Here is a 144,179-nt window from a genome sequence, read left to right as displayed (position 1 = left end):
TGGCTTAAACGTAGTCATGCCTTGATTTAAAAGTAGCCAAGCCAACCAACATCATATCCTAACCAAGTCATCCCTTCACTCAACTCAAACACATTACAATGGAGAATCCCCAAGCCTTTTAAAGGATTCACCACATGTAATCCATGGGTTCTAATACCACTAACACTAAAACCATGTGCCAAAAACCACCATGTGGACCAACAACTTTGACTTTTTCACTTAATCAAGTTTCCCCTGACAGTTGGAGTCATTACCACCTAGATTTTAATACAACTTCACTTTGATACATGTGGAATCAATTGTCCTCAATGGATCTAGAGAAAGCTAAAAACTCCATTTAATAACCAAAAAGTTCATGCTATGCATATTGAGAAATATTTAATCTCTCTAGATCCTTTATCCTTTGAAATAATTTAAGAATACTTAGTTTATGTCAATGAATTATACTTAAAGTTGGGCGAATTTGGCAAGGACTTCCTTAAAAATTATATTCATCTCATTAAAATAATCCTCATTCATTTCAAGATAGCCTAGGATATATTCTATTTCACATTACATGCTAGTTGTGTTTTTAGAAAATAAAATGATGAATATGCCTTTGATTATTTATATGCTTTTCTAAATAGGACACAAGGAAATTCTTGATGAAGGGAAATTAGAGGTCAATAAATAAGCTCATTCGCTAAGAAACAAAGATCATTAAAACTATAAAGAAACAAGTTGACAAAGCCATTAGGAGAATCCAATAAATTGCATCAACCATCATGTGAAGAATAAGCATGATTAGCAGAATTTGACTGAGCAAAAAAAAGAAGAAAAATTAGTGTATTTCACATTTAATATAGTGAGAAACTAAAAAGAAAACAAAAAAGGAGAGATAAAACGTAAGAAATATCTATTTGATAATATAAAATATAGATTTATGTTCACTTGCCTCTTCAAGGGGGAAACCTCTCAGATAAATGCTTCAAATACAATAACAATTATTGAGAAAACATTACGTAACCTTCTTCTCTATATATATCAGTCCGTAGAGAATCATAACTACCTATGGGCCCCTTATGAGTGTTGACCAACTAATTTGGGTCTTATTAAGAACCCTTTTTACAGTGAATAATAATTAAGTAATTATTTAATGGGCCTTATTCAAGTAAGTTGGCCTCATATATTAATAAAGTGTCTAAGGAAGGGTCACTTAGGGTAGGAACCTAACATGCCCTCCCACTTTGAAAGTGGCATTCTCCTCAAGGTTGAAGGTGAGATTTTTTTTTTAGAATCACCTTTTGTTCCCATGTGGCATATTCTAGTTGTGTATATTTCCATTGTATTAATACTGACTTGATAATGCATTGGCGCAATCGACACTCTCTGATATCCAACACTCCTTCTAGTTGGATACAAGTCTACATTTTGCAATTTTATCCCGCAACCTTCGTTAAATAGTACACGTAAAATAATGGATAATTCTTGAAGTGGGATGGAATAGCTAGCTTGTAGGTAAACCAACCAGTGCATTGTATGATTTGATAGGGCCCATAGAATTTAGGAGCTAGCTTATGGGGAATTTTATGATGTCTATTTATAAGGAAATAGGAGAATGAATACTCGATCCTTTTTGGAAATAGAACATTTTGATCTATGCTTAACAACTTGTTGTTGCATTCGATTTTATTCCATATCCATGTTTTCCTCAAGGATAATTATAATAGATTATTTGGTGTGAATTGTTCTATCTACTGCATGAACCTTGGATGTTCCCAATACATAGGATTCTAAAGGTAGTGAATTTAGGCCATAAACCACTTCATATGGTGTCATTTTGGTAGCTCCATGATAAGTAGTATTATGCCACCATTAGGAAAGGGGAATCCTGTAACACCCTCCTCCCATATTTACCCAAGTTAACTAGTCCGTTGGGGTAAACATGTGATGAGAGACTACTACAATTTGATTCAATTCCCCATGTATAGTTAAGGAAGTGGAACCAACACAACACAACCAATATAAACTTTTACACAGGTCACATAACCTACAGGAGCCAGCCAACCCTTCCAGGTGATCAACCCCTGAGACAATTTGACACTTCAATGCCCTAGGGCCTTAGTCACTCCCATGACATGGGAATGCATGCGATTGGGGACCTCCAGTTGCTCTCACATCATGGGCATGCAAACGACTCAGGACTTTTTCAGCTCATTCTGAGCCTATGACCCCGGACTTTGTGCCACCTTTTCAGGGCCAGGCCACTGCCCAGAACTCCATGAAACCTTCAAGAATGAAAAGTAACATTGAGACATTGAAATGAATGCAAATACGTGATTGGACCCCTACTAGCTATGACAAGCATTTCATCAAACATATCATGAATATGAAATCTATAGGTCATAACAACGTATCTGAGCATAGGCCTTATCACATTAGTTGCATTATCATCTATTAGGTAATATATGCATTGTTCATTCATTTACAAATCCAAACATGATGAGAGTCATACATCACCACTGTCATAAAACATACCCATAACTAGCATATAAACAACAAAAGTAATGAGGATACATCAACCATAAATTCCACATATGAACCAGTACATTTTCTTATAAAATACCAAGGAAAGGAACTCTTATTAATGAATGCAAATTCCAACTGGTATGGGACTTCCATGAACCACTCAACCATAGATTGGTTGAACCAAATATCTATTTTATCCCATCACCCCCATGCCATATACCAAACATAAATGTGGGACTCATAATCAAAACTCAACCAGGGCTTCCTAATGCTACACCACCTCACCCTCATCAATAGAACCAGGCTTTACCGCAATCCTCACTAGATCACTAGGCCAAAACAAGCATGGATGCCACTAGATTTCACCACCTACACTGTGAGGAATTTTCTTGTCTCCTAGTCTCTAGGATTTACCATATATCTGTCCATTCACCAGTCTAGAATTCCTATGCCTAATCGATACACCAATATTTGGGCTTTACTACAATCCACACCAAATCATTAGACCCTAACTAAGACTCCACCCTCCAGGATTTACCATATATCTCATCCATGGATTCCTAGGCCTGATGGAGAGCACCCACCTCTATGTTTTACCATATATCCCACCATTCACCAATTGAGGATTCCTAAGCCCACCGAGGAAAAAAAAAAATGGTTTTATGGCAACCCACAGTCTGGTTCAGGGATCACTAGGTCATGGCTTTACCATAATCCACAGTCCAATTTAGGGATCACCAGGCCATGTGTTCTTCCTTTCATAGATCCACCTCACTCGGCTTTGAATCCATTCGACAATCCATCTCAACCAAAAACATGAGAACGCATCACACCATGGATATCCGAAAATGGCAAGGCTAGGTTGAAGAATATTATCACACCTAGCAAAACCCATGCCCATGACAGCAAAAGAACTAAGAACACACATGCATAACTATGCATTCCAAAACTAGCAAGAAAAATCATACATGCAAATCGATACTTGCAAATAATCTCGTTGCAGTTGCTTAATCTTTCTCTTCCTTGTTTAATATTTTCTTCCCTTTCCTTTCTTTTCTCTTCTTGGTCCAATGTTAGAGTGCTCCAAGAAAAATCAAAGTGTCCAAGAGTGAGAGAGAGAGAGCTCCAAAATTGAACTGAAAAAAGGTACCAACTAATCCTCAGAAGCCTTTTTATTAATGAGGCCCCTATTTTCTTCAAATATCTATTATTTTCCTTCATTTTTCTCCTCACATCCAACTTGTGACCTTCCACCTTCCTTTTCTCCTAATTCCAATTATTTTCATAAATAAATTGCAAAAAATGCCCTTTTTCCTTTCCAAATCCTTTTCCATTTCCTTTACCAATTCCTTAGCCATAACAAACCAAATGAAAACCCACACTAGGATGTCTTACCCAACGTTCAACTTGGAATAAGTGTCCCATAATCGTGGTTATTATTTTGCCTTTATTAGCTTTATTTACATGGAATTTTCACCAGGGTTGTTATAGAACCCTCCCCCTTTGGGGAACACCGTCCTCGATGTTCAATGACACCTACAACCAACAAAACTACAGTAAGAAAAACATATTGCCCATGGATATTTATAACTTAGCTCGTTATAGTTATTACAATGATCAACCTGCTAGGAAACAACCAACATAACAACATGACAACTATAATGACATGACACCCATACTACTTATTGGATATTTACAACACATCCCATGGAGGTATTTACATACATATGCACATATACCAAAACATATACCCAAAAACATTCACTTAACTAGTGAATAAGGAAGGATAGCTAACCTGCATTTAATCTAGCATTTCCCATGTAGCTTCATCGGGCCCAAAGTGCTTCCAATACACTTTAACCTGATCAATTTCTCGGTTCTGGAGCATGAGCATTTCTCTCTGCAATATACATTGAGGTTCCGACTAGAATTCTCCATTTAGCTCCACTTACAATACAAACCAGTCAATCACATGATCAAGATCTTTAACATATTTATTAATCAATGACACATGGAAAACATCATGGACTTTCATTGTTGGAGGAAGTGAAATTCGATAAGCGACTGGTCCAATCCTTTCAAGAATCTTGAAAGGTCCACAAAATTGAGGTACCAGCTTGGCACATGACCCAATCCACAAGGAGCTCTTCTTGGGCTTGATATGCAAGTACACTTGTTCCCAAACCTAAAACTCCTTAAACAACCTATTCTGGTCTACATAACTTTTATGTATGTCTTATGTTGTCTTTAGATTCTTCTTTATTACTTGCATTTCTTGTTCCATTTTTTCCAACATGTACGGTCCAATAAACACCTTGTTAACTGGATCACTCCAACTGATGGGAGTATTACAACTCTGCCCATAAAATACCTCAAACAAACTCATCCTCAGATATTCTTGATACCCATTGCTATAAGAAAACTCAACCAATGGAAGATACTCTTCCCACTTCCGACGTTGACTCTCTATATCTGTCCATCTTTATACGGATGATAATTTGTACTGAAGGCCAACTTTGTCCCTAAACCTGCAAACAGCTCCTTCCAAAACTTGGAAGTGAACTTAGTATCCATGTCTGACACAATCTTCTTTGGAACACCATGTAGTTTGACCACATCTCTGATGAATATCTATGCCACATCACTAGCCGAATAAGTAGACCTCACTGGAATGAAGTGTGTTACCTTTGTCAACCTCTCCACCACAACTATGGAATCATGATGTCTAGATGTCCTCGAAAAACCTATGATGAAATCCATGGAAATGACCTCCCATTTCCACTCTAGAATCAGAATCAGTTGTAGTAGTCCACCTGGATGCTTACATTCTACCTTTACCTGCTGACATTCCAAGCATCTAACCACAAACTCTACCATGCCCTTCTTCAGATTCGGCCAATAATAAAACTTCTTCACTACTGTCAATGTCTTTTGATGTCCCGGGTGACCTGAATACGACTTAGTATGAAATTCCCTCAAGATGAGATTCTTGAGTTCACTGTTGTCTAGCACATATATCTTGTCCCTAAATCTCATCAAGCCATTTGTTGTAAGATAATAGTCCACATCCTGGTCACATGTACCTTTTTGTAACCTGTGCATAAGTTCCATAAACCTTTCATCCTGTTGACCTTCCTGTAAAATATGATCATGTAAGTCCATCCCATAAGAACTCATAGGTTCTATATGATTCATTTGTATCTGCATGCTAAGAGAATCTGCAACCCTGTTCTCCTTATCCATTATGTACCTGATCTCAATATCGAACTCACTGATCGTGGCCAACCATCTAGCTTTCCTGGAATTAAGATTCAATTGATCAAACATGTATCTCAACCCACTGTGATCACTCATCCATACAGACCTCCTGCCAAGAAGATAATGCATCCACATTTTCAACACATGAATGATCGCTTCCAACTCAAGATCATGTGTCAGATAATTATGCTCAAGCTTATTCATTTTATGTGATTCATAACATACCACATGTCCTTCCTACATAATAACTCCATTGTGTCCTCTCTTGCAAGCATATGTGCATACAACAAACTCCTTGTATGGATTTGCAATCTTTAACACTAGAGCATTTGTCAACAACTACTTTAACTACTCAAAACTTGTTTCACATTCCTCTGTCCATTCAAATTTCTTACCTTGCCTCTGCAATGATGTAATAGGATATGCAATCCAAGAGAATTTCTTTATGAACCTCCTATAGTAACCTGCTTGCCCCATAAATGATCTTACCTCTTCCACATTTCTAGGAGTTTCCCACTCGATGATAGCCCTTATCTTCTCTGGATTCATTGTTATACCTTCCTTGGAGACCACATACCCCAAGTAATTTACCTATGCCTGAAAGAAACTACATCTGCTAAGCTTAGCATAGAACGGATTCTCTCTCAACAATCTCAACACTGTTGTTAAATTCTTGGCATGTTCTTCCTCATTTTTAGAATATATCAAGATGTCATCAATGAAAATAATAACAAACTTGTCTAGATAAGGACACAACACACTATTCATCAAGCACATAAATGTAGTTGGAGCATTAATAAAACCAAATGGAACTACAACAAACTCATAATGCACATACCTGGTCGGGAAAGTGGTCTTGTATATTTCCTCTTCTTTAATGCATACCTAATGATATTTGGCTCTAAAATCAATCTTTGAGAACATTGTTTCTCCCTTCAACTGATCAAACAATTCATCATCCTCGACAATGGATACCTATTATTGATGGTCACCTTGTTCAACTGCCTGTAATCAATGCATAACCTGAGAGTGCAATCCTTCTTCTTCACAAACAATATCGTTGCACCCCAAGGTGATACACTTTGCCTAATGTAACCCTTTTCAAGCATTTCCTTCAACCACAACTTCAATTCTACTAACTCTGGTGTGCTCATCCTGTAAGGTGCCTTTAATGTTGGTGTTGCCCCTAGTACCAACTCAATAGAAAATTCTACTTCCCTGTGAGGTGACAACTCTGAAATCTTTGCTGGAAACACATCCTGAAACTGTTGCAAGATCGGGTACCTACTCAATACCTATGCATCCTCAACATCCTTATCTTTTTTACTAGAAATATGCGCTACAAATAACACACACCCTTTTCTGCGACTGCACTTTTTCTACATAGTTGTAACCATTCTAATTGATGTTGCCTTCTTCTTACCCTGTAAGATTCTTTGTTCTCCATTATCATCCAAGCACTCAATGGCTTTGTCATAACAATCCACTTTGGTCCTATGAAGATATAGCCAGTCCATACCCAATAACATACTATATGAGCCTAACAGAAATACATTCAAGTGTGTTGATGTACACATACCATTAAACTCGAATGCACAAGCCCTTACCTAGTGATATACTCTCTTCTTTGTACCTGTAGTCAACTGCACTAACCAGGATTCTGTATGCACTTCTTTATTCAAACCACACTTATCCACCAGGTTAGGACTAACATAACTATAATTAGATCTGTTGAAAAATGTGCAACAAGAAATGTTAAATTTAGAATGTGCTAAAAATAGACCTGCTAAAAATAGCATGTCTAAAAATAGCAGTTTGGCCAGTGATGTCATTGGCCACATTGGGTGAGAGGTGAAACTGCTAAAAATAGAAAGTTCTAAAAATAGCATTTCTAGGTCCCTTCCTATTTATAGCAATCCCTAGTCTATCTATAGGAATTAAAATTAATCCTGGTCTTAACAGCAGTTGGAAATATTAATTAATTAATTCAGTTGAGTTAATTAGTTAAGGAAATTCGAATTTGAAGTCTTTGTGAGCATGCACATGAGTTGTCCCACTAATTGAGGAATTTATCCTTAATTTCCTCCATTGATTGAGGGAATAAGTATGAGTTCTATAATGAGAGAATCAGTTGACTTAGTTCTAACTAGTCAAGTCCAGTTAGATTATTTTAACAAGTTGTTAAAATAATAAAATATAGTTTGTTAATGCTTGCATGCATGTGACAACTATTATTTTAGATAACTGAGGATTCACTCATGGATAACTATTGCATGTCAGTTCTGTGAGAGACCCAGTTGAGATCAGATGTGGGACAGTGTACTATCAAATGCTTAATTATTTCTAGTAAGTAGTTTTTGCATGGTTGAGGAACTAGTGTTCTCAAGGATTGCGTAGTTGGACCATTGGTTAACTTGGTATGTTTGGAATTAATTGCATATTCTTTTGCTATTATTTCCTAAGCAAACTGCGCAAGGAAATAGGGATTGGACCATAGGTAAAGCCTTTATATACAAGGCTTGGTTGGTTCATGAGACATATCTTCATATCTTCATAGTTCATTGAGAACTGAATAGCTTGAGAGCTAATTCTTTTTGTATTGTGAAGAGGATTTCCACTTGATTGATAATACATGGTTGGGGTTTTATGCTGGTGCTTTCCCCTGGATATATCTTGTGTTATGTGTGATTATTTCTCTTGATCAGTTATGCATGTTTCTACTTGATGTTGCTCATGAATTCGATTATGCTTCCGCTTAATGTTTTGTAGAAGTAGAACAAGTATTATGCTTTAGGACATTGCATATATTGGTTTGTTCTATAGGTGAAATTTCTACATTATATCGGAGCACAGGTGATCAAGCAAGAACAGTATAATAGCAGGAGAAATTCGAAGTTTATTATTCGGGATATAGATCTCAAGTTCTTATCGCATCTATTTCATCGATGGCGTTCTATGGTTTGAGGTTTGAGTATGCCCTTGATGGCAAATCAAACTATATAGCTTGGAAGGATTGCATGGAGGCAGTTTTGGAAGATAATGGCCTTAAGGATTTCATTGATCAAGAAATTCCTAAGCCTACTGACAAGACTGAGCAGGTGGAATGGAGGAAGTGTGTGGCTAGAGCTAGGAGAATTCTCTTGGAGGGAGTGCGAGATCACATTGTCTCGAGCCTCCATGGGAAGGAGACTCTACATGCAATGTGGAAAACATTGAAAGATTTATATCAGAATAGCAGTGATCAGAGGAAGCTGGCACTGAAGGACAAACTTCGAAAGATCAAGTGTGAAAGGGATGAGACGATCTCTATGTATCTGACCAAGCTCATCACATGCAGGGATCATGACATCGGATGAGGATATGGTGACTCTAGCACTCCTTGGCCTTCCTAAGAGCTAGCATAGCTACCAGGATGCGGTGAATGGAAGGGAGAAACTACCAGATTGGGAACGACTAAGGTCGGATTTGATGTAGGAGGAGATCAGACGGAGCACCAAAGACAGTTCTTTATCTATGCATGATGAGGAGAATTGTGCCTTAGCGAGTAAGGCAAAGAAGGGGAAGGAGAAGGTTTCTCTTTTCGAATCCAATTCTTCCAATAATGGGAAGAAGGCTTACAAATTGAAAGTGCGATGCTTTCGTTGTCATGAGGTGGGCCATTATGATACAAATTATCCACGAAGGAAATCCAAGAAGGGATCCGAGGAAGGATCTGAAGGTGAGGCACTTTCTTGACAGTTTGAGTTGGATTTCACACTCTTCACATGCATGGTTTCATCCATGGTGGGAAGTGGTTGGTTTCTTGACAGTGGAGCTTCTTTCCACATGACCGGCGACAAGAGTTTGTTTAGTACTTTGGAGGAGAAAGATCCCCAGATACTCATAGCGATGGGTAATAATGAGAAGTATAGTGTCTCAGGTGTAGGCACGGTTATTTTTCAGAGGAGCATGGATCTCGCCTTACCTTGACCGATGTCAAGTATGTACCAGGACTAAAGAGAGACTTGGTGTCAATCGCGACACTGGAAGACAGAGGCTATGATGTAGTCTTCAGTAAGGAAAAGGTTTTCCTTAGACACATCATCACTAGACAAGTGAAGCAGATTGGTTCACGGGTCAAGAACCTATATGCTCTTGAGGTTCAAGATGCATGCAAAGCCTTGAGCAGCAAGGCAACTGATGGAGACTTGGTGGTTGAGAGGGAGGGTATAATACCTCTCAACATGAAGAGCCAGAAGAAGTCTCAGACGATTGTGGAGGAGCCACGATTGGTGCAACAGCTTCAGGAGGTTGTGAAGCAGTCACAACAGGGGAAGCTGAGTGGAGATCGAGTAAAGACATCTACTCATGTAGAGACCTCCAGTAGGGGGAAACTTCAAGCCAGGTGGGTTGAGGGATCACATGTAGCCATACCTCCAGGTAAGATGTGGGGCGATATAGAGTGATCGTCCCAAGGAGGAGGGGCAGGATCCTTGAGGTACCCAACCTCTTGGATGAGACCTTGCTACGAGAGCCCCGATGTGGAGTAGCAGGAACTGACTGATTGGGTAGAGACAAATGCGGATGGAGCGGCAAGGAGAGCGACAGTGCAGGGAATCCTAGGACAGCGCATAGCTACCAGGCTGTAGCAATGCGAGAGGCACAAGTGTTTTGCACTGTGCTAGGTGGCACAGAGAGTTGTGCAATGGTGCGAGATGCATGGAGATGTTGTAGTAGCGCAGATGTTAGAGAGGGAGCACTTGTCAGTAGCAAGTAGAGCTTCAGCATCAGAGTATGTTCCTTGGGAGTGTTTTTGTTCCAAGTATTGTTGGAGCAAGTGCACCGGGTAGATGTATTGCATGAAGAACATTCCATAGTTACAGGATTGGGTTCGAGTGGGAGCCTTTCTTGTTGAGAGAGAGTGTTGAAAAATGTGCAACAAGAAATGTTAAATTTAGAATGTGATAAAAATAGCATGCCTAAAAATAGCAGTTTGGCCAGTGAGGTCATTGGCCACATTGGGTGAGAGGTGAAACTGCTAAAAATATAAAGTTCTAAAAATAACATTTCTAGGTCCCTTCCTATTTATAACAGTCCATAGTCTATCTATAGGAAGTAAAATTAATCTTGGTCTTAACAGCAGTTGGAAATATTAATTAATTAATTAATTCAGTTGAGTTAATTAGTTAAGGAAATTCGAATTTGAAGTCTTTGTGAGCATGCACATGAGTTGTCCCACTGATTGAGGAATTTATCCTTAATTTCCTCCATTGATTGAGGGAATAAGTATGAGTTCTATAATGAGAGAATCAATTGACTTAGTTCTAACTAGTCAAGTCCAATTAGATTATTTTAACAAGTTGTTAAAATAATAAAATATAGTTTGTTAATGCTTGCATGCATTTGACAACTATTATTTTAGATAACTGAGGATTCACTCATGGCTAACTATTGCATGTCAGTTCTGTGAGAGACCCAGTTGAGATCAGATGTGGAACAGTGTACTATCAGTTGCCTGACTATTTCTAGTAAGTAGTTTTTGCATGGTTGAGGAACTAGTGTCTTCAAGGATTGCGTAGTTGGACCATTGGTTAACTTGGTATGTTTGGAATTAATTTCATATGCTTTTGCTATTATTCCTAAGCAAACTGCGCAAGGAAATAGGGATTGTACCATAGGTAAAGCCTTTATATACAGGGCTTGGTTGTTTTATGAGACATATCTTCATATCTTCATAGTTCATTGAGAACTGAATAGCTTGAGAGCTAATTCTTTTTGTATTCTGAAGAGGATTTCCACTTGATTGATAATACATGGTTGGGGTTTTATGCTGGTGCTTTCCCCTGGATATATCTTGTGTTATGTGTGATTATTTCTCTTGATCAGTTATGCATGTTTCTACTTGATGTTGCTCATGAATTTGATTATGCTTCCGCTTAATGTTTTGTAGAAGTAGAACAAGTATTATGCTTTAGGACATTGCGTATATCGGTTTGTTCTACAGGTGAAATTTCTACAACATCCAGAGTCAATCATAATGGAAATCACTTGATCACAAAGCTTACCATCCATCTTGATAACAGTTGTTTTGTTCTTTGCCTGCTTGTTATCTAGCGTAGCATAGATACGAGGAATTCTTTGCCCAACATCCCCAACGGTTTGTGCCTCTTGTGCACTATAGATATGAGGCCTACCATTGTGATTCTGCGGAAAATCTCCCTTAATATGTTCCTTACCACACGTCGAACACTCCAACCGTCATGTACCATCACCTCTATTTTGTTGTTGTGACCCATGTCCCTGTCTAGCTATGTTGAACTTCTTATATGGTGCAACATTTTCTTTTTCTTCTAACTTGAGGCCTTCAGTTCTTTTCGGATGTCATTTACCTTTACCTTTATCTTTCCCTTTCCATCCTTGTTGAGATTCACTCTTACGCTTTGACTACTCATAACAATACTTTTATTTCCCAATAGCTTCCTCAAGTGGCTAAGGCTCATCGTACTCAATCTGATCTTTAAAATATAATGGAAATCCACTAACAAATCTCTGAACTTTAGCCTTCTCATCCTTAATATATGGCACATACCTAAATATCTCCACGAACTTGGTCGTATGCTATGTTTTCATCGATCCAATCTTTAGCTCATAAAATTATTTGGCCTTACTATCGTGATACCTTTCTGATAAGTACTTCTTCCTGAAAAGTCTTTCGAATTCATGCCAACTCAACTCCTCCATCCTAATGTCTCTAAATTTCTTCACATCTTCCCACCAAATGTTTATTTTCCCCTTGAGGCTGAAGATAGTTATTCTTGCCTCCATATTCTCTGTGTACTCATGCAACTCAAATAATTTCTTCATCCTAGGTAACCAAGCCTCTATGTCCTCTACCGTCTTCAAATTTCCATCAAAATTAGGTGGCTTATATTTCTTAAACTCATCTGACAAATATCCCCTATCCCTCCTCCTATAAGGATGATAACGATGACGATCATAGTGTCTGTCAAAACCAGAACTAGAATAGTCCCTATGTCCATCACCTCTCTTATCCAAAGTGTCCAAGAACCTGCCATCTCTAACCATGTCATCCCTATCTGACCTATTCCCACCATGAGATCTACCGCCATATGCCCCATTAATTTTTTCCTCCTATCCATGGCTGATCTGAAGTGGTCCCTGTCTCTAAAATTCTGGAAAACTCTGAAGAATTACTACATTGAATTTTTCTTGATTCTCTTGTGCCTTCATGATTCTGTCATTATCTACTTTGCAACTTCTTAATTATCCCTTCAAGCTTCTCAATGCGTATGCTAAGTCAGAAGAGTGCCCAACACCACGTTTCTCATCCTATTGAGAGGGAGAGTCTTGTGAATTGTAGTCTACCATCTTGCTACCCATCTTGATCTCTTTCCTGCAAAATATACCATGTCAGCTAAACTAAAATATAAAGATAATCAACATACCCCAGTGTAGCTTGGGGAGGATATCTCATCTGCAAGATCAACTAGATTAGAAAAATACATGTATAAACATAATCATAACAACATACAGATATCACCCTAACCATAGTACAGTCATCAATGCATGACCCTATCAACCACACATCATGACCTCATGCATGACAACTACAACCATGTCAATGTATGCATAATCAACATACATAAAACCTACATGCACACACAATACATACAAACATTGTCATGCATAGCCAGTGCATAATCGACCTATACTCATGTGTTGTAGTGGCTACAACCACCCTCTAAAATCTTGCCTTTGCTTTATTTTGGAACCTCCCTCCTCAAAATCTTAGCATCTTGTCTTGCACTACTCAGGTACTTGTGTTTTCATTTAATTTTATCTTTCACTTTGCAGCTTGTGTTCACTTACTTTCTTTGATGACTAACCACAAGCTGACCCCCGTGACTTGGTTTGCATCTGGTTCTTGCGTTGTCTTGACAAACTACGAAGTCCTAGAGGGAATCTTGCCTTGCTCTCAAGAATTGCACAGAGCAGCCCAAAAGATTTCCTTGCTCTCAAGAATTGCGCAGAGCATCCCAGCAACCTCCCTTGCTCTCAAGAATTGTGCAGAGATTCCCGATAGTCAGCCTTGCTCTCCAGAATTGTGCAGAACATTCTGACAGTGAGCTTAGGCTCCAAACTACACAGACCCAGCTTACAACTTGTCTTCAAATGGGAAACTGTGTAGAGCATGAGAGATAGCCAGAGCCACTCAACCCAAGAATTGTGTAGAAGCATTCCTTCAGTCGTTGTCCGATGCATGTGCCAGCAAGTTACCCGGTTCCTTCCAGAACTATGCAATTTCTCCATGAGTGCATGGAAGCCCTTCCCGAAAATAAATAGGCTAAAAGGCAAAACATCCATTGGAAGTAGGGATCTATTATTTGTTTCCCGAAGGTGACCCATTTCCATCTTCAGAAGTTTCTTCTAAGTTTCATTGTTGTCCTTGATCTCAAGCATACACTTCATGTGCTCCATTTTCTCAAATCTATGTAATGGATGCCACTAGAGCTCACTTATGCATTTGATCTTCATGTTCTAGCTTCCTTGGGAGATCAAGGAGCCTTCAGAGTGTTGTCATCACTTTTTGGGGTTAGTTTTTATTTTATCACCTTCTGTTGCTTTTTCTGTCACTTTTGCTTGTTTAGCTTGTGAGAGTGTTGTTTCACTCATTTTGTTGAACGAACACTAGCATTTTAACTTGTGGAAGTGTTGTTCCAAGTTGTAGATTTCCTTTCTCAAGTGTCGCATGAGTTTTCCCATTTTTGCACCAACGATTGTTGTTGCAGCGACTTCCTTCACATGCTTCATGTTCCTTCAATTTCATCGATTATTGCACTTGTTTCACATGCATACCTCTACACTTAACTAGATCTGCACTCATCCTTGCACCATCTTTCAAATATGCCTATTTTAACACTCCCCATGAACATATCTAGGCTCCCCCTGCCCAAATCTCACATTCACTTGCATGCACTGTGCAATCTGGCAGCTCAAGGCCTCTACCTTGGCTTCTGGAATTATGCAGATTTTATCCTAGGAGAGATCCAGTTGCGCCCTACGTAGTTCTAGGAGCCAGTCTCCCAGCTTGGTCACTAAGATTGTGCAATGCGCAGTTTCTCACAAGCCCTGTCCCAGACTGAATTATGCATTGCACAGTTCCAGTCATCAAGCTTTAACACTAACTATTGGGACTACGCAATGCGTAGTTCCAACAGTCAGTTAGTCACCCCTATCAGTCAAAACTATGAAATTCCTCTCATCAAATTCCCTTATTGTTGCTTGATCATGCTGTGAAGTTGGATTTGTAAGAGTTAATGTTTTCTTGCCTTGAGTGTCTTTTTTCTCCCACAAGTACCACACTCACAAAACTCTTCTCTCCAACAATCATTGTACCATAGCACCAAAGAGTGTTGCTTCAAGAGCGGCTGCTAAAAGCAATACTGGGGAAGCAGTTGAGAAAGCGTCGATTTACTTTCCAGTATATGCAGATCCTCAACACTAACATTGTAGCAAGACCAGCAGCAATGGCAGAAGGAAGCAATCTAGTACAAGAACAGGGAAAGAAGAAGTTTCTAACATAACAGATGGAGAACAAAGCTACATAGTGAAAGTACATTCAACCTTCATGTAGGTATATTTGGAAGCATAAACAAAAGGAAGCAGAGGACACAGACATCAGAGTGAAGAGTAGAGCTTGTGGGTAGAAGAACTAAGATCGCAGCAAGCAGAACAAGATTCAAAGGAAGAATAGGAGTTGAGAAGAAGAAATGGGAAGAAGAACAAAGGCAAGGTGGAATGAAAGATTAAACAACGCCCATACAGGTCGATAAGTTGGAACAGCCAGCAACTGAGGAAGAGAGTGAACAGATGGAGGTTCCCTCACCAAAGCTAAGCATGAGAACCAATTTTGGTCAGAGATCGAGAGGTACATGGAGCAGTTGATGCGCAAGGCCACTAGTGATGACTTGCAGCTAAGCATGGATAATATGTAGAAGTACATTGATAGTCCAGCCACGCTTGAGACAATGCAGCGCATACTTCAAGATGAGATGGGCACAGGTTCCAAGACCACATGCCCGGATGACATGGAGACAAGAGTCTGCTTTCAGCAAGGCAACATCAAGCAGTTTGGGAACATCACAACACATCACCAAGCTTGGCATCAATACATGACCAAGAAGCATCAAGTGGGTGTTGCTGAGTTGGCCTTTCCCCAAACCTCGGAGCCATAGTGTGTTTTCATGTTAGGTTGTCTCTAGCCTATTTTGTCTCACATGGGTTCATGTGGAAAATGTATATTATTGTAAACATGTTGCAAGTGAACTTCTAAGTGTCACTAGTGGAATGTGAACAATCACTATGTAATGTGAGAGTCGTGAGGGTAGTCCAAGAGTCACAAATGGGAATGTCAAGGGTCACCCCACCCTTTGTTATAAATAGAACCTCATAACTCATAGAATGGGATTTTGGGAGCCAAGATTTTGGCTAGGCATTGCTTAGATAAGGCTTGGAGAGTATTGTAACGAGCCTTGGCTTCTCCACAGTGTATAGCGAGTACATCTCTTTGGAGGAGCAAGCGGTGTTGACTGTAATGTTCCACTATTGGGGCTAGTGGTTGTTAATGGTATATGTATGGATGGAACTTTCACTTAATATATATAACAGAGCCAACACATTTTCATGCATATGTTTTTATTGTAGTTGGACTATTTTGGTTTCTTTAGAAATGTATGTTATTTAACTTACGCATTTGTGTATGAACTATTTTGTATGCAATTGTATGAATCTTTTTGTAGACATGTTGTTGGTTTAACCTCTCACTTTGGATTGTGGACTATTCTACTTTCCATCTTGTGATGTCATTCAAATTGTGTGTTCCTTTCAAGTTGTGTACTACTGTAGGCTTTTAAGGGACACACTTCCTTTTTCCCTCCCTATGTTAGAACCCCCATGAAACTCACTTGACTCACTGCAAGGTCGAACACTTTCTTGTGACAAAGGTATCACACTTACCTCTTCATGTTATCACATTCAAGGCATTGCTGGGACTCCAACTCCAAACAGTCTAAGGTCTGGTTGGGACTTCTTATCGGGGAGATACCCAGACATGTTGGCAGGTCCATCACTGTCAAATTTTTGGTGCTAGAAGGAGGGCCAAATGACAAGCTGAGTCCTCAAAGTCTATTTTGAATCTCTACACATCTTTCATGACTTACATTATAGTTAATCCTCTGGAATTTCTATCTCATGGATGTTTTTTTAAGTGTCTGAGGGTCTCTTCAATGACTTGTCATGGAACACATATGATGGTGAAGGTGAAGCAGCCTTGCTTAGTCATGGGTTTATATGAAAGGAATGAAGTCCTCCTAGACAACGTTGCTTGCTCATTGTTCTTTTACACACTCTGAGGGCATGCACTACCATGGTTTCTCACATTGCCCGCAGCCTGCATTCACTCTTATGATCAGATGATCAGAGAGTTCGACCGTGCTTTCTATCATTATGATCGTAAAGCACTCAATTAAAAAATTATGGAATTATGGAAAGAACCTGATGAATCCCTTTTGCAATTTTCGGATCGCTTCTGTAATCTCCCTTTTCAAACCCCAGAAGATGAAATTGATTGGAAATTCCTCAATGAAATATTTCATTATCTTCTTCACATATGCAAAAATCCACATGTGTTAGAATCATTTGAACCCCTCCCTGCATACCTCGATGTTAGATCTGCCAAACCCAAGATGGACAAGGTTGCTATCACAGGTGACCCTTCGTCCACTTCTCATCAAGCAGCTCTATCTCCACAGTGCGAGGTGGTTGAAGTTGTGAACCCATCCGTTGAACTATCACATCCTCCTACCCCACGTACTCTAGATATATGTGCATATTTGGCTTGCAAGCCCATTGGTTGTCACATGAACTTGTTTTCTCAACCTCCGTCCTCTCTATATATTGTTCCTCCAGATTTTGGTGTCTTGTGTTCGTCCTTTCCGGACTCCACATGTGATGTTTACAAAGATCAAGTTGTCAATGGAGTTGGTGTTGAGCAGCCAACCTGCAATGTCATTTATGATGAGTATGTGTGGGGATATGAAGAATAAACTGCGGTGAAGGATGGCCTCCTTCCGTCTGCACCTCATATGTTGTTTGCTGACATCTTTCGTGATTCTACCATTTCTTATTTGTCTTGTGAAAATTCATTCCCAGATGTTTCTACTTCCGATCATTCACAGAACACACCAGATGTCATTTTGTCATTTGATTGCAGAGAGGACACATATTTCTTTCTAAATCCACCCAATCTATCATCTTTCATTTCTAGAAATTCAGAGGGTGGAAATTTTTGTTTCTCATCAACCCCTTTGTATGATTTGTCAAACCATGAGGATGTCGATGAACATCTCGAATTTTCTGATCGTGTTTGTCATGATATGTTTACTTCATCATTTGATCACGATGTTGATTCATTCGTTGTTGATCTTTCTAAGCCACTGGTCTTTGACGATCTACCTGGTAATGAAGTGGAAACCCCTCAAGTTGTTGAGGCACTTTAGCCCGTGTTAATGGTTATGTCAGTTCCTTGCCATCTTGAGGTTAGTTCTTCTTCCAATCAGAAATATGTTGAAACACCCCAGACTCCTCATCACTCTCCTGTTTGCATTGAAGATCAATCTAATCCACAGATTTTACATCCTCCACCACAATCACATGATCCCATCGCTCATGCATTGGAGGAATCATACACAACAAGAACTCTTGCTAAGCAAAAGTTGTCTTCCTTTTTCATGTTTTCTTGTTTGTCACGGTCAAAAGAGTGTACATGCTCATCGTCTATGCACAGTGTGTTGCAACACCATGGTACATCCACAGAGTGTTTGTCTTGCACTTTTACTCTTTTATTTTCTATGGACGCATTCAAACTTCAAGTGTGTTGGTTTTCATTGTCTTATATTTCTTGTGTGTTGTTTACTTGTATATCTTTCTTGTCGCCCATGCCTTCACCAACATGGGCCAACCAATGCGGTGGAAATATCACTTCACGTAAGTAGGTCCATGCACTCTTTAGTTTAGGAGTATGAGTAGTGTTTTCTTTCTTGTTTTCTTTGATTTCTTGTTTGTTTTGCTTGCATGTTTTGTTTTTCTTACTTGTTTTTCTTTCATTTACTTCTGTCATTTGCTTGTTTGTTTTGTTTGCTTGTTATGCACCCGTAGGTTTAGCTTCAAATGAAACTGAGTTTGGATCTTGAGACAAGAAGGGTAAAGTACAAGAGGACTTTTACAGCTATCAACATTTGGTTATCTGATGTCTTCTCTCTTTATGAAGAGCTTGTTGTCTTCAGTCGATGATACCCTGATGGAAAATATGTTCTGTTTAGCGTGAAGTCTTGGTAAAAACACAATGCTTGCACTTCTAACTCGTATCGCCTACTCTAATCAGTTTTTTTATATTCAGTTAACCCTTTTCAGCTCATTCAAGTAGAGTAAGGTGAGGGGGAAAACATTAAGAAGTATGTCAGAGGTATATATAACATACTTCTCTGAAGGAACATCCTCTTCTACTCTCAATAAGTCAGGATCCCTCTTCCACCTCATGAAATAAATAATTGCTTATGCATAGTTCTATGAAAATGAAAAATAAAATAAAGGTGTAAGAAGAGAAAGGATTCCTACGCAAATAGGTTAAGAAAGTAACTCCACCGGGGTACTATCTAGGCTCGCTGGAAACGGACTGATGCTTGTGTTCCTTAAGTGACTCTGTGGGGTATTTTCCAAGCCTGCTGGCAGTAGAGAAACGCCAGAGATGAAACTAAAACTCTGATAGTTATATTACTTGTGCATCAATATACCCCTCATCCCAAATCAAAACAACTCAGTTGACTTGGCTTGGTATGTGTGTTGATCGATCAAGAGAATGGTAGGGAATCTATCTTTAACTCAAGCTAGTGAGGAAGTCATGACGATTAAAGAATTGAACAATACTTCCGAAGGAGTTAGACTTGCTTTACGCGAAACAAGGTCCATGCATAGAGATGGATTTCTACCAGTGTGTCACCAATGTTGTAGCGGCTACAACCACCCTCCAAAATTTTGCCTTTGCTTTGTTTTGGAGCCTCCCTCCTCAAAATATTAGCATCTTGTCTTGCACTTCTCAGGTACTTGTGTTTTCATTTAAGTTTATCTTTTGCTTTGTAGCTTGTGTTCGTTTACATGCTTTGATGACTAACCAAAAGATGACCCCCATAACTTGGTTTGCATCCGATTCTTGCATTGTCTTGACAAACTGCGCAGTACTAGAGGGCAGCCTGCCTTGCTCTCAAGAATTGCGTAGAGCAGCCCAGCAACCTGCCTTGCTCTCAAGAATTTCTCAAACCAACCCAGTAGCTTGCCTTGTTGTTAATAATTCCACAGAGCATACTAGCAGCCTTCCTTTCTCTCAATAATTGCGCAAAGCTTCCCAGCAGTCAGCCTTGCTCTCTAGAATTGCGTAGAAAATCTCGGCAGTGAGCTTAGGCTCCAAACTGCACAGACCTGACTGACAGCTTGTCTTCAGCTGGGAAACTGCACAGAGCATGAGAGGTGGTCAAAGTGACTCAACCCAAGAATTGCGTAGAAGCATTCCTTCAGTAATTTTCTTATGCATGTGTCGGCAAGTTACCCGGTTTCCTCCAGAACTGCACAATTTCTCCATGCGTGCATGGAAGCCCTTCCTTAAAAGCAAGCTAAAAGGAAAAGCATCCCTAGGAAGTAGGGATCTATTATTATTTTCCTGAAGGCGAAAAATTTCCATCTTCAGAAGCTTATCCTAAGTGTCGTTGCTGTCCTTGATCTCAAGCATATGCGTCATGAACTCCATTTTCTCAAATCTATGTAATGGACACCTCTAGAGCTCACTTATGCATTTGATCATCAAGCTCTAACTTCCCTGGGATATCAAGGAGCCTTCAGAGCGTTGTCATCTCTTTTTGGGGTGAGCTTTTCTTTTATCAACTTTTGCTTCTTTTTCTGTCGCTTTTGCCTGTTTAGCTTGTGAGAGTGTTGTTTCACTCATTTTGTTGAACGACCGCTAGCATTTTAACTTGTGGAAGTGCTATTCCAAGTTATATATTACCTTTCTCAAGTATCTAATGAGTTTTCCTATTTTTGCATCAACAGTCGCCATTGCAACGACTCCCTTCACATGCTTCATGTTCCTTCAATTTAATCGATTTTTGCACTTGTTTCACATGCATACATATACACTTAACCAAATTTTCGCTCATCCTTGCATCATCTTTCAAATATGTCTATTTGCACACTCCCCATGGACAAATCTAGGCTTTCCCTACCCGGATCTCACATTCACTTGGATGCACTACGCAATATGGAATCTCAAGGCCTCTGCCTTAGCTTCTGGAATTGAGAAAAGCCATTCCTAAGCTAGCTCCAACTATGCACTATGCAGTTCCAGGATCCAGTCTCCCAGCTTGGTCACTGAGAATGCACAATACACAGTCTCTCCTAGGCCCTATCCCAGACTAAATTTTGTATTGCGCAGTTCCAGTCATCAAGCTTCCACACTAACTGTTGGGATTGCACAATGCGCAGTTCCAACAGTCAGTCAGACACCCCTGTTAGTTAAAACTGCACAATTCCTCTCATCATATGCCCTGATTTTTGCTTGATCATGTTGTGAAGTTGGCTTTGTAACAACTAATGTTTGCTTGCCATGAGTGTCTTTTCTATCCCATAGGTACCACACTCGTGAAGCACTTATCTCCAACAATCATTGTGCCATAGCACCAAAGAGAGATGCTTCAAGAGTGACGGCTGAAAGCGGTACCCGGGAAGCATTTAAGCAAGCACCAATTTACTTGGCAATATATGCATATGCTCAACACTAACATGGCAGCAAGACTAACAGCAGTGGAAGAAGGCAGCAATCTAGTACAAGAACAAGGAAAGAGGAAGTTTCTAACATAACAGATGGAGAACAAAGCTTCATAGCGAAAGCGAGTTCAATCTTCATGTAGGCAGCTTTGACAGCAAAAGCAAAAGGAAGCAGAGGACACAAATAGCAGAGCTTGCGAGTAGCAAAAATGAGATCACAATAAGAAGAACATGAGTCGAAGAAAGAACAGGAGCTGAGAAGTAGAAACAAGAAGAGAACAAAGGCAAGGCACAATGACAAAGAAAACAACGCACATACAGGTTGATAAGTCGTAACATCCAACAACTTAGGAAGAGAGTGAACAGATGCAGGTTCCCTCACCAAAGCTAAGCACGAGAACCAAGTTTGGTCATAGGTCTACAGGTACATGGAGCAGTTGACGCATAAGGAAACCAATGATGACTTGCAGCTGAGCATGACCAACATGCAGAAGTACATTGATGGTCCATCCACACTCAGGACAGTGCATCACGTACTTCAAGATGAGATGGACATAGGTTCCAAGATCACATGCCTAGATGCCATGGAGGCAAGAGTTTTATTCCAACAAGACAACATCAAGTAGTTTGGGGACATCACAGCACATCACCAAGCTTAGCATTAGTACATGACCGAGAAGCATCAAGTGGGTGTTTCCGAGTTGGTCTTTCCCCAAACCTCATATTTATAGTGTGTTGTCTTGTTAGGTTGTCTCTAGCCTATTTTGTCTCACATGGGTACATGTGGAAAATGTATATTATTGTAAACATGTTGTAAGTGAAATTCCAAGTGTCACTAGTGGAATGTGAATAGCCACTATGTAATATGAAGAGTCATGAGGGTAGTCCAAGAGTCACAAAGGGGAATGTCAAGGGTCACCCCACCCTTTTTTATAAATAGAACCTCATAACTCATAGAATGGGATTTTGGGAGCCAAGCTTTTGGCTAGGCATTGCTTAGAGAAGGCTTGGAGAGTATTGTAACGAGCCTTGGCTTCGCCACAGTGCAAAGTGAGTACATCTCTTTGGAGGAGTATGTAGTGTTGATTGTAATGTTCCACTATTGAGGATAGTGGTTGTCAATGGTATATGTATAGATGGAACTTTCACTTAATATATATAACTAAGCCAACACTTTTTCATGCATATGTTGTTATTTTCATTAGACTATTATGGTTTCTTTAGAAATACATGTTATTTAACTTACGCATTTGTTTATGAACTATTTTGTATGCAATTGTATGAATCTTGTTGCAGACGTCTCATTGGTCTAACCCGTCACTTTGGATTATGGATTATTCTACTTTCCATCTTTTTATGCCATTCATATCGTGTGTTCCTTTCAATTTGTGTACTACTACAGGCTTCTAAGGAACACACTTCCTTTTCCCCTCCATTTGTTAGAACCCCCATGCATCTCACTTGACTCACTGCAAGGTCTCACACTTGTTTCCGACAATGATATCACACTTACCTCTGTGTGTTATCACAGTCAAGGCATTTCTTTACTACCCATTGTTGGGACTCCTACTCTAAACAGTCTGAGGTCTAGTTATGACTTCTTACTGGGGAGGTCCGCTAACATGTTGGCAGGTCCAGCACCATCAACATCATGATAAACAGATCCAACAACACACCTTCAACTTCCACATGGCGACACAAATGCAACCATGAACAATTCCATGCATGCACAACAAGTGCTTAGACCATGGGTATAAGGAACACATATTCAACCAACATGAATTCATGACCAACACACTGGCCATCCAGTCCAAAGGGGTGAACCATGCTCTAATACCACTCTGTAATACCCTCCTCCCACATTTACCCAGTTAATCGATTTGTTGGGGTATACATGTGACAAGAGGATACTACAATATAGTTCAAGTCCCCATGTACAGTTAAGGAAGTGGAACCAACAAAACACAACCAATCTGACCTTCTACACAAGTCACAAAACCTACAGGATCCAACCGACCCTTCTAGGCGATCAACCCCTGAGACAATTTGACACTTCACTACCCTAGGCCCTTATTCTCTCCCATGACATGGGCATTCATGTGACTGGGGCCCTAAATTTTCCCTCACAACATGGGCATGCAAGCGGCTAGGGTCATTTTCAACTAGTTCAGAGCCTGCAACCCCGATTTTGTGCCACTTTTTCAGGGCCAGGACTCAGGCCACTACCCAGAAATCCCTGAAACCTTCAGGAATGAAAATTAACATCGAGACAATGATACAAATGAAAATACTTGATTGCACCCCTACTAGCCATGACAGGAATTTCTTCAAACATATCACACATATGAAATCTACAGGTCATAACAACATATCTAAGCATATGGGTCTCATACTTATCATGTTTATGCCATATCATGTTATCTACATTATCATCTATTAGGTCATATATTCATTTTTCATTCATTTACAAATCCAAACATGATGAGAGCCATACATAATCATTGTCATAAAATATACTCATAACCAGCATATAAACAACATAAGTAATATGGCTACATCAACTATAAATGCCACATATGAACCAGTACATTTGCTTATAAAACATCAAGGAAAGGAACTTTTATTAATGAATGCAAAATCCAACTGGGTATGGGACTTCCACGAACCACCCGACCATAAATTGGTTGAACCAAATATTTCTTTTAGCCAATAAAGCATGTGTCGTATTCCAAGCATGAATGTGGGACTCATAACCAAAACTCAACCAGGGCTTCCTGAGGCTACACCACCTCACCCTCATCAATATAACTAGGCTTTACCACAATCCTCATTGGATCACTAGACCAAAATAAACATGGATGCCACTAGATTTATTCACCTACACCGTGATGAATTTTCCTGTCTCCCAATCTCTAGGCTTTACCATATATCTCGCCATTCACCGATTGAGGATTCCTAGGCCTAATTGAGACACCTGTATTTCGTATTTACCACAATCCACACCGGATCCCTACACCCTAACCGAGACTCCACCCTCCAGGATTTATCTTATATCTCATCCCAAGATTTTTAGGCCTAATGAAGAGCACCCACCTCTAGGCTTTACCATATTTCCCACCATTCACTGGTCAAGGATTCTTAAGCCCACCGAGGCAACACAAAATCCTGCTTTACCATATTTCTCGCCATTCACTGGTCAAGGATTCTTAAGCCCACCGAGGCAACACAAAATCCTGCTTTACCATAACCCACAGTCTGGTTCAAGGATCACTAGGTCATGGCTTTACCGCAATCCACAAGCTGGTCCAAGGATCACTAGGCCATGTGTTATTTATTTCAGAGATACACCTCACTCAGCTTTGAATCCATTCAACAATCTAGCTCTACCAAAAACATGAGAATCGATCACACCATGGCTATCTGGAAATGGCAAGGCAAGGCTAAAGAACACTGTCACACTTGGAAAAACCCATGCCCATGACAACAAAAGAACCAACGACACACATTCATAACCACGCATGCCAAAACTAGCAAGGAAAATCATACATGCAAATTGATACCTGTAAATAATCTTCTTGTAGCTGCTTAATCCTACTCTTCCTTACTTGATATTTGCTTCCCTTTTCCTTCTTTTCTCTTCTTTATCCAATGCTAGAGTGCTCCAAGAAAACTCTAAGTGTCCAAGAGTGTGAGAGAGAGAGAATAGAGAGAGAGATCCAAAACTAAAATGACAAAAGGTACCAACTAATCCTCATAAGCCTTTTTATTAATGAGGCCTCTATTTTCTTCAATTTTCCACTATTTTCCTTCATTTTCCTCCTCACATGAAACCTGTGACTTTTCACCTTCCGTTTCTCCTAATTTCCATTACTTTCATAAATAAATTACCAAAAATGCCATTTTTCCTTTCCAAAGCCTTTGCCATTGCCTTTGCCAATTTCCTTAGCCATAATAAACTAAATGAACACCCACACTAGGATGCCTTGCCCAACTTTTAGCTTGGAATAAATGTCCCATAATCGTGGTTATTATTTTTCCTTTATTAACGTTATTTACATGGAATTTCACGAGGGTTGTTAAAAACCCATTATGCCCACTTGTACAACTTTTCAGAAGAAAAGCATCTCAAATAGGTTTCCAAGCACTTGTTGACCATTTATGTTTGACCAACAATTTTAGAATGATATGAAGTGTGCATGTTCAATTGTGTACCTTAAAGTTTAAATGGTTCCTACCAAAATTTTCTAATGAATGTGGGATATCAATCTAAAACCATGGGAGTAAGCATACCATATAACTCAAATATTTGATCCATGAAGGCCTAGGAAACTAAGGAGTGTAAGGATGAGCTAGGGAACCAAAAATGGGAAACTTTTGAAAGATATTTTACCACCACCATGATGAATAATGTGTTTCCTTATTTTGGGAGTCCCACAATAAAATCCATTGAAATGTATGTCAAAATATATGACGGGATTGGTAGAGATTGCAATGCCCTTGATATGTTCATTTCCACTCCATTGTTTCTCTCAAAAGCATCACCATATGTTACAAAATTAGAGATATTTATTTCCATGTCTTCTTAAATGAATGGACACTTATTTATTTCATAGGTTCTATGAAAGATAGAGTGACCTATTATTGGTGATGAGTGTAGATCCTTAATGACTATTTGTTTTAGGGTTGAATCTTTTGCCAAAATAATGTGTCCTTTATACTATAATGTAACTTGTTTCCATGCATAATTATAGGAGGCTTCGAATATATATGAAGTCATTAGATTTTTTACCTTAAAGTATTTTTTTATCCATTCCTTGTCGAATTCCTCAAGCCATACTTGACTTGATCTCATAATAATATTCCAGCATCTTGGTGACCCATTTATGTTGTTGTAATGAAGAAAATATCATTACAGGAAGTACTTTATACTAATATGGTTCATCTTGATCTAAAAATTCCTCCCTATGAGATATGGTCACCAAGTCTCCACTAGCCAAAATTTCCTTATTATATGTGGATTTTCCCAAGCTTCGATCACAAAATTGATTGTTGGTGAATGCCAAGGGGCATCCTACTTGCATCAGTACTCCTCCTTCACCTCATTCTAAGGAAGCACCTTTCAATAAATTTTTCATTAACATTAGGCACCACTAATACTAGAGTTAAAAATACCACTAGAGTTCCTATGTGGCTTCTTAACTATGTTAAAGGGCTTATTTTTAAGGAGTGAAGTTATGTGAGCTACACTTTTGCCAAAATTTTCAAAAACTTCTTGTAGTCACCTCTCATTCCTAAGAATCCCCGCAATGTCTTCAATGTTTTAGGACCATCCCAATATTGTATAGCATCCACTTTCTTAGTATCAAATCATCCTCCTTCCTAACTTATAGTGTGACCTCAATATTCAACCTTAGGAACCCCAAAAGAAAATTTTGGGTGCTTCATATAACCAGTTATCTCTCAAGAGTTGCAAGAACTTATCAACATGTTGCATATGTGATTCTCATTATCTATTTTGGATAAATATATCATCAAAGAATACCAACACAAAATTGCATAGTAAAGGTTTAAAAATCTTCATGAGGGTCTAGAAGGTGGATAGAGCTTTAAGTAAATTAAATGGAATCATTATAAACCCATAATTCCCTTGGTGTCTTCTAAAATCCATATTAGGGATGCATGTCTCTTTCATCCTTGTTTGATGATATCTTCAACTTAGATCAAGCTTAATGAAAAACCTCCCTCCTTGAAATTCATCTAGGAGATCATCAATAAATAAGATAGGAAATTTGTCCTTGATCATCAAACTATTGAAACCCCTAAAATAATTACACATGCACCAAGTGCCTTCCTTCATTAACACCATAAATATTAGTGATGAGTAACAGCTTGTACTAAGGCATATGACCCATGACTCAAATAGTTCCCAAATTGTCTTTTTTATTTAATTCTTTCGTGTAAAATTGTGTCAACAACGACATATGTTTGGTGGTTTACTTCTTAGAATCAAAAGAATTCCATGTTCATGCTCTCCTCAAGAAGGGGGTCAACCATTTAGTGTCTCCAAGACCTAATGATTTTTTTCAAGGACTACCTACAAATTTGGGTAGATTTTTATGCCATATTATTCATAACTTATATGGAAATAAATTGGGAAATAATTCAAGGGTTCCTTTCATTAATAACATCTCCATACGATGAAATTTGAATATTTTATGGGATCCTACCTAAATCCATTGAAGGGTGTGTATATGTCCTTTAGTGAAACTCATATAGAGTTCTTTGAAATCCATTGTGACTAGTTCTAACATGTGCATCCATTCCACCCCCAATATTGTATCACAACTAGCCGTGTTGATGGCAAGTAGATATGTTTTATGTTGATAGTCTCCCATCTAGAGTTTGGAATTTTCACATATTCCCCCACATCTTTTCATACCTACATTCGTGATCATGATTTGAAAGTTGTGCAATGAGTTTATAAAACAATGGCTTTCTTTTTCCTCTCTTATGAATGAAAGTTTGAGTACTACCACTATCAACTAGGACAATAACATTCTAGGTCTTGTTGTATCCCATGATTTTCAAGGTTTGTAGAGTTGAAATGCCCTATAATGCATGTAGGGAGATTAGTATCTCTTCATGAGAAAATGGAGATTCAATATATACTTAAGTTTGAGTGTTTACATCTTCAACTTATAGTGTTGGTGTCTCCTCAATAGTAATTTGTTTTGTCAAGGATTGAGTGTTCATGTCAATTTGAAACAATTTATGTTCTTTACCCTATGACCTAAAGCATATTTTTATCAAAATTTTAATAGACTTTAAATATTTGGCGATTTGTCATTTCTATTGGATACAACCTATCTAATTTAAAGGGATGAGTATGATTTACTCTTTGTGAACTACCTTGGGAAGGATGAGTGTGAGGAATGAATGTTATTTTTTTTATTTATGTATATCTTAGCTTCTAGGGCCACCTCAATTTATTCTAACCAAGTGGAAAAATGTTGCCTTCTAACTTGTACTTGAATCTCCTCCTTGAGGCCACTAATGAAACATTCTTTATAGAAGGATTCTCTTAAGATCTATGTATGAATGGATAATTTCTCAAAGGATTTCATAAAGTTAATGAATTAGCCTATTTGGTGTAACTTGGACAGTTTCCCCAAATAATGATAATGAGTATCTCCCTCTAAACGTGCATAAACACCTTTAACAAACTCACTCCATGTAATGTAGCCCAAAAAGGATTTTTATGTCATTCCCACCAATGGAATTTTTTTGGATATAACTATAGGACCCCTACCCTAAGTCTCATTGTGTAATAAATAATAACTTTGATTGAAAAGTAATGCTCCAACTTATTCACCTATCCTAATAAGTCAAAACCATCAAACTTTTTCAAGTCCATCTTAGTAGGATAATGGCATATGTTATTGTCCATTATTTTATTATTATGCAATCTTAACGAGTATTGTGGGTGGATAAATACTCCTGAGTTAGAATTTTCTTCTTGGTGTGGCTCAATGTGTTATGCAATCCCATTTTTTCTTCTAGTATGCCTTAAGTTAATGGAAACTTATCATTCAACATTTTTTCAAAGTTGTCAAAATTATCATCTAAATTCTTATCCAACTCCACCTTCAGCCATTTTTTTATCTTCTCGTCCCACCCTTTTATGTCCTATTTTTTATGAAGTTGCTCTATTATTAATTCCCTCATTCCTATAGTAGGGCAAGTGTTCATGTTATCTAAGGAAGTGAGATTATTTATAGGGAGATGAATTCTCCTTCATGAGCTCATTAGAAAAATGGTATTGGTCTTTATGACAAGGTAGTGTTAGGTGTTATGGCTCCATCCTATACATCTAAGATCCAATATTAGTACTTATCCCAATAACTTAAATAACTAACTAAGGAAGCCCAATTGTGTCCTTAGCCATATTGCTCCACTATCCAGGTACTAGAGAGTGGTCTCCTTGAGCATTATTTTCATTTTACTATAAAATAAAATCAAATAGATTATATAAAGCTATTTTTATATATACCTAGGGGGCTTCCTATATACCCAAAGGTACATGCAACTAATATTTTGTATATAAGTATTTTCTGATGTTGTAGTACTCGAAGGGGTACTAAGAGGGGTTATAGTGGTTTCCAAATAGGTGAATACATGTGTAGTTCCTAGTTGTATTCTCCCCCACCCAAATTTTTACCTATTGAATGATAAATCAGTGTGTTGTTTAAAGACACCAAAAAATATATCTAAAACAAATAAAAAAATGAGCTTACTAACTCCCAAAATAATCTCTTAAAATCACCAAAAAATAGATTGTGCAAGGTAGGGTTTAAGGCCAAAAGTGTAAAATAATCACAACTTCTATTATACTTCTTTGATTTGCCATTATGCCCTAATATCACCTCAAAAGTGATCACCTAGTCATAATTTACTAGGTTAAAACAAATTTTAACCTTGAGAAATAGCCTAAGGAACCACTTTTTCTAAGTTATTTCCATTTAATTAATTTACGCATATGAGAATAACCCATAAATTTATTAATTTTATGTTATTCTCGTATTTTTACCCATTAAAATGAAAATAATTAAAAATATTTTCACTCACATTTTCCGTTTCCATAGGAATAATTCAATAAATCATTTATTTATTGATTATTCCTTAATCCTCTAACCACAGGAATAATTTATTGAATAATTATTTCTAATTCATTTGACAATTTCACTTAGAAGTAATTGATTAAACTCGTTTGTTTATTAATTGTTTCTTATTTTATTTTACCCATATTTATTAATTAACTCTATTAATCATTTTTTTAGTTAATTATCTAAATAAACGTTATATACCATTTATTTGCCCTTTTCCTCTCACAAATAATAATAAAATACCAAAAGTGGTTAGATTTTGATTTTTTCCAACAAATATTTTATTATTTGACCATATCAATTCTAATCTAACATTTTATTATAAAGAGAGAGTTTCTTTCCACTCATTTTTAACATGACCATTTCATCAATGAACATTTTCTTCTTTGCCATTTTAGTACTCTCCATTAGAATCTCATCATACCACTTTTCTCTCTGCATATTTCAGAAGGAAGGAGCCAATATAGTCGTGGAAAGGGGATAGAAAGAACCTTCCCAAGGAGGAGGATATTGTGATCCACATTTGTGTACCTTTATTCACAAGTGATATAATTTCATATTTTAATACAAGCTTGTTTAATTAAAGCTTGTATGCTAACCCTTTTGCAAGAAACCGACTGGCAAATGGAAACTTCACTGGGGAGTTGAACACTTCAGTTCTTAGTGGTTTTTTCTATGAGTTGTTATTTTTCTTTCTTCTATTTTTGGAAATATTTTATTTCATGGTGATTCCTTTAGATAAATTACTCCTTTTTTCTTTTGTTTCTATCTCACAAGTCATAAGTCTTAACAATCTAGCAGATGAAACAATTTGAGCAGGTGCCGAGAGAAGAAACCCTAGGTGCGCAACACAACTTTTTGTGCCAAAAATGAGTTGGGAAACGTATTATTTACCCAAGTACCTTCCTTAGGCAATGAAAGAACATCCCCATAACCTATAATAGCAATGCAATTTAAGGTACAATTTTTGCAACAGATTAAGTTTTTTCAGTTCTACTATTTTTCATGTTTTTCAATTTTCAAGTGAGTGTAGAGTCTCAAGTACCCCTCTATATACAGTTAGTCAATAGATCTAGATCATTCCATATTTCTAATATTTGGAGTAAAAAAGAAACTCTTTTAGGGTTTCTAGTAATTCTCCAACCAAGAGGGTTGGGAATCTAAATTATGAGTTTATTGTCTTTTGGTTGGGAAACCCATGTTTCGCCACTTTATTTTATAGATATGGAATTTTCTTTTCTTATCAAATTTGAGTCCAAAAAAGATCCCTTTGTTTCCTTATTTTATCCTCCCATTACATAGCTCCTTTAAACCCCATGTTAGGTAGATCTATTTCTAACTTTTTATAGCCCTGAAATGACTATTTCTCTATTGATTTTTTTGCATTAGGTTGGATGTTAGATAACAAGTTTGTTTTCATTTCATCCTTCATGATTTAGTTTTCACCGCTCATATCCACTTTTTTCCTTTTTTTAAGCCTCTTTATTTTGCTTTAAGGCTTCTAACCAAGTGGGAATAGATTGTCTTTTGTAAATCAATGCTCTATGTTCATTTACAACAATTTATTTATTGTTCATGCAATGTATTTCCTTTACTTTTATGCAAAAACATTTATTTATTTGCAAGTTGTAACACAATCTTCACTTGCACACACCTACACACCATTAAGAAATCAACGCTTGGTTCATGATGCCAAGCTAAGACCTTAAAAGTAACCATTAACTTAACCAACATTGATTAAGCCCACTTGGGAACCAAAAACCATCTTTTAGTTAGGTTAGGATCGGTGGGATAGGTATCCAAAAAACACCCATTGATCACTATACATTAAGACATAGTTGGTTGACTTTATAGGGAACTCAAAATCCTTCATCATCCAGTGGCCAAAATCGATGCGCAACAAAAACTCATGTCATGAAACGAGTAAGGCTTGGACTAAGGATATTGGTGGTTCACCTTGAGGCTCCCCAGAAAATTTGGTTTTGAGGTTGACACCTAAAAGCTGAGATTTTCTCACCCCCACTAGATGAAGGTAACCTTAGCGGCCAATCTTTGTAGATAAAAACACCTTATAGGTGGTGATTGTGGGAAGAAACCATACCTATTCATACCTTCATGAAGCCTTGTTCACAGCCTTCACCATCCAAGAGCTTGGTATTTTAGAAGGCCATTTGAAACATAGCTTAGGACTTATTTAAGGTGTAATCCATCTTTTAAGCTAAAGTAATTTTTATTTTGTAGGACGAGATTGATTGAATTATATTAACATTGTATCATATTTAGAAGACACATTGCATGACTACACATAGTATTTTGCTTATTGTTTATTGATCTGATTCACCTTTATTATCCCTTTATTTTATGATTAATATATGTCCCAACACCATTATGCTCATCAAGCACCAGTTATGGAGACTAAGTCTCTTCACCCTCGGTTTCCTCTAATACATCCTCTTACACCCGCTTATTGAGTTAGGGTTCTTCCCCTTAGTCCACCTTTGACTTCGAGCTCATTTGAGTATTCTAGTTCTTTCTCTCCTCCTAAATATCTAAAACCCCAACCCTCTAACATGGCTAGTGTAAACTCCAATGGCAATGTCAGTCCCACTTCAGGAGCCAACAATAGAGTTAATGTCAATACTAATATCGGTAATAAGGTGGGTCTTAATCCTAGAGGCAACATGGGAGCACCTCTTGGAAATATTGTTACTCGGTTGTTTCTCCCCTTTATAGGTAGCTTGAACTTACGAGATTTAAGCTAGCTCATCAACACTCCTCTCCTCAATAATCCAACTTAGAGTCCCATGCCAACTAAACTTCACTCAGATATCCCCAAGTTCGAGGGGAATTCTGGATGAGATTCATCTAGCCATATCTAGTCTTTCCATAGTTGTTGTTCATCTAACTCCATTATGCAAGACTATTTGTCTTTGATTGTTTCAACACACACTCACTGGTGCTACAACGAAATGGTATGTCGTCCAGTCCTGTGGTTGTCACCTAGCATTTTACACTATTTTGAATTATTTCCTTTCATACTTTTAATTACCCATCCATCATGATACGGGCATAGATATTTTGACTACTTTTCACCAATCAACCACTCACATTACTAATCACATACAAGGGTGGCAAAGACGGTGGAGCTTGTGGAAAGATCTGGAACTTGATGATCGCTTCTTTATGGATTGGTTTTTGAAATCCTTACTTCCTCCCATAACCAAGGATTTTGCTTTGAAATTCCCTGGAACCAAGGAATAGGCCATTCAAAATGCCATGTAGGATGACTTGATATATGCCTAGTTAGGCTATTTATACATTGTTATCACTAATGCTCCTCTCTCTCACCCTAGTGATCATTCTACACTAGGGGAATTTCACGTTTTTGATGGTGTGATTAGGTCTATAGCATACCATCAACATTCCCCATACCCATAAGGAAACATGGGATATGGAAAGTCCTAGCGGGGGGCCAGTACCTCATACACTTATCCTCCCTTGAATCCTTTTCGTGTTACTTCATAAGCGGGCATTAGTGCCTCTTATGCATTTTCCCATCCACATAAGCATGTGCCCTGGCCAAAATGTACTCAAAATACCTATCAAAGCAATGTTGTGAACCCATATTATTTGTTTCCACCACTAAGTTCTTCATCCCCTTAGACACGAGCACCTCATCCTCCCATGCCTCAATGGGGTCAAACGTATTCTCTGTAGAATGTTGCCAACCCCCCTAATTTCAAGAAAAGGAACAAATGGAAAGGCAAGAAGAATGCTTAACCTTAGGGTAACCAAGAGAACCAAGGCCAATAACCTAATGCCAACCAGGGTGACAACTCCAATACTACAACCAAACAATAGGGAAATCAACCCAAGAAGAATAAGGCTCTTTGTATGAAAAATAATTGCACATGTTGTGGTACATATGGCCATTAAATGCATGAATGTCTCCTTCTCCCTTAGATGCATAAGATGTGGGAAGACCAAGAGTTTGCATTAAGGGGGGAGTCAACCTCCTTCTAATTTAACTCTATGCCCTTCACACTTTGTTGTGCTTTAGAACCCATTTCCTTGCCAAGAGATTTGGCCACTTTTTATTGAAAAAATTCTCCTCCTACTCTTCCTGCCAACTAACCTAGGAAAAGAACATATCATATTCTAATGATGGATTATGCCGACATCAACCTATTCACTCGGTCATGTAAATACATCCCTCCTCTTGATATGAAGTTGCCACTAACCACAAAGCCTCTACCATCATCAAATGGTACCCTACAAATCCCTTGAGTAATGGTTGAGATTCCATCTATGATCACCAAGGGACCATTACATCGAAATGTTAACAATGGCCTTTCACGGGTTTCCCATCATTATATAATTGTAGATGACTTGGCATAGTCTGTTGTTTCCATGTCAGCGTTGGAAGTCCTCCATATGTCTCCTTCACAATGTAAGTCTCTACTCTCTACTTTTGGAACCATGGATCCCTCCGATGATTGCACGATTTTCTTTTATGTCAATAAAGAAGATACTCTATGTAATTAGAGATAAAGTTACTACCAAAGTAGTCATCAACCATAAAATAGATAGGAATTTGAGGACTCATAACTATCATGACCAAACTTGCCACATTATTTGGAGAATCGAATCTATGTTGAACATACAACCCACGTTGACCATATTAGGTAACAATGAACATAACAACTTCCAAATTCGAGTCAAAGCTTTAATAGTAATAACATGCCAGAATGAAAACATATAGATTCGTCAGAGTCAAAGTAAAGAAGTATCTCAAAGTAACAACATCATGATAGCCTGGAATAACAACATTCTTAAGAAGGTCAAGTCACAACAATCTGTCATTCAGAAGTAACAACACCCTAATGATGATGGAGTAAAAACATCCTAGGCTAGCTAGATCATCCCGTAAACATTTCCTCAACATATTATTTGTAATAACACCCAAAACAACTATTCTCCTTTCAAATGCAAGAAAAACTTAATGGATTGGAGTAAAATAAATATTTGGAATACCTGGATCAAAATATGGGATATTAGATATAAATACATGGTTATTAAGGGTTAAATAAGAATAAATATGAGGAAAAGGATGATAAGGATTATCCAAATCTTGAACTCAACATCTCCTCCCAACTGAGGTGATTGCATGTCCCCATGCATACCATTAATAAATTTGACTCTTCCTTAGAGTAGGATTATTGTAGATGAAGTTCTATGAAATCATAGGCAATTGTAGTTTCATCCTCAATAGCTCTATAGTCATTCGAAATAATTAACTCAACCACCAAATTTCCACATTTCTTGGGCTGAGCTTATCATAATATTGATATTTTTCCATGGGGATCCATATCAAGGGAAACATTAGTTTAAGGCCAAGCGAATTAGGCCCACATATCCTTATACAATTGATACACTAGCATCCTTGAGAGGGCTTAAATAAAATTAGGATACCAATATGGATCTCTCTTCTTTAGCCCCTCATCATAGATATCCCATTTAAGTCTACTTCCCTCCAACGCATCTTGTTTCTACGAGTCAATAGTTCGAGAGAAGAGATTTAGGACTTTCTATCGAGAAATGTCCACAATAGTAGCTCACTCCATGGATCTAAGAAAACCTTCATAACCCTTGGTTATCGTAGCAACAAGGTTGCTTCTACTATAATCCATGACCTCTTCTACTCTAGATTTTTTATTATAGTATCATTGTTGGGTTGTGTTATATTCTTTCCATGAATAACCCACGTAGTGAATAGTGGGGTTAGATGGGGGGCAGAGCCCCCCCTTCGTTGCGCCGATTGTGTAGCAGGGGGGTCACAAGGGGGGCGGCATCCCCCCTTGTCTGGGGGGTTTGAGGGGGGCGAGTAGCCCCCCTCTACGGGGTTTGAGGCAGTGCCCCGAGAAAAAAAAATTGGACCCTATATTGGGTTGGGAGAACCTACCTATGGTTTTCGATCCATGGTTTTGGACACGATGGTATTCTGTCCATGGTATTGGATGCTTCGACATGTATAAATATGTATTGTAACATTGAAAGGAATATAATTAAAAATCAAGCTAGTAATCCCGGTTTTGGGATCCAGGAGACAAAGCTCTGTGTATATGTGTTTTATGTGTTATTCTCTCACATTGTTTATTTTCTATGTTTTAGAATTCGTATGCAGGCAATTTGTGTACGGGTTTAAAACCTACATTTGGTATCAGGGTTGTTTTGGCTTCAAGGAGACGCCTTTGTTGCTGAGGGGTTTCGCTCGGGCCTATGGTAGACCCTGTTCAGTGGGAGATATGCAGGATCGATTCTGGTGGTGAAAGAAGATGGCGAGCAGTGGAAAGATAGAGATCGATAAATTTAATGGTCATAGTTTTGAGTTATGGAAACTCAAGATGGAGGATTTGTTGGTGGATAAAGATTAGTGGATCGCGGTAGATCCAGGTACTAAACCAATGGGAGTGTTTGATGAAGAATGGAAGAAGTTGGATCAGAAGGCAAAGAGCACAATACGATTGTGTGTCTCAGATTCAGTATTGCTGAATGTATCAAGGGAAGCTATGGCGAAGGCTTTGTGGGACAAGTTAGGGACTTTGTACCAATCTAAGTCTCTGGTGAATAAACTATTCCTACGGAAAAAGCTGTATAACCTGAGGATGAAAGATGGAGACTTGGTGACAGAGCATCTAAATGCATTTAATACTGTGGTAAGTTAGTTATTATCTATTGATGTTAAAATTTCAGATGAAGATAAGTGCATCAGTTTCTTGTGTTCTCTACCAGATTCGTGGGATAATCTAGTTATTGCAATAGGTAGCAATGCAACTGCCTTGCAGTTTGATGAAATAGTCTCATCCTTGCTGATGGAGGAGATGAGACAGAAAAATATGGAGAGATAGAATGGTGATGCCTTGTCTATACGAGGATGGTCCCAGAACAGAAACAAAAATAAGTCATCGAGTTGGAGATCTAAATCTCCAGGAAAACCTATAAAGGTGGTGTGATGGAAATGCGGAAAGGAAGGGCACTACAAAAGGGACTGTAAATCTAAATCTCCTGACAAAGGAAAGGGATCTGATCATGCTACTTCTGCAGAGGCGAAAACCAACTCAAATGAAGGTGGGGATGAGTACTTGGCTTCTTCAAGTACACATGTAGATCATGAGGCATGGTTGATTGACTCAGGTGCATCCTTTCACTTCACTCCCCATAGAGAGTGGTTCTGCGAGTATGATAAATACGATGGTGGTGATGTATTCTTAGGGGATGATAGGAAGGCTAGAATCGTTGGTCGTGGAAAAGTAAAGTTGAAGTTGCAAGGTGGAAGGGTTAGAACACTTCCGGGTGTTCTTCATATTCTTGCATTGGCCAAAAATCTAATTTCTGTAAGCAAGCTGGATGATGCAGGTGTAAAAACAGTGTTCGATAAGGATACCTGCAAGATGGTTCGAGGAGCATTGGTATTGATGCCGGGAGTTCGGACTAGAACTCTACACAAGCTGCAAGGTAGCATTGATGTTGATGGGTGCAACAATTATGTGGTTCCTGAAAGTGGAGCAGAAAATCTAGTGGTCTCTGGAGAGAAGATCATGTTGTGGCATCAAAGGCTTGGACATATTGGAGAGAAGGGCCTTCGATTACTTCATGGTAAAGGTATGGTAGAAGGTATGAGTAATAGCTCTCTGGATTTTGATTTCTGTGAAAATTGTGTGTATGGGAAGCAGAATCAGGTGAGTTTCCCCTCTGGTGGTAAGAGGGTGAAACAGATATTAGAGCTTGTGCACAGTGATGTGTTTGGACCTGTGAAGGTTCCATCACTGTGTAAGTCTGTGTACTATGTATCATTTATAAATGACTTCTCAAGGAACACATGGATATATTTCCTTAAGAAGAAATCTGAAGTCTTTGACAGGTTTAAAGAATTTAAGGCTCTGGTGGAAAACCAGACAGAGAAGAAGATAAAAGTGTTGAGAACAGATAACGGTGGAGAGTTTTACAGTAAGGAATTTGAATAATTCTGTAAGAAGTGTGGTATAGCACGGCAGAAGACTACTCCATATACACCTCATAAAAATGGAGTTGTAGAAAGAATGAACAAGACGTTGATGGAAAGGGCAAGAAGCATGCTCAGTGGTGTCGAGTTAGGACAAGAATTCTGTGCAGAGGTGGTGGAGACAGCTTGTTACCTGGTCAACAGATCACCTTCATCAACGTTGGAGGATAAGACTCCACAAGAGGTATGGATTGGTAAGAAACCCTCTCTTTCACATCTGAGGGTATTTGGATGTGATGCATATGTACATGTTCCAAAGGAGAAACGCACCAAGTTGTATAGTAAATCTAAAATGTGCATGTTTATTGGGTATAAGGATGGTTTAAAGGGTTATAACCTTTGGAACCCAACAACAAGGAAGGTTGTGTACAGCTGAGACATGGTGTTCAAAGAGGTGAAAGATGTTATTAAACATGAAGTCCAACCAAAGGAACCTGAGAAGATATAGTTTGAGCTAAAGGAGGAAGAATCTGACTCTACAACAGGGGAGGAATCAGAAGATGAAGAGCCACAAACTCTGGGTGTAAGAAGATCAGTTTGAGAAAGAAGGCAGCCAAAAAGGTATAGTCCATCTGCTTTCTATTCAAATTTTTCTTTGTCTATGACTAATGATGATCTGAGAACTGTGAAGGAAGTAGTAGATTCAAAGGATGGAAAACTCTGGAAAGAGGTCATGGTTGATGAAATGGCATCTTTGCACAAAAATGAGGCTTGGGATCTAGCGGAGTTGTCGGCTGAAAGGAAACCCATTGGCAGAAAATGGGTGTTCAAGAAGAATACAAATGCAGAAGGAAAGGTGGAGAAATACAAAGCTTGGTTGGTAGCAAAAGGTTATTCCCAAGTGCCGGGAATTGATTTTGGTGATATTTTTTCTCCTGTTGCCAAGGTAACTTCTATTAGATTACTTTTATCTATTGATGCTGCTTTTGATTTTGAGGTAGAACATATGGATGTGAAGACAAAATTTCTTCATGGGGATCTGGAAGAGGAGATCTACATGAAGAAACCTGAAGGCTTTGCGGTGAAGGGTAAGAAAGAACTAGTATGCAAGTTAAAGAAGTCTCTGTATGGGTTAAAATAGTCACTAAGGATGTGGTATCAGAAATTTGATACATTTATATGGGGACTTGGCTTCACCAAAAGCAAAGAAAATCACTATGTGTATTTTAAGTTAATTGGTGACAGTGTTATTTATCTGGTCTTGTATGTGGATGATATGTTGCTGGTTGGAAATGAAAAAGAAATTATCCAGGATTTGAAGACCCAATTGTCCTCCAAATTCGACATGAAATATCTTGGTTCTGCAAACTATATTTTGGGCATGGAAATTAAAAGAGATCGGGCAAAGAGGAAGCTCTAGTTAAACCAGAGGAAGTATGTCTAGACAATACTGCAGAGGTTTAATATGTAGGATAGTAAACCGGTGAAGGTTCCTATTCCTGTAGGTGTAAAGTTATCTGTTGAACAGTGTCCCAAGAAACAAGAAGAGGAAGGGGATATGTCCCATGTTCCATATGCAAGTGTAGTCAGTAGCCTGATGTATGCAATGGTCTGTACCAGACCAAACATTGCACATGCAGTGGGAGTATTGAGCAGGTTTATGTCAAAACTAGGGAAGGAGCATTGGACAGCAGTTAAGCGGGTTTTCAGGTACTTGTGTGGCACTAGTGATCATGGTTTGTGCTATCAAGGAAGACCAGGATTGGACAGAGTTTTGGATATCCGTGGCTTTGTTGATGCAGACTGGGCTGGATATTTGGATCATAGAAGATCTACAAGTGGGTATGTGTTTAACCTATTTGGAGGTGAAGTCAGTTGGATGAGTAAGAAACAATCTATAGTGGCACTATCAACTACAGAGGCAAAATACATCGCAGCCACTCATGCAAGCAGGGAAGCAGTTTGGTTGTAGAGATTGTGTTCAAGTATGGGGTTAGTACAGGGAGCTATAAGGATAGACGGTGACAGCAAAAGTGCAATTTTCTCGGCAAAGAACCCTGCTTATCATTCAAACACATTGATGTTCAGTATCACTTTGTGAGGGATATGATAGAAGACAAAAAGGTGTTACTAGTAAAGGTGGACACTTTGAAGAACACTGCAGATGCATTGACAAAATTTGTGAGCTCTGAGAAGTTCTCATGGTGTAGAGAAACAATGGGCATTTCAGGGCTGAAAAAATGACTAAGCTCTCTTGTGGCCCCCTGTGGAAAGAAAACAACAAGTGGGAGAATGTTGGGTTGTGTTATATTATTTCTGCGACTAACCCACGTAGTGAACTGGGGGGTTAGAGGTGGGGCGGAGCCCCCCCTTCATTGCGCTGATTGCACAGCGGGGGGGGGTCACGGGGGGGCAGCAGCCTCCCCTGTCTGGGGGGTTTGAGGGGGGCGGGTAGCCCCCCTCTACGGGGTCTGCCCCGGGAAAAAAAAAATTAGACCCTATATTAGGTTGGGCGAACCTACCTATGTTTTTCAGTCCATGGTTTTGGACGCGATGGTTTTCGGTCCATGGTATTGGATGCTTCAACATGTATAAATATGTATTGTAACATTGAAAGGAATATAATGAAAAATCAAGTTAGTAGTCCCGGTTTTGGGATCCAGGGGAAAATCTCTGTGTATATGTGTTTTATGTGTTATCCTCTCGCATTGTTTATTTTCTGTGTTTTAGAATTCGTATGCAGGTAATTTCTGTACGGGGTTAAAACCTACAATCATAAGCCAATTTCCATTTTACCTAGTTATTGACAAACAAGGTAAAGGTTTGTAGTTGAATGTATTTGACATATGGTGAGAGGTTAAACTTCCTCTCTTTGAACCAGACAAACTTGTGCACATATAATTTACGGAATAAATGGTGTTCCATAGTGTTACTCTGAGAAAATGTATCTAAAAAGATTATAATGGTGTTCATTTCATAGATTCTCTTCTTTTTTATCACTATCATCTTAAAAATAACATACTACTCATGAAGAAATAGGAGGTAGAAAAAATAAGTTCCTCTGCATCTCAACAACTCACGTGCAAGGTCATACAATTGATCTTTCTTGTTGTAGCACCTATATTTCATCCCTAAGCTTATTCAATTGTTATTTTTCCTTCCTTCTCTCTTCTCTAATATCTCCCCACCTTAGCCTTTGGAATGAAAGTTCTTCCACCCAAGCCTCCCTAATATCATAATAATTCTTCTATGCTCACTCAGGGGAATCACATCAAACTGCAATGACAGAGAAAATTTCTTGTGTTCTTGTTTCTCAGTGACCAAAGCATCAATATTAGATTTGACTACCTCAATTACTATTACTTGAGTAACAACAACATCATTGTCATATTTTTGAAAATCTACCAAAGTCTCTTCCTCCACTTCAGGGGTAAACTTCCTCAATTATTGGTTCTTATGTGTCAGGTTGAGTTTCCTCTCCTTCTATCAGACTGAATTTATTTAGCTATTGGTTCTTGTGTGTTAGTAGCATCACCAGCAGGTTTCTCCATGATTTGGTCTTCCTTGGGCTATGTTTCCTTAATTGTTGTTACTCAGGTAACAACAACATCAATCATAAGTTCTTCTATTTCAGCCTACATTTTTTTCTTCGTTATTTTTTGCCTCAATATCAACAACTTCTCTTACAATTGGTTTTCTTCCTCAGGTGCCATTGGTTCTTGTGTATCAGTGGCATTCCATTCATCTATTTGTACTTTAACCAAGACAAGTTATTATTTTCTTATGTCCTCCTGCACATATCATGCCTCGCCGTGAAGCTCTACACAAAATGTGCATAACTTATTCCCAAACTCCTTGGTTTTTCATTTCTTAGTTTTAATATAGGAGGATGGTGTATCCATCATTTGGGTCACCGCAGTGAGGGCTCCTAATCCTAAGGATTCCTTGTCTTGATATTTATTTTTTAAGGTTGCAAGTTATTTCTTAAGTATAGCAATTTCTTCTTTTAAATAACCATTTTTTTTAGACATAAGATTGGCCCTAGGCTTACCAAATAGAGAGATACTATACTTTTTCTTCTTAAGTTTCTTCTTCTTAGCAGAAACTTTCTCCACCAACTCCTTGACAATAGTTGGGGTTTCAGATGGTTGAGGTGTTTTTATTGTTACAGTGGATCTTAAACTTATACTTGGAAAATGACCAACCACGTGCTCTTTTAACCATCACTTTTTGCTTCTCCTCTATTGTGGTGGCTTTTTTTCCTCAATAGTACAAGCCTCAACTTTTGAGCTCTTATATTCTTCATTGGTCACTTCTATTGATATATCAGCATGACGCCCTTCAATGGATGTGTCGGTATAAAGATCCTCAGTTTATGCAACATATTTTCCACTTGATCTGGTCATCTTTGGGCCACTTTCTCTTTTCCCTCTTTCTCCTTCATCCATTGACTCATCCCTACCACTCTCCCATTCCAAACTACCATAAGTCACAAAATTTTACCATTATCTTCCTTATTGTTCCAATGCATCGACAACCAGAAGCTTTATCATCCTATGGTTTTTTGCGAAACTCTTTGGATGCTTTGACTTTCAATCACATTAGCCATACATTTTAGGGACTCTGGTAAGGAAATGAAAAAGATTCATTAGTTTCCCATGGTGGTGGTGAGCTAGCTACATAAGATAATAATTGAAAACCACTCAAAACTTGCCTTCACAGGTATGTATTTGTGTACAAAATAAACATTTCTTAACCAGGAGACGAGCAAGGAAATCCCCTCTACCCCTCTTCCTTTACTTTTTACATGTTCATCCCCTTGCAAGAAATTAGCTTTTTCTTTATGGATTGACGCTTTCCGGTTGAACCATTTCATCCCTATTTGTGGCAATGTAATTGCCCTGGAAACTACCTCTTTTGTAACAGAATCCTCATCTCCTCGACTACCAAGATCTGATCAATAAATTTTTTAGAAAACTCGAGGGAAATAGTATCATCAAACCCCTATAGTTTCTCAAAGTATACCAGCCAACCTTCATCCTAGAAAATTTGGTAAAACTTTAGATGGTTGCACAATAAATCGAGTGAGCCTGGTTCGTGCCTAACAGCATCTCCCCCCATGGTTGAATGTTCTAGTGTAATTACAGTAGTATAAGGTACAACATGTATTCAAGTGGGGATGGTTGTTGAATTTGAAGGAATTTTGGCAGGAATTTATCAATTTTGTGATTTGAGACTTTTGTCATAAATGAAAATAATGACAAGTGGATGGAAGATTTATGGTAGATTTGTGTGAGGACTATGGTGGTGAAATAGGGAAAGGTAGTAAACGATGAAATGATATGAAAGGAACCCATGAAGCATCCATCTAGAGTGGCGTTCCAATTCATAATAGTGATGTGTCGTTAAGTGATGATGCCATGATACACCAACCACACTGAAGTGGAGGCCATCCTCAATCGATGTGGCAAAGGGGTCAAATTGACTTGTGTACGTCACTTGATCCATAATTATGTGAGAAAATGAAAATGAACATACATGTTGGGTGTTTATTATGTGATGTGACCATATGATAGGTATGAAGAGATGGATGTGACCTCCATAATGTTGATGTGACAAATCACTATAGGGCTACAAAATTCTTAACATTGGCAGGTCCCTTTGGTGAGAAATGACAAGACTCATCGCATGGTTACAATAGTAATAGCAAAAGAAATAGTGGTAAGCATAGTAACAATAGCTTGGAGTAGCTACATTTCAAGTAAGAAGAATTTGGTGTAGTAGTAACAAGTGTAACAACAAGTGCGGTAACCACAACTAATATAACGGAAACAGGTGTAACCATAAGTAGCATAACAACAATTGATTTAACTACAACGAGTGTAATGGAAACATGTGTAACTGAAAATGGTTTAATAGCAATAGGTGTAACTGCAACTAGTCTAATGGCAATAGGTGTAACCGCAATTAGTATCGCTATCTGAAAGTCACTACAACTATTAGGAAAAATGATGTATATATAAAAAAACAATGGTTGACAGCTGCTAGCAAGTTGGTTTTTAATTGACTCTTTTTCTAATTGCACCCCAAAGGGGTTTTCACCATTAGATTTTTATTATTTTATTATTATTATTATATTTGAGCCACAAATAAATCATGTGGTTGGCAATGTGGGAGAATACTCCCCTACCCCAACAATCTCAAGACCTAAACTTGATACAATGTGAGAAAATAAATCCTCATAGAGTGGTTTATGATAAAATGAAGATGGTTTCCATTGGAAAACAAATGAGTATGTGATTTGTCTATGGTTACGAGTCTTATAGTCCCATTATCGAAAATTGTGTCCACCTTGTAAGGACTTAGCCACCTAGTGTGAAGCTTCCTTTTAAAATACTTGAATCTAGAATCATAAAGTAGTGCCAAGTCCCTTTTCTAAAACACCTTCCTTTTAATAAATCTATCATACCACTTGGCATGTTTATGTTGAATAATGGCAATGCATTGGATGGTAGCCAAGTGCATCTCACTCAACTATTTAAGTTGGTCCAGTTGGTGTTTTTCTACTGTATTTAAATCCAAATTCACTTCTAGAGTAGTCCTAAGTGTCTTGACTTCAAATTCAACATGAAACATAGGATTCTTAATATACACAAGTTCATATGTATAAAACTTTGTCATGTTCTACCATGTAGTTCTATAATCCCAAAGAGCCTATGAGAGTTGCTTAGCCCAATATCGATAGTGGTCTTAGTAAGGATAGCTTCAATGACTTTATTGGTGCTCTCCACTTACCCATTGGCTTGTGGATGGTAATGTGAGGTGATTCTATACTGAATTTTATACTTCTTAACAACCTTTTTGATCTGATGTGAAGTGAAATATATCCCTCTATTTGTAGTTATCTCTCAGCACTCCATAATGAAAAAAGATACCTTCAAAAAAAATATAAAAATTCTTGCTTGAAAGCTTTGGTAAGTGTTTTGGCCTTGACTCACTTGGTGACATAATCTATATAAACAAGAATGTATGACTTCTGATGAGATGTGGGGTTAATAGGCCCCACAAAGTCAAGAGCCTACTTTTTAAATGGTTTGATGACTAGCGGAATTTGCAATGACATTTCATCTACTTAGATTGGTTGGCCCATATATTTTAAATTGTTGCACCTTTGTACATACTTCTTTGCATCCTCAACAACGTTGGCCAAAAGTATCCCATACATAGTACTTTATATCATGTTATTTTATTAGCAAAGTGTCTGTGACTGTAAGGATCATCATGAAAAGCCGTTAAGATGTCATTAAATTCATATTCACTTACACAGCATCATATTACATGGTCTGGCCCACTGAAAAAGAGATAACCATCTACCTAAGTGTATCAAGCACTCTATTGAAAAATATTCCACTTTTCCCTAGGAGAGAGGTGGTGCGAAAGCCTTCCTGCAACAAGATAATTAGGAATACCTACATACCATGGGAAGTGGGTGGATATTATCAAAATATGCTCATTTGAAAAGGATTAATTAACAGGTGAACTATCATTGATGTTGGTAAGCCTATAAATAAAGTCTACAATGACAGTATCCTTCCCATGTTTATCTACAATATTGATATCAAACTCTTGCAACAAAAGAAACTACCTAGTAACTCTACCATTCGCAAGAGGCTTATTCATGAGGAATTTAATGGCAAAGTTGTCAGCATGTACAAAACCTTGATAGTCCATAATATAGTGTCGAAATTTATTGATATCATGTACAAAAACAAGAAAAGAATCAGTGGCCATATAGTTTAACTCTACTAGAGTCAAAATCTTGTTGATATAATAGATGGCATATGGTTTTTGTTCCTCTTGTTATCCCAATATAGCCCCATTAACATTACCAGTGGCATCTATAGAAATATGGAATGGTAAGGTCCAATCAGGTTCTCTCAAGATAGGAGCTTCAGACACACACTTTTTCAGACCTACAAAATAATTTTGGCACTTATTATACCATGGAAACTTTTTACCTTTTCAAAGAAGCAAAAAAATACGAGATGAAAGTCTAGAAGAGTTTTCAATAAAAAATGATAATAACTTGTCTGCCCTAAGAAGTTGTGTACCTATTTATGTGATTATGGTGGAGGAATTTTTAAGATTGCCTCAATGTTTGCACGGTCAACTTGTCTTCCTGAAGGGAAAATATAATTGCCAAGCACAACTCCTTCATTCATTATCATATGGAATTTTTTGTGCTTAAGGCCAAATGAGCTTGTTTACAACGTCCTAACACTTTCTTAAGATTACCCAATTTTTTATCAAATATATCACCATATGGCATAAGATCATCCATATAAACCTCAACACAATCATTAAGTGAATCTAAGAATATCCCCAGTATGGGTCAATGGAAAATGGTGGGTGCATTGAAAAGTCCAAAAGGAAGGACTCAGTATGAAAACGTACCCCAGGGGTAAGTAAAATTGGTCTTTTCCTAGTCCTCTAGAGCAATTTTAATTTTATTGTACAAACTAAATCCATCAGGGAATGAAAAAAAAAAAAAAAAAAAAAATATATATATATATATATATATATATATATATATATATATATATATATATATAGATATATATATATATATTGGCATATTATCGAGGGCCTAATCAATAAAAGGTAATGGAAAGTGGTCTTTTTGGGTGGCTTTATTTAGTTCTCTATAGTCGATGCATACTCTCCACTTACCATTCATTTTTAGAACAATGACGAGTGGGGAGACCCACTAACTATCAGAGATCAGATAGATGAAATTAGCATTTAATAGTTTTTGGAGTTCTTCTTTAACATCATCTTTCAAGGATAGATTCATTCCTCGCTACGGTTGGTGAAAAAGGTGATAAACGTCTTTAATGTATATATGGTGAGTACACAAAATAGGGCGAATACCTTTCATATCCATTTAGTTTGATGCAAAATCTTCTTGTTGTTCTTGTAGCAACTTAATCAATCATTTTGAATTGATATTTAAAGTTTTTCCTGGCTCATTTTCAACTGGGATACTCTTGTGATTTGAGATGGTAGGAGCTATAATTTTGGGGGTGTCACAGTTGAGGGATCACAAATGAAATTGTTAATAGGATCATCCTTTATTTCATTCTTAAATCATAGAGCCTTACGAATTATGAGAAGTAGTTGAGTGCTATCCTCTTCTGCTTCAAATTCAACCCACAAAGGGTTTTCATATTTCATGCTTAGTTTGGCAAGAGAATAGAGGACAAGGTTCTTTGTGGTGTTCCCATCAAAAATTGTCATAAATCCTGACCTAACCAAGGTCTAACCATAATTAAGGGGTGTCCTCCTAAACAAGTTTTGGGTTGCACCCCCAAAAGTTAGTCGAATACTCCTAGGTGTCTATGGTAACAACAACATCCTCCAAGATTCCTTTTGGTCATTTTTTGGATTGATAAGCTAATTCAAGAACAATAGTCATTGACCTCATATTGATAAATCCAAGTAATTAGAGGGTTTCTCCAGTCATTACAATTGCTACAGCACCAAGATCAACCAACATATTTGAGATGGTTGTTTTTCTAATTTCGACAATCATTTTTGGATTCCTGAGTAAGCGAGATTTTACCTTATGTTAATTTTGATAATTTTCCTACCACGTGAATAGTGGGAGGATCTAAAGATTTTAAAACAAATCTCCCTCGCTATTTTTGCATAAATTTGGATGTCTCTAATGGCTTGAAATAATGGGGTTTTGTCATACATATTTCTCAAATCTTTCAAGAAGTCAAAATCCAGTTACAAAGTAGTTTTGGATATAGCCAATCATTCTAGATATGGTGGACTCGGAGTAGTTTCAACAGTAGCAGTGGCATCAACTATTACAGTAGTTTCAACACATGTTTTATTAGTAATAGCAATCTTTACTGTTACAATAGTTTCATCTTGTTTTTTGAATTATAGCCTCTTATCAAGGTGAATTTCCTTCTTCATTTTCTATAATAATAATAGGGGAAGTCCTTGAATCCACTAATGTTCCTAATATCATATGTATATTATTACATTCAATAGGGGAGATGTAGTGATTGGGGAATATAGGAGCTTCAATTTGTTACACTGCCTTATTGTTTGGATTTGGTTTAGGTTGCACAAGTAGTTGGGGTCATATGGGAGGATTACTTAATGGTGTATTGGACAAGAGTTGCAGTTATTGTTGTTGCATAGGAAGTTGCATTGGCACAAGAAACTATATTGGAAAATAGGTTCCATGCCATCCTTGGGACCACATGAATGTTTGACTCTGAGAGGAAGGCCATTGCGGCAATGGTGTAGGGTATTGGATTAAAGGGCGGCTAGGAAATAACATGGAATTGTGGGATATTGTATTTGTTGCAGTTCCTACTGAGAGTGTTAGGTTCGTATAATACTATTTTATCTCCCTTATTGTTATTGTTTTTTTCTCCCGAGGAGAAAAATCATAATTTCCATTAACTTGAAAATTACATGTTGTAGATGCCCATAGGCATATGCAAATATTGTGACCGTAGTCAACTGTTATAGTTCCAAAATTTGTAATAGATAGACCTAGTTGGGTATGTTGTACATCTATAATAATTACATATTCAAAAAATCACCAGCAGGTGATCGCTGCTCAGTAGCCCAAAGTTGTTAATTACAAGATAATAAAAAAGTTGTAATAAAGAGACAAAGTATATGTTGCTGATCTTAGGGGCTATCAGCCCGCCGAAGTTCCTGGTCTATGTATGGCCCGTGGAAGTACTGGTAGGTCCTCTCCGGTGTATGCTCTGTGATCAGCCATTCTCCTCGAGGACGATGTGTTGCCTCTTTCGATAGCTTGTCCGCACTTTCATTACGCTCCCTGTAGATGTGAGTGCATGAAATGTGATCAAAATGTGTTTTAAGAAAAACAATATCATCCATAATAGTTCTTAGAGTATATGCATGGAATGAAGTTGTGTTATTAAACCAATTTATGACTATTTTGGAGTCCCCAAAAATTTGTATGTATATGCATTGTTTGAGAATGGTAAAATGTATCAAATGTCGAAGGGTGATCAGCTCTGCATAATTATTTGTACCCTCGCCCAGACCCATGCATATGTGAAAGAAGTGGGTGTCTGATAGATGAAAGATTATGCCTCCCCCACATCCCTGAGCTTGTGCAGCCCCATCAAAATAAGCCCATGGCAGGTTTTATCAATCTGTTCCTGTGTGATGATCCTGGGTTTGTTGACAAAATCCTCGACTGGGAGTTCCTCATAGCCTGAGCAAATTTTTGGTGGTATCAGGGCCCAGTTTATGATCCGGTCACGAAAGATAATATTGTTGTGACCCATCCATATGTGCGAAGGGACCAGTAGCGGCAGTTTTCTAATTTTTGGATCAATTGCAGCTCCCCACCAACTGTCCCAAGCACTTGGGATACCCGCACCATTCTAGATTTGGTTAATACTAAGAGTATGCAGTACTTGTGTCCATAGCAGTTTGGATGTAGGACATGTGAGGAATAAGTGTTGGTTTCATTCCACCTCCTCATGGCAAAGTATACACCAAGTTGGTCCTGTGAAAGCCCTTTTTCTGAGATTAGCTCCTGTGGGGATTTTATCCTTAATAATATTCCACATTAATAATTTGTGCGTGGGGGAGATTTTAACTTCCATAGTTGACTCCACCAGCTCATCAGTCTGTTTGGTTTATGCTCAGCTTGTATGAGGTCGTACCCTTGCTTTGAGGAGTAATGATCATTTTTAGATAGTCCAAAAATTAGTTCATCCTCGTCATCATTGAGGCGGACATGGGATTCTAATAGAGCTTGCAAGAAAATTATCCATTGTCTTTCCCATTGGATCAGGATATTCCATTCCTCACCTGTGTGCCAGGCAGGGAAAATTTTAGGGGCTAATGTTCGCCCAGTGGGCTAATTTTCCATGATTTTTCCACAAAAAAGATTCGCCAATTTCCAATTTTATAAAAGACGATTCGCCCAAATTTTAGAATATAAAATTATTTTACCTTAAAAATCGCCAACATTATATAGAGACTATACATAAAATAATTATAAATTTGATTAATTTTACAAATATATAAATAAACATTTATAATTTGCATATTAGGGATTAGTGAGATTCGCCAATGTTTTAAACTTCAAGAAAATTTTCCATCCTTAAAATTTTCCTTGGTGCCAGGCTTGCTGAAAGGTTGTGTTTCGATGGTCTCCTAGTTGAGATATGTACAAGACACAAATGTTGCTGAGGTGTGTGATCAAATCCAATGGTAGTTGATATACATTCCCACTACTGGTCCAGGGATCAATCCCGATACGCACTGATGCCCCATTGCCAATCTTCCAGATAAGTCCTCTTTTGATGATGGGCAGGGTATTTAGTATGGCCCTCCAAATGACTGAAATTCCTTTTCTATTCCATGTAGGTCGTCTTAACCAATCAAAGATAGAGTTGGGCCAAATGTATTTATGGGTGACCACCTCCGACCAGAGACTCTTATGGGTCAGGAGTAACCAACCTTGCTTTGCAGCCAGTGCTTGTGCAAAAGCCGGGAGATGCTTTAAACCCCATCCTCCCCATTTTTTGGGGGTCGCAATTCTGCTCCATTTGACCCAAGCATAAGGCTTTCCATCCTTTTGTCCCTTCCACAGGAAATGGCTGCAAATTTTTTGGATCCTATGTAGAATCCCCAAGGGAATCTAAGCCAAAGACATCCAAAAGACATGGGTAGCTTCTATTACTGCTTTAATGAGTACCAGTCTTCCTACCTTGGATAGGAAGCGATGACACCAAATATTTATTCTTTTCTCCACTTTTGTGATCAACCAATTCCAATCTGCTATTTTGTATCCATCCGCTTTTATCCTAAAGCCCAGATACTTCAGTCCGTCCTGTAGATCCAATACTTGATAGGGAAAATTTTGTAGGGAGAGGTGAATTTCTTATTGGGAGCATTCAGAGAAAGATACAGTGGACTTTTCCCTATTGATTTCCATTCTTGTAGCAGCACTGAAGAGTTTTAATGACTCCTTTAGAGTAATAATATCCTATATGCCCCCATTGAGAAAGATGAGGATGTCATCCACAAAAAAAAGATGGGTCAATAGGAAATGATCAGTAATATTTAGTCCCCTGAGTCTCCTAGCTCACTTCTCTAAATCTAACAATCTACTCAGGCCTTCCATGACTAGAAGGAACAACAGGGGGGATAAGGGGCATCCCTGCCTGATTCCCCTTTCCACCTGAAAGGGATGGGAGGCTGACCCATTTATAAGAATTGCAAAGGATACAGAGGTTATACATCCCATTATCCATCTAATGAGCTCCAGGGGGAAACCCAGGTGAGTGAGAATCATTCTTAGATATAACCAACTTACTTTATCAAAAGCTTTGGATAGGTCAATTTTGAGTGCCATCCCTTTGAGCTTTCTCAATTTGATAGAGTGGAGGGCCTCTTAGGCAGAGCCAATGGCTTCATGGATATTTCTATTGTGGAGGAAGGCGAATTTCTCTTGAGAGATGTGTTCTGAGAGGATAGGCTTAATTAGATTGGCTATAATCTTGGTTATAATTTTGTAAAGACAATTGGAGAGTGATATAGGGTGGAAGTCATGGAAGGAGGAGGGGGAGTCAGTCTTTGTAATGAGGGCAATGAAAGTGGAGTTTAAGGGGGCATATATACGACCAAGAGTCCAACTTTCTTCTATCACTCCTAGCAGGTCCGGTCCAATAATGTCCAAGAAAGCAATATAAAATTCCACCAGCCAGCCATCCGAGCCTGGGATTTTGTCTTTCTTGAACCATTTGAGAGTGCTTTCAAGTTCCCCCATAGAGACAGGTTTTATAAGGTCATCAATTCCATCCAGTTCCAAGTACCCAGGGAAGTGGCCAGCAAGGTTGATGATTTCAGGTAGAGAGGGGGCAAAGGGGGCTTTGAAGAGCTGCTTGAAGTGGGAGATACCAAGATGGGCGAGCTGAGAGTGAGTGGTAGCCAACTGATCCTGTTCCATGGGCATCTGCCAAATAGTATTGTTGGCTTTCCTTCCATTGGAAAAGTTGTGGAAAAATTTTGTATTGCCATCCCCTGCTTGCAGCCAAATTGCTCTGCTTCTGAGTCTCCATAATTCTTCCCGATCCAGAAGGATCTTGGATCTCTGTGATTCCAAGTCCACAAGGCAAAGCTTTGTTTCATTGGATAAGTAGCCAAGCCCACTATCATCCGTTAAGGAGGCCAACTGTTCTTCGATATCCACAAGGGATTGTTCATCCCTTTCTTTTTTCCTTTTAGACCAATCAATGGTTAATCTCTTGAGCTGATTCAGGTTCCTGCAGAAATCCGCAACCTTTCTCTGATCTCTGAGGGGTGGCTGGGCTTGCCAGAAGTCTGAGACCATCTTGACATAGTCCAGGTCTTTTAAACAAGATGAATTAAATTTGAAAGGGGCCCTTGGCTTCCTGAATGGGCCGACCACTTCCAAGAAGATGGGGGAATGATCTGAGATTCCCCTCGAACCTACCCATTGTCTGTATAGGGCAAGAGTTCTAAGTAGCTCTTCATGTATGAGGTATCTGTCTAGCCTTCTTCCAAGAGCAGCTTCGCCAGTATGCCCGTTATGCCATGTGGGCATCTTCTTGTTCATGGGAACATCAATAAGCCCATATTGGTCCAGGAGGGAGCTCAGCTAGTCTGAGAGAGGGTCAATCTGTGAGTGATGTCCCCAGGATTCCTCATTCCCAATGGAGAAGTTTAGGTCTCCCCCTATAATGGTGGAGCTATTGATCAAGGGTTTATCCAGTAGGGATTGTCAAAAGGTAAGTCTGTTTTGGTTGGGGGCATAGATATTGATTATGCAGATATGTTTGCCTAATTCAGCAGATAGAATGTCCATGCCCAAGAATCCCAGGCCTCCCCAAGAGGATATCACCTTAATAGTTTTTGGATTGATACCAATGGCTAAACCCCCAGATCTGCCCACAGCATCCAGGCCTTGAAAGTACCAGCCAGGTAGTAAAACTTGTAGGATCTTAGTGATCTGATTAGAGGGCCCTAGGGTTTCCTGTAGAAGTAACATGTCACAGGGGGAACGGTTTAAGAGACGCTTGAGAGCCAGTTTTTTCTTAGGGTTGGCCAAACCCCTACAATTGAAAGAGAGCCAAATCATTTGGGAATAGAATCAAGGGGTTCAGATGCTCTAAGTGCCCTTTCAATGGTGGTTTGTCGACCCTGCGCCACATCTGCCACCGCAGATTTGATGGCTTTGGCAATCTTTGAAGGCCTACCTCTGGAGGGTTTAATCTCTGCAGGTTGGAGGGGGATGTCGAGTCCAAGTAGGGAGGTACTGATCAATGGACGAGATCGGAGATTGTAGGAGTGTGAGCCTGATGCAGAGGGGGAGGGAGAAGGTTGAAGGAGAGGGTTAAGTGCTTGTAGAGACGACGGGGTTGTAGAGAATATGGGGGAGGGGGGCTCAAAACCACAGTTAATGGAGGGATGTGTACTCGATAGGGATGCAGAGTGAGACACAGGAATATGTAAAGATGTATTTAAATGATTGAAAAGTAGAGCAGAGAAACAAGAAGTAGGAGCATTACCCAATGTAGGAGCAGCTTCCACCGCAAACCAAGATCGAGTCAGTGGAGGGGATGTAGGTGGTATCCTTGGAGCACTGGATTGCTGAGTAGTGACTCCATCCACATCCTTTGAGTGATCCTGACCTGAGGGTTGCTCGTCCACAATCGGGTCTTCAGACAGTTAATGTTTCACACCCCTTGCGGCCTCCTGTGCAGAAGTAGTGAGCAGTGGGCAATCCTTGTATAGATGTCCGACCTTGTGGCATCTTCGGCACCGAAAGGGCACTCCTTCATAATCCAGATTTTGACGGCGCGAGAAGTGCCTCCAGTGGAGGGTTATCTTTTCCTCCAGCCCCTCCCTGGTATCCAGATGAACCAGGATTCGCGCCATTGTCATAATCCCAGATTTTTCAAATGATTGGTCATGTTCTAAATAGGTACCCAGCGCATCTCCTATATGCTTGAACACAACAGGGGTCTAGAACTGCATTGGAAGGCCTGGCAATCGGACCCAGATCGGCCCAGCACCCAACTGTTCACGCTCTGGATCAAATAAAGGGTCCCATCTTTTTAGCAGTACTGGTGCAAGCTCAATGTGCCAGAAGCAGGAAAGAATCCAATTAGTGTATTCTTCCCTATGGAAGCGAAGGGAAAACCACCCACGAGCCAAGACCCTGATAATGGGTAATTCTTTGAGTAAGGAACCCCATATCTCCGAGGTCTAGAGGCGAAGACGATCCACTGAGTAGTTTTTGCCCCTTACTCGGCCCACCAGAACCTTCTTTGCCGTATCTGCGACTTCTCCCATCGGAATGTCCTCGCCAAGGGTTAGGTTGATGTCCCTGTCCACCGCTTTTAGGCACCTTCCTTTCTTGGGTTTATCTGTGCACCGGGCAGTCGGATGCTCCTTAAGAAGACCCCTGCAACCCTGGTTGACAGTTTGGGGAGTGGACGGGGTAGATTTAGGGTTTGGGATCGGGGAGCTGAAGCAGCCAGAACGAATAGGGGTGTTAGGGTTTGAACCTTCGGGAGCTAGGGTTGCACTGGTGAAGGCAGGGGTGGAGAGGGGAGGGGGTCCGGATGGGGGAAAGCGGGAGGAAGAGGGGGCACAAGAGGGCACTGAGGTCTGTGAAGGGTGTACCAGGGGAGCATCGAATGTAGGAGAGGGCTATAGACAGGTACCCAACAGGTTCAAGGTCGCTGGAGAGAGCGGGGGATAGTCCAAACCAGGTGCATCATCAATGTGGACTGAGGGCGGGGGATGTTTATCAGACAGACTCAGACGAAACGGAATGGTCTGAGCAGCTGTCAGTGGTCGTAGAGTGGCAGCAAAGGGGCCAGAGCCCATCATGGTTCGGTGGTGCATCCAGATAACCTGGTCACGGTGGGGGTCTACCTCGTATTCTTCGTCATCTAGCTCCATCGAAACTGACAGTCGCGGTCAGCGAAGCTAAAATTTTCGAGGAGGCAGCGAAACAGGATGAAAGGTAACCAGTTGTGCTTTGCGGTGAGTCTCGGATGCTATGAACCGCGGGCTGAGTGAGGGAGAAACCAGGAAGGAAGGGAGGTAGATGGTAAATTAGGCCAGCCTTGTGCGTGAGCAGTGGCCTTCAATCCCCGGGGTTATGGCCCCCGAGGCCTCCATGGTTACCCGCTGCGAGCTTGCAGAGCTCCATCTTCCATCTCCTCATAGGAAGTGTGTTATCTCCCTTATTGTTATTGTTATTGGAACCCCCTATTGTTATTGTTGTGCCCATGTATCCCCATGTTGTTATTGTTGTGCCCCATAGAACCCCACTATTGTTAGTGTTGTGCCCTTACATTATTATTTTTATATAGGCTCTAATTATATTGTGATCCCTTAGACTCCTATATATACCAAGGAGGTCTTATCATTTGTATCATCCAAGAATTGGTCATTATGTAATTTAAAGGAGGTTTCCACCTCGAAGAGGATAATTTTTAAGTCGTTGATCTATCTTTTCTTCTGCTTTGTGAGTTGGTTTCATAACATTTGGTATCATATCTTTGGATTTTAGGGTTTTTCTATTGAAAATAGGTCATATAGTCATTTTAGATATAAAAAAAATTCTACAAAGGTTTAAAAGCTGAAATTCGACCACGGTGAGCCAAAATCTTGATGAATTTCCTTTATAAATTTTAGATCTGTGTTTGCTATATTTTCTGAGATATGGTCCGAAGAAGGTAGTGTTTTTGCATGCTCCAGAATTCAGTCTCAAACTGGGTGACCTTGGGAAAATCATCATAACTTCCTCTACAAGCATCATATTTGAATTTCGTAAAAATTGGCTAAAATTAACGTGGAATTTATTTTTTTGTGTATCATTTTTAGGGTTTAAGGTTGAAACGATGACATGTGGGATTCCTTACAAGTTCACTCTACTGAACCAATTCATAATCAAGACATCGTGGTCGATTGGGCATAACATTATCTTGAAGAATCCAATTTTGCTATAACTTGTGGCATTGGAAAGAAGACTCAAAGGGATACCACAGGAAGGAATTTTAGACCTTGGAGATATGAAATTATAGAGGTGAAATAGTTTCAATATCGAGATCCTAAAAAGCAATAAAAAGGTGTGTATTTTTTTAAATTTTGCATAACTTTTGTTTGAAAAATTAGTTTGAAGTGATTCAAGGGGAATAGTGAAGCATATATATCATTGTTTGATTCCAAAATGCAATGACATAAAAAAAATGGACACACCTAGTAGGAAGCCAAAAATATTTTCTATGACGCATGAAGAAGAGGAAGAAATGCAGCATTATATATCAAAATTAGGAGATCAAATGCAACAAATTTCGCTCTCGCAAAAAGTAACAAAAAATTAATTGCAAACCCTGATGAATGTTAAGATATATGGTATAAAAAGGGACATGGGAGTTTTGAATGATGGATTAAAAGTAGACATGGAAGCAATTATGAATGTCAATATAGAAGGGTTGAAGGAAGGTTTGGCAAAGTTGCTAGAAGAAAGGCTTCACAGTGGTGACAAGATAATCCATGAAAATAATGATCAAGACAAAAGGAATATGATTATGAATTTAGAGTCCAATGTTGGGTTTAAGAACCACCACATTCCAAAGATCGATATGAGAAAGTTTGATGACAAGGAACCAGTAACATGGATACTACGACGGAGAAATATTTTTATCTCCATGATGTGCAACACACACAAAAGGTAAGCATCGCATATTTATATTTAGAACCCAATCAGTTTGTATGGTATCGATGGCTTTTATCTTGTAAACCACTGATCACTTGGTCAGATTTTATGGAGGAAATGATAGAACATTATGAGGATACAAAGAGAAACACCTTCTTTAGCCAATCGATAAATCTTAAAAAAAAAGGTTCAATGGAAGAGCACATTAAGGAATTCCAAAAATTGAATATCAGGGCAACTGATATTCCATAGGAGCATAGGATTCATGTCTTCATAGGGAATTTAAAGGATAACATCCAACATGAGGTTCACCTTTAGGAACCTGATTCACTGGAGAAGGCATTCAAGATGGAAAGAAACGTTGAAAGAAAAATTATGGTAACAAGGAAGTCCACCACTCACAACTATATAGATGGAAGTGTTGTTACTCCTAGCCTTTCATAACCTACAAGGTTGAAACCAAAACAATTGGAGAAAAAAAGAGCAAAAGGGATTTGTTACAGTTATGATATCAAGTACACTAAAGGTCATAAGTGTGTTAAGAAGAAATTAATCTACATAGATTTTGAAGAGGAGGAAGAAAAATAATAAGAAACATCAAAAGAGGAAGATATGCACTAGGAACCAACCCTAGAGAAAGAAGAAATGAATCTAACCATATCTTATAATGCATCGGCAGGAATTACCACTCCTCAAACTCTTAAGATAGAAGGATATATCAAGAAGAAAAAGGTAATAGTGTTGATTGATTCAGGTAGTATCCATAATTCAATTCATTGTAAAGTAGCTAAGGAATTGAAGTGCTTACCATATACATCACTAGAGTGTCAAGTGATGGTTGCAAATGGAGGAACTATAAACTACTCTGGAAAGTGACATAATATCAAGCTAAACATGGGGGAATATGTATTGAATATTCCAATGCTTTCCATTCCAATGGGTGGTGTTGATGTAGTACTAGGAGTCCAATGGTTACAATCTTTGGGGACAATAACTTTTTATTTTTAAGAAATTTTCTTGAATTTTTTTTGGAAGGAAAGGAAGTTAAATTAAGGGGTATTGCATGGAAACTAGGAAAGATAATCAGCTCTAATACCATGACAAAGATTTTGAAGAAAGAGAAACGAGGCGTAATTACACAATTATGCTCACCAGAGATTCAAACATAAAAATCATATATTTCTCCATTTCTCCAAAAAGTCTTGGAAAATCATTCTAAGGTTTTGAGACTCCCAAATGCCTCCCACATATTTGTGATCATGATCATGCTATTCATTTGATTCCAGGAAGTGTTCATCCAAACATCAAACCTTACATATATCCCTATTCCCAAAAGAGTGAAATTGAACGTATGGTTGCATTAATGATATAGGTCGATATAATTCAACCTAGTCAAAGTTCTTTCTTTGCTTGAGTAGTACTGGTGCACAAGAAGGATGGATCATGGTGTATGTTTTTGGATTGTAAGGGGCTCAACAAGCTCACTATTAAAGATAAATTTCCCATTCCTGTCATTGATAAATTTTTGGATGAATTACATGTAGAAATTTACTTCACCAAGTTGGATCTTCGTTCAGGATATCATCGAATTAGAATGAACACTGAAGACATTCTGAAAACAACAACCATAACTCATGAAGGTCATTATGAATTTTTGGTCATGCCTTTTGGCCTTACTAATGCACCTTCCACATTTCAAGGTTTGATGAATTCCATTTTCAAACCCTTCCTTATAAATTTTGTGTTAGTATTTTTTTATGATATACTAATCTACAACAAGTCTTGGAAGGATCGTGTTCAACATGTTGACAGGGTGCTCAAACTATTGGAGGAGAAACAATTATATGCAAAAACCTCCAAATGTTTCTTTGGAGTAGAGGAGGCGGAATATTTGGGTCATAGTATATCTCATGATAATGTTAAGTTATTGGAAATTTATTCGCTACTGAGTGGGGGGGTTGAATCTGTTAACGCTTGAGATTCACCTAGGCTGAGATAGACAAACTCTCAAGGCTACATCAAACCATTTCACCTCGTAGCTAGCCCTACGAGGTATGAGAAGGCTCTCTCGGGTCAGATTCGGTAGATCTTTCAATAGGATAAGCTGACCAATTAGGAATAAAGATTTTAGGCTAGTAAATTGATAAGGGAGGTTGATTTAAATATTTTTGGGGTTTTTGGTGGCAATTTGGAGGGAGTGCAATTCAGGGTGCGGGGATTGGGCTCAGTTTTTGCAGGGGGATCTTTGGGGCAAGGTAGGAGTGAGTGCTGATGCCTTAATCTGAGATGGATGATCAGGAATGATAGAGGAGGAGCTAAAGAGGGCAAACAACAACTTTGAATCCTCTTTAGACAGTGGAAAACATAGATATTGAACAAAATTAAAAGCTGAGCATGGCATGCATGAATTCAAACTTTATCACTTCATCTGTTCAATTAGCAGCAAAGAAAGAGATGGAACACATAAACACACTTACAATAACATGTAGAGAACACACCATCAACACAACAATCCACAAGAATCCACAATGATGTTTGCAAAACCCTGGCCTTCCTTTTCCTTAAATTGCAGTGATAGATGTACAATATGCAATAATACTTCTCCCACAAGAGTCCAACCATGAAAATGAGCAAGAGAAGGCATAATATAGACCATCTAACTCCTTTCCCCACCTCTAGGGGTCGAGCACAGCTTCCTAGGAGCAGTTTGAACTAATTCTAAACTTAGCACTAGATAATAGGCAGTCAAAACAACTTGCCCCTAAAACTTAGCTAACTCATCCATGCATTAAATATTCACTATTTACATCAAGGAAGCTTCTAGAAGGGTTAAGAGAGATTAAATCTATCAATGTGCCATGAAAATTATCCATACATCCATCATTTACAAGTACAAATGATTAACCAAGGTAAAAACTGAGTTTTGCAGGCCGAAAAGTCAAAACTGGCAATTTTCAGCTCGAGTGGTCGCGCCCCCTGCTCGAGTGGTCGCGCCCCTTTGCAGCACTTTTTGAGTGGGTTCTAGTTGTCCAAATCAAGTGCAAGATGGCTCATTGGAAAGCTCTGTGTGTCTACTTTCCATCCCAAGTGGAATTTCTGGATTTGGAGTTGATTTGACCCCTCAAAAGTCAATTCTCCCAAGGTCACTTTCTGCAACTCAAAAAGTGGGCAGAAAGTCAAAATTTTGATGTATTTTGAGCTTTTGGAGGCCCAAATCTCAAAATCAAGTTGACCCCAAGTATAGGTAATTCTAGTTTTTGCATGCCCTTTCCAAAAATGTCAACTTTTTGTGATTCTGAGCAGTCCTCCCGAGTGGTCGCGCGGGGGGTGAGACCACTCCATAGGCAAAAACCTATAAATTTCCAAAAAAATTCCAAAATGCTCCAAAACTCTCAAAATTTTTTGATTTTGCTGCTGGATGAAGGCTAATGAGTACCATGGTGAGTGAGGGATGCCTCAGCCAAGATACGGAGTGGGTTTTTCCTTTTCTTCTTCTTCTGGGCCTCTGACAGCTTCCTTCGGAGAATTTTCATTTTAGCCTTGCAAACATGCAATCTTGCCCAATAGTGTGTTTTCATGTTGCGTAGCAGCTCTTTGTCACGATTTGCCTTCTCCAAAAATCTCTCCAAGTGTGCATTCACACTGATAAGCATGGACTCCCGGTCAGCAGGCAATGGGTCACCGGGCCTCCTACGGTTCAAAGTTCGATCATTGCGGATCCTCCATAGCTCATCAAGTTCTTTTTCTTCTTCTAATTGTTTGGTGCGCTGTTCTAGATAAGTGATGGTCCATTGAGCCATTTGGAGCTTTTGCTGCAACACGAGGTTCTCCTCCTCTCTCTGCCTGATAATCTCATAAAAATCTGAAGAAAGAGAGCGGGCATCACGACCAATGAAATCATGACGTGTATCGCCAGCTCTCTCCTCCTCAATCATGGGCTGCTTGCCCTCCCATACTGCCTCTGCTGATGAAGAATGCGAGGCCCCTTCCACCTGGTGTGGAGATAACACTCGCTGATCTGAAGAGGATGACGAGACCCCTTCCACCTGCTGTGGAGAAAGTACTCGTCGTGCTGCTGCAAATAAGGTCCTATGACCTCTCTGATAAGTGACCCGAGGAGAAGAAGCCATATGTCTCGGAATACTAGCCTCGGGCTGATGTGATGGCCCTCCCTCCTCGTGAACTGCCTCTGGCTCTGGTTGTGGCTGTGTGATGAACTCACGGGAGATAAAATCTGCCCAAGAAATGCCCTGCTGGCTCAGCTGATGGGAAACAACCAGCTGGATGAGACCATGATGACATAGGCTCCGGAGCTGCTGTGCTGAGGTCTGCTTCTGGAAGATAGAGACCATCCTCTGAATGTCATGAAAGAGATAAGTCGGGATGTTCATCATCCTCACCCTGGTGAAGTGCATCAGCATGCGAATGTGACAAGCAAATACCCGTGAGAATCTCCCCTCGCATGTGAAATAGTGCATAATGAGTCTCATGATAGCTGCATACTCTGCTCGGAGGAATCTGATAGGAAAGTTCCCTGATAAATTATGCACATGTGTAGGCCTGACATATGGCTCAAAGTATACCAAATCCAGCCACTTGCGCTTTGGCCACACCTCACCCACATTGGGTATCCCGGTAGCCTGTGAGATGGCCTCTGGAGAAAGCACAAAATTCACCCCTGCAAGGGTGACCTACCCGTCATGAAGGTGTAGGACAAATAGCCGGGCCAGCTCTCTATGATGTTGAATCTGTGACAGCCTCTCGCAAAACTGATAACAAGCCATTTGCTGAAAACAAGCCACTGCCAATGGGCAAGCCCGCAACTCTGCCAATGATGTGGGCTCTTCCCTCTTGTGATGACCACCCTTACCTCCTTTGCGAGGCCTCTGCGAGGCCTCCGCTGTGTCTCAATCTCAGTGGATGAAGATCGGTCATCACCTTGCTCATTAGTCTCAGTGGTTGACATGGTGTTATTGAGCAAGGTGGAATAAACAAGTCAAGATGACTGCTGCCCCGCCTGCAAAATGCTGTGAAGTATGCTGTTTTCAAGGGGAAAAATCATGAGGGAAATGTTAGGGGAGGGAATTTACATAAGGAAAGGGAAAACATATATATAAACAACAGGGAATTTCGAAGGAAACAATCACACAATGTTAAACATGTCATTCTATCTCTCATCATTTGCAAATTAATACTTTATTAGGGAAAATTTGTATTTTGAGCACCAAGGGAAAGGACAATAAAAATCTTCATCATGGAGGAAATAATGGCATGGGCATAGGGGAATAGGGTAGCATCTGCAATGGAAGGGAGAGGGATTGTATCAAGGGAATTAGGGGAATGAGGGGATATAGGGAATTAGGGTTAGGGAGTAATGAAACCTATTAACAAAGTCTGCCAACCAATTTTCACAACAGCAGTCTTTCAATAGTGCTGGCAGCTTCATAATTGCATTTGTCATGAGTGAATTAAGGTTTCATTGCATGTTTTGACAATAGGGAAGGAGATTCAATTGCATAGGGAGTTTGAAGAAGGGATAGGCAATTGAATTAGGTTTCTCATGAGGGGAATAGGTAGGAAAACAGAGTCTAGGGAAAGGGAGATGATACCATGTTAATGCACAAACCCTAGCACAGCAAAACTGCTCCTTTTTGATAGCTAGCAGCTGGTACATTTGATAAACTTTGTCATGATTTTCACACAGCTTCTAACCTCTGATATTTACAGCAAGATGACATTTTTCTTTTGTTTTTTATAAGGCTATGCAAGTTATATTTTTTACTCTGTTTTTGTGTGATTATAAGCATGCCTTGTCATCATTTTCTTTTCTTTTTACTATATTTGTTTTCATTCTTTTGCTGTGCAATTTACATATATAATTTGTTGTGTGTAATAGTGTAGGGTTTGAGCATGATGCATGGTAGAAAACTAGGGCTTGAAATAGGGTTTAGGAGGGGTTAGGGTTTCATGGAATTTGGGGTAGGGTTTTAGCGCTTCTTTGCAAATGAGATTAATGAAAATGACACTCTAACACATGTGAATTTATAATGGGAAAATAATGGAAGGGAATAAAGGAAAAAATTACCTTGAAAAACAAACAATACAACCTAACATAAGCTTGCAAAGACATCAAGTCACTTAACCTATTTTTCATTAATTTCTTGCATGATATTTATGACCATAACCCTCCTTTGGATCCATGACACAATTCAAAACTTGATAAAGGAGGCATACCTTGTAGAATCCACGAGCGAATTTGAGAGAAAATTGAAGTTTGGGTGAGGTTTTGTGAAGGCGGAACGAGTGGTCGCGCCCCCCCTTGGAGTGGTCGCGCACCCTTGGAGTGGTCGCGCGCGACCAAAAATACACTGCGAAAATTGGATGGAGTGGTCGCGCACCACCCAGGTGGTCGCGCACCCCTGTGGAGTGGTCGCGCACCCTCCAAAGCCTGGAATTTGCTGGAAATCGCCCAAATTCGCCCTCTTTGCCTCTTGCTTGTAATTTTTCGCTCTCAAATGCACAATGAAACTTTGCAAGGAGGGAATTTACCTTTATAGGGTCATTTTAAAAAAAAATTGACTTTAGAAACCCACTTTATAATGTTTTCATTTTGCATTCTCTTTTAACACTGTTTTGGAGTTCATTTTGTCTTGAAATTAGCTCTTTGAGGCGTCTGACCTCGTTCTTTTTGCAGGTTGACCATCTGATGGGCTGTGGCGAAGGAACCAGGGTTGTTGCCGGCACTTTTGAAAACTTTTGAAAATTTCTTTATTTTTACAAATTTCTCATGACCTTGGACTTAAAAACAGGATTTTTAAATCCAAGGCATTAAATGACCTGTAGCTGATGAAAATAACATTGAAACAGATGTACATACCTCCTTCTGGCTTTCTGGGCACTCACTGGGTTTGGACTCATGACCTTGCAGTGATTTTTGACTTAAAACCCTAGACCTAGACCATGGGACCTCAAGACAAAAACAAAAACAAGTATGACTCAATTTCATTGTGGTATGACTTGATCCAGCTAAGCCAAGAAGGGAACAAAGACCAGCCCTCCATTCAGTTTTATGGCATGCCTAGCGGGATGCAAAACTGACACTAATGAGACACCTACCTATGCATATGCAAAGAGCTATTGATCACCGATGGAGGGCTCAAGACCGACACTAACAGAATCAGTAGTGGCTGTGTTTATTAAATTTTAAAATCATTTTCAACTACTACAACAAAATATTCATTAACCCATTAATATATTAAATCATATATAAACACATTACAACCAAAAGAGATAATAAAGGAAAACATGCATAAGAGAACACAATATTTTACTAGTGGAAAACCCCCCTCTAGGTAAAAAACCACCCTTATTGTTGTTGTGTTGCTCAATATATTTTATTATTTGTTAAGAAAATCATTACATAGAGAGTACAATATGGAAACTATCTAAAAGGAACTATGATCTCCATCTACGACTCTACAGACACCCATCTGATCAACAAGCCTTTCCCAACACCCATTGGACTTATGAAGAAATTTGTTCTCAATACTTGTTTTGTCGAAGCACCCACCCCACTTCTCTATGTGGTTCACATTTCATACATTTTCAAACTGGAACCCTTGAGCTACTCAACATGAACATCACAATGACAATATCATCATAGCACATAATCAAAACAAAAACAACAATCACTAAATCAAACTCAAACCATAGCCATATCTCACTTTCATACATCATGCTAAACTCATATAGCCTCAATACATTTTTTGCAAATAAACTAGATGCAAAAACTCCATGATGCAATATATAACTACCATATAAAAACATGAGACACTACTGCAGTCAATCTAACACAATCATATCATCATCATATATAAAATCAAATAAAAGATCTGCCCCTCCATGCACACTCTACTAAAGAAAATTCACACTCCTCGCCATTGGCTCTCCAAAACATTATGACAATTTTATCACACAATATAACCAAAAAAATGAGCAACCTTTCTCCACATATTTGTAATTTTTGAAGATGATTAAATCAATTAATTTCAATTATGTAGTGGAGATATGTTCATATGCTGGAAGTGGTTTTTTTTTTTAGTTCAATGGTTCTCAACTCAGAATAATATATGTCAAAATATCCTCAACAATATCCAATCGAGACCTTGGGAAAATACCATGGTTATCCCAATACCACAGATACTTGCACCATGGTAATCTATGAGTCAATACCACAAGTGAACACCATGGTTATGCCAATACCATGGACCCTTGTACCATTGTAAACTCTAGGTCAATACCACAGGTAAATACCATGGTTATGCCAATACCATAGACCCCTGTACCATGATAAACTCTAGGTCATTACCATGGTTATGACAATACCATGGACCTCTATACCATGGTAATCTCAAAGCCAATACCATAGGCAGATACCATGGCAATACTAATACTTGTCATGCCAATACCAAGTGCCGACCTAGACCACACACAAACCAATACCAAGGTAATGATACCATAGTAATACCAATACATGTATGCCAATTCCAAGGTAAGCGCCCTACAACTAACAAGTCAAGGAACATAACCACAAGCAACATAATCATCTGTAATACATGCCTAGGTTGACATCAATATCAACCATCAATCACTACAACCAGCAACATCAATGCCACATCACAACATCAATGCCAACAATCTCCCCCTTTGGCATTGATGGCAACAGCTGAACCATCCAAACAACCTCTGAAAATATGAACTCCTCATCCACTCCCCCTTTTACATCAATGGAAAAGGGACAAACATCAAACCATCAACACTCTACTAAGAAAGCAAGGGCTACATAGTAGATCAAGCAGCAAACACTCTCACTCCTTTAGGAGTGCATGACAAAGGGCAGCAACAATCACTCACTTTCTCTTGAAGCAACAACAACAATCTCAAGGAATAACACCATCTAGATCAACAACAATGTCAAGGCCCAAATAGCAGTAATATACTATGGCTCTCAGCAACAACAATATAGAGTAAACAACAACAGTAAACTCTCAACTCAATAGAAGCATGAACATCGGCAATAAAATACCATGAGTAGCGATACTCTCTCCATCAACAGCATAGCATAACCATCAACAACATCATATCACAAGCAGAAACAACAAAATAACCAACAACTCCATCCACATCAACATCACTCTCAACTAAGGCAACAATAGCATAAGCATCAGCATGATCACCACTCTCTCCATCAACATCACTAGCAACAACAACAAAACAATTGTTCACCATCATAAGGAAAGACTACACTACATCCATTAATAATAACATATTATAGACAACGGAAACAACTTCCTCCCATGTAGCAGCACATCATAACCGAAAACGACAGCAACATAATGTAGCGGAAGTAACCACAAACCATGTTTGATCAACAACATAATACTAGATATGCTCCCCTTGAGCATTATCAGTATGTAATGAATGCCTTTAAGCTGAATGCTACACCTCAAGAGACAAGGGACTGACTATACAATATGACTGATATACAGTACATGACTGAAACAACACCCATCAACCCATATGAATGGCTTCCCTCATCAATGAATACTAGACATCAAGGCTCTCTCTCCAACATGACCATGACCAATGATATACAATGCAATGTAGTACATGGTTGTATAATGAGATACAAAGCTATAAAATGGGTGATAACTAATGAAGTACAATATTGAGCATGTGGTTATTGCATGACCAAAACTTACGACCACAACATGACCAAAACTTATGCCTCTCCCCAAGGCATACTCAAATAAGCTCCTTGACCAACACTACAAACATTTTTTCCAATCAACAAGATGATGAATGATCAACAATATATAAATATCATCATGCATACAACCATCCAAGTGCATAAGATAGATCCATCATCTAGCAACAAATGAAGTGATAGTAGCAATAACCAATCATCATGAGATATGAGATATTAAATAGTGAGTAATAATAGCATATAACCATGACATCAACTGAGCAGCATAAAACTCCAATATGTAGCAACAACATAAATGTAACTCATGAACTTCTAGTAACATCAACATAAGATAAGCCTCAAACTATTATGGAAATGAACCATGGATACATGAAATAATCAATATGATCAACAAAAATCTTCAACTAGTACTAGCATATCATGTCACTAATAAGTTAATAACCATCAAGCCATATATCCATAATGCCAACAATTAAGCAATATCTAATAATCATCAACTTGGACCAGCACTAAACTTGTAGCAATATTTGTCAATAGCAAAACCAACAACAATGATCCATAAAGAGATCTACCAGAAGTACCATAAACATAGTAACAACAACTAAACTCCTCAGTGGTGCCAACCAACAAGACATAAGTGATTGATCATGCAATAATGTGACCAATACATTGCATCATATGTGGAAAAAACCATCAGCAGTAGAAAATCCATAGGCATGCATATGAATCATAAATACCATCAACATAGTTGAATAAAAAATTATCTCATCTGCAAACATATTGTGGCTTCTAATCATTGGAACTAGTGCATGAATTCTCAAAACAACTATCAATTTGAAAATAATCAGTTGCATGCAACTAATACAAGACTATGGAGAATCATATAAGTCATATAAGCTCAAGGAAGTTCTCCTCAACCTCTAATAGCTCCTGCAATAGTCAATTTTAGATAAACGTGTCATCATGAGAAACATAACAACCTCCTCCAAACAATCTCATGGACCAAGATGCCATCAATAAACCACTAGAAAATGAAAGAAGGTGATATTTTCCCCCTGTGCATATTCCCCCTGTACATGTGTCGTCTCTAAATAATCTCCTTCAACAAACAACTATCAATGCTACAAAATCATGCAACATAATTCTCATTCAAACTTTCAATATGGCAGCACTTATAATGATTTGCATGCAATCCATAATGCAACCATATGCTCCCCCTGAGACCATGCAGGCCTCATTTTTTAGTGGGAGTGATATGTTGCTCCTTTCTTCTCCAAATTTTGTGAGTTTTATCCTTGGCATGCATATTCTTATTTGGCTTCTTAACATATTGGTTTTTCATGGCTTTCTTCCTTTGATTTGGTTGCCTGAAACACATGGGAATTTTGCAATCCTTGGCCTTATGGCCCAAATTATCACAAACATAACATCTAATGTGCCCAAGAAATGTAGGAAAATGTTCATATCTTTTGTTGATATGATTTCTACTCCTTGCTCCATAGGTCCTACAATCAACACTTTTATGACCAAAATCATTACATAAGAAACAGTACCCATAAAAGAAAAGTTTATACCTAGAAATTAATGGGACTGATCTTTGAGGATCCTTCTTTGGCAGCTTATTTTGCTTGAAATGATTTTTTTGTTCAAAAAATTGGCTGAAATGTGCCCAGTTTTTTTAAATTAAAACACTTAACATTTCTCATATCCTTCATTTGCAATTTTTTGACTTAGCACTTGATTTTTCTAACGTTTTCCTTCATTGTTGCTCGAAATTTCTACTTTCAGCTCTTCAACTGTTGCCTTATTTATTATCTTGATGCTCTTTTCTAATTCATATTCTAGTTTCTCACAATGGTCGATTTGATTCTTGAGCTAGCTACCAATCTCCTCTTCAATTTTCTTTACTTTCTCCAACTAATTTTTCAAATTAGAAATCTCTTCTTTGAAAGCATGATATCTCTCTTCAAGAATCCAAAGAAGCTTCTTTAGATATTTTTTCTCCATCTTAAGATCTTCAATCAACCTTGCTTGAGCTTTGTTTTTGGCTTTAAGGTTCAATACTCTTTTAATCTCTTCACCTTTAGATTCCTGCAATGGAAATACACCTTCCTCACTTCTTGAGGAATCAACTTCAAATATTTGATCATCAACTTCTTGAATAACCCCATGATCATCATCACTAGATTGGCAAGGAAAATTTTCATGACTAAAATATTGTTGGCCAAACCTTTTACCAACAAAATAGGTTCTTCAGATTTTGTAGCATTCTTGTATTGTTTGCAGCATTTCTTTTCCTAAGTTTGCTTCTTCTTATTCTTTGCCTTAATCCCATGATATTCTCTCAAGAGATCAAGCTTCACCAAGAGAACCTCGCTCTGATACCAATTGTTGGAAATGTATTCACTACTGAGGGGAGGGTGGTGAATCAGTAGTGATTGTGTTTATTAACTTTTAAAATCCTTTTCAATTACTACAACACAATCTTCATTAACCCAACAGTATATTAGATCATATATCAACACATGAGAACCAAAAGAGATAATAAAGGAAAACATGCACAAGATAACACAATATTTTTCTAGTGGAAAACCCCCCTCCAGGGAAAAACCCACCCTTGTTGTTGTTGCGCTTCTCAATGATGAAAGGAGATTTTGGGGTAAACCAATTTCCCCTTTCTTTATAAATTTCGATCCTGAGGCCTGTGGGTTATCACCCACTAGTTATTGGAAGTGTTATTTGATGTGTTTAAGCCTCAGAACCCAGAACACAACACTTTATCGAAAATACACAAGATTACACGGAAAACCCCGCTCCAAAACACTTAGCCGCATCTCAAAAATTATACATCCGCAACTATAATTATCGGTGGGTCTGCTCTCGGTCTATCGCCTTTCCGCTACACCATCATTCTCATTCCCGATCGTCGATCACCGATCAAATCAGGACCGTTGATCGAGCGCTCGATCCAACGGTTGTCGTTACATCTGATCAACGAAACTAATCATTAACCCTGCGCCATAGATCCAACCCTCATTTGATCCAACGCTCCACAATAATTTCGGGTGAGCAACGTGCACGAGGATTAACCGCTCGAAAAGCGGTTTCCTCTCTCCTCTTCGCTACTACGTGTCACTTGATGAGTGGAATCGGTGCTCACCCTTAAATACCACTTATGGTTTTGAGGCCGCTCGAAATACCACTTCAACCATTTAAAACCACTTCTTCACGAATTAACACCCTCACATCTCTGTATGTGATGATCATCGATTTATAAGATCCAACGGATCTCATGCATCGTTTCTCCAACCTCCTCTTGGACTTGATCTCTCCTGCGATTGATGGATTTACGCCTTTCTCTGCACTTAACATGGATCTACTACACCCTAAAAACACACAACATTCATATAATTGATATCTTAGATCGCCATCGATCCATATAGTGATCGATGGTTGATCAGCACTCCAACACACAGAATAACTCAGAATGAGATAAATACACAGATACATGGAATTCACACAACACACATCTATTCATTATACACAGTGTGGTTACATCCTAAGGCATTTCAGCCTTAGTCACAATTCTCCTCTCAACTACATTGTGAATACTCTATCCTTACACATTTTTATGTATATTCCTCTATATTACTCTCTCACACACAGACTCTCTTTTTATAATAGATTACAACAGTTGTGGATCATTAAAGATGCACGATTTCCTCCCACAATCACTCAACAAATCCCTTAATTCTCTCTACCGCTCGCTATATGGATATATATGGAAGATTACATTAAATCAAGTCTTCTATAGACTTATCGCTTCCATCATTTTAGCCGTGTTTTAACATAAATTTGTCCTCTATTGATCCAATGGTCCACATCCTCCTTGCTCCACCTTGGGTTCCTATTTTAATTAAGAGTGTCGGATGCTCCTGCATCAGACTCCCAAGGCACAAAAATTTATTACCTCCTGGTCATATGCTTCTTCTTATCCTTAGCAATCCTACCTACTTCTTCAGTGGAACTACCTTCATGATCTTCTGTGAGCTACAACCAACCTTTGTAGTAACAGTCTTCCTCTACTACATGATACCTCACCAAGCTTTCTCCCGAGCTTAGTATTTTGGCATCCTTCTAGTTCTCTCCTCTGGAACCAATTGAGCACTCCTTGCTCTAGGTTGTTGCAAGTCTTCTCACCTTCCGCTATCGTTCATTGCATGACAGTAAATACCATAACTCTCCATACTTCAACAATTGTACCTCCTTCTCCTTCTACTTGCAAACTCTTCCTCCTTCTCACAGGAAATCTTCTTCCCTTTCCCTGCTCTAATACCAAATGATGAAAGGAGATTTTGGGGTAAACTAATTTCCCTTTTCTTTATAAATTTCAATCCTAAGGCCTGTGGATTATGGCCCACTAGTTATCGGAAGTGTTATTTGATGTTTTTAAGCCTCAGAACCCGGACCACTACACTTGATCGGAAATACAGAGGATTACACAGAAAACCCTGCTCCAAAACACTTAGCTGGATCTCAAAAATTATACAACTGGAACTATAATTATCGACGGGTCCGCTCTCGGTATATCGCCTTTCCGGTGCACTATCCTTCACATTCCCGATCGTTGATCACCGATCAAATTAGGACCATTGATCAACTGCTCGATCCAATGGTTGTCGTTACATCCGATCAACGAAACTAATCGTTGACCCTGCATCATAGATCCAACCCTCATTTGATCCAACGCTCCACAACAATTTCGAGTAGCAATGTGCACGAGGATTAACCGCCTGAAAAGAGGTTTCCTCTATCCTCATCACTGCTACGTGACGCTTGATGAGTGGAATCGGGTGCTCACCCTTAAATACCACTTATGGTTTTGAGGTCGCCCGAAACACCACTTCCACTGTTTAAAACCACTTCTTCACAAATTAACACCCTCACATCTATGTATGCGATGACCATCGATTTATAAGATCCAACGTATCTCATGCATCGTTTCTCCAACCTCCTCTTGGACTTGATATCTCCTACAATTGATGGATTTACGCCTTTCTCTGCACTTAACATGGATCTACCACAATCTAAAAACACACGACATTCATATAATTGATATCTTAGATTACCATCGATCCATACAGTGATTGATGGTTGATCAGCACTCCAACGCACAGAATAACTCAGAAAGAGATAAATACACAGATACATGGAATTCACACAACATGCATCTAGTCATTATACACAATATGATTACATCCTAAGGCATTTCAACCTTAGTCACAGTTCTCCTCTCGACTACATTTTGAATACTCTATCCTTACACAGTTTTCTTCCTATTCCTCTATATTACTCTCTCTCACACACAGACTCTCTTTTTATAAGAGATTACAATAGTCGTGGATCATTAAATATGCACGATTTCCTCCCACAATCACTCAACAAATACCTTAGCCCTGTTTTAACAGAAATTTGTCCCCTATTTTTCTCCAATGGTCCACGTCCTCCTTGCTCCACTTTGGATTCCTCTTTTAATTAAGAGTGTCGGATGCTCCTGCATCACTCAATATATTTTATTATTTGTTAATAAAATCATTGCATAGAGAGTACAATATGGAAATTATATAAAAATAACTATGATCTCCATCTACGACTCTACAGATACCCATCTGATCAAGAAGCCTTGCCCAAAACCCATTGGACTTATGAAGAAATTTGTTCTCAATACTTGTTTTGTTGGAGCACCCACCCCACTTTTCTATGTTGTTCACCTTTCATACATTTTCAAACTGGAACCCTTGAGTTGCTCAACATGAACATCACAACAACAATATCTTCATAGCACATAATCAAAACAAATAACATCAATCACTAAATCAAACTCAAATCATAGCCATCTCTCACTTTCATACATCATGATCAACTCATATAGCTTTAATACATTTTCTGCAAATAAACTAGATGCAGAAACTCAGTGATGCAATATATAACTACTATATAAAAACATGAGACACTATTGTAGCCAATCTATCACAATCATATCACCAGCATATATAAACTCAAATAAAAAAAATTCCCCTCCATGCACACTCTGCTACAGCAAATTCACACTCCTCACCACTGGATCTCCAAAACACTATGATAATTTTCTCACACAATAGAAACAAACAAATGAACAACCTTTCTCCACATATTTGTAATTTATGAAGATGATTAAATCAATTAATTCCAATTCTATAGTGGAGCTTTGTTCATATGTTGGAAGTGGTTTTTTTTTGGTTCAATGTTTCTCGACTCATAAGAATATATGCCAAAATATCCTCAACAATATCCAATCATTACCTTGTTCAAATGCCATGGTTATCCCAATACCATGGACACTTGTACCATGGTAATCTCTAAGTCAATACCACAGTTGAACACCATGGTTGTGCCAATACCACGGAGACCTGTACCATGGTAATCTCCAAGTCAATACCAGGGGTAAATACCATGGTTATGCCAATACCATGGACCCATGTATCATGGTCAACTCTAGGTCAATACCACAGGTAAATACCATGGTTATGCCAATACCATGGATGTTGTGGGGGAAAGTATCCAACTCGGAATGACCCTAACCCACTCTAAGGGTGACAGTTCCTTAGCAACAGCTGAAAGCAAAGCTATCTAAAGTTTCTTCTTTATGACATGCAAGAGATAAAAGGGAGAGATCCACTTACCGATGTCTTGCGCAAATGGTCGATCCAATCTCCTTTGTTTGCCGCTTGCTCCCAGATCCAAGTCTTTTCACGGGCCCAGCTACACGAGATCCTGCAAATAAGACAAGAAAAGGAAACTACAAGAGGCATGCATTCATAATCGATTCAAGGATTAGCATAAATCAAAGACGCAAGTAAGACAATACACCATTGAAACACATGCGAATAGAAGAACCTCAAATGCTTTATTAATATATGGAAGTAAGGTTCAGGCAGTGATACAACCATGAGAGGTCCAATCCAGCATCACCTTCCCGACGGAGAGAAATCTCTTCTTCACCTCCCTCAAGCAATCACCCAATGCTCACAACTGTAAACCAACAGCAATCCTTTGCACTAAATTCCGCCCCCAGATCCCATGGGATGAGATCCTTATATAGAGTTTTGGAGTGAAGATAAGTCGGCTTGATGTGTGACTTGTTGTCCTCTTCAACTCCAGTTGTTCTTCAGTTCTTCACTCGGAGTTTCTACCTTCCACTGGGAGTTTTTAGAAGCTCTTAACTCATCATTAGGCGAATCTTATGATCAAGTGTCTTTTTGGAAGCTTCCTGGGCACTGGCACATTGGGAAAAAGATTCCTCCACATGTCAAAGTACGCCCAGCGCAGGTAGCCTTTGTTGCACTTGCAATGCAGCGCAGGTACACCATAGAGCTTTTGACATTCAGCGCAGATGCTTAGTGGAGCAGCTGCTTTGATCCAAAACTGACCTGTTTTTGAGTGTTTTTCAGTGGAGAACTGATTTGCAGTGCTGTGGTTTGCTGACCTTGTTCCTCTAAGGGTAAGAACAACATGTTTAGGGACTTTGGATCCCTTAGATTATTGACATTTCATGCTCTATTCTGTAAGGCACAAAAATGTCTATAACAGTTGCCCCCTAAAGTATGAGGTCGTTTATCGGGTGAAATGCTTTATTAGGAGGATCCGAAGTTCATTCAATCGTCGGGAGGTGACCTGTAACAAAATACAATACAATACATTATCTTTTCATACTTTCTTTTCATGATCTAGCTGATGCGAGCATTTCCCATGCTCAGCTTTATAAATACATTTGTTGTACATAAACAGATGATCGTCTGATAATAGACTGATAATTCTCTGCTTTTAATTATCATCCTTTCAGTAGGATGATCATCTGCTGCACATGTCTATGTTTTTATCTCCTGAATATATATCGCAGCCCAGATGGATGAAACTAGATCCGGGGTCTTCAAACTTGTCCGATCTTCACTCTAGTACAAGTCGATCCATGTGAGAATTTCTTGAAGTCGAACATGGAAAGACATCGCTTGATTACCAGTCAATAATGTAAATTGTTAACAAGCGCGAGAGGAATCACCGATAATGATGATGACCCTCAAGGCACTGCAGCACAATTCACGTGGTGTGAATATAGGATCTGATGTCGAACACCACGCAAAGTCTCCTGGTCGAAGGTCATTAATGTATACCTATCGCCGGGAGTGAGAAACTTGCCATTGAGGCATGCAAGCTTCAAAGTACTGAGGGGGTGTTCCTAGATCAACTTCTTGGATAATGAGCTGATGTCGACAAGAAGTGATCCGTCAAAGGAGGGCCTTAATGAATCCCACATCAGTGACACGGAACGGAGCTAGTGATGATGGTGAAAACGATCTGTGAAATATGATTCAGGGTGGCGGTCATGGAAGGATGAAAGATGATGTACGGTAGTGGATGGGACCCGGTTGACGCTTTCTGAATGACATCTCTTGAACATATAACGACACTGATGTGATGGATCGGTAGCATTACCCCATGTATGGATGGTATGGCGAGACCATGGTGAAGGGACCGGTGAATGATAATAACCCAACCCGATATTTACGGAGGCAAAAGTGTCATGTTCAAGAGCGACTTGCTACCATTAAGCTTTGAGGTTCTTCCCAATTTTTCCCCAGTCATTTCTGACCAGTACCTCTTTATTTTTGTCAAGCTTGAGGAGGATAACATATGCTTGTTCTATAACCTGCCCTTCGGGCAAGCCCATTGCTATGTTTTAACGAGCCTAGCGATAGGGAAACTCGTTCTCGTCTAAAGACAAGTTTGTCGCTATCTAATATTTTAACGAGCCCAGCGACAAAGACAACTCGGTCCTTTTCATTTTTAGAGAGTCTGAAAAGGGTACATAAAGTGGACTCCAGGAGTCCTTTTTCGTCATTTAATCCCTTAAGTCCGAAAAAGTATAAAACAATACAGAAGGGATGAATGTTCGATATCTTTATCGAGCCGAACTAGACAAGCGCTCAATCTTTTTGTGCAATAATCCCTCAGGTCCAAAAAGATTAAAATCTAGAGGAGGGATAGCTCTTCCGGTCCTTTTAACGAGCTGGAAGGCCAAAACTCGGCAAACTTTTCATTTTTTACGAGTCAGTGAAAAGAGCTCAAAGAAGACTCGTATTTTGAGGAACGAGTGATAAACAGGGATAGCAGCAGATTCCAGGTACAGGTTGGAATTTTCCAATCACAGCAGTATTACAAGGATGGCTAGGTGGGATCACTCTTCGCAGTTGTTCCTCAAAATAGGTAAACAATCAAGTGGATGTGAATGATCAGCCAAATGAAAAGTGGAGGTGACGGTGCACAAACACGACCAAGGCTTTTATGGCTGATGAATTTACGGTCTCAAATGGTCATTTACCGGTTCATTTTTTCTGGATGAGCTTGAACTCTGGGGAAAGCCTGCTCACAAGCTTATGTTTATTTTTTAACGAGCATGAATTTCCGCATTAAAACTGCTCGGATCTTGCGTTTATTTTTTAACGAGCATGAACTTTGCCAAAACTGCTCGTTTGATAAGGTCAAATTCATATTTTACCATGACTAGTTTTTCTTTTCCAGAGATAGTACTGTTTTCATCAATTGCTGCAACAAACTTGTTAGAAATGGATAACATGAAGTAAAAATACTAATATTTCACTTTGAACTACGTAAAAGCAATTAAAAGATGTTTTTACCTCTCATTTTACCATTTCATGTGCATTTGGTTTGTTGGAGCTTTGGAGGTGCCTCTTCCTCTCGATTTTTCACCAGCTGATTTCGGGAGATTCTATGGACGATTTTCAGTGCCGTTTCCACCAGGTAGGAGCTAAACCCTAGCTCTATCTTTTCATGGTCTTATTTCTCAGTTTTATGCTTGTTTTCCTGCCCCCATGAGCCCCTAGGGTTTCTCTAGGGCGCTCTGCCATCAGCGCAGGTGCCCTATATCGAAACCTGCGTTGGGGGTTCTCATTTTCAAAGGCAGTTTGTCTCCCAACGCAGGTGAGGCCCTTCCCTACCTGCGTTGGGCGCAGAAAACATCTTGGTTGCACAATTTTTCATGAGATTTTTGCCATTTTCTTTACTCAGTCAGGGATCTTACTCCTCCTCTTGTTGGTTTTGCAGAGTTTATTGGAGCAGAATGACTCTTACGTGGCGAGAACGAGAGCATGAAGAGGAGGACATGATTGCCCTCCATGATCCTGTTACCGTGAGCGCGTTGCGGAACTGTGGCTTGCTAAAATTCTTTTGCATATCTAGCATGAGGGCACAGATACGTTTACTGCAGTACCTGCTTGATGCTTGGGATCCTGTTAACCAAGTGTTCCAGATTAGGGGCAAGTCCATCCCTTTGACCATAGTGGATATTTACTTCTTGACTGGGTTGTCAAGGCGGGGTGCCCCCATTTCCTTGTCCGGTTCGGCCCGAGGGAGTGATTCCGTGGAAGATTATATCCGTCAGTATTGCAGGGAGGGATCCCAGCCGAGCAGAGATGGCAAGATTTCTATCTGTGATGTTACTGACAGGTCTCTCAAGTCTATTCTGTACACGATTTGTAGGATGGCCGGTAGTGCATCCCCTCATGTTGCCAACAGGTCATATGTGCAGCACGCCCTGGAGTGTCTTCAGCCGAAAGTTTTTAACTGGTGTGATGCAGTACTGGTTCAGATGAAAAACCAGTTGACCAAAGTAAAGGACAGGAGACTGAAGAATTTTGGCTTTGGTTCAGTTTTGACTGCCTTCGCTTTGGAGAAGATACCCTTGATGCAACCTCAGTACATTGTCCTCGACTTGCCATCTCCTACTGAGCCACGCATGCAGAGGTGGGTTGACCACATGGCTAGACATGCAGGCCAATCTCGGATTACTTTTACTGATGCCTTCTTTAGGTGGTTCGAGCGGCAAGATATGGCTTTTTCCGAGTATCCATATATTGGCATGGATTTCCGAGGTGATCTGGATTTGGTACTACCGGATGGCGAGCAGTGGGGTGATCTTGGTAAATATTTTGACCTTATCACCGTTTACTGTTTTTATTTATAATGTCCTTGTGCTTTACTCTATCAAGACTCTAATCAAACTCATGTGTGCATGCAGATGTGGGCCCCGTCCGTCCAGGAGTTCGTCCGGGAGTTCCGGCCGCTGCCCCAGCAGGGGAGGCTCCAGGGAGGGCTATTCTCCGTGACCTTGACTTGGCCGAGACTCTTGCTGCTGTGCAGGAACAGGTCGAGGGTCTTACCTTCGGGATTCCGGATGTATGGATTGACGAGTTGCCTCTGCGACTGCAGCGACATACTGCTGGTGTTCCTAGACGATGGTCTCATCTTCTGCGCATGATCGCACAGGCCGTGGCATGTTATCATGAGCATCACTAGGCTAGGGTGCCCCCCAGCCATTTTTGAGTTTTGGGGTCGTATGACCGATTTTGTCTTGGTTACAGAACATTATATGTAAACCGTAAACAGTGATATATATTTTTGATTTTCGGGGTTTATTCCAGTTTTTATGTGATCCATATATGAAACATCGATGATGCTTCTCTTTTTATCAATTTTGCAAATGTCTATCTAACACATAGTTTGCTAATGAGTCGGTTAATGTGTTTAAGTTTCTGGAAATGTGTTGATATTGGATAAAATCAAACTGTCTTTCCAAGATTTTAACTCTTAGGAACTTGCGATAAATAGCTGGATTTCGGACAGAGTAGGTACCATTGAGCTGTAGTACCACGAGCTGTGAGTCTAGCCTGACGACTAGCCGGCGTATGCCACGTGTGATGGCATCAGAGAGGAGCTCTATCAACGCGCTATACTCAGCGATATTATTTGTTGATTGACCAATACATACCCCCCTGAAACTCATTAACTCGCCGCTTGGCTTAAAAATGGCCCATGCTGCTTAGGATAGGTTCCTCGAACTACGACTCGCTCCGTCAGCATATCCAACCCATGGTTCCAATGGATTTGACATCTGCAATAAGTGTAAAAAGCGGATTACTTAAACCGGAACAAACGCTTTAGTGAAAACAAAAATGTAACAAAAGCATACAGGTTACTATTAGGCATAGTAACGCTTAAGGTACAACCCGTTGCGGGGTTGCGCCAGTGGAATTCCGTCATAATCTACCAACTCGTAGGCACCTTTTGCTAACACACTTTTAACAATATAAGGGCCCATCCATAAGGACTTGAATTTCCCAGCTCCCAATTTATCGGATTCTTGGTCATAAAGCAAGACCAAATCACCTTCCGAGAAGACACGGGGTTTGACATTTTTGTCGAACTGCGCTTTGACTTGTTTCTTATGGGCTTCATTGGCCAAGGCGGCATCACGACGGGTTTCATCCAACTGGATTAACTCCAAGAAACGAGCTTCTTCTTCTGAGGTTCCGGGGAGGAGATCAATTGCGAGTTTAAGGGACGAAATTTCGCACTGGGTTGGTAGGATCGCTTCCAGGCCATACACCAGTTGAAACGGTGTGAACCCAGTGGCATTCCTTACCGATGTTCGGTAGGCCCACAAGGCCGAGTACAGGATCAAATTCCATCTTCTTTTGTGAACCCCCACCATCCTTTGCAGCATGCGCTTCAGGACTTTGTTGATCGCTTCAACTTGTCCATTAGCTTGTGGATAGTACGGAGTAGAGCTGTCGTGAGACAATCCTAGTTTGGCAGTTAACTCAACCATCATGTGATTGCGGAAATGCGATCCATGATCTGTTACTATGGCCTGTGGCACGCCGAATCTAGCGACCACATGATTAAAAAAGAATAGGGCTGCTGTTTCACCAGTGTTATCCAATGTAGGCATCGCCTCGGCCCATTTGGTAAAATAGTCAACTGCGACTATAATATACCCATGCCCCCCGGTCGAGGTGGGGTTACATTGCATGAAATCGATGCCCCACTTGGCGAAAGGCCCCACAGCTATTATTGGCTGTAAAGGAGCGGGGGGTCTTCTGGTTTTGCTATCAAAAATCTGACATGCATGGCAACTTCTAACTGCGGTTATGCAATCTTTGAACATGGTTGGCCAGAAGTATCCTGCTCGTAAGATTCTTTGTGCTGTAGCATATCCAGATTGATGCCCCCCACAGGTGCCTGAATGACATTCATTCAGGGCTTTTTCGGCTTCCTCATGGGTTAGACACCTTCTCAGGACCGTATCGACACCACGACGGTAAAGCGTATCACCGACGATCATGTAGTCTTTTGCTTGGTATCGAATGCGTTTTTGTTCTGAGTGAGAGGTGTCTGGCCGAAACTTTTGGGTTTGGAGATAAACTATTATATCTCCATACCACTCATCACTTGCTGATATCAGAAACAAACTTTCGTCCACGATCGATTCTTTGGACGTTTCATTATTGAATGATGATGGGAGATCGCATAATAATTCTGCGAAAACTAAAGCTTTCTTTGATTTGGATTTCACAAATTCCAGATCAAACTCTTGAAGGATAGCTATCCACTTTGAATATTTGCCCCCAAGCAACTGTCGCGACAGTATATAAGTCATGGGGTTGCAATCTGACAATACGGTGGTCTTCCTAAAGAGGACATAGTGCCGAAATCTTTGTATCGCTTGAACAGCCGCCAATGCTAGCTTTTCAACATGAGAATATTTACTTTCCGTATCATTTAAGTTTTTACTTAAATAATATATAGGGTGTTCAATTCTGTCGACTTCTTGAACTAAAACCATCGCAATGGTCGTATCTGCTGCAGCCAGATACAGGTTAAAATCCCTTAGATAGTCTGGGGCGTACATTAATGATGCTTTGACTAGCGCTTCTTTCAAAGCATCAAAGGAAGCTTGTGCAACCTGGTCCCAGACGAAAGGTACATCCTTTTTCAGGAGACGGGTATAACCTTTAGCAAGTTCTGCGTAATTTGGAATGAACCTCCTCAGAAAGTTTGCTTTCCCTTGGAGTTTCTGAATCTGAAGCAAGTTCGAAGGTGGAGGCAAATTAATGATTGCTTGCACCTTGCAAGGGTCGAGACGAATCCCATCCTTGGAGACTATAAAGCCAAGTAAACGACCAGAACCGATGCAAAACACACATTTGTGCGGATTGAGTCTTATCTTGTAGTGTCGGCAACGTAGAAATATCGCTCTTAAATGATGCGGATGATCAGTCCGCTTTTGCGAATGAGCCAGAAGATCGTCGAGATAAGGTTGAACGATGTTCTTGATGTCGTGGAAAGCATAATTCATTGCTCTCTGAAACGTCGCCCCTGCGTTCTTTAAACCAAAGGGTAATTTTCGATAAGCGAATGTGCCCCACGGACAAATAAATGCAGTCTTTGACTGGTCCTGTGGGCGGATATTTGATTATACCCGGAAAATCCGTCCATAAACGAAAAGATTTCACATCCGGCGCATTCATCAATTATCTGGTCGATGAAGGGTGTAGGGTAGTTGTCCTTTGGACAGGCTTGATTTACATCCCTATAATCGACGCAGACTCGTATTGTTCCTTGTTTTTTCATAACAGGGACAATATTCGATACCCAATCGGTTAGAGGAACCGGGTAGATGAAACCAGCATGGAGAAGCTTCTCAACTTCCGCTTTAATGGCAGCGGCTTTCTTGGGGTGTACCTGCCGAAGCCGTTGTCTTACTGGTTTGACATCAGGATACATCTTAATTTCATGTTCAACGATACTCGAGTCAATGCCTGGCATTTCATCATATGACCAAGCAAAGACATCTCTAAATTCGCGGAAAAGAGCTTTATATATTTCTTGTTCTGAAGGGGAACAACCTTTGCCGACATAAATATTCTCTACAATGTCTGTTTTGGTCGAGATATTTATGGCTATAGTCTCTTATATATTGGATAGGTTTCTCTCGAAATCCACCGTATTTACAGTATTTGTTAGGAATTCAAATACTGAAGGGTGATACAGGTCGCCTTGAGTATCTTCCTTTGGAAGGGAACGATGGTGGTTATCATCCCATGGTGCCCCTTCAATCATCATTGATTGCAGGATTCCTTCGTCACTTGCATGCACTCGTGACCAAGGATCCAAAGGGGTTCCACATTCTCCTGACCTATCTACCCAAATGCTTGACGAGCATTGATTTGGGCTCGCCTCCCATGCCTGAAACATTGATTGCTACAATATTTCGATTGGGCTCGGGTGCAAAACCCTTGCCCGATCCATGATGACTTTATCTTTTGTGACCTTCGTGGAAGATATCATGTTGCAGGTGGCCACCAATGGTACACTTCCTATGTACATATGATTTGGCAGCGAGAAAGTCCCCATCATTGTGGGGTCTTTCAACAGGCCTACTCCTATATCTTTAATTGAATGGTCGCTTTCATGGATCATGGGAATGCTTCCCGTAACTTGTGAACCATTAAGGAGGAAGTTCTGTTGGTCGACGACCGTAATCCCTCCTTCAAACGGGAATGCGATCTTCCTAAAATAAGTCGACACGACAGCTACCATGGCATAAATCCATGGTCTTCCCAGTAGGATGTTGTAATCCAGATTTCCATCTATGACTTCAACATCAATCTCTACTGTTTTTCCACCTAGTTCAATTTTCAAGTTACTTAGGATACCGTAAGGGGTATATGTCCTACTATCGAAAGCCTTTAGTGTTGTCGAAGATCTCGACAAGGTTGGTGACCCTAGCGTTTTCCAGCAGCTCATTGACATAATACATGTCGATGCCCCCTCGTCAATAATTGTTCTGTGAACAGTTTTGTTGAGGGCCTTCACTTGAATAAGGAAGGCTAGTTGAGCTGGTAACTGAGGGTCATACCCTTTGTGATCAAAGGACACAAGATTGGAATCCTTAGGATCAACCCCCCCTATTGCCGATAACAATGCCTGCCTTTGGGATGGACAATTTTGTAGTACTTCTAGAGTCGACATAGCGGATGGCGATTGAGCCAAATCTTCTACTATGTTATAATGTTGCGCCGCTCTGGTACGAGGATTAAACGTCGACTTGTGTACTACACCCTTAGGTGGTTTTATTGTTAAATCTGGCATTATGGGTGGGACAACTTCTATCGAAGTTGTTGTCGAACTACTAGGTTGATCTTTACCTTTTTCGTTTGACAGTTGCGGATTCCCATAATCTTTGTTCCTTGTCGAAATCAAAGCATCATTTTGCTGCTTAGAGATCGACAACATCAGCACTTGCGACGGGGAAGCATTTCCACTATCAACCATATTTTGACCTGGATTGGGAAATGGATCAGTCAATACAGCTGGGTTCTTTGGACTTTTAAAGAATCTCTTGAGCTCAGCTTTGTATGGACAATCTGATGTCTTGTGATCTTCGTCACATATCATACAGGGCCATTTCTTTTTCCCTTTCTCAGGAGAGTTCGAAGAAGTTCTTTCAGGTGACGGATCATCCTGTTGCTTCTTCTTCCCTTTGTTTTGCTTCTTCTTGCTTCCTGGTTGATTGGTTTCTTTGCCTTTATCTGCTGATATGGCATTTACTTCCGAAGCAAGAATCTCTTCATGGGCATTTCGATCTGAAGTCTTACGGGCTTTCTGAGGTGAAGCCTTTTTCGACTTCGCGCTTGCAGTGCCAATCATGCCATCTCCGGCATGAGAGTCAATATTCGATTTAGGAGGGGGAGGAATTGAAAATTCAGGTCTGGGGGCATCAGGTATTTTGTCATAGAGCGTGCCAGACTGAGTATATACCAAGTCTAAATATTGAGCACGAGCAATGACTTGCTCCTCTGTTACGACTCCCCCTTTGGCCACATCTTCCGTTATAGCTGGAAGTAATGACTTTATAAACCATTCGGCTAATAGCTGATCAGGAACGTATGTTTTCACCATCCTACGACGGCGACGGCACTCATGTATATGATCTGATATGTGAGTAGCTATCGTCTGTTTGAAGTTGGTTAGTATCTCGGTTCCTGTTTCATACCTGATAGGTAATTGAAAATGGGTTAAGAAAGTCGTGGCTAAGGAGCTGAAATTGTCGAAAGAGGCTCTTGGCAATTCTATATACCATTTGGCCGCCGGACCTGTCAATGTCCTCTGGAAGAGGCGAAGTCTTATCGAATCATCGTTCAGAGTGTTCGATGAACACCATAGATGAAATGTCATGACGTGATTCGACGGGTCTTCGCCCGGATTTCCATTGAATTTAGGAATGTCGGAGGGAAGTTTGTGAGGAATCACTGGCCACCAAGGGGCATAAGCAATCGGATCGTTCGTCAACCGATGTAAATCGGGTAACTCTAGAGTTGCCACGAATGGCAGCTGTTGACTCAGATTAGGCGAAGCGTACCCAAGATACGAAGGGATCGCCTGAGCAGTTGGTCTTTGCATACCGGCATAATGTATTTGATGTTGGTATGATTGATACGGTTGGTGGACTACCCCACTATAAAGTGGTTGGTTTTGACCGTATTGTAGGTACGGTTGTCCATTATTCGCAAAAATTTGCTGCTCGGTACCTTGGTACACTTGCTGGAACTGCGGTTGTTGATACTGCACCAACCATGGTTGTGATACCATTGGTTGTTGTGCGATGCTTACCACTGGGCCAAGATGAGGGGTAAGGGTACCCGTTTGTGCTTGTGTCGCCCCGCCAGTCGGCGATTGTGGTTGGGTTGCAGGGTCAAAGGGTTGTTGCATTACAACCTGAGAAAACTGAGGTTGACATGCAACAGGCATCGTTTGAACTTGCGATACAGTCACAATTGCTGGTGTCGTCGGGATGTTCGTCACAGGCATCTGTTGTTGCATAGAATACACAACTCTTGGTTGTTGGGGTGGCATAGGTATCCAACCACTTGTAGTTATTCCAGTATAACCTGAGTAAGGTTGTGAGCTCCCGTATGGGTAACTTCCCGGAGGGGGTAATGAAAAAGCATATTGCCCCCCATACGGTGGTGGTCCGAAACCGAGAGGATTTATCACACCTCGAGGACCGGATTGCCCAAACTGATTTCCGAAAGGATCAATCTGTTGAGTTCCAACATAGGAGTTACCGGGTATTATACCGGGAGAACAAACAGGAACAGACCATACTGTCGTCATGGCCCCCGAAGGGACCCCCTCCAGCTGTTGAGAGTTAGGGACAGATGGTATGCCGGCGAACATTGTTGGAATGACTGCAGGTAGTTCTGTTGTCGCTGTGTCATTTGGCATAGTCCTAGATGTTGACAGTTGTTCAGACATTTTGAGTCTATCCAATAGATTGCCTAGTGATTCTTCAGGAACTTCTCTGGGTGATAGGCTAGCTTCTGATGCAGTAGGAAGTAGAGTGATCCCTGCTCCAAAATGTGTTGGAGTAGTTGCTTGCGGATCTTCTACAATTTCTTCTATTGCGATCAGACCGGGTGGAAGAGGAAGACCGTCAGGTCCGTAGAATATTTCTGGTGCCGAAGAAGGGGTTGTTTCGACAGCGACAGTTGTTTGAGGAGCAAGACTCTCTGAACCGATCACTGATGGAACTGATTCAGTAACACAAGTATTTGCTCTCAGACTAGGATCAGTGTTACTGTCCTTCTGGGGCTGTTGAACTTCTTCAATAGGGGCAGGGTTTCCAAAAATGTTTGGAGTCACCGGAACCTCAGATGTCGTCGGAACACTTGTTCTAACTTTGACAGGAGATTTGGAACCAGTTGAACGAGATCGCTTTGCCCGGGTTGTTTTCGATTCCGGAGACAAAGACGGTTGACTCGTACGCCTCCGCGAATGACGGTTCATCGATTGACTTTCTTCCATGGTTGTGGATTACTTGATCAACCAACAATGCACAGGGTAAAATGTGTTTTCGAAATGAATTAATTTTAGACGCTTTTTAAGACACAACTTGCTTTTTCACTTTTTAAGAGTCGAGAAAAAGCTAAAGATGACTCTAGTCTCCTTCGATGTATTAACGAGCCCGAAGTGACAAATGCTCGGATGGACTTTTTCAGTTATAGAGTTTGAAAAAGGCCAAAAGAAACTACTCTGGAGTTCTAGGCAGAGGGTGTGCCAAACCTTTCGCGAAACCACAGAATACGTTTTACTGTACGAGTGGTCGATCTTCGTGAATGCTGTGTTCACTGCATCGCGATCAGTAGGGCGACCGACACGGCTTCCTATGGATAAAGGCTTTGTTTCTATAGGGGTCCCCCAATATACGCGACGGTACGCGGGGGCACAAGTCCGTATTAGTGCTATCGTCCCTCAGGAGGAATCACCCACCTTCGTAGAGATCGACAGTCACTATGTTTAAAGACGCCGGTTCACGTCTCTACCTAGACCTCTACTGTGTTTCGTTATGTTTCAAAGCGTTGTTAGATAAATTTAGTTCTTTTTAGGTTGATCTTGCTTAGCAGTTTGCCTTTATGGATCACCACGTGATGTATGATACAACTCCTAAATGCAGTCTAAGAATGATAAGCAAGCTTTTTCAATTCTTTCAACTTATGAAAACCTTAACTACTGAAGGAAAAGAAAGACATCATCTTTTCAAACAGATCATAGAGCACACACTGATGCACTTTTCCTAAATCGACATGCAAACTGTCAAAATGCACATGCACAATGCAAGTATTTCTTTTCTTCTTCCTTAATGTTGATGTATTACAGAAAGAAAGTTGTTGTATGATTTCGAATTCAATTTCAAGCGAAAGCAAACAAGTTTTGTCCAATAATCAAAAGAACACCTTAAGATTCACTCGTTTCAACACAAGAAATACTGAAATTCGAACCATATAACGAAAGCAAATGCTCAAGCAGCTATGAACAGCAATAAACTAACTCTTAGAATCACAACGACACTTTCTCATAGGTCTAAATCCAAGAAGTCATAGCAAGACTAGTTCACTTTCGCTGTGGGAAACTGTGAATGACAGCAAGAAATACAATAAGAACAATCACAGTTTCTTCATACAACTGAGGCGGAATGAAGGCAAAGAGAAGTGGTTTCAGCTGGGTATACAGGTTGATAACAGGCTGCAAAACAATACTGAAAACTGGGCAACAGACAGTGGGGAACCCCAGTTGCACAAGGCAAAACTGGATCAGCGCAGGTGCTGCACTGTCAATCTGAGATGCAGCGCAGGTAGCCCCTTCGGGACCTGCGTTGCAGTGCAGGTAGCCTTTGTTGCAGCTGCACTGATGAGACAACTCTCGTCTCTCTCAGATTCCGGGTCACAGTTTGCTCAAAAATCAATGGTTTTTGGCCAAATCAGAGGCTATCAGTCAAGTATACACTAGAGGATGATTAAAGGAAGATGAACACTATCACAAAGAGCTAAAAAGAGTCCTTGTGGATCAGCTCTTCAGATCATAAACATGCCCAGCACTGGGCTAGAGTAGCTGCCCTCTACTTTGCATTCGAAGGACTCGAATGCAGTTCGATTCGGTACTCCCTTTGTTTAAGAAATGAATAGCAAGAAACACAAGCTACCAACAAGACACGATCCCCAGCGGAGTCGCCAGTCTGTTGTGGGGGAAAGTATCCAACTCGGAATGACCCTAACCCACTCTAAGGGTGACAGTTCCTTAGCAACAGCTGAAAGCAAAGCTATCTAAAGTTTCTTCTTTATGACATGCAAGAGATAAAAGGGAGAGATCCACTTACCGATGTCTTGCGCAAATGGTCGATCCAATCTCCTTTGTTTGCCGCTTGCTCCCAGATCCAAGTCTTTTCACGGGCCCAGCTACACGAGATCCTGCAAATAAGACAAGAAAAGGAAACTACAAGAGGCATGCATTCATAATCGATTCAAGGATTAGCATAAATCAAAGACGCAAGTAAGACAATACACCATTGAAACACATGCGAATAGAAGAACCTCAAATGCTTTATTAATATATGGAAGTAAGGTTCAGGCGGTGATACAACCATGAGAGGTCCAATCCAGCATCACCTTCCCAACGGAGAGAAATCTCTTCTTCACCTCCCTCAAGCAATCACCCAATGCTCACAACTGTAAACCAACAGCAATCCTTTGCACTAAATTCCGCCCCCAGATCCCATGGGATGAGATCCTTATATAGAGTTTTGGAGTGAAGATAAGTCGGCTTGATGTGTGACTTGTTGTCCTCTTCAACTCCAGTTGTTCTTCAGTTCTTCATTCGGAGTTTCTACCTTCCACTGGGAGTTTTTAGAAGCTCTTAACTCATCATTAGGCGAATCTTATGATCAAGTGTCTTTTTGGAAGCTTCCTGGGCACTGGCACATTGGGAAAAAGATTCCTCCACATGTCAAAGTACGCCCAGCGCAGGTAGCCTTTGTTGCACTTGCAATGCAGCGCAGGTACACCATAGAGCTTTTGACATTCAGCGCAGATGCTTAGTGGAGCAGCTGCTTTGATCCAAAACTGACCTGTTTTTGAGTGTTTTTCAGTGGAGAACTGATTTGCAGTGCTGTGGTTTGCTGACCTTGTTCCTCTAAGGGTAAGAACAACATGTTTAGGGACTTTGGATCCCTTAGATTATTGACATTTCATGCTCTATGCTGTAAGGCACAAAAATGTCTATAACAATGGACCCCTCTACATGGTAAACTCTAGGTCAATACCATAGGTCAATATCACAGGTCAATACCATGGTTATGCCAATTTCATGGACCCCTGTACCATGGTAATATCCAAGCCAATATCATAGGCAGATACCATCACAATACTAATACATGTCATGTCGATACCAAGTGTCGACCTAGACCACACACAAACCAATACCAAGGAAATGATACCATAGTAATACCAATACCTGTAATGCCAATACCAAGGTAAACACCCTGCAACTAGAAAGTCAAGAAACTTAAAAGCAAGCAACATAATAATCTACAATACATGTCGAGGTTGACATCAATGCCAACCATTAATCACTGCAACTAGAAAAATCAATGCCACATCACAACATCAATGCCAACATAAGGTAGACCCTAACAAAATTAAATCCATTAAGGAATGGAAAATCCCCACAACCATAAATCATCTTCAAGGATTTCTTGGGTTAACAAGGTATTATCGCAAGTTTGTTAATAATTATGGGAGAATAGCAACACCTCTAAAAACATTACTGGAGAAAGATGCATTTTCTTGGACTCCAATATCAACTAAGGCCTTTGAACATCTTAGATAGGTAATGTGCCAAGCATTGTTCTTAGCTGTGCTAGACTTCACAAAAACCTTTATTATGGAATGTGATGCCTCAGGAAATGGAATTGGTGTTGTTTTAATGAAAGAAGGAAGACCCATTGCTTTTGAAAGTCACCAACTCAAGGCAAAGTTTTTACACAAACCTATTTATGAGAAGGAAATGTTGGAAATATTACATGCACTAAACCAATGGCAGCCTTACCTAATGGGAAGACACTTCAAGGTAAAAATAGTTCACAAAAGTCTGAAATACATTTGGAACAGATATTATGTTCAGAAGAGCAGGAAAAATGGATCTCAAAGATGTTGGGTTATGACTTTGAAATCATCTATAAAAAAGGGAAGCAAAATGTTGTTGCAGATGCACTCTTAAGAAAGGATGAGGATGTGGAATCATTCCTTTGTGCCATTTGTATTATCCAAACTGATTAGATAACCGAATCAAGGGATGAATGGAATAATGATGAAGATGTGTGGACACTCATTCAAAATTTGCAGCAAGATATCAGTACATCTAATACATTTACCTGGAAAAATGATTCATTATGGTACAAAGATCACTTATATATTTGTAATAATTCCCAACTCAAGCAAAATATTATGTTTTTGAATTGCACGCCTCCCCCTTAGGAGGGCACTTAGGATTTTTAAAAACTTACCACAGGGATAAGAAGGAATTTTTTTGGGATGGCCTTAAATCTGATATTCAGAAGTTTGTGGCAGGATGTTTGGTTTGCCAAAAAAATAAAGTTGAGACAATTAAGACCTCATATCTATTACAACCTTTATCCATTCCAAGTCAAGATTGGGAGGAGGTCTCAATGGATTTTATCACATGTTTACCCAAGTCTGAAGGAAAGAGTGTCATCATGATGGTAGTTGATAGACTTACCAAGTATGCACACATTTGTGCATTTTCTCATCATTTGTATCATCCAAGAATTTTTCATTTATGTAATGTAAAGGACATTTCCCCCTCGAAGAGGATAATTTTTAAGTCGTTGATCTATCTTTTATTCTACTTTGTGAGCTAGTTGCATAACAGAGAGCTATAAATTTTAGTCCAAATATTGATATATGATGATGTGTTTGAAGCCATACTTATTGGTCAGGTTTTCCATGGCTTTTCAGAGCCAATAAAATATGCCAACTCCATCTCCTTGCTCGATTCTTTAATTTCATCTTTCATCTCTGGCAGCAATGGGAAATCCCTTATTGAATGGCCCTACTCACAAATACCATAAACTTCCAGGTTATTAAGTGGGTACTCCCAGAGAGGACGTTTCTTCCTACAGTTGGAGTAGAATATTATTTAGGTATTCCTAGCTTCAGTTTGCTTATGTTTAACTTGCAAAATATCCAATTGAAAGTTCATAGAGCTGATAATATTAGTTCAAAATTTTTCAAATAAACTATTGACTTCTACCCTCGCTACCCAACCATTGGCTGATTTTTGTACTCTAGAAAAATCATCTCATGCTAAATTTATGCTCCCTAATGATCCTCTCAAGCTTCTAAATAAAAGTGTGACCATATTATCATAGGGATATTTTGGTATCTCTCCCTTACCAATTAGGTTAATCATGTCCACACAACAATTCTTGATTCCTCAAGTTAGAATTGTCTTTAAAATGACTTTATCCAAATTGTTATGCATAGACCTTTGTAAATTATAGTGAAGGTGTTTGATGTAATCTTATAGGGTCTCATCTTCTTTTTCAGACATTCTAAAGAGTTCCTCCCTCTAGTATCCAGCTCTATAGTAGTCTTGATATTTTTCTAGAAAATTTCTCTTTGTGCCATCCCAATAAGTGTTAGACTTACCACTAAGCCCCATAAACCATCTTAACACAAATCCCTTCAAAGTATTAGGGAATAGTTTTTGTTTTTTTGTATCGTAGGTGTATTCATAACTTTGGCACAAGATATCAAACTCAAAGAGAAAAGTATTTGGATCCTCGCTGGGCATTCCATGAAAATTTGGGAGCATTGACAAAGGAACGTTTTTCATTGGAGTTTACCCTAGAAGGTTTGCGATAAATAATTCAAAATTAATAACTGTAACATCTACCATCTATTTTTCCCACAAATTTTCAAGGTTTCGTAAATTTTCTTCAAGCACTCACTATTCACCAACAAGTTTTTCTAGTTGTGAAGGATTCCCTGATGGATGTTCAGGTTGCCTTACAACACTCACTGAGCTTTGAATAAAATTATCAAGGGGGTGCTCATTTTCCATACTTGGGTCTCAGTGTTCCAAATTATGCTTGTTTGTATTCCCTTAACCCTCTGAGAAGTCTTATTTTTCACCTTATACTAATGAAGATGATTAAAAAATCCTTAGACTGGTTTCTGAGACAAAAGGTTCACAAAATTTAGTTTATCAGATGTTTTCTCCTAAAATCGATGACCCTTGAGATTTCATCCTTTAAGAGATTGCTCCAAGTGTGGTTGCTTTATGAGATATCAATTTCCATGAGTTTATTGGGGTAGATGATTATTCTTCTTCTTTTGAAATTATTTCTTATATAAATGTCACGCATCCTAAGTCTTATTTTCTCCTTCCTCCTCGTCCCCTTCTTCCAGCATGATTATTATTTTTGGGGGCACCACGTTTCTCTTCTTTTTTATTCGTGCATCCTACATGTCTTAGTTTTCATCAAAAATAATGTTAGCTATGTTTTTTTGCCTCTAATAACCTCCCCAACGATGGCACCAAAAATTTGGGGACTTTTATTGTCTTGTTAAAAACAATAGATATCCTCTTAACATTAATTATCAACCATGGTGTCTTTTATTTCAAGGTTATCATGGACAGTATGTGCATTTAACAACCATTAACTGACATCAAATACTTCCTAACAAAATATCTCCTATTATGCCTTCCTCAACAAGAACATAACCCTCAATCAAATCCCAATACTTACTATAAATTGTTTCACACTTGTAGGAATTAAAAACACACTTCACTCAATTCTGGAATTAAAACTCACTATTAAAACGTCACTTGCATGAAATGGAAAACATGTTGCACTCAATTCAGGGAATGTAAATCACTCTTGGTAGGGAAAGAACAACACTTAATCACTCCTTTTCAAAAAGAAAATAAGGTGACTTAGTCACTCTTTGCAGAAATAAAATAGCACTCAAATCTCCTAATACAACCAGATTCTCACTTAAATGAAACCTTTCATTACCTCAATCAAACATAAATCATTTACCAATCCCAAGTAACATAACCAATCAAGAAAAATCTAGTGTTACTATTGTGACTGCATTAATCATACTAGGTTGGAAAATAATAGAGAGCAACATAATCAAACTACATCAGCTACATGTAATAGCACTACTTAATGGAAACTTGTAACAATAATCGATAAAAGGATTCAAGTAACATCAAGAAATAATAATTAATATGTAGCAACAACTTAGTGAGCACTTTGTCAAAACAACAGACTGCAATATTCTATAACAGTAGGAAATATCAGTAGTAACAATACTACTAAATAAATACCTATAACGGCTACAACTTAGTGACAGAAACCTATTTTCAAAAACTCATTGTAAGCATCATGAGTAACAATGGTATGTTAATCACATAAAGGATCAATAACAATAATTTATTTCAATCCCAAGAGCTTAAATCACAACTCACAAGCTAAAGAAACAAAAAACTATGATATTTTGTACAATCACGATAATTCTTGCTAAATAGGAGGACCCTTCCTCCTTAGGAAGGAGCTAGAGGAAAACTCACATCTTACAAATTACACACTAATTCATGAAATGAACCATGAAATTTTTTAATCTTGCATTTATGTTGAAAAAGTACAAATGCACAATTTGAGAGAAATAATGCAAACGGACCCCTCTCAGGGAAAGGGATCCCCTTTTTATATCCAATTTTGGAAATAGATCAAAATAGGGACAAGTTTGAGAATCTTTTCATTTTCAAGCTTCCTAATTAAATCTAACTACTAGTTCTTTAATGATCAATTACAACAAATTAATTACAAATAAAGTTGTTTCCAGAGTAAACGTCGATCATCAAATGTCTAGGAAGATGGGGAATCATAATTTTCATAACCAAACTGGCCACATTGTTAGGAGAATATGATCCCTATTGACACAACAACTCACATTGACCGTATTAGGTAACAATGCACATAATAGCTTCCCAAAGTAGCATCAAATATTTAATAGTAACAAAATTCTAGAATGATAGCATCCATTTCATCAAAGTAACAACAAGCAATATCTCGAAGTAACAACATCATGACATCCTGGAATAACAACATTTTGAAGACGGTAAAGTAACAAAAATCTATTAGTTAGGAATAATAAGGCCCTAAATATGATGGATTAACAACATCTTGGGCTAGATAGATCGTCCTATAAACATTTTCTTAACATATTATCAATAATAACACCTAAAGCAGCTAATCTCCTTTCAAATGCAAGCAAAACTTGATGGATTAGAGTGACATAAAGATTTGGCATACCTGAATCAAAATATAGGATATTAGATATAAATACATGGTTATTAAGGGTGAAATAATAAAAAGGATGAGGAAAAAAAATGATAAGGATAATTCAATTCCTAAACCCAAGACCTAGCATTATGGCCATGTTTCTAAACTCTAAGGTGTACTATTGCACACACTACCTCTGCTTCTGTCGAAAGTAATGTCGACAGATCCACTCGTCCTCTACATGAGTGACATAAATATTTGGCATACTTGAATCAAAATATAGGATATTAGATATAAATACATGGTTATTAAGGGTGAAATAATAAAAAGGATGAGGAAAAAAAATGATAAGGATAATTCAATTCCTAAACCCAAGACCTAGCATTATGGCCATGTTTCTAAACTCTAAGGTGTATTATTGCACACACTACCTCTGGTTCTGTCAAAAGTAATGTCGATAGATCCACTCGTCCTCTACATACCCAATAGGGTAAAATTGTGAGTTTATGATGGTTTTGAAATCCTTCCACTTAGTCATTGGAGGATCTCCCTCCAACCTCAAGGTTTATGTGTGGCTTTCCCACCAAGTAAGGGCATGGCCCTTTAATTTCAGTCAAGAAAATGAAATCTTATGTTATTCTTCTATACAATGGACACTAAAATATGTTGGGTTATTTTATATTCTTTCCACGTAGTTAACAGGGGGTTTGAGGGGCACCCATAACCCCACTTTATGGGGTCTGGGGCAGCGCCCCGGAAAATTCTGGTTTTGGACCCTATGTTAGGTTGGGCGGACCCACCTATGGTTTTGTGCATGATTTTCCCACATGTTTTTTTGGACGCGATGGTTTTCGGTCCATGGTATTGGACGCGATGGTTTTCAGTCCATGGTATTGGATGCTTCGGCATGTATAAATATGTATTATAATATTGAAAGGAATATAATGAAAAATCAAGATGGTAGTCCCGGTTTTGGGATCCAGGGGAAAATATCTGTGTATATGTGTTTTATGTGTTCTGCTCTCGCATTATTTATTTTCTGTGTTTTAGAATTCGTATGTAGGTAATTTTTGTACGGGGTTAAAACCTACATTTGGTATCAGAGCAGTTTTGCTTCAAGGGGACGTCTTTGTTGCTGAGGGGTTTCGCTCGGGCCTGTGGTAGACCCTGTTCGGTGGGAGATCTGTGAGATCAATTCTGGTGGTGAAAGAAGATGGCGAGCAGTGGAAATATAGATATCGAGAAATTTAATGGTCAAAGTTTTGAGTTGTGGAAAGTCAAGATGGAGGATCTATTGGTGGATAAAGATCAGTGGATCGCGTGGAAACTCAAGATGGAGGATCTATTGGTGGATAAAGATCAGTGGATCGCGATAGATCTGGGTACTAAACCAATGGGAGTGACCGATCAAGAATGGAAGAAGTTGGATCGGAAGGCAAAGAGCACAATACAATTGTGTGTATCAGATTCAGTACTGTTGAATGTATCAGAGAAAGCTACAGCAAAGGCTTTGTGGGACAAGTTAGGGACTTTGTACCAATCTAAGTCTCTGGTGAATAAACTATTCCTGCGGAAAAAGTTGTATAACCTAAGGATGAAAGATGGAGACTCGGTGACAGAGCATCTGAACGCATTTAATACTGTGGTAATTCAATTAGCATCTGTTGATATTGAAATTTCAGATGAAGATAAGTGCATCAATTTGTTGTGTTCTCTACCAGATTCGTGGGATAGTCTGGTTATTGCAATAGGTAGCAATGCAACTGCCTTGCAGTTTGATGAAATAGTCTCATCCTTGCTAACAAAGGAGATGAGATGGAAAAATATTGAGAGCCAGAATGGTGATTCCTTATCTGTACGAGGATGGTCCCAGAACAGAAACAAAAATAAGTCATTGAGTGGGAGATCTAAATTTAGAGGAAGATCTAAATCTCCAGGAAAACCTGTAAAGGTGGTGTGCTGGAAATGCAGAAAGGAAGGGCACTACAAAAGGTACTGTAAATCTAAAGCTCCTAACAAAGGAAATGGATCTAATGAGGCCCCTTCTGCAGAGGCGAAAACCACCACAGATGAAGGTGGGGATGTGTGTTTGGCATCTTTAAGTACACATGTAGATCATGAGGTATGGTTGATTGACTCAGGTGGATCCTTTCACTTCACTCCCCATAGAGAGTGCTTCTACGAGTATGAGAAATACGATGGTGGTGATGTCTTCTTAGGGGATGATAGGAAGGCTAGAATCGTTGATCGTGGAAAATTAAAGTTGAAGTTGTAAGGTGGAAGGGTTAGAACACTTCTGGGTGTTCTACATATTCCTTCATTGGCTAGAAATCTGATTTCTATAAGCAAGCTGGATGATGCAGGTGTAAAGATAGTGTTCGAGAAAGATACATGCAAGACGGTTCAGGGAGCACTGGTATTGATGCGGGGAGTTCGGATTAGAACTCTGTACAAGCTGCAAGGTAGCACTGTTGTTGATGGGTGCAACAGTTCTATGGTTCCTAAAAGTGGAGCTGAAAATTTAGTGGTCTCTGGAGAGAAGACCATGTTGTGGCATCAAAGGCTTGGACATATTGGAGAGAAGGGCCTTCGAATACTTCATGGTAAAGGTATGGTAGAAGGTATGAGTAATAGCTCTCTGGATTTTGATTTCTGTGAAAATTGTGTATATGGGAAGCAGAATAGGGTGTGTTTCCCCTCTGGTGGTAAGAGGGCGAAACAGATATTAGAGCTTGTGCACAGTGATGTGTTTGGACCTGTGAAGGTTCCATCACTAGGTAAGTCTATATACTATGTATCATTTATAGATGACTTCTCAAGGAATACATGGATATATTTCCTTAAGAATAAATCTGAAGCCTTTGACACGTTTAAAGAATTTAAGGCTCTCGTGGAAAATCAGACAGAGAAGAAGATAAAGGTGCTAAGGATAGATAATGGTGGAGAGTTTTGCAGTAAGGAATTTGAAGAATTCTGTAAGAAGTGTGGTATAGCACAGCATAAGACTACTCCATATACACCTCAGCAAAATGGAGTTGCAGAAAGAATGAACAAGACGTTGATGGAAAAGGCAAGAAGCATGCTCAGTGGTGCCGGGTTAGGACAGGAATTTTGGGCAGAGGCGGTGGAGACAACATGTTACCTGGTCAACAGATCACCTTCATCAGCGTTGGAGGATAAGACTCCACAAGAGGTATGGATTGGTAAGAAACCCTCTCTTTCACATCTGAGGATATTTGGATGCGATGCATATGTACATGTTCCAAAGGAGAAAAGAACCAAGTTGGATAGTAAATCTGAAAAGTGCATCTTTATTGGGTATAAAGATGGTTTAAAGGGTTATAAGCTTTGGAACCCAACAACAAGGAAGGTTGTGTACAGCCGAGATGTGGTCTTCAGAGAAGTTAAAGATGTTATTAAACATGAAGTCCAACCAAAGGAACCTGAGAAGATATAGTTTGAGCTAAAGGAGGAAGAATCGGACTCTACAGCAGAGGAGGAATCAGAAGATGAAGAGCCACAAACTCCAAGTGTGAGAAGATCAGTTCAAGAAAGAAGGCAGCCAGAAAGGTATACTCCATCTGCCTTCTGTTCAAATTTTGCTTTATCTATTACTGACGATGATCTCGGAACTGTGAAGGAAGCAGTAGATTCAGAGGATGGAAAACTCTGGAAAGAGGCCATGGTTGATGAAATGGCATCTTTGCACAAAAATGAGGCTTGGGATATGGTGGAGTTGTCGGCTGGAAGTAAACCCATTGGCAGCAAATGGGTGTTCAAGAAGTAGACAAATGCAGAAGGAAAGGTGGAGAAATACAAAGCTCGATTGGTAGCAAAAGGTTATTCCCAGGTGCTGGGAATTGATTTTGGTGATATTTTTTCTCATGTTGCCAAGGTGACTTCTATTAGATTACTTTTATCTGTTGCTACTGCTTTTGATTTTGAGGTAGAACAGAGGGATGTGAAGACAACATTTCTTCATGGGGATCTGGAAGAGGAAATCTACATGAAGCAACCTGAAGGCTTTGCGGTGAAGGGTAAGAAAGAACTGGTATGCAAGTTAAAGAATTCTCCGTGTGGGTTAAAACAGTCACCATTGATGTGGTATCAGAAATTTGATACGTTTATGTGGGGACTTGGCTTCACTAGAAGCAAAGCAGATCACTATGTGTATTTTAAATTAATTGGTGACCATGTTATTTATTTGGTCTTGTATGTGGATGATATGTTGCTGGTTGGAAATGACAAAGAAGTTATCCAGGATTTGAAGACCCAATTGTCCTCCAAATTCGACATGAAAGATCTTAGTGATGCAAACTATATTTTGGGCATGGAAATTAAAAGAGATCGGGCAAAGAGGAAGCTCTGGTTAAACCAGAGGAACTATGTCGAGACAATACTGCAGAGGTTTAATATGCAGGATAGTAAACCGGTGAAGGTTCCTATTCTTGTAGGTGTGAGGTTATCTGTTGAAAAGTGTCCCAAGACACAAGAATAGGAAGAGGACATGTCCCGTGTTCCATATTCAAGTGCAGTCGGTAGCCTGATGTATGCAATGGTTTGTACTAGCCCAGCCATTGCACATGCAGTGGGAGTATTGAGTCGGTTTATGTCAAAACCAGGGAAGGAGCACTGGGCAGCAGTGAAGCGGGTTTTCAAGTATTTGTGTGGCACTAGTGATTATGGTTTGTGCTACCAAGGAAGACCAGGATTGGACAGAATGTTGGATATTCGTGGCTTTGTTGATGCAGACTGGATTGGATATTTGGATCAGAGAAGATCTACAAGTGGGTATGTGTTTAACCTATTTGGAGGTGCAGTCAGTTGGATGAGTAAGAAACAATCTGTAGTGGCACTATCAACTACAGAGGCAGAATACATGGCAACCACTCATGCAAGCAAGGAAGCAGTTTGGTTGCATAGATTGTGTTCAAGTATGGGGTTAGTACAGGGAGCTATAAGGATAGACTGTGACAGCCAAAGTGCAATTTTCTTGGCAAAGAACCCTGCATATCATTCAAAGACAAAGCACATTGATGTTCAATATCACTTTGTGAGGGATATGATAGAAGACAAAAAGGTGTTGTTGGTAAAGGTGGACACTTTGAAGAATACTGCAGATGCATTGACAAAATCTGTGAGCTCTGAGAAGTTCTCTTGGTGTAGAGAGAGAATGGGCATTTTAGGGCTAGAAAAATGACTAAGCTCTCTTGTGGCCCCCTATGGAAAGAAAACAACAAGTGGGAGAATGTTGTGTTGTGTTGTATTCTTTCCACGTAGTTAAGCATGGGTTTGAGGGGCACTCGTAACCCCACTTTATGGGCGGACCCACCTATGGTTTTGTGCATGATTTTCGCACATGTTTTTTTGGACACGATGGTTTTCGGTCCATGGTATTGGATGCTTCGGCATGTATAAATATGTATTATAACATTGAAAGGAATATAATGAAAAATCAAACTGGTAGTCCCGGTTTTGGGATCCAGGGGAAAATCTCTATGTATATGTGTTTTATGTGTTCTGCTCTCGCATTATTTATTTTCTGTGTTTTAGAATTCGTATGCAGGTAATTTCTGTACAGGGTTAAAACCTACAAAATATGCATATAATCACTACAACCAATGATTTAGCTTTAGAGTTTAAATCTCACCTTGATATGACTTGATGACAACTTTTTCTTCCATTTTGATAGGGGTTGTGAATGGTTCATGGCACTCAAACTAGGTTTATCTTTTTTGGGTCCTTTCTGCGGGTCCTTCTAGATTTCTTCCCAATCTTCTGATCTCCCCTCTGATCATACCTCTATGTTAAAACCCTTGTTTTCTTCAAATATCCTAATCTTACTGGTTAGGGCTGCCATGAGGAGGCTCGCAATGATCATAACATTTGGTATTAGAGCTCTTGATCCTAGGGTTTTGCTGCTTCAAATGGGTCATCTTGGAATTTTTGCTATAACGTGTTTTCTATGAGGCTTCAGAAGGTGAAACTTTGGTCAAAATGAGTAGAAATATTTCTTAACATCATTTCAAATTTTTGAATCTTGGTTCACTACATATTGGGAGATATTTTCCAAGGAAGTGAGGGTTTCTAAATGTTCTTAAATTCTATCGCAAATAAGTGTCTGAAGGAAAATCATCATAAATTTTTCTTTGAGTATCCAATTTGAATTCTATAAAAAGTGGTCAAAAGTTCACAAAATTTAGTTTTTTGGGTGAATTTTTACGACCTAAGGTTAAAACAATGACACGTGGTATCTCATACAAGTTTGTTATACTGAACCAATCCATAATCAAGCCATCTTTGGAGATTTGGCATAACTTTATATTCAGGAATCCAATCTTAATCTAACTTGTGGGGTTGGAAAGAAGATATAGAAAGCTACCTCAAGACGAAGTTTTAGACCTTAGGAGGAAAAAATCATGTATATACAATAGTTGTAAGTTTAGCCAAATCAACAAGCTCAAAATCATGCAAAAAGAAAGGTGCGCATTTTTAAAATTGCATAACTTTTGTTTGAAAACTCAGTTTGAAGTTATTCAAATGGAATAGTGAAGCATAGATATCATTATTTGGTTCCAAAATGTCTCCAAAAAGAAAAAATGTTACATCTATTAAGCCCCTATAAATCTCTATTATGACATATGAAGAAGAGGAAGGCATGCAACACGATATATCAAACTTATAAGTACAAGTGCAAAAAAATCACTTTCACAAATAGCAACCAAAATTGAACTAGAAGTGATGATGAATATTAATATTGATGGTTTAAAAGAAGAAATAAAATGCGACATAGATGGTTTGAAAGAAGGTTTGAAAAAATTGCTACAAGAAATGCTTCCTAGTGATGACAAGATATTCCATGAAACTGATGATGAGAACAAAAGGAATATGAATTATGATTTTAGAGACTCCAACTTTGGGAAAAAAGCATCTGATACATTTATCTGGAAACATGAATCATTGTGATACAAATATAACTTATATCTATGTAAGAACTCCCAATTCAAACAAAATTTTATTTTTAAGTTGCACATCTCTCCTATAGAAGGGCACTCGAGTTCTTTTTAAACTTACCATAATGTCAAGAAGGATTTTTTTTGGGATGGCCTTAAATATAATATTCAGAAGTTTGTGGTTAAATTTTTGGTTTTCCAACAAAATAAATTTGATACAATTAAGACCTGGAGTCTCTTACAACCATTAGTCATTCCTAGTCATCATTGGGAGGAGGTCTCAATGGATTTTATCACAAGTCTACCCAAGTCTAAATGAAAGAGTGTCATCATGGTGGTAATTGATAGAGTTACCAAGTATGCACATTTTTGTGCAATATATCATCCTTTTAAAGCTATTACAATCACTACTGCATTCTTGGATATAATTCAAAAGCTACATAGAAACCCAAAGATTATTCTAAGTGACAGATAACCCACTTTCACTGGAACTTTTTGGACCATAATTATTTTCTTGTCTCGGTACTGAATTGGCTCATAGCTCATCTTATCACCTCAATCTAATGGGTAAACTAAGATAGTAAGAAAATGTTTGTAATGATATATTCATTGCTTTGTATCTGATAAAGAAACACAATGGGTCAAATGGTTACCTCTAGAAGAATGGTGGTATAACAATTCCTTTCATAGCGCTTCAAAAACGACCCCATTTATGGCACTTTATGGATACCATCCACCATCCATCACATCATCTTTAAGAGGAAACTCTAAGGTTCAAGCAATGGAAGATCACATCGATCATCAACAAAGAGTTCTCAAACTCTTAAAGGATAACCTGGGTCTCGCACAGAATCAAATGAAACAACAAGCAGATCAGCATCGCAATGAAATAAGTTTTGATGTGGGTGATTAGGTATTTTTACACCTATAACCATACAAACAAATGTCCCTCAAGCAAGCTAAGAAGGATAATAAATTATCACCCAAGTACAATGGCCCTTATAAGGTGTTACAAAAGATTAGTACTATGGAATACAAATTGGAGTTTCCTGCAGCTTTGTGAGTACACCCAATTTTCCATGTTTTGTGCTTAAAGAAGATTATAGGTGACAAGCTCCAAATTCAAGATATATTTCCAAAACTTGACGAGGAAGGAAAAATTGTATTGGAGCCTAAATAAATTATGGAAACAAGAATCTAACAACTACAAAATTGACAATAACAGAGTATCTCATTAAGTAGAATAACATGCTTGTTGAAGATTCCACATGGGAGGATGAGTATTTTATATAGAAGCATCCATAACTACTCAAACATTGAGTACAACACTTTTTTTAAGGAAAAGGGGATTTAAGATCCTGTAATACAAGTGTATCCCATATATTTTTATTGTTGTGCCCCATAGAAGCCCCTTATTGTTATTTTTGTGCCCTTGGATTATTATTGTTATGTAGGCCCTAATTATAGTTTTACCCTTTAGAATTTTGTATATACCAAGGAGGTATTGTCATTTGAATCATCCAAGAATTTTTCACTATATTATTAGTAAAATGAGGTTACCCCTTGAATATGATTTTAATTATTTGTTTCTTATCAATTTTAAGGCACAAGGATCATAACATCAAATTCGTGGCCAATCCTGAAATGTGAAAAACATTGGGAGGTGTTCTAATCCTTCCAACCATGAGATTCAAATTGACTTTTCCTTGTCCTATAGTTCTAGTTGTTGAGTAATCTCCTTGGAAAACATTACCGCCATCATATTTTTCATGCTATCAAAACCACTCGCTATGAGGAGTCATATGAGAGGATGCTCCTAAGTCAACTAGCCATGCCTCATGATCTAAATGTGTACTTGAAGAAGACAAGTACACATCCCCTCCATCTAAGGAGGTTTATGCTTCTATAGAAGGAGAATCACTATATCCCTTCCCTTTCTCATCGATTTTGGATCTATGGTATTTCTTATAATTCCCTTCTTTTCCACATACCAACATACCTATATGAACTTTCCTTGACATTTAGTTCTTCCTCTAGATTTAGATCTCTCATTTAAGGAATTAATTGTATTTCTATTATGGCAACATCCTCTTGCAAACAAGGCATATATGTGCTAAATTTCTATGTTTTTTTTTCTCATCTCCTACAATAATGAAGATGAGACTATATCCTCGAAACTTAAAGTAGTTGCATTACTACCTATGGCAACAACCAAATTATCCCATGAATCTAGTAAAGAACACAACAAATTGATATAGTTATATTCTTCCAAAATCTTAATATCAACAAATAATAGTTGACTTACCACAATATTTAAGGTGTCTAGATGCTTTGTCACCAAGTCTCCATCCTTCATCATCGCGTTATATAGCTTTTTCCATAGGAACAATTTGTTCGCCAAGGACACAGACTAATATAAAGTCCCTAACTTGTTCCACAATGCATTTGATGTAGCTTCTCCTTAAGCATTCAATAATATTGAATCTGAGAGACACAACTATATTATGCTATTTTCCTTTCCATCCAACTTGGTCTAGACTTTTATCGATACCCCCGTTGATACAGTACCTTGATCCATAGTGATCCCCTAATCTTTGTCCATAAAAAATATTCGACTTTGAGCTTTCACAACCTAAAACTCTATCCATTGAATTTATATATCTCTACCTTTTAACTACTCACTATTTACTTTCACCACAATAATTGATTCCTTATAACTTCCATTGTAATAGGGTCTACCACAAGCCCGAGGAAAACCCCTTAGCCACAAAAGCATCCCATTGAAGCCAAAATGACTTTGATACCAAATTTAGGATTTACCCCTATATAATTAATTGTTATAAATATATTCTTGATCAAATATAAAATATGAAATGGAAAACACACGCTTAAACATGAAGATTTTACACTAGAAACCTAAAATGAGAAAACCAAAAATATTATTCAGTATATTCATATTTATAGTCTATGTGTGTGTTTGTGTCTGTGTCTGTGTCTGTGTGTTTGTGTCTATGTATATGTATATCTATATCTATATCTATATCTATGTGTGTGTGTGTGTGTGTGTATAGAGAGAGAGAGAGAGATGGGAATCCATAAACTGCCAATCCATTTACCCTAGATTAGATTATAACCATAGTTCCTTAACAAAAACTACAAAACCATGGGCTAAACAAACTTGTAACACAAAACCACTAAAAACAAAAAAAGTGTACCAAAAACAGATGCAAAAAACACCCAAATAAACGAACCCCTCAAGCAAGGGGGGCTACCACCCCACTTTTGCCCAAAAAAACGTATAATGCATGGAGGTAGTTTGCAAAGAATATAATGCAAACCCATTATATCTTACATGATATTCGTGTTCTCCATTTCATGCTCTATATTTCCACTCAATCATGGTGGCTTGACCTACAAAACCCATAAACAAATTATGACCAACCATCAGTAATAACAAATTTTTTAGCAAAAAAAAAATTATTTTTTTGCATTTTTCATCTTATGGGAAAAGACCCTCCATGTTCTCTTAGGAGGGAGTGGTCATTTGTGCCTACAATGTATCAAAGAGTGTGACTTTTGAGATAGTCATATTGCAAGGGCACAACCATGCAAACCTAATCCGATTATGGTCCCTCCAAAACCAAGTTTTTAATAAAATGCAAGAAAATATAATCAAATGAAAGGGAAATTTTTGATATCATACCTAGATTAGATGGATCCAAATTCCATGGATTGAATCTCCAAAAATATATAGTTTTGTTTTTGGCACAAGAAGGTTTTTGGTTCTCCAAGCCCCAAATGGAAAGGTAAAAATGACTCTTTTCCACTACTTTTTTGTTCATGGGTGAGTTCAACTTCGAAAATATCCCTAGTCACACTAGGTCCTTAAAACTATCTAGATATTCATTTTTATTTTATTTATTCCTATTTTTTAAATTCTTGGTCACTAAACCTTTATTGGAGAGCTATTTTTTGTCAATTTGTTCAAGATTTGGCATATTGTAAGTATTCTTATTGGTAATAACCATTGAATGACGAGGTGTGAACTCTCAATTGGCATAGAGATAGTTTTTCCCATACTATTTGCACTATTAGTCATAAATTATTCTGACATTTCCTAGGTTTGCTTCCATCATGTTGTGAAAATATCCTTCTCATTTGCATGTTGTAACTAGTGAGGTAGTGTGTATCCTTCTTGGGTGCCCTATATTAGCAACTTGAATGCCATTTGGTGCTTATGCGATGTTGATTTGTAGGCCCAAGGACCCTCATTGAGACCCACCATGATTTGAAGTTGAGCCTCATTCTTATCTCTTCATCTATATTCTCATGATATCCTAATGGGGTTCCCATTATTTTTATGTTGTTTCTTGGTTGCAGATGCATTATGTGACTTATTTCCTCGTGCCTAATGCTACATCATTTTATTTGATCCCATGAACCACCAAATGTAGTCACTCTTAAGATCTTTCCATTTACATTAGCTTGCCTCCATTAAAAAACCCTTTTCAACCATGGAGAGAATTGTTGTGATGAGTGGACTTTCTTCCTAGTACCATTTTGCATTACCTTTGCATAGGTTAGTTCCACTAGCTTAGAACATATATGCATGAAATTTTGCCACTAATTCTCTCTGGATGAGCTTAGTTTTAGCTCTTTTTGGTTCTTATGAAATGATGAAACATGCACTTCTTGGATTTCCTCAGTGGACAATTTGTAATAAAATGGCCCACCTCATGACAACGAAAGCATCACACTTTTGATTTGTCAAACTTCTTCCCACCATGGGAAGAACTAGACTCGGAAACAGAAACCTTCTCCTTCCCCTTCTTCGCCTTACTCGCTAAGGCATAGTTTTATTCATTGTCCATGGATGTAGAACCATCTCTGGTGCTTCTTCTTATCTCCTCCTGCGTCAAATCCGACCAAAGTCGTTCCCAATCTGGCAGTTTCTCTCTTCCATTAACCGAGTCCTAGTAGCTATGCCAGCTCTTAGGAAGACCGAGGAGTGCAAGACTCACCATGTCATCATCAGTTGTCACGATCCCTACACTTCCAAGCTCATCCATGCATGAAGTGAGCTTGTTTAGATACATAGAGATCGTGTCACCCTTTTCACACTTGATATTTCGAAGTTTTTCCTTTAGTGCCAGCTTCCTCTAATCCCTGCTATTCTGATAGAGATCTTTCAATTTTTTCCACATCGAAAGTGGAGTCTCCTTCCCATAGAGGCTCGAGACAATGTGATCTCGAACTCCCTCCAGGAGGATTCCCCTAGCTCTAGCCACACACTTCTTCCATTCCACCAGTTGAGTAGCATCAGTCGACTTCTGGACTTCTTGATCAATGAAGTCCTTTAGACCATTATCTTCTAATACTGCCTCCATGTGATCCTTCCAGGCTATATAATTTGAACTGCCATCAAGGGCATATTCGAGTCTCAAACCATAGAACGCCATCGGTGAAATAGATGTGATAAGAACTCAATTCAATATTCAGAAACCACAAACTTCAACTTCTCCCTTCTTGTATATTGTTCTTCCTTGATCACCTGTGCTCTAATACCATGTAGAATTTTCTCTACAAATCAGCTAGCTCATTGATATCATGTAGAAATTTCACCTGCAAATCCAACTGATATATGCAATGTACTAAAGCATAATACTATATCTACATCTACCATAAACTTAGCGGAAGCTTAATTGAACATGAGCAACATCAAGCATGAACAGATATAACTGAGAATGAGAAGTAATCAACCATAACACAGAAGATATAACCTGGGGAAAGCACCAGCCTAAAACCCCATCTCTGTATTATCAATCAAGTGGAAATCCTCAACAACATACAAAAAGAATCAGCTCAAAAGCTATCCCGCTCTCTCTATACTCCGATGATGTAGCTCATGGACTACCTAGGCTTGTATATATAGGCTGCACAAGTCCTCCAAGCTCCTATTTCCTTGCGCAGTTTTGATTACGGTCCAATGTCATAACATGTGTGAATTGGCCACATCATACGTGTTGTAACCTCAGGTCCAACTACACAATCCATAAGGAATAATATTCCTTCTGCATGCAAGGAATATTCACAAGGAATATCCTAGCAACTGATAGTACACTGTCCCTCCATCTGATCTCAATTGTGCCTCTATCTGAACTGACATGCATGAGTTATCCATGAGTGAATCTTCAATTATCTGAAAATACCAGTTGTTACATGCATGCAAGCATTAACAAACTAAATCTCATTAATTTAACAACTAGTTAAATTAATCTAACTGGAATTGACTCAGTTAACTGAGCCAACTAATTATAACTCATAATTACAACTCATCCTTTAACTGATGGTTAAATCCTTCAATCAAAGGAGAAACTATTGCATGTCCTCACATAGACTTCAAGTTCATAATTCCTTAACTAATTAACTCAAACTGAATTAATTAATTAATTTACAAATTGTTGTTAATATCAAATTCGAATTTTACTTCCTATTTCTAGTCCAGGGACTGACTAAAATAGGAATCCACACTGAACTGCTAAAAATAGAACTTCTATTTTTAGCACTTCCATTTTTCATTCCATGTTGCCCAATCCAGCACTGGTACCCAAACTACTATTTTTAGCAGTGCTATTTTTAGCACTTCTATTTTTAGCAATTTCTTGTTGCCATTTTTCAACACTCCCTCTCAACAAGAAAGGCTTCCTCTCGAACCCGATCCTATACCTTCAGAATGTTCTGCATGCAACACATCTACCAAGTGTGGTTGCTCCAGCAACTCTCGGAACAAAAAAAACTCCCAACTGACCTCTCCGTTGGGCTAGAAACATACTCTAATGCTGAAGCTCTACCTATTGCTGACAAGTGCCCCCTCTATGACCCTGTGCTACTGTAACATCTCCATGCATCTCGCACTGTTGCACACCTCTCTATGCTACCCTGCACTGTGCAACACACTTGTGCCTCTCGCATTGCTGCAGCCTGCCAGCTCTACACTGTCCTGGGATTCCCTGCACTGTACCTCTCTCTGCCACTCCATTCGCATTTGCCTCTACCCAATCAGTCAGTCCTGCTACTCCTCATCGGGGCTCCTATAGCAAAGTCGAATCAAAGAGGTTGGGTACCTCAAGGATCCTGCCCCTCCTCCTTGGGACGATCACTCCACATCGCCCCACCTCCTACCTGGAGGTATGGTTGCATGTGATCCCTCAGCCCACCTGGCTCGAAGTTTCCCCCTACTAGAGGTCTCTACATCAGTAGATGTCTCTACTCGATCTCCTCTCAGCGTCTCTAGTTGTGGCTACTCCACAACCTCCTGAAGTTGCTGCACCAATCTTGGCTCCTCCACAATCATCTGAGACTTCTTCTAGCACTGCATGTTGAGAGGTAATATACTCTCCCTCTCAACCACCAAGTCTCCTTTAGTTGCCTTGCTACTCAAGGCTTTGCATGCATCTTGAACCTCAAGAGCATACAGGTTCTTGACCCGTGAACCAATCTGCTTCACCTGTCTAGTGATGATGTGTCTAAGGAAAACCTTTCCCTTACTGAAGACTACATCATAGCCTCTGTCTTCCAGCATTGCGATTGACACCAAGTTTCTCTTCAGTCCTGGTACATACTTAACATCTGTCAAGGTAAGGCGAGCTCCATGCTCCCTTTGAAAAAATAACCATGCCTACACCTGAGACACTATACTTTTCATCATTACCCATCACTATGAGTATTTGGAAATCTTTCTCCTCCAAAGTACTGAACAAACTATTGTCACCAGTTATGTGGAAAGAAGCTCCACTGTCAAGAAACCAACCACTTCCCACCATGGATGAAACCATGCATACGAAGAGTGTGAAATCCAACTCGAACTGTGAAGCGATCACCTCACCTTCAGATCCTTTCCCGGATCCCTTCTTGGATTTCCTCAGTGGACAATTTGTAACAAAATGGCCCACCTCATGACAATGAAAGCATCGCACTTTCGATTTGTCAAACTTCTTCCCACCATGGGAAGAACTGGACTCGGAAAGAGAAACCTTCTCCTTCCCCTTCTTCACCTTACTCGCTAAGGAACAGTTTTCTTCATTGTCCATGGATGAAGAACCATCTCTGGTGCTTCTTCTTATCTCCTCCTGCATCAAATCTGACCAAAGTCGTTCCCAATTTGGCAGTTTCTCTCTTCCATTAACCAAGTCCTAGTAGCTATGCCAGCTCTTAGGAAGACCGAGGAGTGCAAGACTCACCATGTCATCATCAGCTATCATGATCCCTACACTTCCAAGCTCATCCTTGCATGAGGTGAGCTTGCTCAGATACATAGAGATCGTGTCACCCTTTTCATACTTGATCTTTCGAAGGTTGTCCTTCAGTGCCAGCTTCCTCTGATCCCTGTTATTATGATAAAGATCTTTCAGTGTTTTCCACATTGAAAACGGAGTCTCCTTCCCATGGAGGCTCGAGACGATGTGATCTCAAACTCCCTCCAGGAGGATTCTCCTAGCTCTAGTCACACACTTCTTCCATTCCGCTAGTTGAGTAGCATCAGTCAGCTTCTGGACTTCTTGATCAATGAAGTCCTTTAGACCATTATCTTCTAATACTACCTCCATGCGATCCTTGCAGGCTATATAATTCGAACTGCCATCAAGGGCATATTCGAGTCTTAAACCATAGAATGCCATCAGTGAAATAGATGCGATAAGAACTCAATTCAATATTCAGAAACCACAAACTTCAAATTCTCCCTTCTTGTATATTGTTCTTCCTTGATCACCTGTGCTTTGATACCATGTAGAATTTTCTCTACAAATCAGCGAGCTCACTGATATCATGTAGAAATTTCACCTGCAGATCCAACTGATATATGCAATGTACTAAAGCATAATACTAGATCTACATCTAACATAAACTTAGCGAAAGCTTAATTGAACATGAGCAACATCAAGCATGAACAGATATAACTAAGAATGAGAAGTAATCAACCATAACACAGAAGATATAACCTGGGGAAAGCACCAGCCTAAAACCCCATCTCTATATTATCAATCAAGTGGAAATCCTCAACAACATACAAAAAGAATCAGCTCAAAAGCTATCCCGCTCTCTCTGTACTCCGATCATGTAGCTCATGGACTACCTAGGCCTATATATATAGGTTGCACAAGTCCTCCAAGCTCCTATTTCCTTGCGCAATTTTGATTGGGGTCCAATGTCATAACATGTGTGAATTGGCCACATCATACCTGTTGTAACCTCAGGTCCAACTACGCAATCCATAAGGAATAATATTCCTTCTGCATGCAAGGAATATTCACAAGGAATATCCTAGCAACTGATAGTACATTGTCCCTCCATCTAATCTCAACTGGGTCTCTGTCTGAACTGACATGCATGAGTTATCCATGAGTGAATCTTCAGTTATCTAAAAATACCAGTTGTTACATGCATGCAAGCATTAACAAACTAAATCTCATTAATTTAACAACTTGTTAAATTAATCTAACTGGACTTGACTCAGTTAACTGAGCCAACTAATTACAACTCATCCTCATCCTTTAACTGATGGTTAAATCCCTCAATCAAAGGAGAAATTGTTGCATGTCCTCACATAGACTTCAAGTTCATAATTCCTTAACTAATTAACTCAAACTGAATTAATTAATTAATTTACAAATTGTTGTTAATATCAAATTCGAATTTTACTTCCTATTTCTAGTCCAGGGACTGACTAAAATAGGAATCCACACTGAACTACTAAAAATAGAACTTCTATTTTTAGCACTTCCATTTTTCATTCCCTGTTGCCCAATCCAGCACTTTTAGCAGTGCTATTTTTAGCACTTCTAGTTTTAGCAATTTCTTCTTGCCATTTTTCAACAGATTGATCAAATATTATTCATCCTTTAGAGATCATATTTCTCAAGTGTATGTAAGTAACAAGGAGAGTTGGAGAAAGGAACTAGGAGGAGCCTCAACTACGACTTGAGGTGTAAAAATTGTTGTAATCTCTCTCATTTATAATATATACTTAAATGATTTCCCTTTCTCCCACATTATGTATTCAAAATTTTATACAAGTGATTGTTAAGATCTACTTTTCCTGAGTAAATCAGATTAGATCTAGGTATGATTGATGTTATATATATCCAAAATTGGTTTGAAATTGGTGTATTTTGGTTTCTTGTGTGTAGGTAGCAGGAGCTAGAGCTTGAATATGTTGAGATGCATCTATGAGGTCACATAACGAAGGCCTATAGGGTTGAGGTACGCACTATAATTTCCTTCCACTAGCATGAATAAGGATCAATTGTATTAGATCTAGTGGTAAATAATTTGATGGTATGTCATACAATCTATATTGGGTTAAGGACAAACTTGAGGGAGTGCTTACTTATTCACAGGAGAAATTTTCTCCATTACAATTAGGGTTAGGATTATAAGGGCATAAATGGTGATGGAAATTAATCATATGAATTCGTAGTTTGTATCTTTTGTGCTTGGCATTGCATTATAGGGTGCCTTTATTAAGTTCCAAAGGACTCAAGCTATAAACTATCAATATAAAACTTACTAACTAATAATTATGATTTCGGTAAGCTATTTTGAATTAGAAATGAAATAAATAACATTATTATGACAAAAATAACAATAAATAAATCATAGAAACAATAATAACATGTAAATGATTACGCACTTGTGTTTAAGTGGGAAACTTGAGTACCAAGAAGAAAACCCACTGTCAAAATGGAAGATCTCAATCTACTTCCAATGAACAAGAGTACAATGATACAACTAATAGCACAAGCTAAATAATACATGATATAACTTATACCACTTTTGACTAGGACCCTAAATACTCAAGGGATGATTAAAAGGTTAATCTTGATTGACTACTCCATATAATAGCTTGCTTCATATTGTCAATTTTAATCGCAAATATCATATATTGCAATTTTTCCATTATTATTATTCAAATATATTAATATTTTTACAAATCGCTGGATGAGCAAACCCAACAGTTTGCAGAGCATGGCATCATTTGCAGGTTCAATGGGCTATGGCCACGCACAGCAGATCTCTACCAGTGGATTCACTCTAACTGGACCAATAATTGTAAAGTTCTGTTATGTTCAAAGGGCTTTTTCATCACAGTGTTTGCTTTTGAGGAGGACTACCAAAAGGCCTTAAAAGCAGGACCATGGTTTTGGGGCTCAGCAGGTTTATTCCTCACCCCCTGGTTCCCAGACTTCGATCCATCTACAGCAATCATCACCAAGCTCCCCATCTGGGTCAGACTTCCTAATCTCCCGGCGAATCTATGGCACTTCGCTGTATTCCAAGGGATCGGCAACTCTCTAGGCCGCTACCTAGACACAGAAACTTCTAGAGGGGAAAAGGGTTTATATACCTATGCCAGAATCTGTGCAGAAATAGACATGAGCAAAGGTCTCCCTGACAAGATCGATATCAAAATCGGAGACTTCCATTGGACTCAGAACCTGGATTATGAGAACACAGCTTTCCGCTGCCGCAACTGCCACCACACAGGGCATCTACAGAGCTCCTGTCCTTCAATACCCACCCAAAAGAAGAAAGCCAAGAAGAAATCCAAAAGCTGGAAGCCGCATGACCCTCCGCCCATGGACGATTTTGATTTCAGCTCAGATGAAGAGGAGGAGAATGAGGAAGGAGAGGCAGCTATGAGGACACAGAATCCGCCCTCGGCTGGGCCTGAAAATCTGTCAGTCCAACCAACTTCCCAGAAAAGAAATCATGAATCCTCTACCTCGGATTCAGACAAGGAAATCTCTCAGTCTGCCTAGCTCAGTTTGCAAATCATGCCAGCTCAGCAGTCCCCTCCTGAATGGGTCAAAGTTGGCAAAAAGAAAGGGAAAAAATGCCGCATAGTTGACTCTTCCCATGTTGGGTAGAACCCTATGCTTGGCTTCTACTACTATGTTCTTCCAGTTACCTATTGTTATGTTCTTCTCTCTTCTCTCTTCTTCTAGGAGCCGAGGTGGATAGCCCATCCTTTCTGGCTGCCTATGTTCTTGCTTCTCTTGGATGTAACTTCTGGTTGTACTATATATTTTCTTAATAGACTTAGTTTTTACTGATAAAAAAAAAATATATTTTTACAAACATATAATAATAAAATGTTTATAATAATGTAATGGAAATGATAAGTAAATATATTATTATTATTATTATTATTATCATAAACATGTCATAATGAGATAGTTTTTATAATAGCCTAGGAAGCATAGAATAGTCAGTGATAGAGTGTAACATTAAGGCACTCCTTCTTTGAAGGTCATCGATTCAAAACCTTGTGGGTCTAGCTGACAAAAAAAAAAGATATTCACTATGATAAAAGGAATTAAAATTCTAATTACGCTTATTATATGTTTATAATAATAATAAGTAAGCACAATGTATTAATTCTAATTACGCTTATTATATGTTTATAATAATAATAAGTAAGCACAATGTATTAACTTAATAGATTGTCACCAATGTTGTTGGGAATTAGCTAGTTTTCTTTCAACACATGCCCTATTTGACTTTGTTGGGTGATGTTGTCACTGTTACAACACCCTCCAAAATTTTTGCCTAAACCAAATTTTGGAGCCTAATTTCATTTTTCATATTGTTGTCATAAACATTAAGACTTATCGCATGTGTTTTCTCTAAGTGTTTTAGTCCCATTTGCAAGAAAATCAAAGTGTCATCTTTTCACATGTTAGGCGTCACACATCATACGAAAGCTAGTTTTGGTGGTTTCAAGGGGTAATATTTATGTAAATGAGTTGGTATTATCATGTAAACTTTTTTCACACTCATTTCCAAAGTTTTAAGCATTGTCGCACAAGTGTCTTCTCGTTCGTCGCAAAGTGTATCTTTGGTGTCGCACTTGTCGTAAGTTGTCGCAGAGTTGTCACACTAAGGGAAGTATGTTGTTCATGTGTTTTGGATGATATATGTTATGTTGTCAAATGTTCTAAGTGTGTGATCACAATCAAGTCTTTTTATTGTTCACATCAGCCTCATTGATCCCACACTTAGTAAAATTCTGAAAACTTCCCGACCAAGAAACTTAGCCTCATCCAACCCTCCTGAACTACGTATTACACAGTATCATCCCTCAAGTAGCAACCATGCCTCTTGTCACTGTGTAATGCAGATTTCGTGCCTCCCAAGACTGCATACTGCACAGTCTTAGTGCTTAAGCCTGGCCCCTGAGCTCCAAAACTATGCAATCTTGCCCTTCATCTAGGTCTGAACTACACATTGTTCAGTCTCAGTCCTCAAGCCTATCCCTTGAGCTCCTGAATTGCGCAATTGTGTAGTCACCTAGCCTCCTTTTACTTCCAGCACACACAGTGGTAAACTTCAGTCATCAAGCCCTCATCCTGGCTCCTTGATCTCCCCAAGTGTGCAATCTTCATGACCAGTCCAGTCTGAATTGTGCATCGCATAGTTTCAAGGCTTAGACCTAGCCCTTGACTTCCTAAGCTGCGCAATTGCACAGTCACTGAACCTCTCCCTCAACCTACCACTTGGTTCCGGCTCAATCAGTGGATTATCATCCAAAATCTTAGACTAGGGGCTTATCGGACTGATGTTGTATTGTCATGAGTGAATTGTAGATCCAAGTACTCTATCATACTATGATAGGATGATGAAGAAGGAGATGGAAAAGGGGAACATGCTAGAAGACACCTCTATAGTTGAATATGCAATTTGATCAATAGGAGAAAGAAAAGGGACATCAATTTGTGACCATAGCTCAAGACCTAATATCATTGAAGACTCCTCATCGCTAAGCCATATGGAGGTGGACAAAATATCATTCTCAAGAAAACACATAGCAAGAAGCAGTAAGAATGACTTTACATTGCAATGTCATTATGCAATCTATATCATCAGTGCCATGTCATGTCATGTCATGAGTCATCATATGCCACATTTTTTTTTTGGATTATGTAAATTCTTATTCGAAAATGTATTGTAAAGTGGAAGTCCAAAGGACATGTACAGAATATGAAGAGTCATGTAAAGTTGAAAAGTCATAGGGAATTCAAACAGTCATGAGGGTAGTCAAAGAGTCACAAGGGAGGTGAAAGATCACCTCATTGGTTATATATACACCCTCATTGTATGAGAAAATGATTTTTCACCTTAGTTCCTCCCACAAGTCATCAAAAAGACAAGCTAGTTCTTTTTGGGAGCAAGTAGTAGCTCCAACGCTCCACTATTGGAGCTAGTGGTATTCGTTGTATACATGTGTCCTGGGACTTTTACTTAATAGATGAAGCATGATGGCCAGCATGTTCTTCATGCATGGATTGTGAATATTTGTAATATTGTTCTGTGAATGTTTATGATTCATGTTTGTTTTCACCTGTACTAAAGTAGTTGAACTATTTCAGTTATTTTAGTGCTTATCATATTGAGAATGTGTTGTAATGGTTGCAATGGCCGTTGCATCTTTGTGGACTATTCCATTGGATGTTAGATGGATCTTTGATGTTTGTGTGTATCTATACTAGAGTGCTACTATTACCTCTCTCTTAGAGGCTCACTTTATTTTCCCTCCATAGTAGAAGAACCTTGACACATCTACAACCGAACACTCACCAGGCACACTTACTTTCTTTCTAAAGGCATACATGTGTTCATCTCTCTTGCTAACAGTTAGAGCCAAAGGCAAATCTTTAAGAAAATGGTAGCCGGGTCATATTCCAGATGGGGCTCCTATCCCAAACAATGTGAGGTCTAATTGCGACCACATATCCCGGAGACCCCTTGAATGTTGGTAGGTCTAGCACTGTCAACATTTCTGGTGCTAGAAGGAGGGTGGCCAGATTTTTATGGTTGGTAACTTCATTCACCCTCTTCATACTTCTTTTGGTCAAGGCAGTAATATTCCCAACACCTCCCCTGCTCATATTCCTGAAGTTGGTGGATCTTCTCAACCTAATCTTGGACAAACTTGTGAAATCTCTTACGAGTAGATCTGAGTCATCCATTCTATAACATGTAAGTTTTCAAAGGCCATTGGATTGATCCCTCGAGTACAAAATCTTCCTTATTTTCCAAAGCAGAAAGTAACCACTCCTATTGGAATAGTGGTTTCTACTGTTGGCATTATGACACAGGTTTGGCACTATGACACAAGTGTTGTCCTTGATGGCAACTCGCTTAGATGACAAATCACAGTTCAGGCTCACAAAATGAAAGAAAAAGAGGTATATGCAGGTTCCCCTTGACCAAGCTGCGTATACACACGGGTTCGCAGACCCAAAGGCGCGTATGCATATACACGCACTTTCACGCAAGGAAAAGCGCGTACATGTTGGAAAACTTTGTTTTGGTCCGTGGTATTTGGTCCCTGGTATTTTGACCCATGGTATTGATCCTAGGTATCTTGACCGAAGTGTTGACCCCAGGTATTTGGTCCAAGGTATTGCTTCTAAGTGGTTTTGGACCGTGGTATTGAGTAAGGCCTAAGACTATAAAAGGAGGAGGAGATCATTAGGCAAAGGCACTCAAGCATTGAATATCTAATGAAGAGCAAGGTGATTGGGTTATGGTGCATAGTTGGATCTGAATCAAGGAGGAACCTGAGCGCTAGAAGAAGGATAAGTTCTATTGATGGGTCAAGATCTTAAGGCTTGAAGAGAAGTATCTTTGTGTAATTTTGATCTTTTATATTTGGCGCATGTCTTAATATGTAAATCTAATGATCTGGGTATAACTGATGTCTGAATAGTTGAAAAGGGTAAATCATCTTTTACAGATCTGTACGTAGGTTCAATATAGCAAAGGCGCGTATACACGCTGGTTCGGCAATTCAAAATAGCGTATACGCAGGTTTTCCTTCATACAGAAGCGTATGCTTGCAAGTTCTACATATTGAAGTAGCATACGTCTCATAAAATATGTTTTAGTTGCTTCTGTTTTCTATTGTAGTGTTCTAGGTTCTGGTTGGGTTCTAGTACTGTTACTGTATTCTAGTTACAACATTCAAAGAAGTGATTGTTTGATTCAGTTTTGGTTAGTGCAAGGGAGATTGATTGATGCAGATATCTTTTGATGTTTAATTGATGCTATTGATGGATCTAGTCTGAAAATTTATGAAACGTGGTCCCTGGAAGAAAAGAGAAGGTTGTAGCCTTCTGTAGGTCAACACCTACGTACTAGTAAACACATCAGCTAGTACAAGAGCTAAGGGGGTTGTAGCTCCATTCCAGGAGAAGTTGGAGAACGAGAGAAGGTTGTAGCCTTCTGTAGGTAGAAGCCTGCGTACTGGTATAAGACTGCACCAGTACAGAAATATTGTAAAAAGTTTCTTATTAAAAGAAGATAGAGACGAATTGCAGCAGGTGGTTTTCACCCACATTGGGTTTCCACCTTATATCTTGTTTTTTTGTATGTGATTGTCTGCTCTGTTTTCACTGTACCTATTACTGCTTATATGGTTCTGATACACAAATTAAAGATCAACTGACTAAATTATAAGTTTACAAGGTGTACGCTGGTTTCTCTAAACATAGTTGCATATATACGCAAGTTGCATTAACTGAAGTAGCGTATATAAATCTATTTATGGAAATGAAATATTATTAAATTGATAATACTGATTCACCCCCCCCCCCCAATGTTATTTCCAACATCTACAGTTGAAGATTTGGTTCTCGCCACCCTTGAAGAGTTAGCAAAGACTGTGGAAAATGTAGAGAAATCAAAACATCCTGTATCTTTTAACAGTGTGTTGTCGTCAAAATGGCCCTCCTTAGAACTAGGTCCCCTCTAAGGGTCTTGCTTTATGTTTCCTTGCCATTTGACTCCCTCTCATGCTCCTATGATTCAAATCGCTCACCTCAATCTTCATATCAAAATATCTTTAATCACCCTATATCAAAATTATTATTATGATAACTTTATAATTTATAATCACTAATATATTAAATAAAATATTAAAATTTTTATTATAAATTAAAACTATTAAAACAATATATTATAAATTATAATTATTATTTTTATAATTAAAAATAAAATAATTTAAATACAAATATTAAACTCATTATAAAAAAATGTTAATTAAAACATACATTAATTAAAATAAATTTTAACTAAAATATAAATAATTTAATTTAATTAAAATATAAAATTATGAATTAATATTACATAAACCAAAACAAATATTTAAAAATTAATTAAATTAAATATTAAATAAGAACTTAATATTAAATGAACCAAACCTTTAAGAAAAACCTACGTAACTTATCCTCTTACCTCACCTACGTATCATCAATCTTTAAGACATGGTGGGCATGTTTTCCCAACTACTTAAATCATTAAAATATAAACACCCTACCACCCTTCGAATTGCCCTCACGTGAAAATATGTTAAGACATTTGACGTATATTAAGAATATTAACGTATGCTAAGAATATTAACTTCCCCATAGAATTCGTTGAAACTTGCAATCAAATTCTCCCCCTGAAGAGTGATTAATGAGCATGGAAAAACCCATCCGGACTTTGACCAAGGTTTAATAACGACTCTATTTTCATGTCATCACCATTCAATTAAATGCATAAGAGTTGAAGTGGGTGGGGTCCAGCTTTCCATGGTTTCTCTCTACGAACCCGACATAAATATTAAATTTGTTTAAGAAGGATTTCAATTAAAGCTTAATTCATAGATACAAATATTAAAATGATTTTTTTATATATAATACATTATTTAATTCAAATATATTAGATAGGTATAATTTAAAATCATATATATATTTATTTGTTAAAAATATAATTTTATTTGAAAATCAAATTTATAATATATATATATATATATATTATATAATTTAATTTATATATTATAAATTATAATGTTTAATTATTTGAAATCTATATTAAAAGAATATAAATCTGAAACTTATAATTAAATTTTATTTTAAATTTAGAATTATATATATATTTTGGATTTGTTTTATTTCGAATTCATAACTTTGTTTTTAATGGTTGGTGAATGGAAGATGTGAGCATGAGTTTAATCTGAAAGAACATTAAAAAAAAGGAATTATTCAAATTTTATATTGAAATGAAGATCTAAAATTTATTATATATTTATTTTGGATTTCATTTTAAATTCCGAGTTTTATGGGTGAGTATGCATTATATATACTCACCCATAAAATTCAGAATTTGAAATGAAATCCGAAATAAATATATAATTGATTATATATATATATATATATATATATATATATTCACTAATTTTTATATTTTTTATTTATGCAGGAATTTTACCATCGAAAATTTAATAATTAATTGATTGAATATTTGAACAGGGGATTTATAGGATAAATAATTATAAGTTTCATTTAGATATAATAATAATTATTTATGTAATTTTACTGGAAGTTACGGGAATTAAAAATAAATATTAAAAACAAATTTCCATAACTTTAAAAGAGGATGTAGAAGATTGTTCTAGGGACTTTTTTTAGCAAATTGAAAGATGGTGGTGCATTGGAGATTATGACTTATTCTTTTTAAGGCCATAATGTACTTGCTACAGTGGTGTTGTGATTGTGACTGTGAGGATTTTTATTTAATATCTATTTTTTTATTTTCTTTATGTGAGGTTTTATTTAATAGTTCATTGTGCAGGTTATTGATATAACATGATTATTTAATAATATTGCATGCATTAACAATTTAAATACTTGAATATTTGTTATTTGAAATTTTTTAAATTATATTTGAATTTATTGGTTGTAGAATGGAATTCTAACAATATATGTTATTTAGGGCTTCGTTTGCACATAAATTTAAATATCATAAAACCAGTTCTCCTATTTTATTTTTTATTGTTACTTTATTTTTCATTTTTTATTATACTGGTAATATATGGTGATTAGCAATGCTTTGACATGATCAAATTGGTTAATCTCCCACTTATTAAAATTGGTTTATTTTTTCTTCCAATATTTACTATTTATAAAAAATAAATCAAATAATTTAATTTTTTTGTTGCAGGATGAATAATAATAGCACTTGATGCATATTGTTTCAACTACAACATTTCTATTAAGTGAATTTAAACCATTTTTTCCTGACTTCTCTCTTTTCATTTTTTTTTAATTTTAATTTTTACTAACCCTTATGTTTTGTGAGAAATATGATATACTAATTTAAATCTCACTTAGTCATAATGATATTTTATTTTTTATAAAGTTTCACATGTTATATGCCTACCACTTCTCTTTTTCCAAAAAAAACATAATTTCTTTGAAATACTCTTTATTCAATAATCTGGTCTGTTTATTTGTTAATTAGAAAAATATATTTAATTTAGATTATTCTACAACAACTATTCAATTTTGATTATCACCAGGGATTACCCCCTGTGGTGAAAGGGAGGTCAGCGCTCGTCACCTAGAGCGGGAAGATCTAGGAACCTCAGTGACGTGGTCGCAAGTTGTCCTCAATTACCGAGACAATTTGAGCACCAACACAGTGGTGACAAAGACAATGTTGTACTCTTAGACGACACTTTCTACGGGTTAGGTGGTTATGAAGAGGAAGAATATCCATCTGATTCTGATGAAGAGGAGGAGCACAAAGATGAATATATGGTGGATCAAGATTTGGATTGGATGTCTCAAGGCCCAATTTCTTTAGCGGGTGTTTTGCACAAGCTGTCGAGGCACCCAGAAAAGTTGTTAACAAAGTATGACTCTCACAAAGCAGTGAAAGCGGAGGACCATTTGGACAACTTCTACCTATATCTGAAAATGCTTGAGTTAGGTTACAATGATATTGCATGTATATTTTTCCCTTGTACCTTAGACGGAAGAGCAATTGTATGGTACCACAGTCTTCCTCCGAACTCAATCTAGAATTGGAAGGGGTTTAATAAGTTTTTTCTTGAAAAAAAAAATTGATGACAAAACCCCCGCCATGTTGTTAAGAGAGTTGGGCAATCTGCAGATGGAGCAGAAAGAGAAATTTAAAGATTTCAACCAAAGGTTTAATTGCATATTGAACAAATTTCCTGAAAATACGAAACCTCGTGACTCTGTCACCATTGACCACTACACTTTTGCCTTACCAACAAGCATCGCGCAGTTCATAAGAGAATTGTAAAAGAAACTCTGGTAGAAAATTACGAACTAACTATTGTAGTTGAAAAGGACTTGCATGCAATCAGAGTCATCATTGACGATGAACCATCAAAAGAATCCAAGGACACAGGCAAAAGGTTTAGGCCTCCTCAAGTAAGGCCAAGGATAAAGAAGCTACTGATCTTGAAAGCTTGACCCATACCATCAAGTCTTTGTCCAATGAATTGGCAGAGTTAAAAAAAAAGGTCAAGCGAGACCACCGTTAGCAACAAGCCCCCTAAATTCAAATTCCTGAGAAGAGCTGCCAACTCCAGCAATAGCAACATTTAGTTAACCAATTCTGCACAAAGCTCGAACGTCATGTTGAATGTTGAGAGCATCGGCATGGATCAATATTATTCATTTCATGAAGAATATCAATCAAAAAACATATGCCCACAGTGGAATCACAACATGAATGCTTCGGTTGTGTATATCATCGACCTGGTACTTTTAGATGAGCATACTTAACCAACATAAGAAAAGGAAGAGACTATTGCGGTAGAATAAACTATGAGTGTTGGATACACAGCGAATACATTCAGTTGTGTGTAGGAAGCTCAAAAGAAAATGTCGAAGAACCGCCACTGAGTGAGGACCTGACCCAAAAGAATAACAGTCGATATAAGTTAATAAGCCAAGAGCCAATTTCTAAACAAGAGTTGACGAGGCATAAATTGAAAGAACATTTGTTAAGGAAGATCACACCGCCTGTCAACTCAGATCGGAACACTCAAAACAAGTTTGGAAACACTTCCATAGAAAATATTACTTCTGCCAACAACAAAAGAAAGTCCACCATTCTGTAAGTATCATATAAATCCACTCCTCCAGACACTTCAGCGATGCCCTCAACGCTTGATTATAACATAGTCGAAGACATTAAAAAATCGCATGCTAATATTTCAATCTTCAAACTTACAAGGATCACAAGCCAACGGGAAATGCTTGTCCAAGCTCTTGATCAGTCTTCCTCAGGTGATAATGCTTCTTCGCAGAACGGATCTAGTAAGTATTTTGATCCCCTATAATCTGTTCTTAATGCATTAACATTAGAAGTAAACATTCGTTGCCCTCCGTTTTTATTGGCATTTGAAATATTTAATTACAATGTACACAATTGCTTAGTTGATTCTAGTGCATTTGTAAATGTAATGCCACTATCTGTAGCTAAGAAAATCAATGCAAAATGGGATAACACAAATGCACAAATCATTTAGTTGTATAAGACTCTTGTCCATGCTATTAGTGAACTCATAAATGTGTTTGTTCACATATCATCTGATTAGCAAGTTCACCAGTGTATAAACATAGTAATTGTGGACATCCTGGAAGGATATGGTGTATTTTTTAGTAGAGACTGGTCCAACAAATTATAGGGGTCTTTTGCTACCAATTGGTCACATTTTGGCTTCCATATAAGGGCAGTAATAACCAAATTTGGGTAGACTCAAAGCCTTACATGAAGCGCAATGTCACACCCTTCGAGGGGGGAAATGAGCCAGTTGCTTTCGCAGATATGATCTTTGGTAATTGCTTCTTGGAAACTAACCTAGGGTGCTACCTTGCTCAGCCTTCCCTGGTCCCACCAGACACACAGTTGGACCTCCTTCCTAGTCCAACTGGCAAAAATGACCTCTATATAGTAGATAGTAGTAGCACTAGTGTAGGGCATAGTTCTTGTACATATGATGTTTGGACTTTGCTTTTTTACAGTTCTAAGACATAGGAGGGCTCTAGAGTTGGTTGTGTTTTAGTAGACCCACAACAAAGGAAACACCTAATATCAAGCCGCTTGGAATTCGAGTGCACTAACAACACTCAAAATATGAAGCACTCATTATGGGCTTACAAAAGGCCATTGACCTTAATGTTGGAGTTCTTAAAGTAGTAGGTGACTCTGAGATCATCGTACGGTAGGTACGAAATACTATACATCGTGTGTCACAATTTTTGAAAAGTTATCAACAATAAGTATGGAGTTTAACTTCTCAATTCCAGGCTTTTAACATTGTATATGTTCCTAGAATGTGTAATGCAATTATGGATGCATTAGAAAATGTTGTCGCTAGGTTTTCCCCGCTTAGGGACAGTTTTTCTATTGAAATTATTTATAAAGCATCTGTCCCTGATAATATCTTTAATTTACATGTTTTTAATGATGACCAGCAGATACTACATTTCATGGTAGAGATTCATGTATTCAAAAATGAAGCCTATGAGGACGAGCATGATAAAGCGTTGCAATATGCAGCTCAGGTGAACAAGGAGAACCCCATGTCGAAGGGAGTGGTATCATTAGAAAATTTGTATGACTTACAAAATCGCTTTAGAGGACCAGTCAATGCCAAAACCCATAGTTCAAGATTGTCGCATGAACATATCAATCTTGGAACAGAAAAGGATTTGAATTTTGTTAATATTGGTACTTATTGCACACCACAAGAGTGGAAAGCCTTCATCTGCTTATTCAAGCAGTATCGATATGTTTTCGCGTGGACATACGATGAGCTCAAAACTTACGACATGTGAATAATCTAGCATGTTATCCCAATAAAGCAAGGGGCCAAGAATTTTCAACGGAAGTTACAAAAGGTACATTCGACGCTTGAGCCCCTAATTTAGAAGGAGTCGAGGAAGTTGCTAGATGCTTGCATCATTTACAAAGTGTGACATTTTGGTCCCAGTAGGGAAGAAGTCTGGGGAAATTCGCTTGTATGTCAATTTCTGAAATATCAACCACACCTCAGAAACCTCTTGGGCCATATCATAGCAAAGAGTGGGATTAAAGTGGGCCCTGAAAAGGTTAGAGTTATTATGCAGATTCCCTTCCGAGTGAACAAGAAATCTATGTAGTCCTTCCTGGGGAATATAGAATTTCTCCATAAGTTCATCTCCTATTACACTCAAATTATGAAACCTATGCACGAGATGGTAAGAAAGGATGCAATATACAAGTGGGAAAAAAGGGAAAAGGATGCATTTTCCTATATTAAGCAAGTTATCACAGAAGAACCAGCCTTGTACAAACCATATTTCAACAAACATTTTATGCTCTACACCTGTTTTGATACTTATCTTATCATCGTTCTTACACAAAAGATGATCAGAGTAATGAGCGGACAATATTTTTTATGAGTGCTAGTCTACAAGGACTTGAACTTAAATATCTCGCCATCGATAAATAGGCATATGCAGTCTAAAAGGTGGTGAAGCACTTCCAGCCCTACATTTTGAAAAATCATAGTATTATCTTTGTTCCACACCCAACAATCAGATCATTATTTTTTAAATAAGAGATGGGTCAGAGAAGAACGATTGGCTGACTGATTTACAAGAGTATAATCTAGAATTTAAACAAATTTACACCATTAAGGGCCATGGTGTATGTCAGTTGGCAGCAGAAGCAGTGGATGCAAGAGAAGATAATCCATCTAGGTGGGAGCAGGAAATCGAGATGTATAATGTTGAACGAGCCACCCCCCCTACTATCTCAAACTCTTGGTACACATATGTGCACCAGTATCTTGATCATGACACTTTTCCCTCTCACTTATCCACATGGCAGAAGAGGGTGGTTAGATTGAAAGCATTATCTTACCAATTAGTGCATGAGGTGCTTTTCAGAAAGCACCATAATGGAGTATTTATGAGGTGCATGGAAGCACATGAATCAGAGAAAGTGTTGTGTGATCTCCATGATGGACCAATCAAAGGACACTTTGAGGGAAACACTACAAAGAAGAAAGTCATGCGGACTGACTTTTATTGGTCCACATTATTCAAGGATGCTCACACATATTCCCACAAGTGCTTGGTCTATCAGAAGTGTGTCTGCCAAGGGAATAAGTCAGTCGCCCCGTTACAACCTATTGTAGTGGAAGAACCATTTAACCAATGGGGTTTATATGTCATCAGTGATTTTTTTGCACTTGTCAGAGCATCAACGCTACATTCTCACTACCACATATTACTTCACACGGTGGATATAAGTGGTTCCAGTCACACAAGTGAATGATCAAGAAGTCATCAATTTCCTCTAGCATAATATCATCTCCGGGTTTGGTGTTCTGACTTCACTCGTTTTTGATAATGCAACATATTTTTCATCATTAAGATTATATGATTTTTCATTGGAAAATGGTATTGTATTGAAACATTCAGCTAATTACTATCCACAGGTAAATGCTCTTTCTAAGTCTATTAATAAGAACCTTATCTGCATCATTAAGAGGTAGAGGAACTCGTGCTCAACTTTGGTGAATGCCTTATGGGTTGACCGAGTGATGCCAAAACATTCCCTGAATACGTCTCCTTACTTCCTGGTGTATGGAATATAATCCATCCTACCCTCAAACATCTATTTGTTTACCCTTCAACTTTCACAAGAATCCCAAGGCAAGCCATGCTTATTGGTTTAGAGTAGGATAGACACCCTCTACAAGTTGTAGGAAGAAAGATAGAAATCCAAAGAGAAATTTTCTCTTCATTAGATTCGTATCAAGAGGTGGTTTGACAAGAAGTCTGCAGGGAAAAATGAATTCATTTTTAGTGACCTAATCTTGAAGTGGGACAAATCCCACGAAGACAAATGAAAACATACTAAGTTCTAATCCTTTTGGATTGGACCATTCATAGTACACAAAAAGCTTGTCCAACACACATATCGTCTTCAATATTTAGATGGGAAGATTGAATCACTTCCTATTAATGGCCAAGACTTAAACCAGTATTTTCAATGATGGTCTAAGGCTATGCCCTGCCCTATGTACATAAAAAAATTTCTTATTTCTTTGTTTGTTTGGTCTTGCATTTTGTTTTAGTTCATGTAAATAAGAGTCATGTGTGAACGTGTTTTTCGGCTTCTTTGTATGTGGCTAAGTTGAAAAGATTCCTTGTGAAACTACAACATTTGGTTAACCTTTGGTCCTTCTTATTTGTTTTAGTTGTTTCTTTTGGTCGACGATGTTCTGGTGGAAAATACGATCCATCTGTAAGGAGAGTTTTGTGTTGAACCATGATACCTGTGTCTATTATGGAAACCTTATGCTCATACTAAGTTCCTTATGTTTCGGTCTTTTCACACTTATCCAATCAAGTAAGAGAGGAAAAGGGGAAAAAATATAAACTATAAAACCTAAATCAAAAGTCTTTATATGATTCTCTGAAGGAATAACCTCTCCTACTCTCAATAACCCAGGATCCCTCTTCTGCCCAAGAAATGAAAATGTGCCTATGTGCATCCCTATATAAATATATAAATAAAGGCGAAAGAAGAGAAAGGCTTCATGCACGTAGAGGTGAAGCAAGCAACTCTGCCAGGGTATTGTCCACGCTCACTGGAAGCAGAGGAATGTTTGTATCCCTATAGTGACTCCGCCAGGGTACAGACCAAGCTTGCTAGTAGTGGAGCAACACTAGAGATGAAAAACTATACTCTGAAAATCTAAAGATCATGAAATATACTACCCTTTCCTTATTTGAAACATTGTGATATCGTTGATCTTATGTTTGTGTTCAACCGAGAAGGGATATAAGGTATTATGTTTATTCATGGGTAGGTGGGGAACCAAAGTGATCTGCACGATGAATCAATACTCCCCGAAGAACAAAGACCCTGCACAAAAGAGTCAACCTAGACAAAGAAGCTAGAATTCTACCAATGTGTCGCCAAGTGTTTTCACTGCTACAAAACCCTCCAAAATGTTGGCCTACACAAAATTTTGGAGCCTAATTTTATGTTGCATACTGTCGTCACAAACATTAAGACTTCTTGCATGTGTTTTCTTTAAGTGTTTTGGTCCCATTTGCAAGAAAATCAAAGTGTCGTCTTTTTGCATGTTAAGTGTCGCACATCGCATGAAAGCTAGTTTTGGTGGTTTCGAGGGGTAATATTTTTGTAAATGAGTCAATATTACTAGTTTAAAAAGTTTTAAGCATTGGCACACAAGTTTCGTCATGGTCATTGCAAAGTGTATCTTCGGTGTTGCACTTGTCGTAACTTGTCACAAAGTTGTCGCACTTAGGGAAGTATGTTGTTCATGTGTTATAGATGACCTATGTTGTTTCATAAAGTGTTCTAAGTGTGTGATCACCGTCAAGTATTTTTATTGTTCACATTAGCCCATGGATCCCATACTTAGTCAAATTCTGAAAAATTCCTGACCAAGCAACTTAACCTCTTCCATACCTCCTGAAATGTGCAGTGCGCAGTCTTAGCCCTCAAGCGGCAACCTTGCCTCCTGGTACTATGTCATGCGCGGTTATTTATTCCCAGAACTATGCGCAATGTAGTCTTAGTGCTCAAGCTTGACCCCTAAGCTCCAAAACTACACAATCCTACCCTCCAGCTAGGTCTGAACAATGCGTCATGCAGTATCAGTCCTTAAGCACAACCCTTGAGCTCATAAGCTACGTAATTATGTAATAACCTGGCCTCCTTGTCCTTCCAACACTATGCAGTGGGGAAACTTCAGTCACCAAGCCCTCAACCTAACTCCTTGAGTTCCCCAAATGCACAATATTCATGACCAGTCCAACATGAATTGTGCATTGCAAAGTCTCAAGGCTTAGACCTAGCCATTGATTGTGTGATCTATGCAATTGCGTAATGACTGAGCCTCTCCCTCAACCTGCCACCCGATTCCAGCTCAGTTAGTGGATTATAATGCAACATCTTAGACTATGGTTTTATCAAATTGATGTCATCTTGTCATGAGTGAATTGCGGATGAAGTTACTTTATCATACTATGACAGGACAATAAAGAAGGAGATGGAGAAGGGGAATATACTATAAGACACCTTTGTAGTTGAATATGTAAGTTGATCAATCAGGAGAAAGCAAAGGGACATCAATTTGCGATCGCAACTCAAGACATGATATCATTGAAGACTCCTCATCTCTAAGCCATATGGAGGTGGAAAAAATATTATTCTCAAGAAAACAAATAGCAAGAAGAAACAAGAATGACTTAACATTTCCATGTCATCAGTTTCATGTCATGAGTCATCATATGCCACATCATTTTTGTGGATTATGTAAATTATTATTCAAAAATGTATTGTAAAGTGGAAGTTGAAAGGACATGTACAAAATACGAAGATTCATGTAAAGTCCAAAAGTCGTAGGGAAGTCAAAAAATCATGGGGGCAGTCAAAGAGTCACAAGAGAGGTGAAGGATTGCCCCAATGGTTATATATACACCCTCATTGTATGAGCAAAGGACTTTTCACCTTGGCTCCTCCTACAAGGCATCAGAGTGACAAGCTAGTTCTTTTAGGGAGAAAGTAGTGGCTCCAATGCTCGACTATTTGATGTAGTGGTGTTCGTTGTATACATATGTCCTGGGACTTTTATTTAATACATGAAGCTTGACGACCAGCACATTCTTAATGTATTGATTGCGAATATTTGTAATATTGTTCTGTGAATGTTTATGATTCATGTTTGTTTTCACCTGTACTAAAGTAGTTGAACTATTTTGGTTATTTTAGTCCTTATCATATTGAGAATGTGTTGTAATGGTTACAATCACGATCGCATCTTTGTTAACTATTCCACTGGATGTTAGATGGGTCTTTCCTCTTTCTGTATGTCTCTACTAGGATTGTATTATTACCTCTCTCTTAGAGGCTCACTTTCTTTTCCCTTCGCAATAGAAGAACCTTGCCACACCTACAACCAAACACTTACTTGCTTTTCGAAGGCACACATGTGTTTTTCTCTCTTGCTGACAGTTAGATCCAAGGCATATCTTTAAGAAAATGGTAACAGGGTCATATTTCGGATGGGGTTCCTATCCTAAAAGGTGTGAGGTCTAATTCGAACAACATGTCGAAGAGACCCCTTGAATGTTGGTAGGTCCAACACTATCAACAAGTGACATACACTAATCTATGCTAAAAGGTTTAATAGGGTTGGCATGCAGGAATCCAAGATAGCATTCCTTTGGTTTCCCTATATTAAATGATTTAAAATTTCCGAGAACATTAATAAGGCCAACCTTAAGTTAGTTAGGGATATGTGTAGATATGTTTTGCTAATTATATATTGAGGTCAAATGCCTTAAATAAAGTTCATTTGATAGCTACGGTGTGTTCTAAGTATGGTCATATGTTATATTAATTATGTATTGAGGTCAAATGAATTAAATAAGGTTCACTTGATATCTATTGTGTGTGCTAAGTATGTAATGAGACCAAAGGAATTAAATAGGACCTATTTTGTAGGTATGGTATGTGTTAACTATTTAAGGCTGAAGACATTAAATAAGTCCCTCGGTAAGTATGAGTAGGGTTAATTCTTTACTCTCTTGATCCCATTGGGCTTAGGTTATGTAATTAGGGCCAATAGTTTACCATCCATGGATCATGGGGAAGTACTTAGAGGGTTTTCCATGCTATTTTCCATAAGGAAAAAAAAATATGATTAAGGTTAGGATTGTAATGTCATAAATAAGGATGGGAACTCACCATATGGATTTTTAGTTTATATCTTGTGTGCTTGTCATTAGGTTTGAGGATACCCTTGTGAGGCTCCAACTTGTAAAATATCAATAATCTACCCCTATGAGAAAGTGAATAGGCTAATAAGAATAAAATGTACTAATGAATAACCATGATTACCATATGTTATCCTTAATTTAGCAATGAAATCAAGAACATTGTTATCAAACAAAATAGAATTCAAGAAATAATATAAATTATAACATGTACATGATAACACAATGAGATTTAAGTGGGAAAACCAATTATTGAGAGGAAAACCCATTGTTGAACTGAAAAATCTCAATCCATTTTTAAAGTAAAAGAGCATAATGCAATATATTTTACAATACAAGAAAATATCCAAATTATCCTACTTGGGATTAGGCCATGTTATCACAAAATATAGCACCTTAGGACAAATCCTTCTTGGGGCTAATATTAGTAGAATATTACAAATGTTATCGTTGTCACCATGTAATAACTTCCATCGATTTAGTAAAGGATGAATCAAACAAAAGGGAGGGTTCCATAGTAGGAATTAGGACTCCTAAGGCAACACACAATCAATTTTGATGCCCCCTAAGTTCCTGCACAAGTTACCACCAATGGAAAATATAAAATAAGGTGAGGAGAAGGTTGTTATTCAAAGTAATTACAATATTTGAGTATATGTGGATCTATGGTTGTTTGGAAGAAACATAAAGTCAATATTTAGTGCAAGATGATCCCCAAACACTACACATCAATAAAATACTATTGGATGTTGGAAAACTTGCATGAAAATGATCAATTACAACAATAAAACAAGTTATAAAAGAAACAATAAATTTAGCCCTTGAAACAAGTAATAAGCAAGTAAAATTAGGGATTAAACGTTAGATAAAATTAGGATCATACAACTAATAAAATTTGAAATATTCAATACATACAACAACCAAAAAACCCTCAATGTCTAGCCCTATTTGGGCTATAAATAAAATCAACAAGCTAATTTATGATGTTAAAGTTATTTTTAAGTCAAATACCTATACAAATACCAAAATGTCTTATTCTTTTATGGATGAAAATGTATATGTGTTGTCATAAAATATATGTGTTGTCATATATAAGTGGTTCTCTTATTTATATGAGAGATAAAACACCAATCTCATTAAAATAATAACATCCTCTTGTTGTCATTATGACAAACGCCCTCCAAAATTTTTCTTACACTTGAATTTTGGAGCCTCCTTGTGATCCAATGATGTGTCATTTCTTGGTTGTTCTTAGTCGCTTCATGATCGGTTATGATTTGCTAAGTGTTTAAGTCTTCTTCTGGTAGTCTAACTATTGAAACCACTTGATTTCACATGTTTAGCCTTTGATGCATCTACAAGTGCACTTATTTGTAGTAAGATTAATGGTCAAAGTCTATCTTTCAAAACAGCTATTGCACAGTCCTTAAGATTAGTGTTTTCATAGTCTCTAGAATTAGTGATTGTGCAGTTCTTAATGGTAGAAATTACGCAATTCTCAGACGTTGCGTAGTTCCTGATGATAGTGATTACGTAGTCCATAAGGACAGTGAAATTTGAAACCCATGTTGATGGTCGATGTGCAACATCATCTGACAGTCTCTCACTCTTAGTTGTAATTGTATCATCATTCGGGTGAATTTTCTCAGTTGTCACTTTTGCTCACCTTCACTTTCACAAGTGTCATTTTCACTTATGTGATTGTCACTTCTTCTATCTTTCACTTTAACAAGTGTCACTTTTTCTTTTTCTTTTCTCTGGCATGTGTCACTTTCACATTATTTAGCTTTTGCAAGTGTCATTTTCACCTTTTCTCATGGTCGCTAGTGTTTTGATTATTTTCACTCTTGCATGTGTCACACTTTGGCGCACTACTAGAGGAAAACCTAGCACACTCTTCTACATTATTTGACCCTATTGGTGGGCTCCAATATTGCAATAATGTTGCAACTCCTAGGGCTCCCTTCTTTACTTTTATCAACCCGGTAGTTCGTAACAAACTTGGAAGTGACGGTGTTGTATGCACAAGTACTAGCTCTTACTGCAGGCTATCACTTGATCAGCTAGCACAAGTCTGCTAGGAGCTTAAGCCAACTTTTATGAGCTCTTAGAAGAAGATTTTAACTGTGATGGACGAAAGCTAACTCAAAAGAGGCTAGTATACTTGCAGAAAGAAGCTGAAAGCTTAAAGGAAATGCAAACCCTAGCAAACCCTAGTTTTACCGACTAACCCTACTAGTGCGAGAAAAGAGATGAAAGTGGTGGAAATGGATGCCATTGACTCTTGGAAAGGTAAAATTCATGTGACTAAGCTACTTCTAAAGTAAAATCTAGAAAAAGCATCTTTTTGTATTTTTGAGTAAGTTGGCAGAATTATTATGCATGTGCTCTAACTGTTTTTACTGTGCGGAGGTTGATTGGCGAAAGGAAATAGAGTGGGTGCTTACAGGAGGTTGGGAAGGTGAGAAGAGGGCCTAAGGGGTCCCTATCACCCTTCCAAAGAGTTTCACAGTGATCGGATCTCGAAAAACCACTCATGTGAACTTCTACAAGAAGTCTGCAAGGGTTCTACAGGATGTTCTACAGGAAGATCCGAAAGAGGATTTTGGAGGGTTGATGGTGGAAAAATGGTGGGAAAGTGGAAATGGAGGTTAGATAAGGATGTTAAGGGGTCTAGGACCTGGTGAATGAGGTTAAGGAGTGATTAAGGTGATTGGATTTGTTCAAGGATGGAGGGGGCAATGTTGCACAAGAATGTAGAAATTAGCGCAAATTGGAAAAGTGTGGCAAATGAAGGGAAGGAATCTTGGATTAGGGGTTGGATCAGGTTTTATGATGGAGGAAGGGTAGGCAAGGAGGTATCACAGGTGTTCTGCACACTATTTTCCAAAACTGATCAAACAAAGACTAGGAAAACCAAAGATCTAGCTATTTTGACCTAAAAACCAGAAACATGATGAACAGAAGTTTATTGGCAGAAAATCATGCAAGATAACTATGGAAACTAAGCAAGAAAAGATTCTAAACATGCAAATACAACTAGTATCAACTTTCTTAACTAAAAATATAACACTAGCAACTGCATGAAGAGGCAAAAACAGTGTTTTTGTGGCAGCAAGTATGCCTTGGTCTCAGCTCATGGTCCCAAGGAGGGAGATGGGATCAAGGATTTCTTGATGGCCTTTTTGTAGATCTTTTCCTTTACCAAACTGTCAAATCAACCTGAAGTATGAAAAGCTATTTTAATCATCAAAAACAACCTAAGTAAAACAAGATTTTAACCTAAATAACAGAAATTATTCTATGAATGCAGCAAAGACACATAAAAGTACTCAAAGGAGGTACTGGAACTTGGGTTGGGCCCAACCCCAAGAGCTATAGCCTCCTAAGGAAGATCAGAGCTGGTGCAAAGCTGGATTCATCTTTATTGATCAAAAAATAATAGTTACATCCCAAAAACTTTCTACAAGAAAAAGCTCGAAAATGTGTTGAAATGCATAGCTAACCTACTAACTAAAATCTAACTAACATCTGACTAACCTCTGCCTACAATCTGACTAACCAAACTGAGGCCCTAAGCCTTCTTATTTATACAAATTGAGGACCCCAACAGTCCTCCTAAACTTTAGGAACTCATTTGCCAAAACTTGCAGTTAACAGCGACTTTACTAGCCCTGCTCAGCTGCCCTTGTGATCATCGATGTGGTGGCCCTTGAACTCCGAGATGCTGGTGGAGAATTTGAGGTAAGGGCTCATAAATGAAGGGGACACCTTCCTACAAATCCTCTCCCTTGTTCTTCCACGAATTTGGCTGCCAAGTGCTCATTAAAACCTTTGATTTTGTCTCAAAATTGACCAAAAATCTGCATAAAGCACACATTAGACTTTTTGGCATAATGACTAACCCATTTCACTCTATTAGCATAAATATAATAAAAAACATGCAATAAAATAATGAGAATGGTGGATTAAGTCGAATTAGGAGGCTAAATGAGCCCATATAATTATCCATTTCTGGGGCTCATCATCACCCTCCTACTGAAAGTGTTGCTCATCCTTTGAGCAACTAATCTATCTCTTCATCTTTGATGGCCCTGGTGGCCTCCTTATCACCCCAAGATTCTGATGTGGTCTACTCATGTTCCATAAAATTCTGCCTTCTTGTCCATGTCCTTCCATTGTTCCTCCTATTCTGCTTGTTTGAATTCTTGTACTTTCCCTGGCCTTGAAATACATGTAAGTTTGCCTTTTTATTTTTCCTTTTTGTTTTGTAGGTGTGCTTAATGCAGCAAGCACAGCTGCTGCTTCCCTTGCCAACATTTCAGGGGATTTCTCTTTCTGTTGTTCTTTTTCTTCACTTCCTGTAGAAATCTCTATGCCCATTGTTTCTGCTTGTGTCATTGATATCTCAGAGTGTCTCTTCTTCCTTTTTTTCTCTTCTTTTGTCTTCTCTGCCTCTGTTAGCTTTGCTTCCTCAAGCTCTATTTTTTTTTTTCTTCTCATCTTGTTTAGTTTCTGTCTTCTCTGCTTTAGTCTTTTTCTTTTCTGTTCTGGGTCTTCCTTCTCATCTTCTGTTTTGATTTCCTCCTCTGTTTCAAGTTCTTTTTTCTCCATTTTGGTCTTTTCCTCTTTTTCTATTTCCTCCTCATCTTCCCCTGCCATATTTCTAAAAATCTCCCTATCATGATGTGTAGTGACTGCTGGAAATGTTCAAGTGAGGAGGGAGGAAACAAACTTTCAAAACCGGAAATAGAGAAATGGTCGATGTTTGTCTTTCTGGAATCAGGAATTTCTCATGTTCTTCTTTTTCACAACATCAATTTGAAATTTTTTCTTCAAACTGTTTCCAACTTGAATTTGCTTCTCAGTTTTTGAGAAAAATCAATACTTTTGACAGAACAGAGAATATTTATAACACAGTGTTTTTTTCTTCAGAGAGTGGACAGTCTTGCAAATTTTGTTTTTCGCAGGTTGGCTTCTATGGTTGCATCGCTTTTTTCAGAAGAATGTGAGAAAGAAAAAGGCAGATTTTGGATGCAGAGCAGAAAAATAGAGAGACTGTGTAGAACTCAGAGAAGGAAAAAAAACACAGGCAGACTTTTAAGCTTCACTTTCCTTTCTTTCAACCCAATACTATGTTTTTAATCCTCCACCTTATATAAATATATCCTATGCAGAGTAGTTTCCCGAGCCTACCTCTTTTCAAGCTCGAATTTTGACAAAAAATCTCAAATTTTCTGGCTACAAAACTGCTCTCTGCCCTTCCTGTAGACAGTGTTCCTGTAGAATGAAACTATGCTTCCTGTAGAGCCTGATAGGCGGGAGATTTAAAAAAAAAAAAGGGGCAGAAATCTGGCAGAGGACGACTGGTTAGCTACTCTGGAAGTGGTAGATGCATACTCCAGTCAAGAACGTCATGAAGGCACAGTGAACAAAGAGTGGTGAATGCGTTAACTGAGCTGTCTTTTAACTGCTGGCATGATTCGTGGTGAGGAGCTAAGGTGGCCGGATGTACGTTGGCCCCATGCAGACTGTAGTGCTATTATGAAACTGTATGATGATTGCCTATAATCACTTCCATCAATTGCGTTGGAGTTTAAACAGCCACCACTACCTATTTTCAATTTTCTTCTCGAGATGGCTGAGCACATGCGCCGATTGCACCCACTAAGCGTTGTTTGAACTAGATGAGGCGCTGTCTGAACTGGATGAGGGTAGCCCGTTAGCTGGCCACCGATATTTTTAATCACAACCATCTCACTATCCATGCAGTTCTGAAATTACATTCATGCAACAGAGGAACGAGTTTATTCATGTACCTGGAAGTCGAATGCGTTTGTTGTGAGGTGTTGTGGCCTTTACTTCTGCTGCATGCCTTTGTTTCTGTGGATGCATGCTGGTTTGGTTGCTGATACATGGCTATTTTTCTTGTGCAGGTATCCTCTGGCTAGATCTAAGCTATAGGAGTCTGTATCAACGTTCATATTTGCACCCTCATGCTACTGATGCTGGATTTTTGCAGGACAACGACTTGTTTTCCCCATAGCTCCCAAACAATAGATCGGATTGACTTGAAATTTTCTGAGCATGCTTCTATCATCATTATGCACCTCCCATAGCAAAATTGTGGTCAATGGATGCACAGATTTCGAGAAAAACTAAAAATGGTTGAAGGTGACAGAGGTCAATTTCTCGAAAACCGTGCACTGGAATTGGCTGAAATTGCTTGGGCAGGTTACTATCACCCACATGCATCTCCCCATGAAACAGGTTTTTAAATGGATGCATGGATATGGAGAAAATGCAAAAATGGCTGAAGGTGATGGAGGCTGATTTCTTGGAAACTGTGCACTGGAATTGGCTGAAATTGCTTGGGCATGTTGCCATCATCCCTATACAACTCCCCATAAAACAGTTTTTTAAATGGATGCACGGTTTTCAAGTTAGGGAAAAAACAAATTTATGCTCTATGTATTTTTGTATCAGAGCATTCTGCAGTTTTTGCACAGTAAGGAAAAAATGAGCTTGGGCTGTAATGCAAACTTGGGTCTCGGCTGATGAGGAATCTAGATGGAGGGTAACAGGTATGGTGAGTGAAAAATTGCTGCTTGATTTTTCATTAAGGAGTTTAGCTGGCAGTGAAGAAAACAAGATTTCTGTGTGTGACTGTGCAGGAACATAAAAAAATGAGTGCAATGGAGGTGTACGGAGATGGAAAAAGGTGGCATATGGCGATGGATGGAAGCAGGGATGTTTACAGGCCTCATGGATAGATTCCAAACCTTCGGGTCCTATTCAAAGATCAATTTTGGCTTGTTTGCAGGCTCTACATGATCTTCCTGTAGAAGACACAGAACTTCCTGTAGAAGGTGAAATCTCAATCCAAATGAGACCAAATCTTGGGAAAGGGTAGTGGTCATGGAGGACTGGATTGTGAGGGATGCTTGCAGCCTGGTGCTAACCTCTATCTTTTTTTTGTGCGATCCTCCTAACCTGCAATGTCCTTCCTGCAACCTGCAATTATTCAATTGAAATTAGGTTTATTTTTCTTTTTCTCTTTTCTTCTTTCTTTTTCTCTTTTTTTTTGAAAACAACTAGGGCACCTCATGGAGGTTTTCACCCTAATTGCTAGCCCTGGGTACCTCCAAGGAATGTTTTCACCCAGGGATCTTATTCTCTTTTTCTTTTCTCTTCTTTCCAACCCATTGACCGCCTCATGGAGGTTTTCAATCAATGAGCCAATCTAAGGCGCCTCCAAGGAGGTTTTCACCTTAGATTTTTATTTTCCTCTTATTTTCATTTTTTTCATTTTCTTTTTTTTTTTTTTAACCCTACCCTACTTGAAAAACAAAATCATTTTCAAGTATAAGAATACTTCCAATGGAGCCATGTGCACATCAAGATTAGATACAAAATGATGTGGAGGCTTGAAATGCATGCTTTGACAGGTATTCGGATTTCAGAGACCAAATGATTTGACTTTGAAGGAATCAAACACAGTTGAGGAAGAGAGTATTGTTGAAACTTAGTGACCGTCTGGAACCATATCTCAATATAGCTCTGATATCCTTGGTCCTTTTGCTGATCTGGATCATTCTTCATGTCACCTTCTACCATGACCTTCTCATCTTCCTCTTTTTGCTGATTTTTCTCTTGAATACATGGAGGATTTGATGGTAACCATGAGGGAACTCTCTCGATCTCTGATTCTGTTGTCTTTTCTTTATCAAGTGCAGCCCATGGTTCTTTGATCTTCTCTTTTGCATCTTCTTCTGCTGGATGTGGCTCTTCAATGATATCAATATAATCTCTTTCTTACAATACTCTTCCTGAGCTATGGTGAATATCATTGAGCTCAAAAGGAGTTGTCTGGAAATGTTGTGCCTCAGCATTGTAATTGGGTTGAGCTACTCCAATGTGCGGGTTTTAAAATGGTGCTACGGTTAGTTGAGTGAGGGTGTATATTTCAGATGCATGTGGATGGGGTTGTGGTTGGGCAGGTGGTTTCCCACTATATACTTGCTGAGCCTGCCTTTTATTTGGGTTCGGGTTTGGTTGAGCAGGCATTTGGGGCTGCCTTAGCGGAGCAGGAGGCGATGGTTGCGGTTGAGCAGGTGGTGGAGGCAAAGGAGCGGGAGGAGAGTTGTACTGGGGCCTCCACCCCTAATGAGGTGCATTCCACTGAGGATGTGACTGAGCGTAGGGGTGAAATGGATGAGCAGCTGGTTGGGCATAATATGGATATGTGAAGGACCAAGGAGGAGGTGTGGACCAGGAAGGATGAGCAGGGAGACCCCAAGAAGGCATGGAATTGGCTTGATAGGGGTCGTAATAGGTCTGGGATGTCCCTTACATTCCTTGCTGGTAAGGTATGGGTCCATGTGGCCTCCTTTGGTTCATATAATAGAGTGGTTCAGTGGCTCCTTTGGCCCTCTGATATGCAGCTTTAATTCTGGGCAAGGAGGGGCACTGATTCATAGGATGGTCTTTTTCACAGAAAAAACACACTTCTATAGAGTGCAATGGACATTCGTTCCTAGGATGCTTTCTAGTGCACCTAGGACAAAAGATGCTCGGCTTCCTCTTGCTTCCTTTGGATCCACAAGGTATCCATTTGCATGGAAACCATCTGCCTTATCTTGCTCTTGCAATCTTCCCACATGTTTCCAATTTCACCTTCAATGGATGAGTTGGAAGAAAAGGTATTGCTCCCAACATTTCTATTTTCAGCCATTTTCTCCAGAGGAATGTTTTCTTCTTCTTCTCCCCTGGAGGTTCTTCAAATATGTCTTGCTGTCCACCTAAGGGTTCTTCTTAATCACATCCATCGAAGAAGAGAGAAGGTTGGCTGTGTGAAGTAGTGGGGGTGTTGTGCAAACATTTTTCTGAATTATCTCTACTCCTACAAGGCATGAAAGGAAATTTTTTTGGTTGATTTTTGCTCTTTTTTTTTTGCCTGTTCCTGCAAAACTGAAATAGATTGAACTGGAACTAACTAAAATCTATCTTGCTGAAATGAAAATGCGAAATTGAAATGAAAGCGGGAAATGACTAATCTATGTTGCTGAAATTAAATTGCAGAAATGAAATGTTAAGCTACGCTTGTAGAATGGAAATTGCAGAATTGATATGCTAATCTACACTTGCAGAATTGAAATTGCAGAATTGAAATGCTAATCTATGCTTGCAGAATTGAAATTGCGGAATTGAAATGCTAATCTATGAAAGCGAGAAATATCTAATATACCCTTGCTGAAATGAAATGAAAGCAGGAAATGTCTAATCTACTTTTGCAGAAATGAAATTGCAGAATGGAAATGAAACAATTACTCTACTCTTGTTGAAATAAACTACTTAGCAGAAGGTTGTAGTAGAAAATAGAAGAAAAGCAGCAATCACCAATACTCTAATGCTTCCCCGGCAACGGCGCCAAAAAGATGGTGGGCTCCAGTATTGTAGCAATAACGCTGCAACTCCTAGGGCTCCCTTCTTTACTTTTATCAACCCAGTAGTTCATAACAAACTTGGAAGCGACGGTGTTGTATGCACAAGTACTAGCTCTTAGTGCGGGTTGTCACTTGATCAGCTAGCACAAGTCCGCTAGGAGCTTAAGCCAACTTCTATGAGCTCTTAAAAGAAGCTTTTAACTGTGATGGATGAAAGCTAACTAAAAAGAGGCTAGTCTACTTGCAGAAAGAAGCTGAAAGCTGAAAGGAAATGCAAACCCTAGCAAACCCTAGTTTTACCGACTAACCCTACTGGTGCGAGAAAAGAGATGAAAGCAGTGGAAATGGATGCCATTGACTCTTGGAAAGGTAAAATGCATGTGACTAAGCTACTTCTGAAGTAAAATCTGGAAAAGACATCTTTTTGTATTTTTGAGTAAGTTGGCAGAATTATTATGCATGTGCTTTAACTGTTTTTTATTGTGCAAAGGTTGATTGGCGAAATGAAATGGAGTGGGCACTTGTAGGAGGTTGGGAAGGTGAGAATAGGGCCTAAGGGGTCCCTATCACCCTTCCAGAGAGTTTCACAGTGATCGGATCTCGAAAAACCACTCACGTGAACTTCTACAGGAAGTCTGCAGGATGTTCTACAGGAAGATCCAAAAGAGGATTTTGGAGGGTTGATGGTGGAAAAACGGTGGAAAGTGGAAATGGAGGTTGGATAAGGATGTTAAGGGGTCTAGGACCTAGTGAATGAGGTTAAGGAGTGATTAAGGTGATTGGATTTGATCAAGGATGGAGGGAGCAATGTTGCACAAGAATGTACAAATTAGGGCAAATTGGAAAAGTGTGTCAAATGAAGGGAAGGAATCTTGGATTAGGGGTTGGAGCAGGTTTTATGATGGAGGAAGGGTAGGCAAGAAGTTATCATAGGTGTTATGCACAATATTTTCCAAAACTGATCAAACAAAGACTAGGAAAACCAAAGATCTAGCTATTTTGACCTAATTTGACCTAAAAACCATAAACATGATAAACAGAAATTTATTGGCAGAAAATCATGCAAGATAACTATGTAAACTAAGCAAGAACAGATTCTAAACATCCAAGTACAACTGATATCAACTTTCCTAACTAAAAATCTAACACTAGCAATTGCATGAAGAGGCAAAAACAGTGTTTTTGTGGCAGCAAGTATGCCTTGGTCTTAGCTCATGGTCCCAAGGAGGGAGAGATGGGATCAAGGATTGCTTGATGGCCTTTTTGCAGATCTTTTCCTTTACCAGACTGTCAAATCAACCTGAAGTATGAAAATCTATTTTAATCATGAAAAACAACCTAAGTAACAAAGCAAGATTTTAACCTAAATAACATAAATTATTCTATGAATGCAGCAAAGACACATAAAAGTACTCAAAGGAGGTATTGGTACTTGGGTTGGGCCCAACCCCAAGAGCTACAACCTCCTAAGGAAGATCAGAGCTGGTGCAAAGCTGGATTCATCTTTATTGATCAAAAAATAATAGTTACATCCCAAAAACTTTCTACAAGAAAAAGCTCGAAAATGTGCTGAAATGTAGAGCTAACCTACTGACTAAAATCTAACTAACCTGTACCTACAATCTGACTAACTTCTGACTAACCAAACTGAGGCCCTAAGCCTTCTTATTTATACAAATTGAGGACCCCAACAATCCTCCTAAACTTTAGGAACTCAGCTGCCAAAACTTGTAGTTAACAGCAACTTTACTAGCCCTGCTCAGCTGCCCTTGTGATCATCGATGTGGTGGCCCTTGAACTCCGAGCTACTGGTGGAGAATTCAAGGTAAGGGCTCATAAATGAAGGGGACACCTTCCTACAAATCCTCTCCCTTGTTCTTCCACGAATTTGGCTGCCAAGTGCTCATTAAAACCTTTGATTTTGTCTCAAAATTGACCAAGAATATGCATAAAGCACACATTAGACTTTTTGGCATAATGACTAACCCAATTCACTATTAGCATAAATATAATCAAAAACATGCAATAAACTAATGATAATGGTGGATTAAGTCGAATTAGGAGGCTAAATGAGCCCATATAATTACCCATTTCTGGGGATCATCACCTATCCATCACAAGGATATGTGCTAGACACTCTCCCACAGCCTAGCGCACTTTCTGGTTGCAGTTGACACTTTTGCCTTAACTCATGTTCTAGATGTCACAAAGCCACATTTCAACTATCACACTTAGAAATAAGTCTCACTTTGCTATCGTTTCAAGGTATGCATGTGGATTTTTAGTATTGTGCATTCTCTTGGCTTATGTTAATGTTATCTATGTGTGAGATCATTGTTTCAGGACTTTTTTACATGCGTTGTTCTCTCTTGTCTGATTGATCCCACACTTAGTTATTTTTGGAGCATTAACCACATTTGCAACTTGTTAACTCTCTCCTGGAAATACGCACTATGCAGTCTTCAGTCATAGTGAAGCATCCTTGCCTCTTAGAACTGTGCATTGCATAGTCTCTACCTCCAAGAACTATGCATTGCCTAATTTAAGTACTCAGTCTCTGCCTCCTGCATATGAAAACTATGCAATCACTGCTTCGTTAGGCTTCCAATGCACATTGCATAGTCTCAGTCATTAGTTAAGCTTGTCTCGATCCTTGACTTTCTCAATTACACAATCACCTGCCTCAATCCCTCTAGAATTGTGCATTACACAATCACAATGAGCAACTCTTCCTCACTGCATCACTAACCACCTCAACTGCATAGTTATGGCTTCCAGTATTTCATCCATTGTGCATTGCGTATTCATAGTGACTAGACCTTCATCACTGCCTCTTGGAGCTATGCACTGCGCAATCCCTGAGCCTCCTTATTAGTCTTCCACTTTGTCCCAACTTGATCAACATGTTGTGTAGGGAACAAAATAGATTAGGATATTTTGGGATTGATGTTGTATTGCTATGAGTGAATTCCATTTACAGATATTTATATCTTGACATGACAGGATGATGCTTAAGGAGGAATCCAAGGAGAGGCTACAAGAGAGCACATGTAGAGAAGAAGCACCAAAGGGACCATCATGAATAACCTAGAGGAATTTTATACCTAGATAAATACATGGAAACTCATGCTAACTCGAAAGGTTCTGACACTCAAATAGACCCTTTGGAGGGTGAAGATAAATAGCAAGTAAAGATCCATCCTGAAGAACATACTAAGATCGTGGATAAAGAAAGGATTGGCCCAGACAGATCACAATGAAGTTCCACGTCATCAATTCCAAGTCATGGCTTGTAAAAGTGTCATCACAAAGTCATATGTGTCAATGTATCTCACCACACAATTTTTGGAATGTAATTATTGTATTTTTAAAGTGAGAAAATGTAAAATGTGTGGAATACCAAGGGTCCCACATGAGATATGAAAAGTCACTATAAAGTTCTAGAATCATTAGAAGTTCAAAGGTCACATAGGAATTTGAAAATTCATTTTAGGAGGTTAAGCATCGCATGGGAGGTGAAGAGTCACTTCATTTGTTATAAGTACACCCTCATAGCCCAAGAGAAGGGACTTTGGACTTTGGACTTTTCATCTTGGCTTCTCTAGTTTGGCATATGAGGGAAGATCTTTCTTTGGAGGAGTAAGTGGTGACTTAATGTTCCACTATTAGGGCTAGAGTGGAATCATTGTAATTGTATATCTTTGGACTTTCACTTAATATATGAAGCTCTCATAGCCATCGCACTTTCATGCGTATGTCATGAATTATTGTAAGACTATTCTTTCAATGTTTGTGGTGTATGTGAAAATGAACTGTTTCATTGGATTTGGTATGCATCTCATTGAATGTGTGTTGTTACTGCTTTAATCATCGTTGTTATCTTGTGAACTAATTTGCAGGTTAATCAACGATTCTTTCATGCTTTTATGTGTCCATTTTAGGATAGTACTATTATTTTTCTTCTAGATACTCACTCTCTCTTTTTCCTTCCGTGAAAGTACCATATATGCATTTCAATTGTATGCCTCACAGTGTCAGCTTACTTGCTTGTTTCAAAGATAGTTTGTATAATCTATTATGTTGATAATTGTAGCCAAGGAAAATTCTTAAGGATAATGGAAATTGGTCCTATTTTCGGTTAGGGATCCTACTCTAAATGTCGTGAGGGATAATTGGGACTTCATATCGTGGAGACCCCCCTTGGTTGATTGATTTCCAGCACCATCAATAGTTGGCACTAGAAAGAGGGATAGATGACAAGTTAAGCCCGTTGATTCTATTTTGAACCTCTTATCTTGAATGGCTCATTCCCAAATAATACTCCCGAGATTTTTTTCTAATAGATTCAATCTTAAACTTTTAATCCCCATGGAACTTTTTTACAACTTGTCTCAATTAAGGTTTGATGGTGAGGGTGGAATATCCATAACTGATAATACATCTCAATTTCTTAATTTTTGTGATCTTAATGAAGTGATTGCTGAAGATGTTGCTTGTAAATCTTTCACCCTCACACTTGAAGGTCGAACTAAATTACGTTTCCATACCTTACCATTCATTTCTATTCATTCATTTGAACAACTTTCAAGGAGCTTTATCAAGCCTTTGATAGGTATGATTATTGAGATGTTTATAAAATAATTAATCAACTTATAATGAAGCCTGATGAATAAATAGAGGATTTTGCTAAAGATTTCTTCACCGATGTTATGAATTTCCTGAAGAAGATGTGGATTGAGATTTCTTCAAGGAAAATTTTCAACATTTGGTTACAAACTCATTGCAACAATATGAATCTGAATCCTTAGTTAATAGTACTCTCCTAACATTTATTAATCATGACACACCTCAAATATCAGAAGGGGGACCTATTGTTCCTTTGGTTCCTTGTCCTCCTCCCTTTTCATTGTCTAACAAGGTTCTCTCTGGTGCTATTGGATAATTGGAGAAGATGTTGTCACTGCTACAACACTCTCCAAAATTTCATTACATTCAAATTTTGTAGCCTACTATCACCTTCGTATCTAGTTTTTAGTTGATCCTCAAGTGTTGTCTCATGTTATTATATGTGTTTCAAGTGTTCTTGTATGTTCTCAAGTGTCACCGCATTGATTAGAACATCTTTAAGTGCATTTCATGATTGTAACATCTTTGTTGTTGTAAAATGATACTTTTGGTCGTAGTTTCATACACTTCACTCGTTGTACTTGGGGAATGTGTACAAAGTGGAATTTTGATGTATACTTATCATTGTTCAAGCTTGTCTAAGTTTTCTCGATGAGTTGTTATGTGTCACACATGTTTTTATGTCTAAACTCATCTTGTTCACCCCTCACCCTATATCCCAAACTTAGATAAATCTTTGGTTTAAAAGAAAACCCATTAATTCCAAGAGCTCATGAGTTCACTCTGAAGCCTTGATCAGGAATCCTTCATTTTTGGAAGTGTGCCATGCACCCTCCAAGAGAGTTGAGCACACTCCCTGAGCCTTTTCCCCTTCCTTGTTCTTATTTTGACTACGTTCTTCCAGAAACTAAGTCTTCCTTTGAGCGCACTCCTTCGACTTGAATAAGTGCACCCTTCTTGAGCACATGAGCGTACCCCAAAGGCCTTAAGCTTCACCCTTCAACCTTCCCCAATGTGCCATG

This window comes from Pinus tabuliformis, chromosome Q, assembly GCF_031772625.1.
Source record: "Pinus tabuliformis cultivar Carrire ecotype Pingquan chromosome Q, CPIR1, whole genome shotgun sequence".
Taxonomy (NCBI): Eukaryota; Viridiplantae; Streptophyta; class Pinopsida; order Pinales; family Pinaceae; genus Pinus; species Pinus tabuliformis.
Note: the sequence above shows the minus strand (reverse complement) of the source record.